Below are 141,484 nucleotides of genomic sequence, written 5' to 3'. Positions count from 1 at the left end.
ATAATGATTAACGCGCGAATCCGATCCCGACTAGATATACCTGAGACGCCAACACCGCGTGTCGCTTTCATATTACATATGCCGCGATAAACGCCATGCACCGAGAGATTTTCCGGGTAAAAAAAATGCTCTCTTCTGTTCTCGCTATTAGCCGGCGCGTCATGGCTCAGGGCGCGACACCGGTCCGTATATATCACGTGGCATTACTAATGGAACACCGTGTGCATGTACTAGATGCCGTAACGCGGGTAGAGGCCAGGCGTCGTAAATCGCCGTACGTTCCGTGAAACCGAGGCGACGCGACGCCCGGCGTCGCCGACCGTTGCAGCCGGCATCGGAAGCTCTGCGGACTCGAAACAACGGAGGAAAATAATATTCGTTAATTACGGAATAAAATACGAAATGCGATTCCTTCGCGACGCGACGCCTTAATTCGGGTCTGATCCAATTTTTCGTTCTCTTCTTTGCGGGGCTTTATTTCGGTTCAGCTTTCAGATTATGTTATAGGAACGTGTGATGTGGAAAAATTGGAATCGATGAGTGAAGAAAATTTATGAAACTGAAGAAAATCGCGTTTCGAGAAAATGGCTTTCCTAAATTTTCGCCTTAAAAAGTGTCCGTATGTGGACAAATTATTTTTACGGCAAGTTAGTGCATGTCGATAATAACTAGAAAGACTTTTCAGGCAGTCATTGCACGAAAAGTCTTCATCTTATTTAACAATAAGTTTAAATAGCACGGATTTTCCAACGACCCGCTTTGCTACCGCTATTCCTTTGATCTGCACACGCGTTTCTCTCTTGCGGGAGCCAATTAAAATGCAATTTCGAAGCAACCGGCGAGCCCGTATATAATGTCGATATATCGCATGTGCAAGATCCCGATACGCGAGGCTTTTTGTATCGCGGCGATATTCAACAATAATTTATTGGCTTCTGAATGTTGGATTCGGACAAAATTGAATTTTATAGGCATCTGTAAATTTCGAAGACTAATAATTGCAGCTCCACGCGTCCACATAATGGGAATAACTGAAACCTAAGTAAGCTAAGATGATCTGATGCAAAAATTTTAAAACATCTAGTTTTATACCGATTTAATTCTTGGCATTGATTATTTTATAAATTGATTTTCTAGTCAATATAGCTTGTCGGAATTCTTCTATAATGTTCCTCCTTCTCATCCATCGGTCAGGTGCAAAATTCATTCTTCGGATATAATCTAAAAATGGAAAGAATTCACGAACTTTTTTCCCCAAGTTTCTATAGCCAGTTTATTTCACATAATACGAAACATTTCCTTTTCTTTTCTCTCGGCCTTTCCTTTCGGTCGCTTCGATCGTGGACGCCGATTTCAAAGGATGTTATTAGAATTTTTTTTCCAAGTTTTCTCAAAACCGGTTGTAGAATGAATTCGCGTAGTTCCGCTTGCACAGATTTTCTCAAATATAGGTATAACATAGCTTTTTCTGTTATTTTTTCGTTTCACGTCCGACTCTTCGAAAATATCGCATAATGAAATACCGGGCTTGAAAAGTTGGTTAGCGTTTTTATTCCTCTCAGCTTTTCAGAGTACGAAAAGCCGCAAATGAAGCGTCGTTCTGCTGATATCTTGCTGAAAACTGATTTCATCAAAACTTGCGCTACCGCGTTTGACGCGTTTCAGCCGTAACGCGAGTTTCGAATTACTTTGTAACTCAATATATCTTTCATCGCGTTTTGACGTACCTAATATGCACCTTTTTCACCGCAGGTAAATATTGACGTTTTTAAAAAAGAATGTCGCATTCCGAAATAAAAGTTGGCTTCCAGTGACTACGTGTAAGAAATTGGCGATTTTTCTCTCTTAGATTAAGTGATTAATCCCAAAGCTGCAGAATTCCTTAACCCACTGATTTCTCGTTAAATGCTTGGCAGCGTTTCTCTGCAGAATAATTTACAAGAACGGCGACAGTACTTGGGTGAAATTTTTCATCTATAAATTTTCACACGCCTCCGTAAGTCAGAAACGGCGTATGTTTCGCTTTTTATGAACGTCGAGCAACCCTGCGACGAGAAATATCGCACCCTTGGCGAATTGTAAGCGTGCGCAATACGAGTAAGTACGAACCGAAAGCGAACAAGGCGGAGCAGCGCCTGACTGCTAACACATGACAGGAGCGAAAGTCGAATTGGCTAGGCGTAAGAGGAGCGGAATGAATCGTAATGAAGTAAAAATGGACGGATATAAGCCGGACGAAAATTAGTACAACACACGCGTATAATAATCTAGATATATACTTTTCACTAAGTCGCGCGTACCTTTTAACTCACACAAATTGTTTTTCAATGAAAGTTTTTCGGGACCGCGGTAAAACCTCCGTCATCAAGATTATCGATTTCGTAATTTGTATTTTCACTTTTGCGGTAGTTGAAGAATTTCAACGTTGCGGGCTGATAGCCGTAGACTCGTTTCTTCGATATTTATAATCCGACGAATGAGTTTATTAGTCATCGGTAGTCCATTTTATATATGACTACACACGTATCGGTATTTCATTGAACATTGGACAGACAATATGGCTGTCGCGACACGTGGTTCGTTTATAACAAACGATTTATCATTCTATCATAAATTTGCCTTCTCTGGTTAAAAATTGCTACGCAAAAGTTGCGCATTCGCGCGAGAAAGCACATTCATCTTACGCGTTCAATATTAGCACCATACTCCGTCACTTGGACTATACGATAATAAATCGACAGTAGAAATACCTGTTTTCTCCGTTTTTTTTTTTTCGCCTTTTTTAAACGTAATTCAATAATTCATGCAGCGACTCGCTAGCAACGAGTATTCGTTTACAATACCATCCGCCTGAAATTCGAAACGAATTTTGTCAATGGATGCGCAAGTCTGAACATCGTTAGGTAAATCGTTTCGCCAATGCCATGATTTAGAATCTTTCAGCAATGCAGCAGCCATTGAGTATCGAACTGTAATTCGACCGTACGATATAAAGAACTTCGAGTAGCCGCCCTGAAGTGCGTAACTTTTATCCGACCATAACAATCAGGTATCAATGAGGCATTTAAGCACCCCGATAAATAAGCGCGTGAATCAGGTGCCGGATAAGCGTTGGTTAATTTCCAAAGTCGAACGTTTCGGCAATTGAGTGAAACGGGATCAATTTGTATGGTCGAAGACGGACGCCCCGTGCGTTTAGGTGGAGCAGCGCTGCGGGGCCTTCGAATAAGTTGCGGGGTCTCGGTAGCCTCGCAATAATTGTCGGTGTGGATGCACCCCTGTATTTAAGCGTACCCGTAGGTATAATACATCCGCCCCGTAATGGTAGAGAGGTCGATGCGTCCGGTTAGCCGAAGGCGCGGTACCCCGTAGCGCGTGATCGACGCACGCCCCGATCCAAGGGTCTCCCAAGGATAGTCGTCGACGAAGGATACGGCGCGCACGGATCGGAGAAATCGGGAGTTGAGACGTTATACGGAAGCTTGGTCACAAGTTTCGGGTGTCTCAAACGCCACACCCTGCAGGCATTGCTCAGATCTGATCTCGAGATTATCTCGGCTTACATATATCCGAGGGGGTCGGAGGTGTTCTCGGATCTCGACGATCTGCAGGGTTGCATTCGGGGCGCGAGTGCATCGGCTTCGTCGTGCAGGGGAATCAGCCCTTTACGGATATCGTAGTCCTTGGAGTCTCGGCATGCGTCCGCGTTCTCTCGGAGAGGATGAGGAGGAGGAAGATCGGGAGGAGGAGGAGGAGGACGTGCAAGACCGAGACCAAGACCAAGACGCAGGGCCTCAAAAACTCCGGTCAAAAGTTACGAACGAACCCGAGTGACCGACAGGTGACACAGACGGATGCCGCTCATTTGTCTCGCTTCGAGATGAGCGACGGAGAGGAGAATCGAGCGGGTAACAACCGATCCCAGGAGCGAGCGAGACGCGGAATTTAGGTAAGGGTGCCCCGCTGGGCCGGACTCCCCGCTGGCGGCGGTGTATTTGTTGCCCTTTTTTGTTTCACTCCATCCTCCACCTTCCTCTCCCTCCATTATCTCTCGCCCTCTCGCTCCCACGAACCGCCGCCGCTGGCTACGCACTCCGCGGCTTTCCTCTTCTTGTTTATTTATTTCTTTCTTTATCCTTTTTTTTTTCTTTTTTTTATTCACTTTTATTTCCATTCATTTTTTAACTCTCGTTCCTTTTTGACGGTGAATTTTGAAAAACCGCAATATACATTTGTTATGTGCGCTGCACCGTCAGAGGGTCTTTCGTGCCGCCCGGACCCCGTCCAGGATAGATTACTTTCCGAAGGATCATTAGCGCGGACGCGTTATTGTATGCGCCCTGTCTTTTTCTGGAATACGTGTGTACGTATGTTTGTACACACACTATCGTATAACTAGAACGCTGCGGTGTTTGACTGTTTGTAACTCCGGAGGTGGCCCGAATCAACGGTCGACGTCTTTGCAGCGATTTACCAAATACGGCACAGTAGCATGCGTGTCGGTACATGTAAGAGAGGTGAAAAAACGGAGTAGCGTAAGTCTGTTTAAGGTCGATCGTGTCGAGGATGTTGGCCGATGGATCGACGAGCGGTGATTTACTCGAATTGTGTTATCGGGCAAACCTATTATATACGTAGGTATAGACGTATGGAGGAAAGACGGACTCGAGGGATATACAGAAGCGGAGCATGATTCGGTGGTCGGCTGTACGACGTCGAGAGTCCGGCTGCCTTGTTCGACGGTTGACTGGAGCCTCGATAAGAGACCAGCTTGTATAGCGGCGTGGAATAATATATCGGAGGATGGGAAAAAAAAGGAGTATCAAGGAAGAAGAAACAAGAATACTGTAAGAGGGAGAGGAGGAAGGAGCATATGACGAGGAAAAAAATGACTGAAAAACTATTCTAGCAGTCTCACACTTCTTGGATAGTCCGTGGCGAAGGCCGCGTAGGCCAAAGACTTATGGATATCCATGGCAACCGACTTTGAGTCATTAATAACTCCGGTGGGAACGCCCATCCTCATTTTGTATCTTTTCTTTTAAGTCGAGGCAGCGGGAATGAACGAACAGGTACCGCAGGTATATACCCTCGAATATATTGGAATACCTGAAATTTACTGGCTCCCCGTGACTATGCATCATCCGCGAGCAATTTTGTGTAAGCAATTTCATAAACCAAGCCTCGAATCAGGTAGGTTATACGATATATACGATATGTCGGTAGGCATACGCATACGTATATATGTGGAATATATGTATCGAAAGTTGCGTTGTAGAATTTTCCATTTCACAAAAAAAAAAGAAATTTATTTTCATATACATACGCGTGTTAAGCTTCTCAAATGATACCCGTATGAGCACACCTGCAACAACCCTGAATGCCCGTCGAATAGTTGAGAAGAACGGGACGCTTCCAGGTGAAACCATGGTGAAACACCACAACACCATGATCACGCGAGTTACTTATCTCGTTCGGTGGCCTCACCAAGTCTCTTGTATATTACGCTACAGAGGCGTGATGCCTCGGGTCATAGGATCCGTATAATTCGTCTGGCGGGCATTGCGCGACCTTGAAAACTTGTCAAACGTTGATCGTTACGATCGATTTATGGATTCTGATCAAGCACAGCTGGTTCCTCCGATAGGTGAGGGTAAATCGAGCTGCTGCCTCTGTCCGAGCCGTGAGAAATTTCACACCGCACTTGGCGTCGGTGCGAAAGAGGTAAAAAAAATGAAAAATAAAACAAATAAAACGAAGTAAAATTTTAGAGGGATAAATAAAAATGGAGAACACAAGACGAAGGTGGTGCCTGGTATGCAAATCCGAACGACTGCATATACGAGCCCTCGGAGATCGGGGGGCCAAGAAAAGACGCGTTGTGACACAGCGGAGCGAATACGCGACGGGTCGTGTAAAAGCTTGAGTCTCGGATTAGGCTGGGTTAGACGAGACTCGGTCAGAAAAGGTTGGGGGCAGACGCGTTGCTTTCCACTCGGTTGACCTCAACGCAAAAGCAGCCGAAGACCCAGAAATTTATTGTACTGACGGGAACCGTACGTCCGTGTCGGCACGAGTTGATCCGTCTGCTGTTCGTCCTGGAAGCCTCTTGCTATTTCCATAAAACTCGTCGAGATTGCTGGACGTTTCGCTGGAAAAATATCGCAACTCCGAGGATTTAAAGCCGGAGTCAGAGTGTCTTATGCCAGTGTCGACCGGTGATAGATACGGTGGCTTCGATTCTCGAACAGGAATAGGTCTTGAGAACTATTTTTCAATTTGAAACAATCTTCGGAAGAGCCTGGAAGCAAAGATCGATCGTGTGATAGTTACACGCTGATTCTTTCATCTATGCGGTCTATTTTCCTGCCGGGTATTGCACGAACGATTAAAAATTCTACCTTGTCTAATAGCGCGGCACGATCGGCTAAATCTTCGTCACTGTTTTATGCCTAAAATTGATCCTGCGTGAAGAAATTGGTTCTATCTGATTTCAAAAGAATCTCATGCTTGCCAGTTAAAGGTTCGTGCTTGACGTAGAAAACCGATTTTACTGTCGGGTCACTGCGTATCATTGAAGTGATACCTTCAAAGAGTTGCGACGAAGTGTCAAGGCTCCGGTAGGTACGTGTAAAACCGACACCTAATCGTATCAACGATTTCTTAGTCCTGCTAAATTCGGATTCTCTTCAGGAGGGTCAGCATAAACTGCATTCTTGACAGACGATTAACATTTTCCGATCAAGCATAGTTTATTAATTTATCTGTGACCAAATTCACAGGCTTTCCTGAAGTCGGGGTGCCGACGGAGCGCATGAGCAAATCGTATTTTACACTTTTCTCTTCTCGGAGCGATGAAATCGGATCAAACTTGGACAAATATTAGTGTTTGCAATTTATATTTTACGTTGGTTGAAAAAAGGACGGAAAATTGTGGAAAACGCGACGAATATCTTTGCAATTAATTTTAACTTGCTTCAGGGTATCACAAGGTCACCCGAGTGTTTTCCCTCGTTTTCACAAATCTTCCGAGCTCTCATCACCGATCGCCGAATCGCAACAGCGCAACGTCAATCATTATCCAAGATTGGAAACAACGTCGTTACTCTGCGTGAGATAAAAGAAAGAGCGTAAAACACGCAAGATTTGTTCACTTGGTCGGAACTCCGACATCCCCTTGTTTAATTGACCATCCGCAGGTCCTCGAAAACTCGTGCGAGGATCGAATAATTTTCCGTTCGTTTCCTCTTGACTCCTAACGAAATTTCCTGCGAAAACTTGAGGACCCAGCGACGGCATGCTGCTGGAAATTCGGTCTCAGCGGGGCGCTCGTCAAGTTGATAAAAGCTCTCCTAGACCGGGTGCGTGACACTTGCAGCAGTCGGTTTGTACGCGTAGCGTCGTGGCAGGGGGTCCCGGTAGGCGACGTCCCGCGTGGCTGCAAGGGGCGTCGCGACGCGACGCGTCGTCACTTGTTGCCTCCTCGCGTGGGAGTGGGCCAGGTGCCTGGTCGGAGATCGCGGACGCCCTGACGAAGGCGCACCTCGGCTGCCCGTCGCTGCGGTCTAACCACCCTCCACCCTCCACCCTCACCGGGATCCGGATGACTCACTGCGCCGAAAACATGATCGTTGAGGTCTGGGAACCGAGGCTTGCCGATTACCGAGGCCTTCGTACATATACGTGCGTACGCTTCGACCGAATTACCGTCACAGAGATGTTTTTATACCGTAGGATTCGTGATCCGGTCGAAGACACGAGCTCGATCCTTCGAACACCTTAGGTAGGTGTAACGGCGCGGGTTAAAATTGCGAAACGTAATTGATATTCCGTTCGATCGGCAAAATTCGACGCTTCGCAAATTGCTCCCTAAATCAGCTACCTGCCGAGTCTTAAATATCCCTATCTAGAAGAATAATTTGACGAAAAGTATACCTGGCAGCCAGACGTGATAAATTTCTACACTGTTGCGAAGTATAAAACGACTGTAGTGTGCCTCTTTTATTTTTTAATATCTTTATTTACTTTTTTTTCTCAATCTCAACTTTCATTAGATTATAATTATCCTCCCTAAATACCTACTGTTCTATGTAATCTGGGACTATAAAAATTCTGGTAATCATTTTAGAAAGTATCGTACTGCTTTTATAGCCGTACTATAAATTTTTACTACACCACCTCGACGTTCTTTCGAATGTTAACTGGATTATTCAATTAGTATAGCGTCGGAACATGAATCTTCAAATCAGGAATAACTTTAGAAGTAAAGATGAAGGAAATAAAAGAACGCAGGTGCTTTGTAGCAGGGAAACGTGCAGGATATGGAATTCGATCAGGAGCAACGGGGTTCGATTTATCCGCGGTTTTCACCCCGACGAAAAGCTCCCCCCGCAAATACGTTGAGGTCGCACGGCTTAATTTGGTGAAATAAAAAAAAAAAAAGGAAAGAAAAATGAGTTTCCTCGGGTTCGTCCCCCATTTATTCCTCCTCCTCGTCCTTCTGCCCGTTCTTCCTTCTGTCCGGTACACCCTCTTTCCTTCGCCGTATCGTATAGGCGGCTCTGGAGACCGGTATATACATACATACGTCTAAGCGCGTAACGATACGCGTGCGTGTGTATAGGTGTGTAGGTATAGGTACGCGCTATATAGTCTTAGGTTCGGCGTGGCGTATTTAAAAGGTAGCCAAGCAGCCAAAGAGCCGAAGCAGCGGAGGAGGGCTCAGAGGGCAACTGATCATCGTATGCATTTAAATTGGTTCATTAAAGCACCATAGAACCCCATGCTCTATACGGCGTATACTACACACCTACCGTATACATATAGATATACATATAATAAAGGATACCGTATAGTTGGATAGTGGGCCACACTAGTCCATAAGAGGACTGCACATCGGAGAAGCCCTTCTTCGCATATTCTACAAAGTTTTATTAAATTTTTCTCATCTACGCGGGATTGAAAAGCAACAAGGTGCGGGGCTACCTGTACAAGCAAGTACAAGGAAAAACGATTTCGTCCGAAAGCTCGCTTCGACTTTGCTTTCATCGAACGTGAGAACAAGTGATTAAAACCTTTCGATTCTATGTCGAGGTATCGCTGCATGCGGGTTGTGATGCAGAACTGTGCAAAGGAAGTGCAAGGTGTCGTACTTCTCACGTTTGAAAGTATCGGTGAACCGTGAACACCGAGCACTTGGATTGTCCATAAGACCGTCTTGACTCAGCTGTGTAATACTGTTACAATTCTGCGTTAGTTTTTCTTGCCCTGATCGGTATGTTGGTCGTTTTGCTTATCGCGTATACTGTACGGAATACACAAGATCCAGCATTCGTGCACCGGTTCTTGCCAGTGCGACTCGAGAACGTCGACTTCTATTGTCCGTTTTAATTCGCTACCAAAAGTTCTTTGCTCCACCGAATTATTATCGGCTTCAATCAATTTTCCCTCCGGCACAACTTTGCCATTCTCGTAACGATGATACCAGCAGTTTCTTACGCATCACTCAATGACACGCTGGTCGACAAAAACGAGGCGTGTCAAAGCTTTTTCTACCACAATTCAAATTTGTTTGACAAGATCACTATTCACGCTTCCTCAAACGTCTTTAAAACCCAGAGAATGTCGTACCAGCGAAAAGTGCAGGGGCGGACCTTCGGATGCTACTTGGGTATAATTACGGTGCGCCAACATAAACCGGCGATTATCTCCGGTGCATCCCAACAACCGAAGCTACACCTCCTCCTAGAAGCGTGGGCCGCGCTATTTGCCGGGGTGTCTTTTTAATCCTGCGGGTATTCGCCGACCCCGACGGAGAACCGGGACCCGGAACAGTCGGGATCTGAGACACGCACGTGCCCGTAGCTGTCAGGACAAGCCCCGGCAGTTATCGTCACGCGGCCGAGCTACAATCATCTATTCCTCCGGCCCCCTTCGTCCACCCTCTCCACCCCCACCCCCGAAACACTCCCCATTGTAACAACCCCTAACTAATCCCGACGGACTGACGGGCCGACCGTGGCTAGAACCCGACACGCGATTCTGGTGTGCGCGCGGCTCCTGATGCCTGCAGTAGCTGCACGTGGGAACTCGAAGTGTGCCGTATACGGGCCAAAACATCAACCAACGATCAACCGAAATGCAACCCCGGAACCAACCAGCCGGGGGGCTGCGAGCGAACGAAGTGTGCGAACGACGCGCGACCTGTAAAATTTACCAACTTTTATTGCGACTCGATTTTCATTCCGTTTCGTGTCGTGGGTGAACGGTCTATGCCTCGGCCTGCGCTCATGCTAATTGGTTCGCCAATTAGAAGCTTGTGAGACCGACTGCTTCGCTTTGTTTCCATTTTTTTTTTTTTTTTGTTTTGTTGGTAGAAACGACGATTGGTCGACGAATTTGTTTCGCCTCAATTACACGGTTCTGATACCTGCTTCAAGTATTTTCACTCTACCGCTGCCGGCTTTTCTACCAGAGACGCGAGTTTCCGTAGTATTAAACACGTCGGCGATGATCGGTGTAAAGTATGTCCCGGTTTTACTGCAAATCAAGCTAATTATACGGACAAGCTGCAACTGCAGTTTTGTACTCGCTAGTAAGAAATCCACTGGTACAGCGTGACGTCTTACGGCTGAAGCAATCGTGGCTTTAACAGCACCAGTCCAATTCAGTACTTGATCACCGTTTGACACAACACCGTTGCAGTTTCAATCTACGTAAGGTAAGTGTCCCAGTTATTGACCCTGTCCTCATCATTGACCTTTTTCGCCACGAATCTGTTTGATCCTTAGTTCTGAAATTACCAAAAAATAAATTTGTAGCGTCTAACCCTCTAGCAATTGGTTTTATTCGCCGAGGGATTTACAATTTGTGTCGTCAATTTATAATTTTGGAAAATAAAAGGGTCAATGTAATTGGGTCTAAACGTGTCAATAACTGGCACACTTACCTTACCTATAAACATGGTAGTTCATCCACGGTGTCCATCAAACAATTTCCCTTGGAACCCACGCGCCAATTCCATCGACGTCTCAGGTCAACACAACCATCGTAACGGAATGTAAAATCAACCTCTGTCCATCGAATGCGGTCATCGTAGGTGTGGTTCTTGCCGTATGAAAGAAACGATTTCCTCGGACGTCGGTGAGATCCGCAAACGTCACCCTGACCTCCGGTTATCGAGGCGTCGTAGTTGTCCGGAGCCACGGCGAGATCCGCAGAGCGTGCTGCTCCGATTGCCGGGATCGGAACGAGCGGAGGAACGCTGCCATGGGAGAGGAACCTCGGCCGTGGCGGTGCGCGCTGACAGGCCCAGGAACGCCCTCGGCGAAGCATGGGGCACCCCCCGCCGGGCAGTTTTGTACCAGAAGAGGCCCCCGCCGGAAAGGGGGACCCCCGGGGTGATAATTAGGGACCCACGAGTGTTTCTAGGTTCTCGAGGGGCCTTGAAGTTTCGCCGCTCTCTGCCCCGAAAACATCACCAGTCATCCTCGCCCCGAACCCCCGGCACCGAACCTGCACCCCTTAAGAAATGTTTCGGCATTAATTTCTCAACGCGTCAAACTTATGCTTCACCTTATAACGCGCCGAATCCACTCTGCACGATCGTTTGCTTCGCAGTGTCATCTGGTTTCTGGAGCGTTTCGCCGTTCGCTCGGTGCCTCGGTTCGTCGATATTTGCCGGCCATCCGCATCGAGCCATAAATCGTCCAGCTGTTTCGAAAGGGGGTTGACAGACGATCTTCGCATCGACTTCTTACCGCGAGACGGACGGTAATTGTCTACGGTCCGAACTAAACGATCATTGTCGAACGACCGCTCGGATAATGTTTCCGCACTCTTATCTCGACGTATTTTCCCGCCTTACTTGTTTTCTGTGTACCGTTAGTTCCACGTCTTTGCGCAATTCATTTCCGACAACCCTTAAACGTCTGCCAAATAAATCTGCCATTCTACCAATATAGATTACAAGCCTGTGTTAGTGATCGACCAGAATACAATTCCGTACTAATTTCATGAAACCGTACAGCTATTTTCGCGTTGTATTATCTAACCTGAAATACCGATGCTTCAATGGAATTGCAAAGCTCTATAATGTCATAATTAGACAATCGAACTGAGAGAAGGATGTCAAAGCTGAATTTGAACAAGCTCAATTTGCTTCACAGAATATCCTGCAAGCTAGCTACAGTGATCCAAGTCAAAGTGAACTTGAAACAGTCTTCACCGATGTCTATAAAACGATCCAACGATCAGTTGCATATCATTTTTACACACGATTTTCCCGTAGGTCCAACGTGCGTCTCAAGCGACGTATGTTTACCGTACCAACCTATCTTCGGGATAAAATGTAGAGAAAAAATCGTGTAATTGAAAGCTCGACATTACACCACCGGTATCCGTTGTACGTTGGAAGTTGTTGCGTGTCGTAATACCCCGGACACGAAGAATCCCTCACGCAGGATTATAATATTTAATTCCTAGAACAGGTACGTACGCGTGTACCGTGTCCCTTGTAGACGAGGAGCGTGCGGTTCGTACAGAAAATCCCTGACTCTGTGTAAGTGGGTGTACACGTACAGGTACCACCCCCTGCAGCACTGACGTCTCAACTTTGAACTTTTCGTGCAGACTAGGAAACAATGAAGAGAGCCGGCATTGCGGTCGAGTCGGACAGACCCAAGCCACCTGTCCGTCCGTTCGTCCATCCGTGGAACGAACGTGTCTTCCATCCGCCTTCCCTTCACCCCGGGACGCGAAGCCCGGACTGTTCCGCTTGATTAAGCAACTTTACGCGTGCAAGAGACCACCCCTACGACGTAGGTATACCCACCGACGGCGTGCGACCCTCTGCGCGTGGAGTCGACGTCAACCAAACGAGACCGTCGCTCGGTGATGTAATTTTTTCACCTCTTTACGGAACAGGTATCGAGATTGAGCTTCCCAAAGCCTGGGGAGGCAATTAAAAATTAGTTGAACCGCGGCCCTTCTTTCGTTCACCCGCTTCTTCTCACGGGTTCCGAAATCCTTGATATCACGATTTTTTCCTCACTTGACGGCCAGATGTCGGGTAATACGACTGAAATGATTATTAAACGTTGGTGAAATTCGAAATATTTTTTAACGTATCGCAACATCTGGTCATTGTGTTCTTTTCGTATCACTTTTGTCCTCGGGCTACTTTGGTTGGAAAAATATGATTCAAATTGGTTTAAGTTCTCTTTTCGTTTTAATTGGATCTTTTCTATTCCGAGAATTCTATCAAATTTTGTGAATAATACACATGATTTAAGTTTTTTCCTATTGTTTTTCGATCGGCAATCCCAAGCTCTACATGACTTTGTCAACGACTTAATCACAATCTATTTCAACGACTACTAGCGCGTTAATGAATTTTTCGACAAGAATAGATCAGATGCATTCTACGATGGTCTTTACGTGATTCCGATAACTTTGCCCGCTATCCAGCTCGAGAACAATGATACGAGAACGGTTGATCACATACATAATTGCAATCAGGCTCACACTCAGCTGTGGAATATTTATAAATCGGGTAATGTGACTAATTAAAATCGTTTTAATTCTCCTCGAGTCACTTGAAAAATGGTGTTTTCAAAAACTAGACGTAAAACTTCTGCATAACCAGAAGTAGGACCGTTGATCCAGTGTTCAATTGTCATGGAACTATCCAGTCAGAGAATCGTGGAGAAATTTTAAAAGCCATTAGGTTCGAAAAGAGGCAGCACAACAAGTATCGCCGCGACGTTATCTTTTTCGTGTTCGATAGGTCGATCGCTACAGGTTCTCCACCACCTCCTAGACTCCATGACTCCAATCAGTCAACGGTCACAGATAAATCTGACTCATAATTCTTACGCGGCTCCCGCGTAGCCAGAGTCATATCTACGCGTGGGGATGCTGCGAGGGTAGAGAATCAGCTCTCCGGTAGCCCGTATCAAGATCTTTTTGCATTTCTGTGGGGGGTGAGTCCCGGGCTCGCTTATCTCCGCGTTATTCCCAAAGGGCGAACCCCGTCAGCCTGGGACGGTGAAGATAACGCTCGCTCCCCACGCGCGAATCACCGAGCCAGGGACTCTGCGCGGGGAGAAATCGTACAGGGTGTATCGCGCCCCGCAACTTTGCACGGTGCAGAGACTTTGCGACTCGTGTCGGCGGTTGCAGATCGCTCCGACAACACGAAACACCGGAAACTTTCCCGAAGACGGCCGGCCCGCAACCTATGTACTCGTATCCGCAAGCCTGACGTGACCGAAACCACTCCGAAAGCAATATCGAACCTGCGGCAGAAAAATCGGAGCCATTGTTTGGAACTTGACACGGATTTTAACAGTTCAGACAACTTTCCATCAGCTAGGATCACATTCACGCCAATAACAGAGTTTGCGAACCAGCTCGGTAATCAATTACTTATCAAAAGTTAGGGAAAAAATTCAATGATTAGTCATCGATAATACTTCAGTTGTACCGTTTCAGACTCATTGTCAACATGATTTCCAACATATCAAGTTCAGGCCTTGGATTCTCATCATTTGAACTGGATATGTTGTTCCTCTTACGATCGGTTCACGGAGGAAGAGTTCACCTCACGATCCGTAGAAAAAACATTCGCTATGCCAGCCAAGAGCGCATGGATATAAGCGATAAATCCGAGGTTCATCCTCGAGACGGAATCTCGGTGACGGAGTAAGGATTCCCCCTGCTCCCCCCAAGTATCGCCTCGGGACACCCTGTATAGTTGGTAAGCGCACCGTGTGCCCCCGTAGCTTCTGTACCGAGACCCGACGAGGATCACCCCGACTACCCGGACAACCCGGCAAAGATAAGCTACCCTCTCTCACGTGGCGAGAGCAAAGTCCCGGAGTCCCGCCTATGTATAGGGGTGGTGATCATTCGCTCGTGAAATAAGCTCTGCAGGGATGGTGGTTGCGCATGGGGCGGCTTAGGGGTGCAAACGTCGGTCGAAGGCACTCGCCAGCCCAGCTGCCAATGACGTTTCCACGCGACTGCTTCTAAGGCGCGCGTGTTTTCGACGGCGAGCGATACTTCCAACCCTGGGGCCTCATATCAGGGCCCTCCAAAAACATATACATAGGTACACGCATCCGTTTATGTATACATATGTGTGCATATACAGGCACGTACCTGGGTGTAATCGCGTTCCGGCAGTCTGGCATGTAACTTGTTCGGTGAACCGGACCTTTATCTGGAGGAGGGTGTCGGAGGGGTTCCCCGACTGAATCAACTTCTTTGCCAAATTCTTTGCGCCAGTCAAATACCTTCTTCCGAAAACTTCTCTGGCAACGCGAAATTTTCAGACTTGCATGCCTTTCCGGATAACGACGAGATCTGAGAAACACGATCACGCAATTTCTCTTGAACGTCTGTGGATCGCCTTAAAATTATTCGGCATCGTCGAACGTTACTAATTGTCTGCCGTATAAACAGAATTGCGTTTACGATATAACTGAAAGTAATTTTAACCGGTGATTACGCAAACTCGAAATTTAACCTTTGTATAAATGGTTACGAAAATACCCCGTATCCGTACCGCTTTACGAAGGTAAACATTTAGCCGGTTCGTTTTAAGTTCAATGCTTGAAACGTTTGGCCACAGCAGCTCTGTGTTGTCCGTATTACTTTTACTTCAAAATTGATTAGAAACAATCTCCACCATAAAACTACAATAATTTGTAATCATAATACTTACATGTAAGAATTATGTTGGCTGTCAGACGGATAGATGGATTATAAATGGATGGTTAGATCATTTAACATAGATGCTCCGAGGCAGAGCCGTGTAAGAAAAACAGCAGCGGTATATAAAGTGAGGTGAAAAAACACGGCGAGCGGTATAAGGCGAGGTGAAAAAAACCACATCTACACATGTACAGAATGGTGAGAAACGCGGTGTAGAACGAGATGGGACCGGCCTGAAACTGGAGTAAGAAACGGAGCATCATTCATCCGGTTCATTGGGACCGAATTTCAGACCGAGGATACTAATGGACTCGGTTAAAGATCGAGGATTGGAAGGTACCTGCCTATTGCAGCCGGTTAGCCGTAGCAGAAGAAAAACACCAGCCACACAACGCGATTGGCAAAATAACCAGAAATCCGAAGCAGGTTTCGAAGAAGCTTAAACTTTCCGACGGTACGTGATCTCGGATAGCGAAGAACCGAACCGAGTCTGGACACCTGTGGCCCGACATTGTCCGGCGACTTCCGGTGACGATATATCGGCAATTGAGCCGAGGCTTCAAGTCCGGTAGCCAAAGTCCGTACAGGCCGGATTCTCCGGTAAGTGATAGATAAGCGAGCCTCGCAGCTCCAGGGGTCCGTTCAGCCTCTTTGCCCGAAGGGATTTCAGATAGACGTCCGCGGGTACGGGAGATGTAAGATCCACCACCAGCCGGTTCAAGGGTGTGGTTGCTTAGCTCGCCGACCCATAAGTGCTGTGAGCGGTATATATAAGTGGTTTCCGGCTTTTTCAGTTATAATCGCTTGGCTATTACCGAAACGTTTTGGGTTGGGCGAGCGCCTACTGTTGTGCCTCGGGCTGGAGGGGGTGGACGATTAGGAAGAACCCAGAGATCGATACAGGATCTTCCACCTCTTGCAGCCTCCGTTTTTTCCGCTCGCAGGGCTCGAGAAGTTTCTTTCACTGGAACTTTGAGCGGTTTTTATCAGAGATTACTGGATAACGTTGGGAAGGATCGATTCGTCGCGAAGGCAGACGCGTGGTCGGATGATAAAACGTTGGCAATCCTTCGGTGATGTCTTTCCGAAGCACGAAACGAAACTTTTTCTCTCCACAAATTGTGACACTTTGTGACGTGTTTATCAAATTTTATTGGAGAAACCTGTAGCCACGGACAATGTGGGCTAGGGGTTTAATCGTGGAGGCTATCACAATTCCTAAGTGGGCTTCCTGCCCGGTTCGGAATTATAGATAATGTCAGATAATAATAACACACCCCGTAGGGCAGCCGTGGACATTAAGTATAAGGTAACACAAGGCTGTAGTAGGAGGATAAGTATAGGCTGCGGGGCCCCACTCAGGGTTCCCTTCTGGTGTACGGCAGAAGTCAGGCCCAGCAGTCTGGGCCCCATACGTGCCGGGCCACGGGGTCATTCCGGCTTCCCCACCCCCGTTATGGCCCCCGCCGCTGACCGGACCCGCACGTAACGTAACCCCCTTTCCGCAGGTTCTGATCGGGCCCCGTCCTCACCGTCTTCGCGCTGTAAAAGCTCTCCGCGAATTTCGAACCAAAGATTCGAGACGCAATACAGATTCGCTGCCCCGATACTTGACCGAGTGTTCACTGATTATGAGAGAGAAAAATGTTGTCAATGTATCGTATGTTCGCTGATCTATCCTTCGTGAGGTACTTGTATAATCTTGTTTCATGGTGTAAACAACGAATGACGTTCCGATGAATTACAAGCCGTCTGAAAGGGAGCAAAAGCCTTTTGGGGTCCGCTTCTAGGGCCGCTTCTAAGGACGCTTCTAAGGCATGTGCGCCGATCAGCCAATATGTACAGTGCATAGCGAGAAAGTGGCGATATAATATGCACCCTTGCGTAATGTGATTTGAAGGTTGACCCGTCACTCCCATTATTTCTTCAAGGGCACCTGTTCACCGCGACATGCTGTTTAGCGTTTCATCAACATACGCGTCGCGGGGTTCCGCTCTTGGGCGCAGGACGTGCCCTCCGCAGCAGCACGGTGCGGACAAATGGTTATTCTTTGTCAGTGTGTACAGGCCGGGGTGTTGCACGGTGGCTGTGCCGAAGTGTACGATCAAAAATCGGCAGAACCGAGGGGCATCGTCGCCGTTGGCGTTTTCAGGGCTGACAGATGGGGGGCGGGGCGCCAATATCTGCAGAAGCCTGGAGCGAGGCTGTTCACACACGTGGAAACAAAACGGCCTGTGTGAACACCTTGTGGTGAGCTCGGCAGCGCCGGAGGATTCACTCGAGTCACCGGCCCTCGAGGAATCGAGGAAAAGAGTACGGAGAAACGTCGGAAACGCGGACGTCGCGTCGCTCTTTCCAAATGTATATTATGACAATGAGAACCAGTGAAAAACACCCAGAAACAGGGATTTTCAAATTGCGTGTGTTAACATAGGTTACCATTATCCCAAGCGCCTGCGATGCTCCAAAAGTCCGTCAAGTGCCTCGATGCTGATCGCACTTGCAAAGAGTGTAATTCAAACACTAGAGTTATTAGATATGTTTTGGTAGGCAGTCAGAAGTGGTGACAGAACGATCACGCAGAAATTAGAAACAAACACGAGGGTTCCTGATCCTCTGGTGTTGCCCGACGACGGCGAGCACTTCGGGGATGAAGTGGGGAAAAGCAGGGGACTAGGGGGGGTTGGATCTACCGTGGGGATGATACCCTCTGCGATGCATGTAGGATATAAGGGGCAATAGGCTAGCGGCAAAGCGAGTTTTAATGCTCACGAGAGCCGGTTACCAAACGTGTGTATACGAATACGGGGGTACATGCCGAACCGATGAATCGCGGGAGGAGGGGCGAAATTTTGGGGCGATTTAAGGGGTGAATTTCGGGGTCCACTTGACTCCGGCGTTACGGACCCGATACTTTGGCTCTATGGTATAATTTCTACATTACACACCCGCTGCATTTGCCTCGGATATATGTATATACCGGAGCGGCCGCCTTGCATTCACCCCCTACGAAATCGTTTTACACCGCACAAGCGGGGATATTTTAACAGGTACCTGCTATCGGGATGACGGAACACATTTTTCATCAGCACCCGATGGGGTGAAATTTCACCACCAGCTTGGAGCGCTGCTTTTGCCGGCTGCGATGCTCCGTCGTATCCTAATTAGGATAGTCATTTCTCAAATTTGATTCCTAATTAGCATGAGTTCAATGGTCAACAGGTATATTCAGACCCACGACGGTTTACGTCAAAACATCAAAGTTCCGACGCGATTCTGTAGAATTTAGGACGCTCGTAATTTGCATATTTACGGATCGTTATAATCTCGTAAACGTGATATTGTGTTATATACTTGTGATTCGGACGTTCGATTTTCAAATCTATACATTTTTATCCAACCTTCGTTCCGAATAGTTTTAATACTCTCTGACGCAACGGCGCGAATGGTTTTAAATAGAGAGATGATCATCGACACGGACAAGGTAATTGACACGAGGTACGAATTATTTGACAACCGTGTAATCGAGTCGAATAACAAACATCAACTTACGAAAAAAAGCAAACGCCAGAATGTATGCAGATAATTTCTTTTACCAGTCATGATACAAAAATTGGGATGAAACGATTTAATCATTTCCATTTGAAAGCAATGTTGAAATTTTAAAGCTTTCCGACTAAACATCGAAAGTGCCGCACGCGATAGGCTTCGAAAGCGTAAACGTTATCGCCAACGTTGGTTTAACGACCGATAACCCTTTAGCTTTGAAACGATACCCGCTGACTAATCGCGCCCCCGCCATTCCCGCACCCTTTTTTGGTCCTTTCGTTTTTCTCTCTCTTTTTTTTTCTTTTTGCTGTTTCTTTTTTTTTACCTTTTTTTTTTATCTTGGAAATCAGCACAGGATCGGAATTCGAATGTTTGAAAGGGCCGCGGGCAATCCTGCAGTGTAAGCGTATAGGTACGTACGTCGCAAGTTAGGTGTGTGTGTATAGCTGCAGAGATTGGGTAGGTTTACGAAGCAAATGGCTTGAAAATAACGGAGCCTCGTGCCCAGGCCCGAAGCGCTGCTGCAGCGACGGTTGCGGCGGCGACGGCGACGGTGGTGGTTGTTGCGCGACGCTTCGGGGTTGCACCCCGTCGACGAGGATCAAGGTGGGGGCGGTATAATCGATGCCAACATGTGCAGCTCCCTCGGGGCGACGGGCAACCCCTAACTTGCCAAACCTATTTATACAACAATGCCCCGTACACCCCCATAAACCACCCCTGCATGCCCCGGCCGCCCAGTATACGGGGCTGCACGGCCCTCGTGCCCATTCAGCGAGCCCGCCACCCCCTAGCCTGGGTTTATAATCAACCCCTACCGAACAGTTTATCTTGCGCGCGGTGCCCCGGCTCAAAGCAGCGCGCGGCGAGGGCTGGTATTTTAAATAGCAAATACTTATCTGTGCGCCGGGTGGCTAAGAAAACGAGATAACAATGGAACTCGAAGGGGGGGCCCTTGAATCTCCGGGGCACGGGGATCGCTCAATCCATCCATCCGTCAGTCCTCATCCCGCGGCGCATGCCGAGCGATTCGTGTTACACGTTCACGCCGACCGGACCTCTGCACACTCGCACTTTGATCGTGAGTATAATCGAATCGAGACTGACACCCTTCCGACAACGAGAGAAGTCGATTGTCTACTTATAACGATACTCTGGAGCACTTCAGCTTTTCGGTACACGCGGATTCGGTACATATCGAATCTACCCTCACGGCGCAACGCTCGCTCACTAAAATACTTGTACACCATAAAAATGTAATCGCACTGTGCTCGATAGTAGATTAGTGATGAAATCCGGATCGATGCGATTGCTTACCTAATTCAAGGCGCTTTCAACTTTCGTAAATCCGATTTCACGAGTACTCGTCATAAATCTGTTGCGTATAAGAATTGGAAACAACTGTCAAAGAGACGTTCGATTCTCAATGAAAAATCGTCCGGTGTGACCGATAAATCTATGACAAGTATACACGTATGTACGTATGTACATGCATCGGAGTAAGAATCGTTCTTGACTATAATCGTGGGTGAAGGAAGCCTATGTTCCGCATGAGGGTCTTTCTATCCCTCGATGCGGCGGAGTTTCGACCTCTGATCCGAGGGACGTTAATATATGTACGATACGTACGGAGTGGAAATTAGGGTTTTTCGAAGCCTACCGATTTCCTCGAGGCCTCGATGAAAAAACGCCCGGTTCGAGATAAGCGGCGTCCGATCGTGGATCCGTATCCCCTAACACGTGACGCGCGGCTTTTTCTTTCGATACGATGCCATGCAGACCGCGCGTATTTTACAAAGACTCAACGATATGGATGAATACGAATTACCCACACGCACGCGCAGCGAGTACCTGGCTCATAATGCCGTAGAAAAATACACTCTCGCAAGACGGTGTTGGTATTATATATAAAACAGGAACCAGCTGAGACATAAGCCGGATTTTGGATTAGCCTAAGCCGACCACCAGGATGGCGAGGATCGAGAACACCGGGAGGCCTCTTTGGCTTCTGTCACTTCTGAAGAGAGCGAGAGAGAGAGATCGGAAAAAAGGGGGATGGACGGACGGACGGACAACTGTTGATCGTTCATGCATGCTTTGACGAATCCTTCTTTTCCCTGCAACCGCCCGTGCATGGTTCACCTTTTATTTTCTCTCACAACGCGTCCGTAATCCCGCGATCATTCGATCACTGTTTTATTCTTCGCACACGCGAGCGTAGAAATTATACACCAACACGGACTTGGATATGTCCGCAGCGTGTTACACGCTCGAGTCGAGAAATAGTCGGTGCGGTTTCTTGTATATACCTGTCGAAAAATTTTCATCAATTTTCGAGTTGATTGCCGATGAGCCTACGGCTTGTACAACACGTCGGCCTAATCGCGGCCGATGTTGGTAGGTGGGTACCTACATAACAGCCGTCCAACGGTAGGTAGGCGACCAGCGCGCGCCTTCACGATCCCAGGCGTATACTTATCTCGGCTACTAGGTCCACGTCTACATGTGTCCTTACAATCACAGGTGCGCACACACGCGCAACCCCCACGATCGGCCATTCTCGAGTCCCAGACCCGTAACGTGACTTGGGTGAAATTTGCTGCGCAGTGCCTGATACGTCGAATCGCCGGCTGAGTAAAGACGGATCTTGAAATTGGTAACTCCAGGTAGCTCGGAATCATTCCGATACAGCGATCGGATTCGGGGTTCGATCCGTGAACGTGAATCGTGCAGTTTTCATTCTTATGATAATACAGTACCTAGATATGTTACCGTCCTTCGTACTCCGATTTCGAATAATTCGTATGGTTATTGATTTTTGGGGAAAAATTAGGAACCATACAATAGTAGGTAGTGCAGGTCGTTTGAAACTTTTCAAACTTGCATCGAATTGACCGAGTTTCTTTTCCGTCTCGAAAGAATCAGTCCGGAGCGTTCAACAAGCCGATTCAAATCCGAATCCTAATTTCAGGTAGCTCGAGCCGCAGGTTTTTCGTCGATTCGGGATAGTGTTGAAGCGGGGCCGAAAAACACCTGCGGAATCACGACGGCGCGGCGATGCATGAGCCGTTTTCTTCGTCGCGGTGCAGCGGAAGCCTCGACGCGATGCGCGTTAACCGGGGCGTGATTTGTAAGGCTTCCGTGTATAATTAGAGAAATGGGGTGAGCTACGGGGGTTGGCGGGTGACACGTGTGTCGACACGTGAGTCTCTGTCACGTGGACCGTGACATGCCCCCTCGACTTTGAAAACTCCCACCGGAGACACAGGGCGCCCTCGGGAGCCGGGGAAGGGGGAAATCCTAGATCGTGCAGGCCGCGTATTTACACGCGGACTTCGTTTACACGCTGCAAATAACGAGAGTATGTTACGCGTTTTTTCACGAAACGCGAAGTGGAGGTTAGGGTCGCGTGATGTCAGATTTGTTTGCGACGGCGCGTGCGCGGAGTACGGAAAATACCTATTTTCCGTACTCCGCGCATGCGCATTCGCAGATATCGCTTTACCGTCGTAGAAACGAGTACCTTGTGCACGGGAAATACGCATGAAAAAACGCGTAAAACGTGCTCGCGTTATTTAAACAAATTTTCTCTCGTGTACTCTCATCTGCGTTTAAGCAGGTATGTGCGTTGGTGTGTAATAAATCATGCATTTACGTACCGTATGTTTCATGTCATCGTTATATAACGTATGAGAAACTTGATTACTATTCGCAAATGAGAAATGCTTGCGGATTGATGCGGTACAAAAATTACGCGCGTGTAACTTTTGGTCACAATTATGAGTCTATAATTCCAGCGAGTGGTGTGTATCGGTTTTACCCCTTGAGGTAAAATCATCGAACACGCCTAGCATGATCTATGTACAGGAAAAAAAAAATCGAAGTCTTTCAATTCGATTCTCGATTGCATCAATTATTTAATGCCGTTCGAAACTGCATTTGGAAAAAAGAAACCCGAAAACGATTTCTTACCCGACATTTCCCGCGAGTATCTATCCGCGTATTTTATTTAATAAGCCCAGATTTAATTTAACTATTTTTATATATTGTGATATGTTTATTTTTTATTTTTATTTTATTTTATTTTATTTTTATTTCTTCTTTCACCGACAGCTGTACATTGTCAACGCGTTTGTGTTGTCCTTAGGGGGCACATTTCTCCAGGACATTTTTTAATAAACGCTTTTCTCTCTCTCTCTCTCTCTCTCTCTCTCTCTCTCTCTCGTATGCCTCAACGATATAAAATTGGTGTCAACGCGGAGCTGATTTCACAGGAAAAACGTCGATCGTGAATGGATTTTTTTCCGATGATTTACCTAATCGACATCCTCGAATAAAATGAGAAAAAAACGAAAGTCTTCGAGTAGCCCTTCCCCCTCCCCTACCGTCCGTCCGTAGAATAAAGTCGGACCGTGTCGAGCAGAGAACAAAGAGCTTGAGCGATGCACTTGCTTATCCGAGGCTAATTATCCCGGACGCATGACTAAACGAGGTTCAGCTACGCTCGAGAGGGGGCCCCGGGGGCCCGGGGGTGGATGGCGGTGGTTTGAGGTGAGGTAGGGGGGGGAGGAGGGCACGCGTCGAACCGTAACAACGACGTCCCCGTGGCAGAAGCCCTGCGTCGCGGCGGCGTCGTTCCTTGGGGGGTCCTTGTGTCTTACGGATCGAACCGAGGCCGGGACCTCGAAGGGGGTAAAAGAGGATAGGCTGTAAGCCGGCGATGTTCCCCGGGGAGGGTTTGTCCGCCTGCAGGACTCCCCCGGGAACGGGGCGGGTCCGCATCTGTCGTTCGCGGAGGTTTTTCGCCAGGCCGCGGTGAAACGCCACACGCTACAATGTTGTAACGCAGTAACACATGGGGCACCGCGGGACGATCGACGACCCCCGTCAACCGGGCGCTGTACGTACGTTGCGGCACCCCCGGGGCAGAAACACATCAAAATCGAATTCGCCAGATGTTCTACATCCGAGTCTTCCGGCTGGACCTTAACGACGTTAGAGAACCACCCGCGTTATTTAGGGCGGGACTCGTTTCTTACTACCCATTCGACATTTTATAATGCGGATGTAGACTCCGAGGCGTGAATTCTTTGTTCTTAAACGTTTCTGCCTGGTGATGGAAATTTGCAAATACTTGGAGAACCGATAACGCAGAGCGGCTCAGCCCTTGATACGATATGTTTAGAATAATACGAGCCTGCAGAAGTTGATAAGCCGGTGCTGCCGGTAAACAGCTACGCCGTATAAGACGGTACGTCTGTCACGTATTTTCCAAGGTGTGCAATGTCGCATGTCGAGGTTCATTGTCCTTCGGACAAGATGCGTGAACTTAAACCCGTTGACGACTGGGGAGGACAGGGTATATCGTGGTAAGGTGAAAGTGTAACACACCGAGGTGATCAGGTAGAGACGATTATTTTTACGGAAATACGAGGTGGTTTATTATATAATAATATTTATAATTAATATGCATTATGGCGGGGCGTGTTGTGTCGTACACAATATTTAGTGTTATTATTATTTATATACATATACATATACTATTATATATATATATATATGTATGTATATATAATGTCGGTTTCGTCTTTAAAATCTAATGTGTGTTATGTAAATTTGAAATATGTTATACGTCAATTTGTTTTCCTTTCTGTATATCTTGTCTTTTTGTTTTCGTCAAAGTGTATTTACATCGAATGCCGCCTTAACAGTTATATGTATATATAATATATATATATATATATATATATATGCGTGTGTCTGTATATATTGTGACGTGGATTTTTCTGCACCTCGGTTACTCGGAGCAAATAACCGGGAACTTACCGCGTGCACAATAATTTGGCGTCCACGATGTACCCTGGATCTAAAACAATATCGCGAAATTTGTTGGGCGCCTGGCGTGGTCAACACGCCTCGAAATCGGTCATACGATATACCGCGGCCATATGCTCGGTAGCTCAGTACCGCGGAGAGGGGAGGGGTGATTTTCGGGTAGAGAGAATTGCAACACCAGTAAGCCAACACGTGCTGTGGCCAAATTACTATAAAATTACGATGATATATTTTTCATCAGAGATAATACAAAAACAAAAAGAAATAAAAATTAATAAAAGAAGTCAAAAGAATGATAATACGACCACGCAAGTCGTCTTTCGCGATTCCAAACACAATGTTACTATTATCTAAACTAAATAAGAAAGGTAGAAATACTCCAAATAAAAATAAAAATAGAAAAATAATAACAACAAAAAAAAAAAAGGTGAATAAATCTAAGAGACCTCTACGGCCTACGTGCGCTAGTCACCGTCTTAACACTATCCTACTTCCTACAAACCAAAAACAAAATCGGGCTCGACGCGCTGCCCGCGAACGTCCTCTATACAATGGCGCTGATCGCCAACTTAATACTAACTGATAATACAAACAAAAAAAAAGAAGAAAGAAACAAAAAGAATATCAAATAACTAAAAAGAATATTAAATAACTAAAGTGATGCGAGGCTCGTCGCGACACCCGCGATCCTCCTCTAAAAACGCATACGCTTATCAGCACGCACCCGAGCTTCACTTCCTCGGCGACGGCGGGTCGCAGTCGCGAATTCGAATGCTCCCCGTGATTGCTCGCGACCTGTACGATAATCGAAGCTGTGCCGGATGACGTGAATTGACCCCGTGTAACGGACTTCGGTCACACTCAAGCTCGAGACAATAACGTCTCGAGTCAACCCGTGGCTCGACTTGATTTTCTGGATCCCCCGAAATTAACGTTACTCTCTTACGCGCAACTCAGGCTACGGTCACCAAGCAAAAGAATCGGCAAACGAATTTCGAGTACTTTTCGACACGCAAACTAACAAAAGAAAACGGCTACCCTTTTTCGGATCAGCCTTGATTCAATTACCCTCGAAATTCGATCGCGAGAATGTTAACAACGCTTACCGCTCCACATCCACGCGACGAAGGGTCCAACTCCCTCGTGACGATGGCTGTCCATCATTCCTCGCGATCACCACTTCTATACTATAACGCAAACCCAAAGAAAAGCCTGACCTAACGCAACTTCGCCACGTGACTACTGTCTTAGTTGGTCGCCAGAACTCGAGTGATCTAGGATGGTCGCAACGCCGATCTCGTCGCGCGAATTTTCCGTGACGTCATCACCCTAAGAATGCGCAACAATCGATCGGTCATCGATTTTGGGGATTGCGCAACTTGCCGCGCACCTGTCGTCTCTACGCGGCGCAGAACTTAAGGCTAGATCGCGATGTCGTCTCCCGCGCAGCTCTACGTGGTCCTGGGGTTGGGCGGGGTGGTGCTCCCTCGTCGCTAGCTGGTACCTCGCGGTTGCCTTGGTTGGGCGTAAGCGGGGTAAGCGGGGAGGCTGCGGCGCGCCGGCCGCCAGCGGGAATCGCGTCCGCCTTGGATTCCCTCGCTGCAGGGATCTGCGTTGCCTCCCCCTCCGCAGCCTCGGTGTCCTTCCCGCAAGATCGTCGTGATTTCGCCTTGCCTCGAAAGATGTTCGGTATTGGAGTTGGTCACTGGAGGGTAGCCGGTGCACTCGAAAAAAAAATTAAAAACAAAAGCCTGAAATATCTGGGTCGCAATGCTCTATTTCGTCCCTGTCGAAGCTCGGGTGCGTGACTCCAGTTCTGGCGCTCTCTGAAATTATTCCGCGACTCGATTTTCTAGACCCTTATCCCTGGATCTCGCCCAGGGTTCAGGGAGTCTCTTGTAACGGGCAGGCCTAACCGAACTGCCACGTTACAACTCCCCCCCCCCTAGACGGATCGTGGGGTGCCAGAGCGCCAGCGCTGCATCCCGCGAGCCGAACTTCGCGAGGTGACCGCAAGCTCGAAGTACTCACACGCTACTGCGCGGTACTCACCGAGAATCCCCTCCCAAGAGGACGATAAAACAACAAAAAAAAACAAAAAAAAGATTTTCTCCCGTGTCCTCTGGGATCCTTCGCGAGCTCCACTGATCCCCCTCCTCACGCCATGGTTGTCTCGGGGAGCTTTCTACTTCGACACTGGATCTGAAACTTTTCTCAAAACCCGCCACCTGGGATCTACGAAAGAAAGCGGACGCCATTCATGTTCGGGGTTAAGAATTTATTATAATAATAAAAAAAAAGAACGACTTCAAACAAACAAAAAAAAAAAAAAAAAAAAAAAAAAAAAAAGGAAAGAGGGAAAGAGAAAAAAAAAAAAAAAAAAAAAAAATTTTTTTGTGTTTGGCTTAGCCACGTCGCCCCGGCCGGCCTCTATCCCGGCCCCGGCCGGTTGCTGATGCCAAAATCCGTCGACGGAGCCTCTCGACTTCCTCGACCTCCTCACTCGTTTCTTCTTCTCCCCTCGCAACGGGGGTAAGGGGGATGGCTTCCCTCGCTATGGGGGACGTTGGGGCTGCCCTTGTGGAGTACCCCGGGGGGGGGGAAATCTCCCTCGCCATGAGGGAGGGAAGGCTGGCTGCTGGCCCGGTCCCCTCGCGAACGCCCCCCCTACTTGGGCGACTTGGCTGGTTGTGGCAGGCGGGGCACCTTGTCTTCGGGTACCCGGGCCATCCGCACCGTCGGCAGAATAGCCCGAGTACCCAAGGACAGTCGTGGTAGGCATGATAACCCCGCCAGCAATTCCAGCAGCCGCCCGCTGGCAGCCACTGTCGCCACTCGGGGCCTGCTGGGGCGGCTCTCCCCCAGCTGATGGTCGCCGGGGGGAGAGGGACCTTCGCCAAGACTAGAAGGTCCCGTACGGCCCGGATGTCGTCCTCCATCCTCGCGATACTTGCGTCCACTAAGGGGAAGAGTCAGTCAGGATCATAGTTATCGTCTGTGACCCCTTTCCCCTCCTCGAGAAGCCTAATTCCCCCTCACGGTTCTTCCCCGTTTCTATGCGCAATTGCCTCAGACTCCACGTACCGCTTCAAATCCTTGATGTGGTGTCGACCGCGCCCCCCTCCTTCGCTATCCTCTAATTCATAGACGACGGGCGAGATTACCTGCGCAACGCGAAATGGACCGGCAAACTTGGGGGCTAGCTTCGCAGCGACCTGTTGGGTGGCCGAGGACAGAACTCGGTTTCGCTTCCATACCCATTCCCCTACTTCGAAACGGATATCCCGATGCCCTTGGTTATAATAGCGTGCCTGTCGCTCGTGGGCCTCCTCGAGATGTTTCGTCACTAGGTCACGCAGCTCACCTAATTTCGCCATTCGGTCCCCCCATACTTCGGGACGGGGAACGGGGATTTCCGCGGGACCTTCCGCGAGTCGTCGCAACTGCATCCGTGGTTTGGGATCGCGACCCAAGTTTAAAAACGCGGGACTGACTCTCAGTGAGCTATGCACAGCGGTATTATACGCAAATCGAAATTCGTGAAGATGCACGTCCCAGTCCCGGTGATCTGCCTCGATGTAGGCCACGATCATGGTTTTTAATACGCGATTCACCCTCTCCACGGGGTTAGCTTGCGCGTGGTACGGCGGTACTTTCGCGTGGGTAATATGGTACGCAGCGCACAGTTCGTCGACGGCCTTATTCGCGAATTCCGTGCCGTTATCCGTCAGGAGCACCTCCGGGGTACCCCATCGGGACAGCACGAGATCTTCCAGCGCGGCAAGGATGTTTTTCGCGTTGGATTTTCGCAATGGCGCTACCTCCACCCACCGGGTAAACAGATCTTCAAAAACTAACAAATACTCGAACCCGGCGCGACTTCGGGGAAAGGGACCCATGACGTCCGCCGCAACCACAGTCCAGGGCGTGTCGACGACCCGTCGACCCATAAGGCCCGCTGGTGGCACCTGTTGTACTTTGCACTCTTGGCAACGCTCGCACGCCCGAACCATCAAAACTATATCGCGATACATTCCGGGCCAGTAGTAGTCGGCCCTCGCTCGCGCGTAGGTCTTCTCGATGCCAAGATGCCCTGCCTGGGGGTCCTCGTGGACTTCCGCAAAAATCCGCGATCGCTGCTCCCTCGGGAGCACCAATTTCCACGGCGCCAAGTCCGCTAGTATTGGCTCGACTAAGGGGTCCGCCCGGAGATGGTAGAGACGTCCCTCGACCACCGACCAAGTTCGGAACTTGTGAGGGTAGTCCAGGACGTCCTTGACGCGATGTTGGTACCAGGGATCGACTACGACTTCCCAGACGGCCTTACGCTCCGTCCCTGGTTTGCCGTCACCAGCCACGTCGAGGGCGGCTAGCTGCTCCGTCCCCTCGTTTTCGCCCTCGTACATTCGCGATAGTGCATCGGGCACATGGTGCATCGCCCCCTTTCGATGTTTGATCTCGCAATCGTACTCGAGTAAGTCGAGCGCCCACCTAGCCAACCGACCCGTCGGATTTCGCAATTCCCGCAACCACTTTAGACTCGCGTGGTCGGTTATTACCGTGAAGTGATATCCTTCTAGGTATGCTCTAAACTTTTTAACGGCCCAAATCACCGCGAGACATTCCTGTTCGGTTGTGGAATACTTCCGTTCCGCATCCGACATTGTCCGACTCGCGTACGCGATCACACGCTCAATACCGCCAATAGTCTGTGTCAAGACTGCGCCAATGCCAAAGCTACTCGCATCGGTCTGTACTACGAACTCGTGCTCAAAATCGGGACACGTTAAAACCGGAGCCGACGTTAACGCGGCTTTTATGCGTTTGAACGCCGCTTCCTGTTCGCTACCCCAGTCCCATCTCTTATCCTTACGCAATAGCCGGGTAAGGGGTTCCGCCACGCTCGCGAACTCGGGGATGAATTTTCGATACCACGACGCCATACCCAAAAATCGCCTCAATTGCCGCAGGTTTTTCGGCGCGGGATATTCGAGAATCGGTTCCACCTTGTCGGCATCGACCTGTAGGCCGTCCTGGTTCACCTTGAACCCTAGATACCGAACTTCGCGACGACAAAACTCACACTTTTCCGGGTTGATGGTAAGCCCGGCCAACACTATCCGTTCGATAACGCGGGATAGCCATTTTAAGTGCGAACGAAAATCGGTGGTCACTACAATAATGTCGTCGAGATACGCGAAGGCATGCGGCTCCATCTCGGGAGTAATTAATTTGTCTATTAACCGTTGAAAGGTGGCCGGGGCTCCGGTAAGCCCGTATGGCATCCGCACAAACTGAAATAATCCGCGACCGGGGACCGTAAACGCCGTTATTTCGCGACTCTCGGGTGTCAAGGGAATCTGGTGGTAAGCTTGACTCAAGTCTATAGTCGAGATGTACTTGGCCGACCGCAATTTATCCAAGATACCGTTCATAAACGGGATCGGATACGCATCTTTTTTCGAAACGCTATTGACTTTTCTAAAATCCAAACAAAACCGGTATTTCCCGTTTGGCTTCTTGACCATCACGATTGGCGTCGACCACGAACTTTGGGAGGGTTCGATCACTCCATCCGCGAGCATACGGTCTACCTCCTCGTTAATAGCTTCCTGCACTTTCGGGGATACGAGGTAATACCGCTGTTTAATCGGGGCGCTTCCCTGCACGTCTATTTTGTGCTCCGCGAGATGAGTGAGACCCAAGTCTCCCGAGACTTTCGGTAATTCCTTCGCTAAGAATTCCCGTAGTTCGCGATTCTCGGTATCCCCTAGCTCTACGATACCGCTGCAACTTGACACCTCGGTAACGGGGATCGGGTGACCCTCCTCAAATTTTCCCTCGTATTCCGGAATAGTCGCGATTCTCCATGATTCGCGCGCGCCGTCAATCGAAAAGCCAAATTTGCGCACGAAATCCATTCCCAGAACGCAATCTCCAACTAAGGTGGGGATAATCCGCAACGAAAACTTATGCGCGACACCCAGCAACGTTATCGGCAGCTCTACTTCTCCGGTTATTGATTCTACCGATCCATTCGCCAATACGACACTCGAACAGCTGGGTGATTTTACCGGTCGACCGTACTCTAACGCAATTTGGTGTCCGATCGTACCGAGAAATGTTCGCGATGAGCCGGTGTCTAACAACGCCCTGACCCATGTGCCCCCGATGCACACCCGCAAAAACCAGCGTTGACCGAACTCCATGGTTTGCATCGGAAAACACGTCGCGATTTCCCCCTCGACGCCACGCAATGCCGTGGTGTCTTCCACTCGGGGCGCCGCGCCGACACTTAGCGAGGCTGCCCTCCCTGGTTTCCCGAACACCGCGGACAATTCGTCGAATAGACGCCGTCGTACCCGCAATGGTAGCAAAAGGTTCGCAAGGGGTCCGGGCAACGGCTAAATCGGTGACCGGGACGATGACAATTCATGCATAACTTTTCGTCCCACACCTTGTCGCCACGAAATTGGTCGGCCCGGGACACGCCAGGGGCCGGCTGGTTAACCGAGGGGGCCGCTCCCCTCCTTGGTCCTCGCGCGGGTCGCGTTGGTGAGGTCCGCCTCGTTGGAGTCGGGCTTCCGCGACTTGGCGGTGCGCCGCTAGCTTTACCCCTCTGGGTCGCCACCGCCATTGCCTTCAATAATTTCTCCTCGAGCCCTTTCACCTGGGCCGCGAGCAGCTTCTCGATCGTCTGCGCTACGGTTGGCTCAATCCCTACTTCTGTAATTGCGGCTAATCCATGTTCGCCTCGAGTCGCCGCGGTTTTGGTCCGACACGCTAATTCGCTAATAAAGGACTCTTTCGGCGTGGGCGGGGGGCGGTATTCGCGAGATAATGCGAGGTTTCTTTCCCGCTCCGTGGCGAGATAGATCAATTCGCTCCACGTACGAATTTCCCTTCGACGGAGGACTTCGCGAATTTCGGGACGCATGTTCTTAAAAGCCAGGTCTAATTGCTGTTCCATAGTGTACGGACGCGGCATCCGTCTCAACAACCCTCGAACACAGGAAAGATATTCTGTAACTGACTCTACTGGTCCCTGAGTTCGTGACCTAGCCTGGTCCTCCACGCGACTTCCGACTGTCCCGTCCCCGAACCACAAACGCAAGGCCGCGCGAAACTCATCGTACGTGACCCAGCTGTCCCGTTCGCAACGCAACCATTCCAAGGCTACGCCCGAGAAGATCATCGTGAGCGAACTCAACACTTCGTTCTCGCTCAATTCCGACAAACTACGCCACTCTTCCAATCGCGTCAAGAAATCCTCGACACTCGGCTCGCCAATCCCAGAGAACTTGAGGTTCCACCCTCGCAGGGCCCTCGGGATGTCACGTATTGTTTCCCGGGTACGCGATTCGATATTTGAATCCCGGGTACAGGTCGGCCGGGCAGCGGTCGCCATATCGCGAGGAATTGTGGCGGGATCGACCGGTAACGACCGGAATTCGACCCGCGAAGCTGGTGGCCCCGCGACTAGCCGGGTAGAATCCACGATGGGTTCCTCGAGCCCGTGTCGGTGCCCCTGGATCGGGGAGGCCTCCCCCCAGTGGCCCTGGGCTCCGCTAGCCATCGAAAACGGAATCGAGTGGAAGGGTATTCGCGTCGGAACCTGGTACGCGGTCGGTCGCGCGGTGCTACCATACACCGCCGAGGTGGTGATAGCCGCTGAAGCGACGGCTACGCTCACCACCGTACTCGTCGTCGCTACCGTGGTTAGCCGGGTCGCGATGGTAATATTCACTGGCTCTAACAGCCGCGAATCGCTAGCCCTTCGGGGCTGTTCCCTCACCGGTTCCGTAACGGTCGCCAATTCGGCCAACCCCGCGAAGACATCCTCGTCCTCTGGTTCCCAGGTGACCGTCAAATCCCCGCGCTCACGCAAGAGGTGCCGTACGTACCGGTCACGACGCACCAGTATGCTACCGGTGGAATTTACCCTCGCGGTCACTAACGCCAACTCGAGCTCATCGCTCGTCATGTCATACAACCACGCGCCAATGGGTACCTCCGCCATGTTGACTTCACCCGCGAAAATAAAGAGCAGAAATGAAGGTAAAAGCACGCAAAAGAAATGAGAAGTGATGAAATTACCAGAACGCAAAAGCAAACTGTTCGAATCAAAAGACAAAAGCCGTAGGTAGAGTCTGAGCGCAAGCAATGATACCCAGTATGGATACTTCCGCGAAACTTGTTGAATTAATTCGCTATTTTCCACCAGCACCAACAGAACGTGAGAGAGATGTTTCCTCGTATTGGTGTAATCACCTCTATTACCTTAGCGATATCAAAATTGCGAATAAAAGCGACAACAAAAGAAATACCGTAAACAAAATAAAACAGAACAACAAAAAAAAAGACAAAAGACGGGCTGGAAGAAAAAGAAAATATGTTGTCGCATCAGCAACAAAACCAAAAAAAAAAATTTTTCCAACCGCGATGCTGAACTCCGTCTTTGAAACACACAAAAAAAAACAAAAACAAAAAAAAATATTTCGAAATCGCAGAAAACAAAGGAAAACAAAAGAAAACCAAAAAGGGAGCAGAAATCCAAAAGCGATAACAAAAGAAAATAAAATGACACAAGCAAGAGATTGGCGGTAAAAGCAGGCGATCTTATCCCTAGTATTAGAAATATACGGTGTGAATATACACGGGGTACTTTTTCGCCACCCGGTATATTCGTCAAATCGTAGCCTGGGTCGTAAGTCGCAAGTTTCGGTGTTATTCACCACCCTTTGTATCCAATTTTATTCTTATCCTTTGTATTCAAAATTGTCTCGCTGTACTGCAAACGTCAACACGCTTAACCGAAGTGTCACGCGACCTCTCTCGCCCGTAATCTCCGACCGCTGTTTTCGTTACGCGAGCGCTATCCGTTACCAATTCGAAATTTCCAAAGCGCGCAACGCTACTTTCTTTCTCGGAAATTTACAGCGGAAATTTCGCGAAGGCCCCACGTTGGGCGCCAATTTGTGACGTGGATTTTTCTGCACCTCGGTTACTCGGAGCAAATAACCGGGAACTTACCGCGTGCACAATAATTTGGCGTCCACGATGTACCCTGGATCTAAAACAATATCGCGAAATTTGTTGGGCGCCTGGCGTGGTCAACACGCCTCGAAATCGGTCATACGATATACCGCGGCCATATGCTCGGTAGCTCAGTACCGCGGAGAGGGGAGGGGTGATTTTCGGGTAGAGAGAATTGCAACACCAGTAAGCCAACACGTGCTGTGGCCAAATTACTATAAAATTACGATGATATATTTTTCATCAGAGATAATACAAAAACAAAAAGAAATAAAAATTAATAAAAGAAGTCAAAAGAATGATAATACGACCACGCAAGTCGTCTTTCGCGATTCCAAACACAATGTTACTATTATCTAAACTAAATAAGAAAGGTAGAAATACTCCAAATAAAAATAAAAATAGAAAAATAATAACAACAAAAAAAAAAAAGGTGAATAAATCTAAGAGACCTCTACGGCCTACGTGCGCTAGTCACCGTCTTAACACTATCCTACTTCCTACAAACCAAAAACAAAATCGGGCTCGACGCGCTGCCCGCGAACGTCCTCTATACAATGGCGCTGATCGCCAACTTAATACTAACTGATAATACAAACAAAAAAAAAGAAGAAAGAAACAAAAAGAATATCAAATAACTAAAAAGAATATTAAATAACTAAAGTGATGCGAGGCTCGTCGCGACACCCGCGATCCTCCTCTAAAAACGCATACGCTTATCAGCACGCACCCGAGCTTCACTTCCTCGGCGACGGCGGGTCGCAGTCGCGAATTCGAATGCTCCCCGTGATTGCTCGCGACCTGTACGATAATCGAAGCTGTGCCGGATGACGTGAATTGACCCCGTGTAACGGACTTCGGTCACACTCAAGCTCGAGACAATAACGTCTCGAGTCAACCCGTGGCTCGACTTGATTTTCTGGATCCCCCGAAATTAACGTTACTCTCTTACGCGCAACTCAGGCTACGGTCACCAAGCAAAAGAATCGGCAAACGAATTTCGAGTACTTTTCGACACGCAAACTAACAAAAGAAAACGGCTACCCTTTTTCGGATCAGCCTTGATTCAATTACCCTCGAAATTCGATCGCGAGAATGTTAACAACGCTTACCGCTCCACATCCACGCGACGAAGGGTCCAACTCCCTCGTGACGATGGCTGTCCATCATTCCTCGCGATCACCACTTCTATACTATAACGCAAACCCAAAGAAAAGCCTGACCTAACGCAACTTCGCCACGTGACTACTGTCTTAGTTGGTCGCCAGAACTCGAGTGATCTAGGATGGTCGCAACGCCGATCTCGTCGCGCGAATTTTCCGTGACGTCATCACCCTAAGAATGCGCAACAATCGATCGGTCATCGATTTTGGGGATTGCGCAACTTGCCGCGCACCTGTCGTCTCTACGCGGCGCAGAACTTAAGGCTAGATCGCGATGTCGTCTCCCGCGCAGCTCTACGTGGTCCTGGGGTTGGGCGGGGTGGTGCTCCCTCGTCGCTAGCTGGTACCTCGCGGTTGCCTTGGTTGGGCGTAAGCGGGGTAAGCGGGGAGGCTGCGGCGCGCCGGCCGCCAGCGGGAATCGCGTCCGCCTTGGATTCCCTCGCTGCAGGGATCTGCGTTGCCTCCCCCTCCGCAGCCTCGGTGTCCTTCCCGCAAGATCGTCGTGATTTCGCCTTGCCTCGAAAGATGTTCGGTATTGGAGTTGGTCACTGGAGGGTAGCCGGTGCACTCGAAAAAAAAATTAAAAACAAAAGCCTGAAATATCTGGGTCGCAATGCTCTATTTCGTCCCTGTCGAAGCTCGGGTGCGTGACTCCAGTTCTGGCGCTCTCTGAAATTATTCCGCGACTCGATTTTCTAGACCCTTATCCCTGGATCTCGCCCAGGGTTCAGGGAGTCTCTTGTAACGGGCAGGCCTAACCGAACTGCCACGTTACAACTCCCCCCCCCCTAGACGGATCGTGGGGTGCCAGAGCGCCAGCGCTGCATCCCGCGAGCCGAACTTCGCGAGGTGACCGCAAGCTCGAAGTACTCACACGCTACTGCGCGGTACTCACCGAGAATCCCCTCCCAAGAGGACGATAAAACAACAAAAAAAAACAAAAAAAAGATTTTCTCCCGTGTCCTCTGGGATCCTTCGCGAGCTCCACTGATCCCCCTCCTCACGCCATGGTTGTCTCGGGGAGCTTTCTACTTCGACACTGGATCTGAAACTTTTCTCAAAACCCGCCACCTGGGATCTACGAAAGAAAGCGGACGCCATTCATGTTCGGGGTTAAGAATTTATTATAATAATAAAAAAAAAGAACGACTTCAAACAAACAAAAAAAAAAAAAAAAAAAAAAAAAAAAAAAGGAAAGAGGGAAAGAGAAAAAAAAAAAAAAAAAAAAAAAATTTTTTTGTGTTTGGCTTAGCCACGTCGCCCCGGCCGGCCTCTATCCCGGCCCCGGCCGGTTGCTGATGCCAAAATCCGTCGACGGAGCCTCTCGACTTCCTCGACCTCCTCACTCGTTTCTTCTTCTCCCCTCGCAACGGGGGTAAGGGGGATGGCTTCCCTCGCTATGGGGGACGTTGGGGCTGCCCTTGTGGAGTACCCCGGGGGGGGGGAAATCTCCCTCGCCATGAGGGAGGGAAGGCTGGCTGCTGGCCCGGTCCCCTCGCGAACGCCCCCCCTACTTGGGCGACTTGGCTGGTTGTGGCAGGCGGGGCACCTTGTCTTCGGGTACCCGGGCCATCCGCACCGTCGGCAGAATAGCCCGAGTACCCAAGGACAGTCGTGGTAGGCATGATAACCCCGCCAGCAATTCCAGCAGCCGCCCGCTGGCAGCCACTGTCGCCACTCGGGGCCTGCTGGGGCGGCTCTCCCCCAGCTGATGGTCGCCGGGGGGAGAGGGACCTTCGCCAAGACTAGAAGGTCCCGTACGGCCCGGATGTCGTCCTCCATCCTCGCGATACTTGCGTCCACTAAGGGGAAGAGTCAGTCAGGATCATAGTTATCGTCTGTGACCCCTTTCCCCTCCTCGAGAAGCCTAATTCCCCCTCACGGTTCTTCCCCGTTTCTATGCGCAATTGCCTCAGACTCCACGTACCGCTTCAAATCCTTGATGTGGTGTCGACCGCGCCCCCCTCCTTCGCTATCCTCTAATTCATAGACGACGGGCGAGATTACCTGCGCAACGCGAAATGGACCGGCAAACTTGGGGGCTAGCTTCGCAGCGACCTGTTGGGTGGCCGAGGACAGAACTCGGTTTCGCTTCCATACCCATTCCCCTACTTCGAAACGGATATCCCGATGCCCTTGGTTATAATAGCGTGCCTGTCGCTCGTGGGCCTCCTCGAGATGTTTCGTCACTAGGTCACGCAGCTCACCTAATTTCGCCATTCGGTCCCCCCATACTTCGGGACGGGGAACGGGGATTTCCGCGGGACCTTCCGCGAGTCGTCGCAACTGCATCCGTGGTTTGGGATCGCGACCCAAGTTTAAAAACGCGGGACTGACTCTCAGTGAGCTATGCACAGCGGTATTATACGCAAATCGAAATTCGTGAAGATGCACGTCCCAGTCCCGGTGATCTGCCTCGATGTAGGCCACGATCATGGTTTTTAATACGCGATTCACCCTCTCCACGGGGTTAGCTTGCGCGTGGTACGGCGGTACTTTCGCGTGGGTAATATGGTACGCAGCGCACAGTTCGTCGACGGCCTTATTCGCGAATTCCGTGCCGTTATCCGTCAGGAGCACCTCCGGGGTACCCCATCGGGACAGCACGAGATCTTCCAGCGCGGCAAGGATGTTTTTCGCGTTGGATTTTCGCAATGGCGCTACCTCCACCCACCGGGTAAACAGATCTTCAAAAACTAACAAATACTCGAACCCGGCGCGACTTCGGGGAAAGGGACCCATGACGTCCGCCGCAACCACAGTCCAGGGCGTGTCGACGACCCGTCGACCCATAAGGCCCGCTGGTGGCACCTGTTGTACTTTGCACTCTTGGCAACGCTCGCACGCCCGAACCATCAAAACTATATCGCGATACATTCCGGGCCAGTAGTAGTCGGCCCTCGCTCGCGCGTAGGTCTTCTCGATGCCAAGATGCCCTGCCTGGGGGTCCTCGTGGACTTCCGCAAAAATCCGCGATCGCTGCTCCCTCGGGAGCACCAATTTCCACGGCGCCAAGTCCGCTAGTATTGGCTCGACTAAGGGGTCCGCCCGGAGATGGTAGAGACGTCCCTCGACCACCGACCAAGTTCGGAACTTGTGAGGGTAGTCCAGGACGTCCTTGACGCGATGTTGGTACCAGGGATCGACTACGACTTCCCAGACGGCCTTACGCTCCGTCCCTGGTTTGCCGTCACCAGCCACGTCGAGGGCGGCTAGCTGCTCCGTCCCCTCGTTTTCGCCCTCGTACATTCGCGATAGTGCATCGGGCACATGGTGCATCGCCCCCTTTCGATGTTTGATCTCGCAATCGTACTCGAGTAAGTCGAGCGCCCACCTAGCCAACCGACCCGTCGGATTTCGCAATTCCCGCAACCACTTTAGACTCGCGTGGTCGGTTATTACCGTGAAGTGATATCCTTCTAGGTATGCTCTAAACTTTTTAACGGCCCAAATCACCGCGAGACATTCCTGTTCGGTTGTGGAATACTTCCGTTCCGCATCCGACATTGTCCGACTCGCGTACGCGATCACACGCTCAATACCGCCAATAGTCTGTGTCAAGACTGCGCCAATGCCAAAGCTACTCGCATCGGTCTGTACTACGAACTCGTGCTCAAAATCGGGACACGTTAAAACCGGAGCCGACGTTAACGCGGCTTTTATGCGTTTGAACGCCGCTTCCTGTTCGCTACCCCAGTCCCATCTCTTATCCTTACGCAATAGCCGGGTAAGGGGTTCCGCCACGCTCGCGAACTCGGGGATGAATTTTCGATACCACGACGCCATACCCAAAAATCGCCTCAATTGCCGCAGGTTTTTCGGCGCGGGATATTCGAGAATCGGTTCCACCTTGTCGGCATCGACCTGTAGGCCGTCCTGGTTCACCTTGAACCCTAGATACCGAACTTCGCGACGACAAAACTCACACTTTTCCGGGTTGATGGTAAGCCCGGCCAACACTATCCGTTCGATAACGCGGGATAGCCATTTTAAGTGCGAACGAAAATCGGTGGTCACTACAATAATGTCGTCGAGATACGCGAAGGCATGCGGCTCCATCTCGGGAGTAATTAATTTGTCTATTAACCGTTGAAAGGTGGCCGGGGCTCCGGTAAGCCCGTATGGCATCCGCACAAACTGAAATAATCCGCGACCGGGGACCGTAAACGCCGTTATTTCGCGACTCTCGGGTGTCAAGGGAATCTGGTGGTAAGCTTGACTCAAGTCTATAGTCGAGATGTACTTGGCCGACCGCAATTTATCCAAGATACCGTTCATAAACGGGATCGGATACGCATCTTTTTTCGAAACGCTATTGACTTTTCTAAAATCCAAACAAAACCGGTATTTCCCGTTTGGCTTCTTGACCATCACGATTGGCGTCGACCACGAACTTTGGGAGGGTTCGATCACTCCATCCGCGAGCATACGGTCTACCTCCTCGTTAATAGCTTCCTGCACTTTCGGGGATACGAGGTAATACCGCTGTTTAATCGGGGCGCTTCCCTGCACGTCTATTTTGTGCTCCGCGAGATGAGTGAGACCCAAGTCTCCCGAGACTTTCGGTAATTCCTTCGCTAAGAATTCCCGTAGTTCGCGATTCTCGGTATCCCCTAGCTCTACGATACCGCTGCAACTTGACACCTCGGTAACGGGGATCGGGTGACCCTCCTCAAATTTTCCCTCGTATTCCGGAATAGTCGCGATTCTCCATGATTCGCGCGCGCCGTCAATCGAAAAGCCAAATTTGCGCACGAAATCCATTCCCAGAACGCAATCTCCAACTAAGGTGGGGATAATCCGCAACGAAAACTTATGCGCGACACCCAGCAACGTTATCGGCAGCTCTACTTCTCCGGTTATTGATTCTACCGATCCATTCGCCAATACGACACTCGAACAGCTGGGTGATTTTACCGGTCGACCGTACTCTAACGCAATTTGGTGTCCGATCGTACCGAGAAATGTTCGCGATGAGCCGGTGTCTAACAACGCCCTGACCCATGTGCCCCCGATGCACACCCGCAAAAACCAGCGTTGACCGAACTCCATGGTTTGCATCGGAAAACACGTCGCGATTTCCCCCTCGACGCCACGCAATGCCGTGGTGTCTTCCACTCGGGGCGCCGCGCCGACACTTAGCGAGGCTGCCCTCCCTGGTTTCCCGAACACCGCGGACAATTCGTCGAATAGACGCCGTCGTACCCGCAATGGTAGCAAAAGGTTCGCAAGGGGTCCGGGCAACGGCTAAATCGGTGACCGGGACGATGACAATTCATGCATAACTTTTCGTCCCACACCTTGTCGCCACGAAATTGGTCGGCCCGGGACACGCCAGGGGCCGGCTGGTTAACCGAGGGGGCCGCTCCCCTCCTTGGTCCTCGCGCGGGTCGCGTTGGTGAGGTCCGCCTCGTTGGAGTCGGGCTTCCGCGACTTGGCGGTGCGCCGCTAGCTTTACCCCTCTGGGTCGCCACCGCCATTGCCTTCAATAATTTCTCCTCGAGCCCTTTCACCTGGGCCGCGAGCAGCTTCTCGATCGTCTGCGCTACGGTTGGCTCAATCCCTACTTCTGTAATTGCGGCTAATCCATGTTCGCCTCGAGTCGCCGCGGTTTTGGTCCGACACGCTAATTCGCTAATAAAGGACTCTTTCGGCGTGGGCGGGGGGCGGTATTCGCGAGATAATGCGAGGTTTCTTTCCCGCTCCGTGGCGAGATAGATCAATTCGCTCCACGTACGAATTTCCCTTCGACGGAGGACTTCGCGAATTTCGGGACGCATGTTCTTAAAAGCCAGGTCTAATTGCTGTTCCATAGTGTACGGACGCGGCATCCGTCTCAACAACCCTCGAACACAGGAAAGATATTCTGTAACTGACTCTACTGGTCCCTGAGTTCGTGACCTAGCCTGGTCCTCCACGCGACTTCCGACTGTCCCGTCCCCGAACCACAAACGCAAGGCCGCGCGAAACTCATCGTACGTGACCCAGCTGTCCCGTTCGCAACGCAACCATTCCAAGGCTACGCCCGAGAAGATCATCGTGAGCGAACTCAACACTTCGTTCTCGCTCAATTCCGACAAACTACGCCACTCTTCCAATCGCGTCAAGAAATCCTCGACACTCGGCTCGCCAATCCCAGAGAACTTGAGGTTCCACCCTCGCAGGGCCCTCGGGATGTCACGTATTGTTTCCCGGGTACGCGATTCGATATTTGAATCCCGGGTACAGGTCGGCCGGGCAGCGGTCGCCATATCGCGAGGAATTGTGGCGGGATCGACCGGTAACGACCGGAATTCGACCCGCGAAGCTGGTGGCCCCGCGACTAGCCGGGTAGAATCCACGATGGGTTCCTCGAGCCCGTGTCGGTGCCCCTGGATCGGGGAGGCCTCCCCCCAGTGGCCCTGGGCTCCGCTAGCCATCGAAAACGGAATCGAGTGGAAGGGTATTCGCGTCGGAACCTGGTACGCGGTCGGTCGCGCGGTGCTACCATACACCGCCGAGGTGGTGATAGCCGCTGAAGCGACGGCTACGCTCACCACCGTACTCGTCGTCGCTACCGTGGTTAGCCGGGTCGCGATGGTAATATTCACTGGCTCTAACAGCCGCGAATCGCTAGCCCTTCGGGGCTGTTCCCTCACCGGTTCCGTAACGGTCGCCAATTCGGCCAACCCCGCGAAGACATCCTCGTCCTCTGGTTCCCAGGTGACCGTCAAATCCCCGCGCTCACGCAAGAGGTGCCGTACGTACCGGTCACGACGCACCAGTATGCTACCGGTGGAATTTACCCTCGCGGTCACTAACGCCAACTCGAGCTCATCGCTCGTCATGTCATACAACCACGCGCCAATGGGTACCTCCGCCATGTTGACTTCACCCGCGAAAATAAAGAGCAGAAATGAAGGTAAAAGCACGCAAAAGAAATGAGAAGTGATGAAATTACCAGAACGCAAAAGCAAACTGTTCGAATCAAAAGACAAAAGCCGTAGGTAGAGTCTGAGCGCAAGCAATGATACCCAGTATGGATACTTCCGCGAAACTTGTTGAATTAATTCGCTATTTTCCACCAGCACCAACAGAACGTGAGAGAGATGTTTCCTCGTATTGGTGTAATCACCTCTATTACCTTAGCGATATCAAAATTGCGAATAAAAGCGACAACAAAAGAAATACCGTAAACAAAATAAAACAGAACAACAAAAAAAAAGACAAAAGACGGGCTGGAAGAAAAAGAAAATATGTTGTCGCATCAGCAACAAAACCAAAAAAAAAAATTTTTCCAACCGCGATGCTGAACTCCGTCTTTGAAACACACAAAAAAAAACAAAAACAAAAAAAAATATTTCGAAATCGCAGAAAACAAAGGAAAACAAAAGAAAACCAAAAAGGGAGCAGAAATCCAAAAGCGATAACAAAAGAAAATAAAATGACACAAGCAAGAGATTGGCGGTAAAAGCAGGCGATCTTATCCCTAGTATTAGAAATATACGGTGTGAATATACACGGGGTACTTTTTCGCCACCCGGTATATTCGTCAAATCGTAGCCTGGGTCGTAAGTCGCAAGTTTCGGTGTTATTCACCACCCTTTGTATCCAATTTTATTCTTATCCTTTGTATTCAAAATTGTCTCGCTGTACTGCAAACGTCAACACGCTTAACCGAAGTGTCACGCGACCTCTCTCGCCCGTAATCTCCGACCGCTGTTTTCGTTACGCGAGCGCTATCCGTTACCAATTCGAAATTTCCAAAGCGCGCAACGCTACTTTCTTTCTCGGAAATTTACAGCGGAAATTTCGCGAAGGCCCCACGTTGGGCGCCAATTTGTGACGTGGATTTTTCTGCACCTCGGTTACTCGGAGCAAATAACCGGGAACTTACCGCGTGCACAATAATTTGGCGTCCACGATGTACCCTGGATCTAAAACAATATCGCGAAATTTGTTGGGCGCCTGGCGTGGTCAACACGCCTCGAAATCGGTCATACGATATACCGCGGCCATATGCTCGGTAGCTCAGTACCGCGGAGAGGGGAGGGGTGATTTTCGGGTAGAGAGAATTGCAACACCAGTAAGCCAACACGTGCTGTGGCCAAATTACTATAAAATTACGATGATATATTTTTCATCAGAGATAATACAAAAACAAAAAGAAATAAAAATTAATAAAAGAAGTCAAAAGAATGATAATACGACCACGCAAGTCGTCTTTCGCGATTCCAAACACAATGTTACTATTATCTAAACTAAATAAGAAAGGTAGAAATACTCCAAATAAAAATAAAAATAGAAAAATAATAACAACAAAAAAAAAAAAGGTGAATAAATCTAAGAGACCTCTACGGCCTACGTGCGCTAGTCACCGTCTTAACACTATCCTACTTCCTACAAACCAAAAACAAAATCGGGCTCGACGCGCTGCCCGCGAACGTCCTCTATACAATGGCGCTGATCGCCAACTTAATACTAACTGATAATACAAACAAAAAAAAAGAAGAAAGAAACAAAAAGAATATCAAATAACTAAAAAGAATATTAAATAACTAAAGTGATGCGAGGCTCGTCGCGACACCCGCGATCCTCCTCTAAAAACGCATACGCTTATCAGCACGCACCCGAGCTTCACTTCCTCGGCGACGGCGGGTCGCAGTCGCGAATTCGAATGCTCCCCGTGATTGCTCGCGACCTGTACGATAATCGAAGCTGTGCCGGATGACGTGAATTGACCCCGTGTAACGGACTTCGGTCACACTCAAGCTCGAGACAATAACGTCTCGAGTCAACCCGTGGCTCGACTTGATTTTCTGGATCCCCCGAAATTAACGTTACTCTCTTACGCGCAACTCAGGCTACGGTCACCAAGCAAAAGAATCGGCAAACGAATTTCGAGTACTTTTCGACACGCAAACTAACAAAAGAAAACGGCTACCCTTTTTCGGATCAGCCTTGATTCAATTACCCTCGAAATTCGATCGCGAGAATGTTAACAACGCTTACCGCTCCACATCCACGCGACGAAGGGTCCAACTCCCTCGTGACGATGGCTGTCCATCATTCCTCGCGATCACCACTTCTATACTATAACGCAAACCCAAAGAAAAGCCTGACCTAACGCAACTTCGCCACGTGACTACTGTCTTAGTTGGTCGCCAGAACTCGAGTGATCTAGGATGGTCGCAACGCCGATCTCGTCGCGCGAATTTTCCGTGACGTCATCACCCTAAGAATGCGCAACAATCGATCGGTCATCGATTTTGGGGATTGCGCAACTTGCCGCGCACCTGTCGTCTCTACGCGGCGCAGAACTTAAGGCTAGATCGCGATGTCGTCTCCCGCGCAGCTCTACGTGGTCCTGGGGTTGGGCGGGGTGGTGCTCCCTCGTCGCTAGCTGGTACCTCGCGGTTGCCTTGGTTGGGCGTAAGCGGGGTAAGCGGGGAGGCTGCGGCGCGCCGGCCGCCAGCGGGAATCGCGTCCGCCTTGGATTCCCTCGCTGCAGGGATCTGCGTTGCCTCCCCCTCCGCAGCCTCGGTGTCCTTCCCGCAAGATCGTCGTGATTTCGCCTTGCCTCGAAAGATGTTCGGTATTGGAGTTGGTCACTGGAGGGTAGCCGGTGCACTCGAAAAAAAAATTAAAAACAAAAGCCTGAAATATCTGGGTCGCAATGCTCTATTTCGTCCCTGTCGAAGCTCGGGTGCGTGACTCCAGTTCTGGCGCTCTCTGAAATTATTCCGCGACTCGATTTTCTAGACCCTTATCCCTGGATCTCGCCCAGGGTTCAGGGAGTCTCTTGTAACGGGCAGGCCTAACCGAACTGCCACGTTACAATATATATACACACACACACATACATACACACACACACAAAATATATGTATATATTTATATATTTATATTTAATAATAATAATTAGTACAATGTGTGATAGCAATATCTACAAGGTCTCTTAAGGTATAATTAACGTTAAAATAATTAACAAGGTACATAACATTATACATAATAGGGGTCTTCGGGGTTTCGGGGATGAAGTGGGTCAGGGGGGGGGGGGGGGGGGGGCTCCAATTTTATACACAATAATAATGATAAATATATCTTACAAAAACAGAGGCAGAAGTGATGATCAACAGATCGACGAGCTGCTGATCGAGCACCTTTTGCGACCGCGCGGATCTCAATTCACGTGTCTTCCTCAAATTTACTCGAGTTCCTTATACATAAATTAAGAGCTGTTATGCTGGGCTAATTTGTTCTACCAGACAAGGCCTTCGCTCTGCATCTGGTGGGGTTCCGGGAATCCGCCACCGCCTCCCCCGCCTCCTGGACCGCCCCCGTTACCACCCCCGCCAGGGTTTCCCTGGCCACCGCCTGCAAAGATTCGGAATTCTTCTTAATTAACATACCGGAGCCCTGTCGATCAATTATCGTTATTAAAGGGTTCCGCGATTGTATAATATTAATCCCAACCTCGCACGGCTGAAAATCATCTCGTTATCGTTTTCAAAGCGGCGGCTTAAATATTTCATCTCCGACAAGCGACGGACATCCGACATCTTTTGTTACGTAGGTAATTAGGTTCGTTGCGGTTTAACGGTGAATCGTCTTACCTGACGGCGCTAGGAATTCCCCTGGACTGCCACCTGGAGGTGCGGGAGGACCTTGGCCTGGAGGACCCGTGAGGAACTCGGGAGGTCCGCCAGGTCCGCCGGGGGGAGGATATTCGCCGGCCGCAGCAGCCGCAGCTGCCATTCCAGCGAGACTAGCCGGATCTAGGCCTGCAATAGCAAGACCAACTAAAAACTAAAGACACTTTAGCCCTTGGAACTGGAGGAATTTTTTTTTTTTTGCCAAATCGCCGGTGTACCCAAGTATTTTAATTTTGTTCATTTTATTATATTTAAGTTTATTTTTTTAAATCAAGTTTTTGTCACACGAACGCACGTAAATGCGCGTTCACGGGGAGGAATCGAGATTGCGGTTACAAATTTTCTGGTAATACGGCGCGAAATATTCGCGATTCGCTTCATTCACTCGACTGACTGCGGACAATGCTTCTCTCTGTGCATATTATACCTTTTACGATAAACTGCCGAGCTGCTGTTCCAGCAGGATTCTATTGACTTCTGGTAGACGTATCGGTTACATCCGAAACCGTCTCTGAATGGTTAAATAGGAGACGAGTTCAAGCGGTTACGTATTGTAAAAGTGAATGCAAACACGTATCGACAGGAGGAAGTGAATGCGGCGGTGTTAAGGATGTATGTCTCGGTAAAAATATGTTTGAACGAAAGTTTATGAAGAGCATTGACGATACCGTTGACGGTAGGCGAAATTTCATTTAAAAAATCGCGAATTCAAGCAACGTTTCACTTCACTTCACGATCAATGAAAACAGTATTCCGTTGCACAATGGTCTTTCATTTAAAACACCCGACTTGAGCTCCATTCGATACTGAATGAACAAGATGTTTTCAAATTTTTTCTCAATTCATTATACAGAGAAGGATTTACATCGAGAGTAGATACAAGTTCGTAAAAGTTGGTTGAACTTGTCGCTTGAAGTTGGTAATTGTCGAATGTTAGAATGATTTATCAGTCGATTTCGTCTGGCATTTTAAAACTAACGATAAGTAAAGATTGATTCAGAGTCATCCTTATGATCGTCCTGAATCTATAAAGCATCCACGAACGAAAATAATGTGCGTACAATGTTGCAAGAATGAATTCCGAATAATACATCTGCTCTGCAGATAAACAATACACTGGTCGCGTTACGCATTATATTTTGCGTAATTATAATATCTATAGATTTATATTGCGTCGCGGATGTTTCGATAATCGATAATCCCAGGCAGACTTTACGAATATAAATAAACCAAGACCCGTTCAAATTTACACACGTATCATCTATTTGCGTGCATATACGCCAACTTTCGCAACCCCCACCTACTGTATATGGCAACGTAGCTGGTTACACAACGCGGCAGTGAAAAGCTCGACGGAAAATTTGTACAACACGGAACGGCCTTACATCGATAAGCCATCCGATCACCCTCCGAAGGAGTAAATTTTAGCCCTTGTAAAAGATCTTCGTAATAAACGTACTGAGAGAAATTTTTAGTTGCGGTTACCGCTCAGTCCTTGACTATTTTCATTTTTTACCGCAATCGAAAAATATAGTTCTAGGTACAAAATGAAAATTAGTTTTCTAGCTGTTACCAGAAGGTCTGGTATCCGTTACTATTCTTTCTCATTACGATCACTGTTATTATGTTTTCTTGCAACTGTTTCGAAAATTTAATGCTCGTGCAAGAATAAATTGACGTCAAAGCCTTGTTTAACTAAAAAAGTTGAGTAAACCTCAGAAACTGATTTTGCGTTGCAATAACCAAAAAAGTATCGACGATAGCGCAAAATGGTTAGGCGTACCTCGTTTTTCGTAATTCCAACAATATTCAAACAGTTTTTTTTTTTTCAACGATACCTGTTTTAGGTACTGAATTTTTCTAGTTACTGTAACAAATGAAATTTTTCTCAGTGCACCCGAAACACTCTAAAAAACCTATAGAACTCACCAGGATTTCCAGGACCGCTGAAGGGAGGGCCGTGAGGATGCGGCGGGGGATGACCGCCGAAAAATTCGTGGTGAAACGCGACGGGTCCGCCGTATCCAAACTCGAACTTGTCCGTGGCGAAGTAGGGGAACCCCGGCGGGGGTCCGTCTTCGCCACCAAGCGCCCCGGGACTCAAGTTCAAGGGGAACCCCCGCATCTTTCGAGATCCACCGAAGAAGGGGCCCCTGCCCATCGACGTTAGTTGTTTCAGCCTCCGCTCTTTGCTCCTTTTGTTTTGAAACCACACCTGAAACGAGAAAGGATAACGATTTCCTGTAATCCTCGCGCAGCTTAAATTCGCGCGTACTTTGCGATCGGCTTTTATTTTCAAAGCACCACGGGACGCAATAATTGCGCATCGTCTATTGCCAATTTTGTAATTTGAGAGGAGAATTGAAAGAGGTCGCAAGTGCTTGCGACCAGGAATTCGACTAAAAGAAACGGAGAAAAACGGTTTCTTATTCGTTGAATTGTTATTTAGGTATCGCTTGAGTTCGTGTGAGGAAGTTTTTTTGAAAAACATCGCACTTGCAGCGTTTTTTTAATTCTCCCCTTTGATTAATGCAAAGACCTTTTATGTGGCAGTAACCGTATTCGCGACGATAACCGATCTTCTTACCTCTACCGCGTGATTAAATTCAACTAATAAAATTTTGCTCCACGCGGGTAAATTTAATGGCGAATATTACAGTTCGACGCCCAGTGTGCAGAACTTTCTTTGATAAAACATGCGAAATATACCCAACGGTACAATCATTACTTTCTATCCACAAAGCGCAATACATACCCGAAGGTATGTATATATTTTGGACTATAATATGCGGTTTTATCGTCGTAAATGTTTACGTTATAAATTTAATATACTTGATCGAAGAAGTTAAAATCTCAGCACAACTCTAATCACGCAATCGTTACTGTTACGAATTCAGTCGTCCGTACTTTCTCCCATTACAACCAAACGTGATGATTTTTTCAGACTCATCAAAGTAATAATTGAGCAAAAATCTTCATTTATGTATACATTTCTTCGACGTCACTGCATCGACAGAGAATCACCGCGATTGCTGCTAAATTACAAAAGTAACAATGTAATTTTCGAACTAGAAGTGTAAAATTAAATTGCAGCGATCAGCTCTGAATGTTCGGCGTTAAGTAGCGTTACAGATCGCCACGATTCAAACCGTTGGCTGATGAAAATTAGCAAACGAAGTGCCATGAAAATTTCGTTTCATCAACGCGATGAGATCAATCGCTGACTCGTAAATTACTGCACTGCGGCAAAAATTACACGTACAGCAGAGTTAAGGCACGACTTGATCTCCGGGAAATATCTGTGATGAAGGAAGAAAAAATTTCCGACAAGCAGAACGACGCGAAGAACCGACTCACCTGTATGACCCTCATAGGAAGGCCGGTCTCCTTGGCGAGTTGTTCCCTGATGTGTCTCGTCGGTTTGGGCGTCTGCGAAAACGCCGTCTTGAGTATCTCCAACTGCTTGGCTTTAATGGTCGTCCTGGGGCCGCGCCTTTTGGAACCGGCCCCGCCGTCGCCGCTTCCTCCGCCCGCTCCACCGTCCGGACTTTTATTCTCCGTCTGGCTGTCTCGAGTCTCGGGATCGCCGTCGAGCGAACCTTCGATCAAAGAGTACACAATAATTTCATCGTTTAACCCTCGTTGAACCGGGTTCAATTTTTTACCTTCACCGGCGAAAAAACATTTTACACCGCGGCATCTATGTATACCATCTATATAACGTATACCTGCCGCTTTACTTCGGCCCAAGTTCCCGGATCAAAACCGTTCCGTATACATATATATATATATACATATATATATAGGTATATATGTTGGTATATATCGGTCGCGAACGGTTTATCACGTGTATATACATAACTGGGTCGGCTAATTCTTTCATCGAATTAACACGGCTTATTGTGAGGATTAGAGGGGCATTTTTCTTTCATTCTCGCACATGTATATATATATTGTAACGTTCTTGGACGTTACGGAAATAAATATGGATTCGTGAGTTTGATTGTCAAGCCAAAATCAAAGGCGTAAATAAATGTCGTGAAAAAGCTTTAATTGCAGGGTACGTGTTTCTGGTTTTAAGTCTGAAACAAGACTGTTTTTACAATAATGTCGGTTGACGCAGCAACCTTATTCTTTTTAAAGACATAAGAGGTTTATAAACGTCTTTTATCTATGATGACTACTAGATCATTAAAAGGGGGCAAAACGAGTGATTTCACCCTTTGTAACAATATATATATACGTGCAAAAATTTTTAGCACAGTGTTAACGGTACGAAAATAAATTTCTCTACAGGTCGTATGTACAAGAAAAATTACTATGACACAGGTATTTATCTAAATACTGAAAAATTTACGCATAGTTTTGCCAAAGTTTCGTCGATGTTTTTAGACGTTTAGAAAATCTACCCGATGACGTGAATTTTTTACATCACATACGACAGAACAAATCGATCATCACGTTCTCCGTAAGAGGTGTTCGGCTGTAATTGCTTTTCGAGTCCAAAAAAAACGTCTGACTGGGTAAAAAATAGTGCAATGCAAGTTTCGTCACTTAAATAAGTATACATATATATATATATATACACATATATCTTATGGGCACAATAAACTTTGCAGGATACACAAGCGCTGATATATAGGTAAATAGTACCGTTAAGACTGGTCGGTGTTCGCGTTGTTGCAACCTTATTTTCGCTTATTGTGCAGAGATCGACCGACCGATTGATATGCCATCAGCTATTTTCCGTACGGAGAGGATTGAAAAGCCAAGGAAAGAGAGAGCCGGTTTTCTCTCCGCTTTGTCCCCGAATATACTCGAAGAAGGTCTGAGCATCGTTTCCCGATCGCTGCCACCATACATTTCTGCACAGTCGTGAGTTTTCGCCCCACCGAAAATAGACATCCCCATTGAATTATTACACAGCCTCCTATAAGCCCATTGAGATCTATACGTCCTGCAGGCCATAGATACTGTACACACAGCGCAGGGGAGGTCTCAACCACGGGACAAAGAAAATATTTGGACAGTGTCACACTCCACAATGGTGTATTATACCGACATGTATATATAATACACATATACGACTTTATGCAAGCTACCCGCGAACCATTGACGATGCATAGGAGACACAAGTACAAACGGCGTTGTATTTGAGGCGCTCTTCCAGTGACCTGACAATTTTCAAACCATTCGAAGGTACTATTTTTCACAAGACACCGTGCGTAGACACAGAATCGTGATTATACCGAGTGACGCGTACGGTTTTGAATCAGTGCTTTACCCTGTTTGGATTTAGATTTGACGTTGCAAGGTGCCGATAGATGGAAAATAACATCAGGAACGTCGTTACTCTCCGTCAAACAATAAGAAAACAACGTTGAAATCGGGCTTGGACGGCATCGACGTAAATGGCAGTCGTCGATAAAACCATGAACATCTTATACAGGTATACATTATACATTTTACACAACGCACTATCCTTGCCTTCAAGGTATAGCAGACCGATCAACATGTCGTACGAATCTCACCTGCAGCCTGTTGACAGCGTTCCAATCGTACCGTCACCTTCGTTGCCACCTTCGTTTGTTAGGCGATAATTGCCACGGACTGTTGACTGTACGTACAATAAGCTTTCTTTTCGGCCTTCGGTCATGGGAGTTGAGTTTTATTTTTGCTGACAAAACGACGTACAGGCACGCGAGTTTCTAAGCGAATACCGCAGTGAAGCGGATCTGGGAAGAGAGGGACTTTTGCCGACGATGAGATCAACGCAACGCTGCAGGCTTAGCTCACCTTGATCCTCCGAGTCTTCCTGCTTGCAGGGGTCACCGCCAAGGGGTAAATCACCGCCGTGGCCAACACCCGGGTCCCCAGGAACCCCGGCGGCGAGGTTGTGAGGCCCCAAATGCGTCCCACCGACGCCGCCGTGATGGTGGTGCGAACTCCCGTCATCGTCCTCGTCCTCGGAACCGGATCCCATCAGAGAATCACCCCCTGTCAACACCAAATCATCCAATTTCGAGTCATCGTCGGTTATCTGTACTCAGCGCGGAGTGGACGGGCGTTTTTAATACGGCTTATGACAAATTGAATTCGTTCTAAATTTGCCAAATGATCGCTGTCTCAAATCAAACGCGAATTAATCAAGCTTGAATTTTTCGTAGGGAAAGAATAGCGACGGGAATAACTGTAGCGTCGGAGTATTATTCGAGAAAATTTTATCAAATTTTGGTGAAAAAAACGATTTTTTTTTTTATTTGAACAGTTATACACGAGTTGCATGAATAGTTTAATATTTATTTAATATTTAAACTCATGACTGAACTTGAAGCGTCGTTTCTGAGAACGGTGCATGCTTATCGCCGCGGAGGTTATAAATATAATATACAATCAACGCGATGATTACATCTTGCACTTAAATTTCGCAACGCGTAAGTGTATAATGTATATACGTGCAACAGTGGCCGGTAGTGTAATACAGATACGGTAAAGAAATCAGCGCTTCGATATAAGCTAGACCTACTGCAGAGCAGACGTACCTGTACCCACTTCGCGATGCAGCGGCATTTGTGCTGATGCAATAAAAGAAAATTATAATCGAGGATAAAAGTAGCGTGCAATTTTATACCTACCGGTCTGAAATTAACCCTCTGGCTCTGAGTACACATGGAGATCCAGCAAACTGGTAGCTAATTCTAAACCTTATATCCAAACATTACCCTTCGTTGATCTACCAAATTATAACTATCAAACGGCTTGAGTCCTGATTTAAATACCGCGGAGCTGTGAATCCTCCTGCAAACCTTGATCAGGGAGAGTAAATTTTGCCGCAATTCGTTGGTCTCGTAAGGTAGATACGCACAGATTTTACTTGAGCATATAAGAGTAGATACCTTTTGGGGTTTGCTTTGTTGGACGAACCACGAAACGGTTACCGAATTAATTGACTTATTTTCGTGGCTAAACAAACAGTCGTATTCCGAGGTTACATCCTAACTGTATTTTTTTTTCAATCCTGTTCTGCTCTTACACAATAGCGAGAGTTTTTAACGGAGGATTCGAACTGAGCTGGGTTAAGCAAATTGGCGTCGACGGGTAGGACAGCGAGTCTCTCTGACTCTCTGACAATAACCTAATACTCAAGTTGGCTTTAAAAGGTATTTAAAGTTGAAATTCTGCGCATAATTCATCGCGTTATACCCAGCTCTAGCAGAGTGGGGAGGTCGGGGCCCTACACCGAAGCTCGAGAGGATCCGAGGGGGTTGGGCCTTGCGGTTAGGTGTCGGCATGCGACAAAAGGGCCCTGCTGCGTAACATAACGACCTTCGGTTTTCGTTTCATCGTTACAAAACCCCATGAAACTGAGCCGCGGTACTCTTTTCAAGGACCTGCGCTGCGGTGTTTTCACAGCTTGCCGCCTCTCGTCTTCTCAGAGGTGCGCGTATAGCCTACACAAGATATTTCCCCTTTCCTCTATCGAACCTCGCGCATAACACACCCTGCAATAATCCTTCGCAACGACACTGCGAAGTCCCTGTTAAATCTCCGAACTTAAAAGTGTCGAACCGTTACCTCGTACATTTAGAATTAGCTGTCAAATGTTCCACGAGAATGGAATGTGTGGAAAAAAACGAGATTCGCGCGGTTTTCAACTCATTCGAACCCTCGCACGTTCTTCCATGAACTGTCGCCGGTTAAATCTGCAACACCGTGAAAATCTCGACTTTTCTAATACGAATCAGAATTATCATCGACAGTGTTTTACGAAAGTCTGCAGAAATTTCGACGCCATCTTTACTACTGTCAGGAAGCCATTGTAGTATGTTGACTGAAATTCGCTTAGTTAGTTAAGACTATTTATGCAGGATTGGCGCACCTCGAATTAAATTTTTAACAGCCCAGTTTTATTGAAGGGGTTTACTGTATCATTTAAAGTATAACGAGTCGAAAGTCCGCGTCTGGATCCATAAAACGTCACGTCTCATCGCTAGAGGCAGTTGAAGTAAAAGCGGTTGTCGCACCGGGTACAACATACCTCTATGTATATGTATATTGTACACAGATCGCATCGTTCTCCGATGATTTTTGAATGTTTCGCAAAGAGTGTATCGCGGTACGGGTTTATTCTGCTCGAAATTAACGGTACGATGCAAATTTTTTCTCCACCTAACGTAATTGGACTTTTCTGAGAAACAACTTTCACCGGTGTCATTCAGGATCACATCCTGCATAGATACGTATTTATTTTATCCCGAGCGGACATGGATCGATTTTATCCGTCAATGTTCGTTAAAATGCAGTATTTCTACAGCTGGTACGAAATCCTCATAATTTGTGCAGTTTCCAATTTACGAAAGAATCGGAATTCCCTTGACTTTACCATTTTACGTAATTCCCTAATTTCAGGTATCCCTGTCGTCTAAGTATAATATCAAAGTGCATCCTTGAATAAATTGATGTATATATTATAACAATCGGTTGAAGTATGCGGACAGACCGAGCCGATTTGAATTATGCACCCACCTCTCGACACATCTTTTCTCCGTTTCTGTATTTGGCCAGTCAATATCTCTATTCAAATGTATTCCACCGTTTCTATATACATACATGCACGACGCAGTTAACCAGCTGTAAAATCTGTCGTTTAGCTATACCGTAATATTTTAATTAGAACGTATAATTTCACAGTTTAATCTTCGACGTTATACACGAGTCTCCTTAACCGAGTCACCCTAAAAGTCTCTATAAATTTTCATCCTCTTCACGTTTGACTAGCTCGGCGCTAATTTCGGTTGACGCGGAGCGGCGTCTCGAGAGATGAAGACTTGTGCCGGCTTTCACAGCATTTTAAAATTGAATTCACAGGTGAACAACACCTCTTTATAAATACTATCGGGGGAAAGAAGCGATGATTGTCGGTGAAACTATAAAAAAAAAAAAAACAAGTAATAAAAGAAAATAAATTTAAAAAAAAAAAATTTCTTGTACACGCAGGTTGATTCTTATACCGATTCATGCGGATGCGATGGGCTCAAAACTCACCGTGATGACTGTGATGACTGTGGGCATGGTGCGTGTGGGGTAAAGGTTTTCCGGACAAGTAATCCTCCTTGCATACGAACTTGTTATCGTCCAGCACGTAAAGCTCCTCACCTGTGCTTAGCTGTTTCCGGCAAACCAGGCACGTGAAACAGTTCAGATGGAACACCTTGTCTCTAGCCTTTCTTACCAGATCCGACGGGCTGATGCCTTGCAGGCAACCACCGCACTTCGTACCGTATCGCCTGTAGACCAAACACAAAATCCTTCGATTAATCAAAGGATCGCCTTTGCGGCATTGGCGCAGGGTCAAAGTTCAACATTTTTTCCACTCGAATCCCGCGAAACTAACATCTAAGTATTTAACCATACGAGTATCGATAATTGCGATGGAATATTCTCAGCTTAAACGATCGTTCCTGAAAATTTCATCATAATTTTTGCAAGACTTTTGAAATTCGTATCGATATATATTTGGAAGCTCCAGACGGCGATCAAAATCGAACCGGATCAAAAGACCGCGATGCTGAGAAATTTCCTTCGAGTAATTAAAAACCTATTTCTTCAGGTACATAATATAACTCCGGTCAAGTTCGACGCTGAGGATGAATGTCGGCTAGTCTCAAGTAGTCGTTGGATTCGGTGATAGGGACACGGGGATTCGACGTGCATCGGCCCGTGACGGCGATTCGCTTTAAAGTATAACAAAAAAATGTAATAAATCATCGGTAGGAAGCGTTAGACGCGACGCGACGGGGCGCGGCGCAAGCTGGGTTAAATTATACTCTGAGAGGTCGAAGGTCAGGGCGGCTGACAAATCAAGCTCAAAGTCCCGGCAGCCGCCGTGAGTCAACGGACTTCCATATATGTTATACATAGGTATACGTACGTATGTTTTACATAAAATCGAGTTGCGTTTGAAGTGGGACTTTCGACTTTTCAAGCCCGTTGGCTGATCCGGAGCGGCCGAAAGTGCGTGAATGAAAACAGTTTGAAACGGCGGCGAAATCTCGAATTAAACTGCATTAATTTCAAACAGCTGTATCTCGTTTAACGCAAGAGCGACCCGCAGAATTATTCCAGCAACAATCTTTGTACTTGTTGTCCGGTTTGTTTACTGGTCTTTCAGTCACTCGGTTACAAAGGTGAGAATTACACCTTCAACGGGGAAATATTACAAGTTCACAGACCCGAATTTTCAACGGCTTGATTAATCGATCCCCCTGCGATTATGTAATTACTGCACGTTGACACGTGTATCTATTTGACTCACGATCCGATGTAACGCACGTGCATTTATCGTCGATGAAAATACCTCACGGAACGAATCATTTTTTACAACGCACGAGTACCGAAGTTTGTAGAGTGTAACTTATCGCCGCATTTCCCAACAATATTCTCTTCTCATATCTGGAGATCTTGGTATTTGTTTAAATGTACGAAAAAATTTTTAAGTTTTCTTCCCAACTACCTATCGATCTGTTGCAATAAATTTACAAAACTTAAATCATTATCTCGCAAAGTCGACGTTATTTTTACTGTCAAAATCCACATTCGTGAAACAGTTTTTTACTGCAATACGAAACATGAAAACGGCAACTTCGAGTAAAAACTAAACTGATTGTAAGTGCTGCTTTGCAAAAAGTATTGTAAAAGATAAATGATAAATTACTGACGAACCGCGATTGATTTCAAACATTTTTGCATTCGCTACTGGCAAATTGGTTTGTTGAAAAAATTTTCCTTTTTTTGCTCTACCCTTTATAGATCGATAAATTGTTGTGCTCTTGATTTATTGCCGGTATTGGAGAACCATTGATCAATGGCCGAAGAAGTTCAGGTGAATATTAACGACCTGCAATAGTGTTATACGGAGCTGTCTTCGGGATCCCGGAGTAACATCTAAAACTATCACTTAAATTCGCTACATTTTGCGACGATATGAAAAATCACACAGCGTAAGGTTATGATTTGTATTTCGATGAAAGTATTTAAGCATTAAGCATTAAGCATTAACGTGCCTGCAGAGTTTGAATCACGTGATTCTTGGCACGGACTACGTCTTACAATTAGCTTCACCGCGATGGCGTCAGACTGTAGATACAAGCAACGCGATGGATGGGAATGAGATAATTTTTCCATCCACGCCTTGTATTTCTATACGCAAGAGAATCAAGGCTTGCAATTAACACTGCGGAAAATTTTAAGTTAACCGACGATTATGAGGTAATTTGCCGATTGTGCGTTCACTGCCTCTTCGCTAATTCGCATGAGAATGTACTGTAGATGAAGATCGTCAAGTCGCGAAGAAAATGTTGGTACCAATGTTTGCTTTATTACTTATTTATAATTACAATAAAATATACGAATTTTGGGATAACCGAGGTAGGATTAATAACTTTTTTTGGAGTGGCTCGTAAGAATATCAGACTCTTACAACATTGAAAGAATTATGTTAAATTAAATTTTGTAATGGAGTCGAACAACGAAAATTAGTATAATGCAAAGTAAAATCTTGTTGCGTTCGATATAAACGAATTGCTTTACTATTTCGTTAATATATGTATATATTTACACCACTCATGGACGCGTAACGCAAATTATCGGAAAGTAATGTAACAGCGGATCTGATCGACTGCTAAAATCGGAACAGTGGGGAAACGTTCGACTATCTTTCGTGTAGTCTTTTAGAATTTCTCTGAAATCCCAGTTGCAGAAAGTACAAGTGACTTTCAATTCATCACGAGTTCTTATGGAGAATATATATTACTCGAAATACTTGCTTTGAGAATTATTTTTGGAACACATGTTATTTATCCCTATCACTTTTTCGCACTCTCAATTTTCCAACAGTAAATAGTACGGTTGTCAAACGTACTGTACCATCTCTTTTTCATAAAGATTATAACGATTCATATAAAAATGTCTTATTATTGTAGGATTGATTAATACAGTACCTGTGTTATCCCTAAATTCATGCGTTTCATTGCAATTGTGGACAGGCGATGAAGCAAATATTGATATCAAAATTTATTCCCTGTAAAGACTACAATTATTTGGTCAATTCACATAGTTCAAAAATATTTTACATTTCTTTGAACCAACCCGTCGCGAATCTTGATTTATTTCTCGGTCATACAATTTAAGCTATCTCCTAATACAGCCGATAAAACGACGATTATTATTCCAAAGATAATGTAGCAATAATATTTTATGGCGACGAGTTGCGTTCCATGGAAAGGTTGGATGCTACGAGATATCTCCGTGTCGTTAAAAGCAGGATGCACTTATATGCAAATATATATTAAAAGGTGTAAACAGAATAAGCCATAAGCGCAAATCAGCAAACGTGGAAAACTTCGCATTCTCATTAAAGCTTGAAGCGCTTTAAGGACGTACCTACAATATCCTCGTATTGCGTGTATAGTCGCTTTTCGCAAATATGTTCATCAACACATTCAGTGTTTCTATTATTCTGTGATGCCCGTATACCTAAATTTTCAGCTGTAGCGATCGTTAATACACGTAAAATGTATACACGCGTATGTTACCGCCTTTTCAACAAGTCTTTCAATTATTTTTTCGCGCAGTATATATTTATCTCCGTCTAATTACAAATGTTACACAATTAATTACTGGCAATTAGCTAACCCGCTGCAACCGTTTATTTATGTGTTCTGTCGTACGACCTCTTGTCTCCGTACGAGGTGTATGCGTGTGTGCGCGTATACAATATGTGCACGCAATATGCGCGCATCCGCCGAAGTGTGTATATATGTATACCACACGTATAAGACTGGAAAGATTATTAAATAGTAAAAAGGGTTTCTTGGCGTTAGAATCGTATATACGTAAAGGAAAAAGAAAACGAGAGAAAAAGAGAAAGAGAGAGAAAGAGGGGGAGAAAAAATTTAGTAGAAGAGCAAAGAGTAAAAGGAAACCGTGGCTAAGCCGCGCGGGTGAAAAAGCCTCGGAGAATTCTCCCAAAAATAAGAAATACAAGAATACTCTACACGGCCGCAACGACTATACACGCGCAGGTTCAACACAAATCACACACCGGGTCCCGTGCATAAAAACGAACGCACCCGATTAGCCACGGCTTGCAGAAGAAGGTTTGCTCCCGGGATGACGAGAGCAGAACTTGCCTGCCGACGCGCCGCGACGCCCGGAGTTTCCAACACAACACGCGACTCGATGCCGGACCGTTCGGCTGGTTTTTTATTTCTCTTTTGTCTCTTTCATCTTTACTTTCTTACCTACGACTTCTCTTAAATATCGCGCAGGTGCCGCCGCGACGCGGTGTTAGAAGAATCACTCTTCGTCGCGCAAGCCGAAGGGTTTTCATACTCGATGATTGTAAGTTTTCTTACACAATTATTCTAAACTCGAAGCTGCTGCAAATTGGTCTTGGAAAAGGCGAAACTCCGGGATATGCCGGGATTCGTAGTTTCTTATGATCAGCCGCAGTACGCGTTGCATGTAATACGAAATTGCTGGATGATCTGATTGATCTTTGCGCCATTAACAGCAGGACACGATCGATTGAAAGATGAATAATAAGGGAACTTTTACCGAGGACCATGATTACATTACGCGTAAGTTCCGATATTTTTGTTTTCTCGATCACGCGTTTCTAGCAATTAAACAAAGGCACTTTACTGGAATAACTCGGAAAACACGAAAAAACTCCAAGTATCGACAGCGGGTCTTCGGCTTGCGTTCAAGGTGAAAAAAAAATCTTTCCCGAAAGGCGCGGTTGAGCTTTTTTGACGCAAGGTGTAAGGCTAGAAAATAAGAGTTCCAGAGGTTTTGGAATCGTATTAAACCGTCGGCTCGGGTTTAAGGAAGGTGTCGATTTAAATTAATTAGTAAGGTTTATCCCGCAGCACGATGCGAGGTCCGCGCTCTGCATTTATCCGCGGAGGCGCGACTCGCGATGACGCAATAAACCGTAACGTGGGTTGGCAAAAACCTCAAGACGAATCCCCTGATGGCTGACCTTCCTGGAATACGCTTCGGAGCAGTCGTCACGCCCAACAAACTCTCGTATGGGTGTCACGGAACATTTATAATATTTCCTCGTTCGGCCCTTGCCTGCGTGCATGCGCCTTTTGACGCGTGTTATAATATACGCGCCGGTCTACGACCCGCGGCTACTAACACGCATAAATCGAGTCACGTTGAATAAGGGCATTATTCATAAAAAATTAGATACCTTTTTAGGTCGATCGGAAGGAGAATATTCGGCACCATCGCCACGCGTCTTTGGTGACTTACGAGAACCCGTTTAATCAAATTTTCAACATTTTTACCAAAAATATTATATAACCAGCGGTTCCGTCTGCATTGCTCAATATTCATTTTTAAAACTGAAATACGTGGGGGATTTTTTTTATAATACCTGCAGTCCATGGTGCAAGAATAATTGGCGTGAAATACTGCGATTCGGCTATAAAAGTTAAGTTGGCTAGAATTACACAAAAAACATGTTTGCCGATCGTGCAAACAGTGGAATTTAAACGCCGGTGCCAAATCAACATGGCGGCCAATCGCACGCTTCAAATTTTATTTCGCCTGTAACGTCGTCTACGGTGCTCAGCGATTATCGATTGTCATTTCACGCCAAACATAACGGTGGCAGGAATATTTCAGTTGCAGTTTCGGCTTGTTAGCAGAGCCTGAAAAATGACAACTCGACTCGCCATATTCACACGAATGCAATTCGTATCCCATACATTTGAGTATGATTGTTATACGTGCGATTCACTCTTCGAAAGTTCGCAGCGTTTTTTTGCGTTCGCGTAAGCCAATTAGCAACGCTCAGTATGCATATGTAGCATGCAATTTGCGGGGCCGATGCAATTTATGGACGAGGGTGCGAAGCAAAGGTAGGATTTTCTGCGGGCAAACATCTTAATGTGATACGATGACGCGTTCCGCGAACCTCCTTATTTGATTCTCGAATTCAAGGAATCCCTCCTGACAGAAAAAATGCGGCGTTTTACAAGTCAAGCCGCAAGGCAGTCGGTCAGTCACAGATCCGAGTATCAGACCATCGGGTCGAAATCTTGATTGTTAATTCACGCTTGCGATACCATTCGGGCAAAAAATGGAAGCGGCAGACAGGATTCCTTGGAAAAAAAATCGCGGGAGGGCCGAGGAACGTCAACGTTATGTACGGGGAGCTGTGACAGCGGTTTCTTTCGTTTCTTAGCTGATAATCAGGTATAAGACTAATGAATTAATGCCAAGTTTTAACATTGGTAAACCGACCTGAAGAAATCGTTTCTGCAGAAGAGTTTCGCCTCCCTCGAGAAGCACTTGTCCTGTAGTTCGATGCGGCAATCGAAACAGCGGACACAATTGGCGTGCCAGGCTCGGTCCAACACGTTCAACAGGAACTTGTCCAGAATAGGTTTCTCGCAGCCCGCGCAGGACAGGAGCATAGCTAATCCGCACCTTCCTAAACCGAGCGATTTGACGAACTTTTATCAGTTTGCTTCTCTCCCAGCTTCAAGCACTCCATGCACGTCGGTTATGTCTTCCATATTCTACGTCACTTGTTTTATGCACCAAGATTCGAATCATTCGCTTACTCATTGAACACAACGACATCGTTGATAAGGAGATCATTTTCTCAAAGCAACCCATTGACGGTCGAATATTACAGATCCTGTATTTATGGCGCACAACTATAAGACAGAGGTGTGGTGTATTCGCTAAGAATAGTTATACGACAAGCTGTTGCAATTGTTCCTTGTCAAGCCCTAAAATTGGGGTTGGGTCTAAACGTTGTTTATACAGAACGAACAATGCGAAATTACGTTGAATAACCCCAGACAGAATATGGTATAACCCGTGCAATCTTACTACAATTATCCCACATAATAGCAGCAGACGGTAAAGAAGCGCTCATTGTCGGACGAAATTCAATGAACCACTCAGAGATACAGCACCGTAAGTCGGACCTTTTAGACGAATTCGAAAAACACACTTCCGTTTTCCCGCTCAATTCACTTATAATTTTATATCATATATATGTATGTATATATTTGTGTAAAATAATGCGCGTTCGCGATCTCAGTCACTGCTATACCATTCTTTCAAATATCGTGGTTCAACGTTCACCGACTTACATGGATCACTTATACCTGAGCGGCTCAGACAAGAGATTATACACCTTTTCGCCCCAGCAGATAACACACAGCGCTGGGTGCAACCCTTCTTTAATGTTTATAAGTACTGATACTTTTTTGAATTTCACGGTCTAGATGCTGCTCACTGAACCGCGTTCGTTTTTAAAATTTAACGTACCGTGATCTCTTCGGGAATCTAAGGATCAAGTTCTTCTAATGGTCAAGAGGAAACAAGTGACTCAAAATTACGTCCATGCTAACATTCAGGGATCCGCGTTATAAATGTAATCCTCAATCTTTTTCGTCAGGGTTTTGTGAGAAGGGAAGTATCGTACAATTGTCATGGTACATTTGTTAATACCGTGTCGTCTCTAATTTCGTGATCCATCAGACGAATAACGCAAACGACATTAGCCATACCTATACTAATCTCAGGAAATTACAGTAGGACTTGAAATTACTTACATTGCACAAGAGTTGCACCCTCCGCGTAGAGAATAAAAGTGCAAGTTTTACTAAAAACTGCAAGAAAGAAGGAACGCGTCAGGTTTTTTGGTAAAATATACTTCGTGAAAGGCAGAATTTACTCTACAACAATGAAAACCACTATTACGTGCAGAGTAAAATCTGCTACTATTATGGTAAAAGATGGATATTGTTTACCAAAAACCTCGATGTGTCTCTCTTCTCCCGCATTATTGAGTAAAATCTGCTCTCATCTCTCCGTGTAACATACACATATCCTTTCATTAACTTCACTACAACCGCAAGCAATTGTCCCAGCTTACTTCCAAAAGCTCGAATGATAACGTTCGAAAATTTATCGACGTCCGTCCATGCTGTAGTAAGAAACAATGAGTACAAAGTACAAGAATCTTTCTCGCATCCATCGTAGCCTCGAGTTTTCCTTCTAAAATATTTATACCTGCGGTATAAAGTTGGATGAAAGAGGCTCCGTGCGCAATCGAGCTTTCAAAAGCTAGCCGTCAATCGAGCGTTAATTTTAACTAGATGCGTAATAAACCGCAGATCGGGGGCTCACCTATGTTGTGGGCCTGGGTGACGGGAAGGGGCGCGCAACAAGGCCCCCCCAGGGGTGCAACCCTAATCCGGGGGGTTCCCCCCGCGAGGCCCGCGACCCCAGGGGCGCCACCGCCACCGCCGCCGCCCCCACCGCCCCCGTACCCCTCCACCTCCCCCGCAGCGGCCGCTCCCTCGGCGGGCCCGTAACGGCCGAAGGGTGCCGAGGGCCCCAGCGCACCCACTGTTACAGTATTGTCTCCAAGCCTGAGGAAGCGCACTTCTCTTCACCGATCGTTTCAACTTCTATACGCGATTGTATATACGTATTTATGTATTTATATATATATATATATATATATATATAGGTGTATGCGTGCAACACGCGGCAGGTGCAGCGTTACGTATTAATCAGCGTCACTGTCTATCGAAACGATTCCGTACTAAATTATAAATCGATCGGGACGATTTTTCTCGGCGACGATCGCTGGTCTACGTCTTCTTTCTTCCTTTACTTCTTCCAATACTTATTCTTCGGAGATTCCCGTCACTACTCTCCGAACTTTGACAACTCAATTGTCGATTGCAGCTCGCACCCTCTGTACTACTGTCCTCCTGTAATTCACCAACGACGTTTTACCTGCAGATATTCTCGGACGAATGATTAGTTTTTCTCCAGAGATGCGGCATCGTTATCACTTTTACGGTCAACGAACGATCTGTCATTATTCACCTGCTGCATAACTTCCTTTGTCTCCGTATACTATGTACAGCGATTCCAACGTATAAGGAGATTGTTTTTTTTTTTTTTTATCCTTCTCTCAACTAGTTATTTCTGCGTTTGTTTCAAATAATTTTATGTTTATACACTTTTTACTCCTTCGGTATTAGACACACTTTATACAGCCGCGGTGAGAAATACGCTCGGCGCACTTAACTCGTGAGGTAAATATTTCTCCGCTCAACTTGTACGTAGAGTTAGGAGAGAACGCGATCGGAAGGGCTGCTCACGAGTATCGGCAAGAATATACGTCGAGCTCAACCACCCGCACAATCCGTTCTCCTTACAATCTTGACACACAAATGAAACTTTATTTCACCCGAAAACTATACATATACAGCACAGCTCTCTCGTCTAGCCGTGTATAAATTATACACATCCTTTTATCACACGTGCGGCCGCAGCTTGTATCCGTTATAAATGTAAAAGGCTCCCCAGCGACGAAATTAACGCAAATGAAAACACTGGATATAATTTTGTAAAGTAAAAAAATATCGTACAGATTATGTGAAAGCACGGGTCAGGGCAAAGGCTTGTTATCTCTCTCAAGTCCCAAAGCTGACTTGCGGTCCGTCCTTGCGACCCGAATTACTTCCTCCGCGTCTTGTATCTGCGGACTACCGACACACCGTGCGCTATTGTAATTCGGCACCGTCGCGCTCATCCGCTGGCAAAGAGGACCGGGACGACAACTGCGTGGCGGCGTGACACGAGGCGCTTGCTTGGAGTCCGCCTGCCAACTGGCTGCACCTGCTGCAGGAAAAGCCCCTTTGGAAGGGGCGACAGGCCACGCCCACCGAGCGGTCAGGATACCGCGTCGGGCCCGACCCACAGCTTTTCACCCCTCGTAACCGGCTGCGATTGGCCGCGGCTGCCGGCGGTGGGCGCGTCCATCCCCGGAATGAGCCAGACATGGCCGCCGCGTGGACGCAGGAAAGCGCCGACTGGAAATACCTATTGATCCTGCCGGTGGGTAGACTACCGGAGGATCCCAGAATGCCACAGGTTTCAGAAATTTAATTTTTAAATTATTCAATTTAAGAAAGTGTTCCACCGCGCACGGTACAAGGTCTGTTGTATGTGGCCTCGTACCTACGCCTCGGGATATTTGCCAACCCGCGAACTAAGTACCAACTCACTCGAGCTTGCGGGACGTCGGGGGTCGATGACGCAAGCTTTGCTTTTACACTGACCGCCCTGCGCAACCTCTGCATGCTCTCTATCGGGTAACGAAACGTCTTTGATCGAAATTCTCTTCCGGAGTACTGTTCGCGACGTCCTAGCGATACTTCCGCAGTTTCGGTTGCGGAATGGGAAAATTAGGAGGGGGGCCAACTCCCTTGACGTATACCGCATGATTCTGGGGTTTCGCCTAAAGGGAATTAACACTCTTCTATGCGATTATAGAGATCCGGAAGAATGAATATTGCGTCTATCGATCATAATCTTCCGATCTTGATCGATAATTCAAAACCGTACGTTCATTGATGAAAGTGAATTACCAATTTCTTATACTTGATTCGCTATCAGGGGGTGGGATCGAGTCGATTTTTACTTATTCTACGTTCACTGCTCGATTGCAGCTTATTGATGTACATTGATGTACATATTATTTGCACTGATGGCGAGGTCATTGAGTTTAGCTTCTAGTGTTTGATTTGTATATAAACTCGATCAGACTACGTCTGCCATTTTTAGAAAAATATGCCCGTCCGATTTTTATGACTGAAAACTATACTCGACGATTTTCCAAGTATAAAGCGCAAATATATGCGACTGGTCGCGTGGATAATTCAAACAATTGATTCTTTATAATTCGTGAGTATAGTGCGTTTGAAATCGTATAAATATTTTAGACTGTAGAACCCTCGATCGCGTTTTTATAGATCACTATATACATGTATGTATATATACCGAAAAAAACGTCCACTATCAATTTTGAGTTCCATTTCACCTTTATCGTGAACATTTATATTTTAGCACGTATCTACTGCGACAGATTAGTTTGTAATTGTAGGATAAAAAAGAAATCGGTCAATGCAGTTTCGGAAACTTAAACTGACTGATTTTAATTCGCTTAGTCTCTTTATTCTACATCGAACTGTATAACGTAAAATGATTATTATTTACCTTATAAACAATTCATTAGCAGTGTAGCAGGTAAGTATAACGATCGCAGCGTACCATCTGCGGTATCTGCGAGAATAAAGTCGTCGCATCGATGTAGATCATCAACAAATTCTGAATTGCAATATCCTTCAGCAACAGGCTATATGGTATGGGAACAGCTGTACAAGGAGTCCCATATGTATACTTGTAGACACCAATGAAGGAGTAAAATACAATTTGATTTATTGGTCGATGAACAAGGGTAGAAGTATAGGGCCATTAGATTTTATAATGATTCTCCTCGCTGCGATGTAGGTGTAAACCTATACAGATGTCAGATTTCATGGGCAAGTGGAGCTCACTCAAACCGAGTTTGGTCTGAGATGAATCAGCGTTAAATAAGAACCATTTTCCTTAGATGGTATACACCTGCTCTGTAAAACGAACCGTATCGTTCCACTTTGCGCGTTACGAACGGTAGTTTTTCGACCAATAGATGCGTCTGTGCTTTTCGGCATTCCCTTCTATTCGTATATGATATATAAATAAGAAATATCTACATGTATACACGGAAATTGAGTAAATAATTATGTAAAACAATAAGAAAACAAAATTTAATCGTGACAGATATTTTGATAAACCAAATATTATGAAGATTTGATTTCGTTGGATGACGGTCAGGGATGGAATGATGCACATTTAGCAATTAATTTTATTTTCTGTACGTCGTTTTGGCAGGCCTCGCCTGCCATCATCAGGTTTCTTTGATATAAATAATAACAAATTGTTACACGACTTACATTTACTCACTAACTGTCACGTTAAGAACATTGCACAGCTATAAGGTAATTATTTATCTCTATTGCATCTAAATACTTTTTAGTGTTTTCAAATTTCATATTGTACATACATGCGAAGGTTTAATATTTTATCTTATTATTTAAAGTACTATGGAAGATGAATTATTTAACATTTACATAAATTGACATTCCCTAACGTTTGCGGTGCTTATTTCATGGTGTTCGAGAAGGAAGTGAATACCAACCTGACTATACTAACCAAACTGTTCTCTTAATAGTCAATTTAACAACAATATTTGAAAGTCAAGTACCTGTTTACATATTTGTTTGTGTACTAGCTTCAACCACTAACGGTCTTGACATACGGCGAACGTTGTCGGGTAGACTACTTATCTAGTTAAGGAGCATTTGTAACGTGAAGCTCATGAACAAGCTAAGGAAGCGGGTAAGATATGATTGTAGCATATTATCCCGATATAAGAATCCTGAATCCTCATTTGCACAATTTTTCGTTGACGAATAAAAATTCGAAAACACATGACTTTGGAAGATTCTTTTTTGCCGAGTAAACTTTCAGAAACAAAAGACACGCAATTTATTTTCCTCGTTAGTCCGATGAGGTAGTTGTCAATTGTCGCTTGTTATATGGAAAATGACAGCTTATTGTACATAGGATGAACCACCAAGAAGGAAAATCAATTTTATAGTAAATATTTATTTGTTAGTAACAATCAATCTAATAAAACGTACAGGTATACATGATAACAATTATGAATTAACAATAAGGAAAACATTAAATATGCGTTTAATTCGATGAAAATGTTTATATCGCTTTATGTTACAAATAATTTACTGCTTGCGCGCAAAGCATTGTCTTTACTTTGATAGTTAATTTGTACTAAGGAGACTTGGAACAACTGTGGTGTTACTTGGAAATTAGTTGACATTAATCCGGTGCTATATTGGGACTGTGGCCAACCCATTTTCTGTAAGTCAGATTCATTCCATTTTCAACCAAAGCATCTATGGGATGAATAATAAACGGTATGGATATCAGACCGATCGCTACGCTAATCCACGGGCTTTGAAATTTTTTGCCACTAAACTTTTTCTGCGCAAATTGAACAGAGTAACAGATCCTGTTTATAGTAAACCCGGGAATCACCACAGAAGCAAACCCTTGCCATATCAAGCAATCAGATGCTGAAAGAGCCACTCGTTTAATTTTATGCGGGGATGGTTCTTGCTGAAATAAGAAAAAAACAATGATATTACAGTCAAAGTATCAAGATGACCGAAAGTTTAAAAAATTATTCTACAGAAACATGTATTTTCGATAAACTTTTCGACTTTGTGATGTTCGAGCTCAGTTTTATCGGTCGCAAATATCGCTAGATAGCGGTTATTATTGGCTAAGTGATTGAGATGAGTGAATTTTTGTTTTTTCAATGTATGTACAGTAAAAATGTGACTGAGACAAATCTGTAGTGATCTTTCTGTATAAATAACGAACTTCCATTATTTTAAATGGGAGCCGATAGATGATAAATATTGTCACTGTTTCTCTTACCGACAGCCAGCAGAAAACGTAGGAAATATTTATACCTACCGTAGCTGAGGGGTATAGAATGCGTCCAAATCCCTGTGTAATTTATTTCAAAGATTTATGTTTTACATATTTTATCGTTTATGTACCTGATAGGCAACAACTGCCTTGCACGAAGAGTCAGCAATGACGTAGCCGATTGCTACAGCATAGCTAAATCGTACCAAATTTTTTGCGACGATACCTCTAAAAGCTTCACCGACCTCGTTAGCGTATCCTAGAAAAAGAGAAGGATGAACCACTTATTGACAAGTACTGCTGTTCTTGTTGGATTAAATTGAAAATAAATCAATATGTATATGAACAAAAAATTTGTTAAAATAATCGGAATGCGCACTTTTCAGAAGAATTTATCAGTAGTACGGAGATAATTGATAATTAATTCGTTCTAAATCGAAAACTTATCATTTACCAAGGTATCTCACGTACGTGTCGCGAAATATGTCCACCTCCTTCATCTCTTTGGCCATTGCAACACCACCTCAAGTCCGCTCAAATTCAATCAGGTACAATTAAAATTTTCTTTTCCGAATCTGAATTAGAAAACTTAGTATCTTTTAAATTGACGTCTGTCAAGTGTCGACAAATAGTGTACAGTCAGGTTTGGTTAACCAACACCACTGGCGTAGCAGCAAAACATCTGATTCTGGGGGATTTCACTAGATTTTATTCGCACGTTGGCAATGTAGAGAGAACCATAATACTAAAATAATGTAACCTTTTTTTTCAAAATCTCTAGTTAAACCAAAAATCAATCGCACAAGTCATTTTGGAAGAGCTTGAATACGAATAAATCTGATAAGCATAGGGAATTGGGTTTGAACCCGATCCGACGTCATGGGGTCCGACCTTTCAAATCTTTCGGATCGTGATTGTACATGACATAACCTAACCTAAGCCTAACCTAATTATTTTGAATTCTAATCAAATTATCAATAAGAATAAAAATTGTATTAGATATAAATCTCCATGTATCGTAAAGTATGACTATAATCAAAAATTTGTAAACTTCATTTTACCAAGCCCTTCTAATGGATGTGTCAATAGTGAGCTCGTTGACCAATTATTTTAACATGTTATTTGATGAAACAGTTTGGTACTTAAAAGAAGTAGCGTGGCAGCTAGTTATTGCCGGCGTTGCTTACTTTTGCGTTTGCATATTTTTGTATACACTGTTATTGAATGTCAGTCATAAGGCTTGGCAGTTGCCTGGACCACCTGCTAGAATATTGTTAGTTATTGCTCATCCGGACGACGAAGTCATGTTCTTTGGTCCAATGCTACATTGTATGATAGAACAGAAAAATTCCGAAGTTTATCTCCTGTGTTTAACCATAGGTACCCATGATACGTATTCTTGTCTTGTTTATTTTATTGTTGATACGACATCTTGATACAAATTTTTGTTGTCATTGCAGGAGGTGCTAAAAGAAGAAAAGAGGAACTCTGGGCTAGTGCTAAGACGCTAGGAATCCCAGAAGCTAATGTTACCATTTTGATGTAAGCTCAAAGCCACTTTTTACTGATCATCACGACACAGATTTAAGAAATTACCAAACTTGATTTTAATATTTGAATCACAGTCTGCTAATAGTTCTCATTTGAATATACAGGTCTACACAGTTACCTGATGATCCAAAAGTTCAATGGCCAGAGAATGTAGTAGGGGAGACGATTCTTCAACACGTTGAAAGTTACAGGATAAATGCGGTTATTACGTTTGATAAGCGAGGGGTCAGCGGGCATAAAAATCATACTTCAATTTTCTATGGAGTTGCCTCTCTATGCATGGAGAATAAATTGCCATCATGTAAGTGAGCAATTTATATTTTCTACGTATACATAAACTAACGATACTATAGAAGTTACTGTAAAGCTTCTATTAACTATTAAAGTTCCATACTATTTTCCAGATTGCAAGATGTATGTACTAGAATCTGTAAATATACTACGAAAATATACTCTGATGTTGGATTTACCAATCAGCCTGCTATTTGCATCTCATTGGTATCTACTCAGCTTTAAACAACGGAAAATCATACATGTAGGTTCTGAATTGATATCATTCAGCTTATAAATGTCTCGATATTCAATCTCCTGAATTAGTAATTGTTATGTCAAATACAGATGGCCATGATGGCTCACAAATCCCAATACGTTTGGTTTAGAAAACTGTATATCAGATTTTCTCGATATACACTGTTAAACACCCTTCAAGAAATCAGCACACTGGATTTGGAGCTGGATGTTGAGTTTGATGACGGATAAAGTTACTTGAAGAGAAAAGAGTGGAAAGATAAATAACATGTTGTACATAGATAATAAAATTTGTTTAATATTAGGACGCTGTCAAGCGCATACCAATTTGCATCGATTATATTCGATTATCCTACGGGAAAATTCGTGCACAAAGTCTAAAATGCTAACGTTTTTCCTGCCACCTACTAACAGTTAAGAAAAACGACGAAAGTTTGCGTTTTCTTACTATAACTTTTCACCTACAACCTTTTTTAACTCCTCAAGAGTTTTACAAAAACATACTTCCAAAATTTTTAGGCTCACAATTGTTTAGAAGGACCCAATTCCGACTAATTGGACCCTTGGAAATTCGGAAAGTTCAACAAAATATCGTACGATCAACAGTTGCGGAAATACGATGAAACTTTTTGGTTTTTCAGCACTAATCTGAAGCGTTCATTGCGGCGAATTGGGACTATTATGTTAAGTTGCGTTTTATCGCAAATATACGTTAGTACAGTATCTGCATAAGTGGATTCTAGCATTTTCCAATATCAGCGATAATTTCGTTAAAAGTATTCAGAAGAGTTGGACTTAGTTTTTTCTTTGAATCTACGATAAAATTTTATCAAATTTATAAGCAGTAACTTTACCACACTTTCATTTGTATTTTTTAATTCAGACCAATAACTGTTTCTTTCATTCAATAATCTACTATTTGATTTGCTACTGTTTATCACGTACGAAATCCGGAATTTCGTAGTGTTGTTTCCATCGGTTTCATGTGTATTAAGGGGGGAAACCGGTTTATGAGGTTGAAATTTTGCTGTTTTTCATGATTTTTTTTAACCAGGAAGGAATAATCACAAAATGTTTAAACTTGGAGGATATTTTATTTATATTTTCAAGTACACTTTGAAATTTTTTCAAATGATTTTCGCCGGAAATAGTGGAGTTACCGCGTGCAGTCCATGGGCGATTGCCATCCGAGCATTTGGCTTGCGTACATCCCTGACGTCGCAATTTTTATCTGTAATCGTCAGGACTTTTTTTTTCATTAAAAACATATTTTCTAAGAATATAAACCTAATTTTGATCAAACAAATTGAAAATTGCATGTTTTTGAGGTGTTTGAACACAATGTCATGTTTTTATACTATATTTTTTCATCTTTCTTGCATAAAAACATATATTTTTAATAACAATATAATCCCCGAATTAGGTTCATATCACGTGGAATTGAATAAAGAATATCTACACCAAATTTCAGAACGATTGATCAATAACTTTTTGAGCTAGAATGTACGCAAGTCGAAAAAAAGTCGTTTCGAGAAAAACGCGTTTGAAATAAAATGTAGCGAAAACGAGAAATTCAAGGCAATAATTAATTATAAAAAATGCTCACCGGTTAATCAGCTATTCCAGCATCATATAGCAATCCCTCTTCTTGCTCATATGCGTCATTCTGTTATTCAATAGTACAGCGGTATTGAGGCAGGTAGCTGGAAAAGAAGGGTCTGGGCGACCGCTCCGTTATAATTACCGTGCGCTTCTTCACAGAACCGACGGGCGGTCACTTAAGTGCTCATTGCATTCGAACTAATGGGAATTTTGCTTTGAAATTTTGACCACATATTCTTGAATAGTTATACTAACGATTCATGCAATAAAAAAAAAAGACGATTTTTCAATCGGTCTAAACTGGGTTCCCCCCTTAAGTGTGCCTCTGACCAACGTTTACTACTATACTGTACGTCATAAACGCACCCAATGGTTTGACGACTTACGACCGTGTGCGAAGTAACCAAACCTTCATTGAAAGTTATTACTAAGGTTAGGTTTCAAAAAATAACTTTCAATTCATCCTGCCTTAAAGCAAAATATACCTACTCAAACCTACCTAAAGTATGAAGAATTTGTTTAACAAGTTAGCGGTGTAAATAAAATTACGATCTGTTTCTGCGATTGCGTCTCATTCGCAGCTGATTGCGTACGGATTTCATCATTGCGGATGGATGACAGTCGAGGATTATTATTCCATCCGCGTCCAGGTATTCGAATGGTGATGCCAATTTGGAGTGAAATTCTTCCACTCTGGCAAAACGCGCTCGGCTGAGATGGTTCAAAAAACGCGGCCAGGCGTGGAGATGTCAGAGCTTACGCGCCGACGCCGACGTCGTGCTTCCGTAATGACTCCTCAAGGTTATCTCGTGTCATTGAAAGGTTGTCGGACCTTCTGCTGAATACTCCCGAATATTTTTTCATCAGTGACGGCCGCTCCTAAGTTCACCGAAATGTTTCCGAGGCTTATGAAACCCACAGCTGCACTTGTGCAACAAAGTACGAAGCAATTATCGACCGGATCCCAGGTAATTTGCGAACTTTTCCATTTCAACTTCTTTTCTATTTCCTAGGTATTAAAATTTATGTAACCTTGTTACATCGTATTTTGCGTAGGTCACGTTTTTCCAGATGGTAGCCTTCTGGTCCGTGAAGAAAAATAAACCCACGTAATTTAGTTACTTTTCACTTGTTAATAGATCGGAAATATATCCGGTTTGCGTGGTTCAGTTTTGTCTGAATGAAAACGCCGTCGATGAAGCATGCCGTTCGATTTATCTTGTCTATAAAAGCTTTTGATTATGCAACAGCCGTCGTGAATTTTCTGAAAAATTTTTCGAAAGTTTTGTTTTCTCCCACCTTTACTATTCGTGGCAGAATATGAATATATTCTATGCATACTTTACACAAAATCTGGGCCAAATATATTGATTTAATCGAACAAAAGGGTTATCATAATTTAACTAATGGTTAATTTTTCATTGAAAATCTTTATCACTTATAAAGCCGTGTGTTATAATGAATTATTGCTGTTGCAAAAACAATTGTTTTTATAAGTTTTTTCTCAAGCCAGGCCAGATCCTCACTTTACAGCCAGAAACAATGAATCTGCTACATTGCATCACTCTTCTCAATATCACAGGGAATAGAACTTCGGAATGACTTAAATTTTCTATTACGTTCTTTTCAGCGCAATGCCAAGGTAGCAATAATGGGTGCCAGCGGAGGTATCGGACAACCGTTATCACTGTTGATGAAACAATCTCCCCTTGTCACCGAACTCTCTCTTTATGATATTGTAAATACTCCCGGAGTTGCTGCAGATCTATCTCACATCGAAACCCCTGCCAAGGTCAAGGCGTTCAACGGACCTGATCAATTGAAAGATTCTCTCAAAGGTGCCCAGGTGAGTTAACAATCCAGTTAAGATCTATTTAGACCTCATTTGTCTAGGAAAATTTACCATTCAGGTGAGTGCTTTACTTAGTATTTCATATAACATGAATTTATTCTTGATGGTAGCATTTTAATTTTTTACTAGCATCAGTACAGTCACAATCTGATGAAAAATTGATTGCAGTCTTACTACATAATTATGTGTTTGTTTGAACCAGGTCATCATTATCCCTGCTGGAGTTCCTCGCAAACCAGGCATGACACGTGATGATCTTTTCAACACAAATGCTTCAATCGTTCGGGATCTTGCTGCAGCAGCTGCAGAAGTTGCACCAAAGGCCTTTGTGGCCATCATTTCTAATCCTGTAAATAGCACTGTACCTATTGCTAGTGAGGTCTTCCAAAAGGCTGGAGTTTACGATCCCAACAGAATATTTGGGGTCACAACATTGGATATCGTTAGGGCCAACACTTTCATTGCCGAAGCTAAGGTAATTACAAAGATTTACATGATTAACTTTCATAATTTCAAAAACTATTTCTGAACAGCTCCATACAACCTCAAATGATTTGTTCAAAGCTAGAGAGAAACAGCCAGTAAGAAAGGATACATATAATTCACATTAGACAGCCAAATTCTACAAATATTTTACTTCGTTAAAGATAATATTAGTCATGCAAAATTTAAAAACCATTTAAATCATCAGATTAGATTAGATTAGATTAGCTTACATCACCAGTTACTCGTGTCGATATTTCAGGTGCATCAAGAAATATAATAATACTCTTCTCCATCTAAAAGTATGGCTTATTGTTAGTTTTCTAGCATAGCATAAGTATTTTATGCATAAAAAATTTCGCTCGAGTTTTGAGTATTTTCTTTTTTGCTTGTGTTTCGTAGGGCTTGGATCCATTGAAGACTCAGGTTCCTGTGATCGGAGGTCATAGCGGAATTACAATCATTCCACTAATTTCTCAAGCCAAGCCACAAGTTTCTTTCCCAGATGATCAGCTGAAAGCTTTGACTGAGAGGATCCAGGAAGCAGGAACAGAGGTTGTCAAGGCTAAGGCAGGAACAGGTTCTGCAACTTTATCCATGGCCTATGCAGGAGCCCGTTTTGGAATAGCTCTAATCAAAGCCCTTAACGGAGAACAGAATATCGTTGAATGTTCATACGTCAGGTCCAATGTTACCGAAGCCAAGTACTTCTCTACACCGATTCTCTTGGGCGTAAGTATGATAAAATTGTTTTGTTCAGTAAGAACGTGGTGCTAAAGATAGATTATCTAGCAGTATTTGACCTGTGAACTAGATATCTTTTATAAAATGAAGCACTATCATTAATTTTATTTTACAGAAAAATGGCGTTGAGAAGAACTTAGGTCTTGGAAAATTAAGCAGTTTTGAATCTAAACTCCTAGAAGCTGCCATCCCAGAATTGAAGAAAAATATTCAGAAGGGTGAAGATTTCGTAAACAAGAAGTGAATCCACTGATGTATATCATTAAAAGATCTTCGAAACAGAAATCAATTATTGCAATAGATAAGAGTCATTTTGACGCCTTTCTCTCCGACAGCTTGTGCGTACCCCCGACTCAAAGAATGTCATCACAGCATTTAATATAGGAAATGTATGATATACACAATTTTAAATTAAAGAAAACACTTCCAAAACTATAACCAACTATGCTATAACTACATACCATGACTAGATTACTGGTTATTTTCTTCATGAAAATGTACAAAATGATTGGCTAGTTGAATCAAAATTATTTCATCAATGAATCAAGAGTATTTATTTCATGAACTGAATTGCTCATTTTAGAAGCTATGAAAGAAAGAAAAAGAAATTATAAATTACAACTGCTCGAAATTTAATGGAGCTTTCCGTAACCGAAAATGAACGAGATAAACTAAGCGGCGCCCTCTGCGTGGCGCAACTCAAGACGGTAAACGGTTGGTACGTAAACAGGACAAGAACAAATGTATCATGTGTACCCAGATGGATTATGCAGTGTCTGACATTATTCTGATTGCGAAATGATCGAATAATCAATTCAACTATTTTTCAAAATCGACCAAATTCCGACTTGATTCGTATTGATTGCGGCATTATATGTATATAACTGTCAAAATTTTCAGACAGAATCCAAAGCATTTGCCCTGCTTTTTCTTTGATCTTGAGACGAAAAACTTATTGTCTTTGGAAGGATTCAAATAGCCCTTTTTAGACCAATTGAACCCTAAGCATAGCAAAAAAGATATTACAAAGATCGTAGCACGAACAGTTCATCAAATACGTAGAAAATAGGATAAGATCAACTCATTCATTGATTTATTTCAATACAGGTTACATCAAACAGTAACAATATATAATATTATACTTATTGTTTTCTGCAGAGCATAAATTGGCTTGTTGGAATATGCAATTAAAGCATATTTGTGAGAGGTGAAATAGATCTTGTAGAGAATATTGATGAAAATATGTATCTTCAGTCAGCAATTGATATCGATTTTGGAATTACATACATGTATTGATCCCATGACAGTCTGATGAAATAGTTTCAATTTTTTTGCAAATATTTGGATGTAGTTTTTTATCTTGCTTCACCCGTTTCCAAAATAACGTATTTGCATATCTTAACTTCTAGCAGCTAAGTGTTTCGAAATCTTTCAAAATGTTGAATATCATTAGTTTGAATCGCGGTTTGAGTAATATTTGGAATGCAGGTTTCTGATGTTTCTCAAATTTTTTGCATAGTTCTGCAAAAGAAAACATGTTTCTAACATATCGATGGTAATAGCCAACGTTAATGAGTTTTCTCAAAGATAAGCAATAGATCATTGGACAGAAAAGACTTTCGGGAGATTTTGCAATCAATGACGTACTTTTTTTTGACACGTACATATATCAAATTCCAAAGCCACGTGTTTGTACTTTTTGGGTTGACACGGTTTTCACTTAACAATAATAAATATGTATCATGAGCACTTGAGATAAATGTTTTTGAAAAAATTTTGACGTGTGACAAAGAATATTATGGTTTGTCACGAAGTGTTCTGCATCTTTTCTTCATTCTTGGAGCCAAGAATTTGTGGTCTCAGATTCGATTTGAATGAGCCTTTCCTGACTAATTGGACCACCAGCAACTCAGAAAACGCAGAAAAAGCAGCGTAGGACCAACAGCAGAGAAATGACGGCGGAGAGAGCACCATTTAAAAAATGTGGAAATCACAGGTTCTTGTTTTTTGGCTCTAACTTTTGATCGGTTGCTCGCAGCGTATTCGCACTGCGCCCAATCGATTTCTCTTGCAAAATTACGTCGAGACAGTAAACGAAAGAATTCATTTCAGCACTTTTCAAAATCGCGAAAATTTTTGCCAAAAACACAAAGGGGTTAGCCTTACTTTTTTTTTGGGCAAAAAACTTTTGGTCTCAAATTCGATTTGAATGAGCCTTTCTTGACTAATTGTACCCCCAGGAACTCAGAAAACGCAGAAAAAGCGGCGTAGGACCAACAGCAGAGAAAGGACGACGGAAAAAGCACCATTTAAAAAATGTGGAAATCACATGTTATTGTTTTTTGGCTTTCGCTTTTGATCGGTTGCTGGCAGCACATTCGCGCTGCGCCCAATCGATTTCTCTCGCAAAATTACGTCGGAAAAGTGCACGGAAGAATTCATTCCAGCACTTTTCAGAATCGCGAAAATTTTTGCCAAAAACACAAAGGGCCTTCCTTTTTTTTCAGGCAAAAAACTTTTGGTCTCAAATTCGATTTGGATGACTCTCACTTGACTAATTGGACCCCCAGCAACTCAGAAAACGCAGAAAAAGCAGCGTAGGACCAACAGCAGAGAAATGACGGCGGAGAGAGCACCATTTAAAAAATGTGGAAATCACAGGTTCTTGTTTTTTGGCTCTAACTTTTGATCCGCTGCTCGCAGCGTTTTCGGACTGCGCCCAAACGAATTCTCTTGCAAAATTACGTCGGAAGAGTGCACGAAAGAATTCATTCCAGCACTTTTCAAAATCGCGAAAATTTTTGCCAAAAACACAAAGGGGTTATACGACGCCAGAGGGCCTTGCGGGATGGATCGAGCGTGCCATGACGCAGGCCTGCGACGCAGCCGCGCCGAGAGCTCGCACGGGGAATCGCTCCAGGAAAGCGACATACTGGTGGAGCGAGGAGCTGGCCGATATACGCAGGTCCTGCATAGCGGCGAGGAGGCGCCTCGCTAGGGGAAGACGGACGGCTGATGACCGTCAGGAAAAAGAGGCCGAGTATCGGGCCGCCAAGAGGGTGCTCCGAGACGGCATAAAAGCGGCCAAGGCCAAGGCGTGGAGAGACCTCATCAGCTCCGTGGAAGCGGATCCATGGGGTCTCTCTTACAAATTGGTGCTGGGCAAACTGCGAAGCTCCCAAAGAGGGTTGACGGAGACGCTGGAGGAGAATACCCTCAGGAGCCTCCTTGATGCCCTCTTCCCGAGGGGTGATGGATGCGCTCCGAGGGCCCAGAGCGGCTATCGGTGGGACGAACGGTGGGCGGTCACGGCGGACGAGGTTCGAGCTGCGCTTAAAAAGGCATGCTCGCGCAATGTCGCCCCGGGACCGGATGGCGTTAAGGGAAGTGCGTGGGCGAGAGTTCCGGAGGGAATGATCGCACTACTGTCGAGGAATTTCAGCCTCTGCCTGCGAGAAGGAGTCGTTCCGCTGCCATGGAAGAAGGCTCGACTGGTGCTCATCCCTAAGGGGGGAGCACCCACCGGACCTATCCCCAAAGTAAGGCCGATATGCCTCCTGAACGAGGTGGGTAAAATGTTCGAGAGGATCCTGGTGGCTCGGCTGGGCAAATGGATGGAGGGGAATCCTCGGGCGCGCTTGTCCGAGGACCAGTACGGGTTTCGGGAAGGGCGATCCACGAACGATGCTTTGCTAAGGGTGCGACGATTCGTGGAAAACGCCACGGAGAAGGGGGGCTACGCGGTGGCTGTGTCTCTCGACATCGCCAACGCATTCAATAGTTTGCCATGGCCGTCCATAAGGGACGCACTTAAAGACAAAGCGGCTCCGGAGTATCTTCGACGGGTCCTGGATTCCTACCTGTGGGACAGGCACGTGGAATACACAAACGGAGATGGAGAGCTGAGGAGTCTGGCAGTGACGGCCGGGGTCCCACAGGGCTCGGTTCTCGGCCCCCTGCTATGGAACTTGACTTTCGACGAGGTTCTGCGGGGGGAGGGGGTTGCAGACTGTGTTACTGTCTGCTACGCGGATGACACGCTGGTTTTGAGTTCCGCTGGGGATCCATCCACAGCGGTAGCACTGGCAAATGCGATGGTAGCCAGGGTAGTCCGGCGAATTTCGGGCCTAGGCCTCACGGTGGCGGCGAGCAAGACGGAAGCTGTCCTATTCTGGCGCGTGAAAAGGGGGGAAACACCAAACACCCCAGACGTCAGAGTTGGCGCGGAGAGGGTGCTACTGTCGGGGTCCATGAAGTACCTGGGGGTGCGACTGGATCCCGGCCTGACGTTCAGAGCGCACTTCGCGTCTATGGAGACTAGGCTAGGGGGTGTCACGAGGACACTAGCGAGGCTGATGCCAAACCTGAGGGGGCCATCCGAATCTAGGCGTAGGCTTTATGCGCAAACTCTATTCGCGGTAATAATGTACGGCGCTCCGGTGTGGGGGGATGTGGCGAGGTCCTCAAAGTACATCCAGCGAGTAATTACGAGGTGCCAGAGAAGGATATGCGCAAGAGTAGTTGCGGCATATCGCACGGCCTCCTTCGTGGCCGTTTCGATGCTGGCCAGGACCCCGCCACTATATCTAGCGGCTGATGCGTACAAGCGCACATTCCACAGAGTGCGTGAACTGCGGTCGACCAGGACGTGGTCCCAGAGCATGGTCAAAGCGATTAGAGAGGAGGAACTGCGCGTAGCCCGCGAGCAATGGAGGGTGGACCTCGGAAGTGCGGGGCTCCCCAGCGAGAGGTTGAGGTTAGCTATCCTAGCGAACTGGACGGGATGGTTCGACAGGGCACACGGGAGCATGACTTTTCGTGTGACCCAAGTCCTGACAGGCCACGGGTACTTCGCGGATTTCTTATATAGAATAGGGAAGACGGAGAGGCCGACCTGCTGGTACTGCCGGCTGGAGGAAGACACGGTGAGCCACACGGTGGAGGCGTGCCCCGCGTGGAGAGACGAGAGGAATGCCCTAAAGCGCGCCGTAGGGGAGGATCTGACACCGCCTGGCCTGATCAGGGCTATGGTAGGGTCGAGAGAGGGATGGGTGGCGGTGGCTAGCTTCGCGGAGCGGGTCATGACGGCCAAGGAACAGCGGGAGCGGTTACGACAGCGAACGCGGCGCAGCGTGCACCGCGCGACCCGCTTGAGCGGGAGAAATGGGGGTGGTTCGCGTGTAAGCGTGGGCATGACGTAGGCTCGGACCTACACGGGCAGGGGTCCAAACGGATTTGCGGGACGGGACACCGGTCGACCTCAGCCCGGTCCTTTGGGTCGGGGCCGTGGTTCGGGGGCGGAGGGGAGAGGAGGGGTGCAGGGCAACTTGGAATCTGGTGCCAGGATAGGTGAGACGCTAGGCGATAGGGTGACGTTAGGGTCGTTCCGGCCTTGCCCCCTCTTCTTCTTCTTCTTCTTCTGCCTCTCTCTCTTCGTCCCCCGGCCCGGGGACGGCGGATGTGACGGTCGCGCCGGATCCATCTTCCCCCGGATCCGCAAGGGCAGGGCGCTCATTATCGCGAACATCGAGCACCGAGTGGGGGTCTCCATTCGCTTGACAGCTCCGTTAAGCGGAGCTCTCGTCGTAGCGGCAACAGAAGATGCCCCACCAGCGGGCAGGGTCGTCCTTCGCAAGAGGACACTGAGCATAGGATGTAGCGGGGGGGAGCCGGGAGGCGCAACTCCCGGATAGGCGTTAAAGTAAGGTCCGCGCGTAACCGCGAAGGTGCCGGGGGGATCCCTGAGGTTATGCCTCGCGCGGTTCCGGGGAGTTCCCCCTACTCGTACCAGAGTGGCCGCTGGTTTTTTAGTGGGTGCGAGTCCCACACTACCCTGAAGCTTCTTGCGCGAAGCTCCAGGGTGTGCATAAGGCATTTTTACCAGCGTTATCAAAAAAAAAAAAAAAAAAAAAAAAAGGGGTTAGCCTTACTTTTTTTTGGGCAAAAAACTTTTGGTCTCAAATTCGATTTGGATGACTCTCACTTGACTAATTGGACCCCCAGCAACTCAGAAAACGCAGAAAAAGCAGCGCAGAACCAACAGCAGAGAAATGACAACGGAAAGAGCACCAGTCAAAAAATGTGGAAATCACAGATTCTTGTTTTTGGGCCCTACTTTTGATCCGCTGCTCGCAGCGTATTCGGACTGCGCCCAATCGATTTCTCTCGCAAAATTACGTCGGAGAAGTGCACGAAAGAATTCATTCCAGCACTTTTCAAAATCGCGAAAATTTTTGCCAAAAACACAAAGGGGTTAGCCTTACTTTTTTTTTGGGCAAAAAACTTTTGGTCTCAAATTCGATTTGGATGACTCTCACTTGACTGATTGGACCACCAGCAACTCAGAAAACGCAGAAAGAGCAGCGTAGGACCAACAGCAGGAAAATGACGACGGAAAGAGCACCAGTCAAAAAATGTGGAAATCACAGGTTCTTGTTTTTTGGCTCTAACTTTTGATCCGCTGCTCGCAGCGTTTTCGGACTGCGCCCAATCGAATTCTCTCGCAAAATTACGTCGGAAAGGTGCACGAAAGAATTCATTCCAGCACTTTTCAAAATCGCGAAAATTTTTGCCAAAAACACAAAGGGGTTAGCCTTACTTTTTTTTTGGGCAAAAAACTTTTGGTCTCAAATTCGATTTGGATGACTCTCACTTGACTGATTGGACCACCAGCAACTCAGAAAACGCAGAAAGAGCAGCGTAGGACCAACAGCAGGAAAATGACGACGGAAAGAGCACCAGTCAAAAAATGTGGAAATCACAGGTTCTTGTTTTTTGGCTCTAACTTTTGATCCGCTGCTCGCAGCGTTTTCGGACTGCGCCCAATCGAATTCTCTCGCAAAATTACGTCGGAAAGGTGCACGAAAGAATTCATTCCAGCACTTTTCAAAATCGCGAAAATTTTTGCCAAAAACACAAAGGGGTTAACCTTACTTTTTTTTTGGGCAAAAAACTTTTGGTCTCAAATTCGATTTGGATGACTCTCACTTGACTAATTGGACCCCCAGCAACTCAGAAAACGCAGAAAAAGCAGCGTAGGACCAACAGCAGAGAAATGACGGCGGAGAGAGCACCATTTAAAAAATGTGGAAATCACAGGTTCTTGTTTTTTGGCTCTAACTTTTGATCGGTTGCTCGCAGCGTATTCGCACTGCGCCCAATCGATTTCTCTTGCAAAATTACGTCGAGAAAGTACACGAAAGAATTTATTTCAGCAGTTTTCAAAATCGCGAAAATTTTCGCCAGAAACACAAAGGGGTTAGCCTTACTTTTTTTTTGGGCAAAAAACTTTTGGTCTCAAATTCGATTTGGATGACTCTCACTTGACTGATTGGACCCCCAGCAACTCAGAAAACGCAGAAAAAGCAGCGCAGGACCAACAGCAGAGAAATGACGGCGGAGAGAGCACCATTTAAAAAATGTGGAAATCACAGGTTCTTGTTTTTTGGCTCTAACTTTTGATCGGTTGCTCGCAGCGTATTCGCACTGCGCCCAATCGATTTCTCTTGCAAATTTACGTCGAGAAAGTACACGAAAGAATTTATTTCAGCAGTTTTCAAAATCGCGAAAATTTTCGCCAGAAACACAAAGGGGTTAGCCTTACTTTTTTTTTGGGCAAAAAACTTTTGGTCTCAAATTCGATTTGGATGACTCTCACTTGACTGATTGGACCACCAGCAACTCAGAAAACGCAGAAAGAGCAGCGTAGGACCAACAGCAGGAAAATGACGACGGAAAGAGCACCAGTCAAAAAATGTGGAAATCACAGGTTCTTGTTTTTTGGCTCTAACTTTTGATCCGCTGCTCGCAGCGTTTTCGGACTGCGCCCAATCGATTTCTCTTGCAAAATTACGTCGGAAAAGTGCACGAAAGAATTCATTCCAGCACTTTTCAAAATCGCGAACATTTTTGCCAAAAACACAAAGGGGTTAGCCTTACTTTTTTTTGGGCAAAAAACTTTTGGTCTCAAATTCGATTTGGATGACTCTCACTTGACTGATTGGACCACCAGCAACTCAGAAAACGCAGAAAGAGCAGCGTAGGACGAACAGCAGGAAAATGACGACGGAAAGAGCACCAGTCAAAAAATGTGGAAATCACAGGTTCTTGTTTTTTGGCTCTAACTTTTGATCCGCTGCTCGCAGCGTTTTCGGACTGCGCCCAAGCGAATTCTCTTGCAAAATTACGTCGGAAGAGTGCACGAAAGAATTCATTCCAGCACTTTTCAAAATCGCGAAAATTTTTGCCAAAAACACAAAGGGGTTAGCCTTACTTTTTTTTTGGGCAAAAAACTTTTGGTCTCAAATTCGATTTGGATGACTCTCACTTGACTAATTGGACCCCCAGCAACTCAGAAAACGCAGAAAAAGCAGCGTAGGACCAACAGCAGAGAAATGACGGCGGAGAGAGCACCATTTAAAAAATGTGGAAATTACTGGTTCTTGTTTTTTGGCTCTAACTTTTGATCCGCTGCTCGCAGCGTTTTCGGACTGCGCCCAAGCGAATTCTCTCGCAAAATTACGTCGGAAAAGTGCACGAAAGAATTCATTCCAGCACTTTTCAAAATCGCGAAAATTTTTGCCAAAAACACAAAGGGGTTAGCCTTACTTTTTTTTGGGCAAAAAACTTTTGGTCTCAAATTCGATTTGGATGACTCTCACTTGACTGATTGGACCACCAGCAACTCAGAAAACGCAGAAAGAGCAGCGTAGGACTAACAGCAGAGAAATGACGGCGGAGAGAGCACCATTTAAAAAATGTGGAAATCACAGGTTCTTGTTTTTTGGCTCTAACTTTTGACCTGCTGCTCACAGCGTATTCGGACTGCGCCCAATCAATTTCTCTCGCAAAATTACGTCGGAAAAGTGCACGAAAGAATTTATTCCAGCACTTTTCAAAATCGCGAAAATTTTTGCCAAAAATGCAAAGGGGTTAGCTTTACTTTTTCTCCATTTTTGGAGCCGAAAATTTGCCGAAATTTTGAACGGATAGAAAAAAACTGACGAGGTCTACCTTCCTTTATTTCGAACGGATAATTTTTCGTCATAGAATCAATTCGAACGACCCCTTTCCAGACTTATTGGAACTCTATTATTACAAAAAGGTATTTGGAGCGTCGTGGGACCAATATATGAAAAGATGCGGAAAAATTACAGAGAAATTCCAGTAGGTGTTATTCAATTTATTCAATGTTACGTATAATAGTAATACAAGATTACACATCTCGAATCCTGCAGAGGTGCATTGTAGCTTCTAGCATTGTAGGTACTCAGACTGGAACCCAAACTGCGCTTACAAACAACATCAATAACTATTTCATACAACATTGTTCATATTCTGCTGAATGCAATATATATTGCAGTATCTATTCCATATAGAAATAACATACTAATTATATCAATGAGAATATTATTATAATAATTATTGGTATAAAATCATTAGTATAATGTACTAGTATAACATAATAAATTTATAGTAGTTGGAAACTTGGTAAAGTAGTATACACTGACACCTGAACACTTGTATTACGTTGAATAAACTGGAACTTGAACTTTGTCCCTACGAGTTCGTGATTTTTCTTTCCCACCCCGTTAAAAATCCAGTGCAAATTTGATGTTTTTCAGCCGTAAGTTTTGATTCGTTGCAAAATTATGTTGATACTGGGTGTGAATAAATCGATATCAGCATGTCCAGCCAAATCAATTTTATACAACATTGTTCATATTCTGCTGAACGCAATATATATTGCAGTATCTATTCCATATAGAAATATTATACTAATTATATCAATGAGAATATTATTATAATAATTATTGGTATAAAATCATTAGTATAATGTACTAGTACAACATAATAAATTTATAGTAGTTGGAAACTTGGTAAAGTAGTATACACTGACACCTGAACACTTGTACTACGTTGAATAAACTGGAACTTGAACTTTGTCCCTACGAGTTTTTCAACCACCTCCACAACCACCGATAACCACCTCGGATTATACCTTGATGCATAATCCTTCTATGCATACGAAAATTCAAAATCGAGAGAGCAAATGAAAAGTTGTTGCAATAATTATGAATATCAATGTTATGGAATACATCAAGCGGTCGTCGAATAGAATCCTATTTCGAAACGAATAATTCTTCTGTTTTCATATTATTCCTGAAGATTGTAGATAATCTAGTTTGTCTCTTGGAAAATTATAAAATTTATTGTATGAGTCAGGTATTAATCGTAAATGGATCATATATATTAATATCGTACATTATTTATAATCTATGTATACATTCTTCTCTCGGGTACTTATGCTTTAATTAAATCACTGTTTTGCTACGAATTTTGGAAGAAATTAATTCTCTTATTAATTTCTTGTATCGCCGACAAGTCTGTAACTAGACATAGGCTAAGTACTGGCGTGGGCTTACCATTGCGATAACTGTTACTCGGAAGGTGAATGCAGCCAGCCTCATGTCGAAATCGGTAACTCTCTCATGTTCTGCAATAAGTTCTTAACTCTACAGTTCGAACAACTCAAGGGGCGCAAGCGCACGTCGATTTTCGATTGTCACACCAAAGCCCATTAGAGCAACTGTATATTCTTCAGTCAACGGTACGGCTTTCAAATAATAGTTTTGAAACCCAATCCGTTGCACGCGCTATTATCATGGTCGTGTGTACTAAAAAAAGCTAGCAGAAATATTGTGAGTCAAGCAAACTTTGGGAATGTTTAGTTGTCTCTCCAATCCAATGTCAAAAGCATTCTGTCACCCAATCAGAGACACCTGTCATACAAACGTTCTCAAAATGTAAATAAACAGAATGTCTGAAGTAATAAAGTCGGTTAACATATTTCAAATTTGCATCGGTCGTGACAAAATACTGAACGAGTCAACCAGACTTTTCTGTGTAGCAAACTTTTTCTCATAAGTCTCCTGATTTAAAGCTCAAGGTAATTCATACCAAATACTTTTTAAACTACATGCCATACTATTGTATAAACTGGGGTTACGATTAATCACACAAACTCACACTGGAAACCACAATTCATGCTTAGGTACACATCAACTCATAATTAAATATTTATTCCTATAGCACAATAAGATCTTCGTAATTAGTGATATCTTTACAATGAATTATGATGTTCAAATTATCGCATTAGAAGTTAGAAGTTAAAAAAATTTAAACTATCACCTTAGAAAAATAAACCACACTATCTTTATTTTGAAGCTTTTGCATCTTTCGGTTATTTGAAGCGTCACTATTTTTTAGTAACAATTCCTGGAAAATTGGATCCATTCGTTTTAAGAACAAACTATCGACAAGCCGCAAAAATGACGAGGCGTAAGAACCACCGTCGAGCTCGCCAAAAGCAAATTCTCCAAGATTCTTGTCTTACACTGGATAAATCAAATGAAAATATTGAAATTGACTATCTTGACCAAAGTTTGGGAGTAGATCATGATACACCAGATCCAAATCTAAGGACTCCTGAAGCGGTGATGTGTAATTCCCAAAATTCGACTGACCCGTTGCATTTTAAGGATCTGAGTCCAAAGTTAATTGGAAAAATTTCAAGATCCAAATTTGACCTTGAAATACCAGATTGTGACACCAGACAAATATTGAACATGGAATCCATCACAAAGCTCGACATAAGCTTCGAAAATGTGATATCAGAGACGCAACGTTGTGACGATACTTCCTCCATGTTGAAGGATATTCAAGTTGAACATAGTCATACCAATCTCGATAATTATCTAATGAATAAAACTGTATCTCTTGACTCTGCTGTGATAATCGAATTAGAAGCCGAAGGCGCAGCAAGGTCTGAAACGCATGACAACATTGTCAATAATACGCAAAAAAATAGCATAACTCTTACGGCTTTTGATCAGCCTAAAAATAACGAATTTAACGAGACTAATGACCGCTTTAATTTCAATGATCTGAACAAACAAAGTAATTCTGATACATGTATCTTGGAAAAAAATAGCCCTTTGAGTTCAAAGAGCTGCCAAACGAATTCTTCAGTGAATAGATGTTTTAGATTTGAATGTAACCAAGGGGGGGAATATTCAGAAGCTGATAAAATGTTGCTGAAAGTAGATGAGAATTGGTACAGAAAGAAACAAATATTTCCAAGCTTGGAACAATTAGACATTCTGCACACACAATCTGAACCTGGACCGTTGCCAACTAATTATATAAATGACAAAGCTAGTAACACAAACTTGTGTGACCAATTTAATTCACAGTCAACATATTATGACAATGGAGATACTTACTGCTGGTCAAATGCGGATGGAGATGACGCAATCAATTATTCGAGAAGTAGCTCACCGCCAGCCAAAAGGAGTCGAACAGCATTGCATTTTGAAAGTGAGAACAAGCCAAAAACATCTATAGCTCACCCCCCAAATTTAAAATTTCAAAGTAAACCGATTGCTACGGAGCAGGATGACAGTGAATATACTATAGCTCTGAAAAAATACTGCAGCAGTTCCTCGTGCTCACCAGCATCTGTTGACTTGCCAACAGTATCAGATTTGAATGCAAAAGTGTCTGCGTCAGAGGTAAAATATAATTATTCCTGTTTCAGTGTTGAACTGAATTTTAGCTGTATTAATTTTGACACTGTTTGGGAGCTCTAAGGCTCTCCAGGGCATCCAAAGTTAAAATTTTGATCATCATAACGGTGGTACGACGAGAAAGTGCTCTCATAATCTGCCGACCGACAAAATGAATTAGCTATTTAATTTTTGAACCTTTCTCATAGATAGAATCCCAGGAGCTCCATTATGCCAAACCACATCCAGACTGTACGTACTGCCTTCGAATAGCACAACCTCCGGCAGTGCAAATAAGAGCTGTAATAGTACCTTTGACCAAAATTACAGAGTTTTGTATATGGATTACAAAAAAATTTGTTGAATTACTTAGAAAGGTAAGCATAATATATGTAAGCTATGTTACATACGACTTTAAGTCTTCTAAGATGGTAACTTAGCTGCTTCTTTCCTGAAGGGATGGGTATGGCTCCAAAGTATAGCTGCAACCAATGTACGAAAACCTGAAAGAAATGACTCGGATGAAATAGTCGACAAGTTGACTCAATTAGTCACGACGATAAGATGTGAACACGAACAATCAATATCAATGTTAAGTGAAAAAGTAACGCAACTTACAGCAGAGCTGAATCAGGTATTTTCATTTCATTGAAAAATTGACAACTTCACTTCGCCAACATTACATACTAATTATAAATTTAAATTTTATCTAGAAGAAATGCTTATCACTACATTGAAACTTGACACTCTAAATAAATAAATGTTGTTATAGGTTCGAATGCAAAGTGAAGTGGCATTCTCAGTCTTGACCACAGAAGTTACTGGCATGCGCGAAACCAATATTAATCTTGTGCAAAACAACACGATTTTATCAGATCAATTGAAGTCAATAAACAGTACGTTGGAGTGTACACATGTGAAATCATCCTTACCACCACCGCCACCTCCGCCACCTCCACCACCTCCACCACCACCATTACAGCCAATAATACCCACGACACCAAAGAGTAGCAGGAGACTCAAAACACCCACTAGAAAGTGTTCTACTCCATTACATCAGAGCAGACCAGCTATTACAGTAGAAGATTTGTTGAAAGTTACTTTGAAAAAGGCAGCACCATCAGCCAAGGTAAGGTCTTAAATTGTGGGGCTATAAAAATGATATTTTTCGACAAGGCATAAAATTTATTTATTCTATACTCAGAATATCGCGAATGGTCAATGTATTTTCGTAAGTAATTTCGATTTCTGTATTTTGGTCCAATCTTTACAGCTGACTCTAATCAAGATATTTCCAAAGAAGTCATCAATCATCAATTAGATTTACCAATGAAACATGCTATATAATACAAAACCTTCCATCGAATTGAAAAAAATCATGAACGTTCACTTCCAGGAAAACAAATTGCACAAACCTGTACACCCTCGTGGTCCAGCAGTCTCGCTGGACATGCTACGTAGTGTGAAACTAAGATCGGCAAGACGTAGATCAATTGACCGGAGTTCAAAATCACCAAGAAGTACATCACTGTCAACGAGAGCACGTTCTCTCACACCTATCAGTTTGTCTCCGATTATGGCAGGGATAGAAAGTCCATTGGGTAGAATCCTTCGACAGGTGGACATTAATAAACGAGGACCAAAGCGGGCTTTATCCAATTCAATGTACAGTGATGTGGAATTGTCCAAGAACAGTCCCCGCAATCTCAGCATAGTAAAACACAGTAAGTCTGACTCATTGATGATATAATGCCATACAATTTTTTGATCATATTAGGACTGTGAACATATGAAATTAGTAGACTAAAATATAAATGCTCAAGTGAATCACACTTGAGAGACCAGTGACCTGGTCTAGTTTACCAGAATTAAGAGTACAGCAAATTTTACTGAAAGATATTGTGAGAAGATTATTATACATGTATAAAGAAAAAAAATAATTCAAAATTTTTTTGGATGAACAAATAACGAATTTTACGAAACATAAGTAAGCAAATATGATTTATATGAGATGTTCGAAAACATTTTTCAGATATTAACTCATGTATAAAATTAGAAGATTAGAATTAGCGACCTGGTCTGGTTTACCAGTACTAAGTGTACAGAAAATTTTTTATTTCATGACAACGGCTCATGCCAAGTTTGTTACTGAAAAATATTGTGAGAAGATATTTATAAAGAAAAAATTATTTATGTGTAATCAAGATACTAGCAAGATAATTCGAAAATTTTTCGGAAGAACAAATAACGAATTTGACGAAACTTAAGTAAAGTAATAAATAATGATCGAAACGTGGTGTTAGAGAAAAAATGGAGACATTAACCCATGTATAAAATTAGAAGTTATTCTGTAATTTACTTAACTTGTGAAGTATATGTACTTATTTGAATTCCGTGGAAGATATTTAATTGTATTAGATATCAAATTTTATATATATTTATATTAAACTGAAATAAGTTACCTCCTTTCGTTTTATAAACAAGAAAGGGCGTTTCTTCTTTTTGTGTCAATCAGAATCAACAATGCAGAATCACTTATATTATACAAGTAGACTGTTGAGTTTTAGAAAATTTAAATAATCTGTGATAATGATACCACTGAAACCCGAGACACATTCGTTTAGTATCAGATGTGAATTTGTATGTCCTTTTATCATGTAATTGCAGATAAACATCCTCGAATAAATGATGTGATAATAGCACGAATGATATTTCAGTCATGTTGATTATATCAAAATATAATGTGACAGTTATAAATACTTCAACTTCAGATCATGTCTACTTTTAATATTTCGATACACAATACAATGAGTGAGTTGGATAAAAACAAGAGGGAAAAATATCTCCATATTATATTAGGTGAATCAAAATTCCAGACACCTAAACTTACTTCATCACCTTGGAATTTCTGCGTTTGAACATCTTGAAATTAGCAAAATACATAACAACGGACGATAGTAATGAAAAACAAAAAGATAATGAGCATTTAATTACTACTAGTTTGATTCAATTCCAACTTAATTCTCTGTCACCTACACATATACAGTTATAGATATGTCCATGATCTAAATTGAATTTGGTTAATATGATTGGGCTGTTACTGATACATCATAAAAGTACCTGTATATGACACAAACACCTTTGATTTCAGCAGAGATAGCAAATAGTTTCAATTAAGATTAAATCATTAGTTGCGAACCTCAGTACTTCGCAAGTCTACAGTATTGAATTAATTCCATCGAAATTCAATGAACAAGCCACAAAATAGACAGTAATAATGACTTTATTTTCAGTTTTCATGTGTGGCTTTACAGGAAAAGTCGTAATTGGTGTATTGTATTAATTTCCTAATACAGAGTGAACGCATGCGAATTCCAAAATATGATTTACTGGTTCTAAGTGTTTATCGAATTGCGTGTGTGTGTTGCCTACATTGTCAGCATTGGCATTTGTCTTATTTTCACGTTATTTTTTTAAATGTCTTGTTTTTAGATTCAATAATTAAATACCCCGTGGTATTTTCATAATTTTACAGTATATAACGTTTCACTATTGCAAAAGTTAATCTTAATTACTTCAATCGGCTCCTTGTACAATTAAAATTATTATTAATATACTTACTTATGGTATTATCAATATTATTTAATGTTATTCTTTGTAATATATTTATAATATAATTAAGAATTAATATTACTGCTATAATACTTAAATGTAGGGGCACGCCACACACCAATTTCCACAAATTGTTTCTCTTTCAATTTTATTTTATTGTTTCTTTTAAGCATGCCCGGTGTCCGTCTTGCAAGCGTACGCTCAATTCAAACTCTTACAGATTTTACGTAAGTAAAAGTATATGAGGAACAAGAGATATTGTGGTACTCTCCATGACATTTTATGATCAACGAATGCAATACAATGAAAAGTTCACCATCAGATGTTTCATGCAGGATTACCAGACATCAGCTTCTTCACAGAAATACCTGATATTTACGTAAAATCTCCAGAAAAAGTATTAAGCTACGTGGATAAGACGAAGAGAAAGAACAAAAAAAAAAGGGATGCGAATAAAAAGAGAGCTATTAGTTTCTCAATTTACGAATTGATTTTGAAGATTCACAAATTGATAAGTTTGATTATTAATTTACGTTGATGTACATGAATATAGGTGATGATGGATAAAATAATTTATTTCAATGCGCCACATAGATACACGTAATGTTATGATTATAAAAAAAAAGAAGGAAAAATGAAAAATTTTGCATTAGTAGCAAAGTGTTCGTATTTTTAATGTCTCAGCACGTATCAATAGCATAAGAATGTTTGTAAAAAAAAAAATGGTAATAACAATTTTTTTTCTTACACGGAGTAAATGTTAATGTTTATGTTTTTTTCTAACCTCTTCTCATGATCCACGTTAATGATAGTTCAACTACATTTTTTTAAAAGATTACATAATTATTGATTATCAATTAGGGTCTCGGCGCATTGGCATTCAAGAATTTGGATCCAAGCGTACGCAATGTAGAAAACTACATATAGCAAATTGGTCCCCAGGACAACAGTGTAAGCTACACTCAGCCAGGAACTAATATTGCAACAGGCAGCGGATTTTCACTTTGTTAAATGCTTGTAATCTCACTAATACGCAGGATGCGTCTCTTATACTTTTTCTGCGTGCTCCATAACTCAACAACATGTGATTGGATGATTTTGGAGTGAACGCATGTGTGTTTTACCACACGTACGACCACATGATAGCTAAAGAGCTTCCCTCCCCACCCTGAACTCCCACCCGCTGTATGTTTTTTTTGTTTTTTTTTTGTTTTTTTTTTTTTGCTTAAGAATTATTAACAGTTTTTTTCTTTCTTTCATTTGTATGCGCGAATGACACTCACTGCAACTTAAGTTACGACACGTCCTGGTCTTCCACATCATGCAGCTGCTCTTTCTGGTCGCCTTCGCCTATTACAAAAAGTAGCTCAATTTTATCTTTGAAAACTTAAGTAGTAATACAAGAAAATACAAATTTTTTATCAATGATAATTTTACCTAAAAACTACAGAGAAAATTATCCTATTGAAAATCTCATAATTTGATTGTTCGATTCAATTAACAGGTGTTCTTGGTTTAAATTGACCTTGATCAGCAAGGAGATATTTCTAACCTGATGATGGTATAAGGAGGGGGAGTTGGACAGTGTTCTTAAGGATGGGAATCACTTGTAATGGGTATAGCACCATCTCCTTGAACAGTTGGCTGCTCTACTTCAGATTCTAGATATGAAATTGAAAATGCCCCACCTAAGACTAATTCTTTTTATATTTTTCACGAATTTTCAAGATTTAGAATATCATTTCATAAACCCTTATTGAGTCAATAGAACAATAACTATGACTTACCGTCCGCCTGCATATCCGAGGTCCATAAGGTGAGGTTGTCCCTGAGGAGTTGCATAATGAGAGTTGAGTCCTTGTAGCTCTCTTCTGAAAGGGTGTCCAGTTCAGCAATAGCATCGTCAAAGGCAGCCTTTGCAAGGCGACACGCTCTATCGGGACTGTTCAAAATCTCATAGTAAAACACGGAAAAGTTAAGAGCCAATCCAAGGCGAATAGGATGAGTAGGTGGTAATTCTGTCATTGCGATGTCGCTCGCCGCCTTGTATGCAACCAGTGAGTTCTCGGCCGCCTCCTTCCTGTCGTTACCAATTGCAAATTCTGCAAGGTAACGGTGGTAATCACCCTTCCTGTAACCGAATCAATGTTTCTCAGTAAAAATGTCATATGGAAAATGAGATAATGATAAAACAGAATAAATTTACAGTCCTTACATTTTGTAATAGAAGACTTTAGACTCGCCGGTTGACGCGCAGGGGATAAGATGTTTGTCCAAGACACCGAGTATGTCGGCACAAATGTCTCTGAGTTCTTTTTCAACTTGCGAACGATATTGGCGAATCATCTCCAATTTTTCCTCAGCCCCTTTGTTCTCTTCTTTTTGCTCGATACTAGAGATTATCCGCCATGAGGCTCTTCTCGCACCAATCACATTTTTGTACGCGACGGACAACAAGTTCCTCTCTTCGACGGTAAGCTCCACATTGAGGGATGCTACCTTTTTCATCGCCTCGACCATCTCTGCAATACAAATATTATGACTAAAGTTCAAACGTTTATCAAATTTATGACACATGATACAATTAACTAACATTGGATTACAAATGCCAGGATGCAGTTTTGCTTTACGGAACATCTTTCTCAAGACAAGAGCAATAATTTTTTCACACACTTCTGTTTTTAGCTGATGAAAGATGTGTAAAAACGAAAATGAAGACTTGATGAAGAGGACAAACAAAGTTTATTTATCTCGTGTTTTCTTATTTTTATCTAAGTCAAGAACTTATTAGGTGTCACTAAGGGGTCAAAAATAGTAAGTTAATTCGTAGCTATTACTGTCAAAATTAGAATTTTTTCAGAGCTAACGAATAAAAAAAAACACTTACAAAGTTACATGCATATAAATAAAATTCTGAGGTATTTCTGATTCATAAATCATTCATAGATTTCAGAGTACCATGTCAGTGATTCCGTGATTTTCGGAAATACTGGGAGTTTCTGAGGTAATTGTCAAATTTTATGATCCAGAGTTTGCAATCTACACCATTTTATTCACTATTTCATTATTTACGTAGAATCACTGTGATATAATTTTCGAAATCCAGTTGCTCCAGCTGGCATTTCATTAAATAACATATAAACCAGAGGTCCAGTACTTGGTTTGTAAATCATGTATTGAATAATTCGAATTTCTTGATAAAAACTTCTCTACTTTATGTAAAAGAATTGCAAGAAAAAATTAGCAAAAGGAAATAAAGCATTGTTTCACCTTTCTTAACAAGAAAATTCCTGCAACAATTCGAAATGCCTATAATACAACAGCAAAATTCGTCTCAATGTCCTTTAAAATTATTCTGTTAAAAAGATCAAAATCAAGATCCGTTTTCTCAAAATTGTTAGGTCATTGGAGATGACACGTACAAATATGCGTATAAAGCATATTTTACTGGGAAATTTAAAGTGTCATATAAGATTTTTAAAAGTTATCCTTAAAAGTAAAGACGAAAGTGGAAAATTAGACATCTTAAAATCTAATATGTGTTGACATCTTAAACGAAGAATAATGAAACTTGACACTATAGCAATGTAACAACTACCATTAATGTAAAAGTTTTACAGCTGTTTCTTAAAGCCAAATAACGGAACAGAATAGCAACCCTTTGCCTTTAAATGAAGTTTAAAGTCTCTTGCAGCGAATGAGAAACGGTAGCAAATGGACCTGCAGATAAGTCCTTGAGAGTTCTCCAACCAAAGTAGCAATTTGAAAAATGGAAATATTATCGTTATGCAACAAGAACTTAACGAGGATTAAAAAAGGGTGAAACTCCTTCAAGCAATCATTACGATAAATCAATATTAAAATTGTGTAAGCTAATCAGCTGTAATTAAATGCACATATAAAACAATCAAAACGAATAATTCTCTAAAATGCATAAAATACATGATTGATGTAGCATAGTAATTCCTTTTATTCAATGAATTGATAAGACCAGAGAGTTAACACGAATAAAGTACATGGGCTAGAGAGTGTACAGGGACACAGGATAGCAGGCACAGATCAATACTTTCCTTCAGCTACGACCTCCCTTGCTTCACTCATCCCCTTGCCTGGTTCTCCCTCTGCCTGCTTGCTCTTACTACCCTCAAAATTAACCCCTCCACTGATACCCTTTTTGACTGAGATCTTCTTGATAAATATTTTATCTATTCAAATATTTGCCTAGTCATTAACAGGTTCATGCTGTGATTGGCATCCAATCAAGATTAGATTAATAATTTTACCTAAAAATAATGTACTTATATATTTTTTCCAAAATCACAGCACGTATATTTGTGAAGAAGATTAGTGATATCATGAAATATCGTTTGGATCTGAATGAAGATCTAAGTGATTTGCCATCACAGATAAACTGTTGCAACATTTTAATGGGTTTTAGCTCCGTAGTAGGGCGGATTTTCAATTATCTCTTCTGTTCGTTCACGTAGCTCTTAACAGATAATATACAGCTCATGAGGTAATGCATGTTCCTGTCAAACAGTGAGTACCAGCCTACTACATAGCATGTATTTGCCGAAGTAATCAAAGAAGACGACATTGCGTATACGCAATTGTTCTCAATGGTAAAAGAAATCGGGAAAAGTTGATGGTAGTGTTTTTTTCGTCGTTCCTTTTCAAGAATTCGTAAAACGGGACTTGTTCTTATTGTACTGTTACTTAAAACGCAATGCTGTAAATTGAAACAGCGATATCGCGTGTAAACGACTGCGCGAAGATGTAGAGCGTAATTTTTGAAGGCACCACAGACGGGAGGGGGGAAAAGTCCCCAAGCGAATAGCCATACTTTACTTTGGACGGGAATAAAGAAATGATGGAACTCTATAGGACGAGACGCGACATGGGGACAAGGTTGAAAAAAAGAACCAATGAAGAAGAAGATAATCCCGATAAGTTTGAGGGATTTTATGCCTAGACACGAGTTGATAGATACGTGCGGTTAAAAGCTTTGCCTTCCCATGTCTATGCGTCACTCGAAATGCGGTTATCGCACGTTCGATTACACGCCTAGCAACGTTGTCCCGAGTCACTCGGCATGGATTATGATTAACGAGGCATAACCACGACGAACTCTAGAATTATTCATTGCTGTAATTAAAGTGCCGATCAAGAGTAGAGAAACGCGTAGGAAGCAAAAGGGAGGGTCACCTCGAGGGACCGGCATTGCGCGCGGTAGGCGAATTTGTCAGTTCTGACGTTTGAAGTTAGATTTTGACAGTTCTTTGGAAATAAGTGGCAAAAAAAAGTGTGCAAATACATGAGAGGACGCCCATCGTCTGTCAAGTATAACAACCGGAAAAATTGACCACGGAATAATTAGCTGTGGAAAGGTTTTTTCGTGAGGTCATCGACGAATTTCACCGAATTTCTGTTGGAAGCCGAAAGATTTCGTTAAAAATAACGACTCACCGTCATAGCGTTCTGCCTGCTCGGCCAGTTTTGCCTTGTAGACATTGTCCTCCCGCTCCGACATCCTGGATGCTAGCGGATTTCACGGGGTCGCTGAAAGGATTCGAGAATTCGCACTAGATACGTATCACCGAAAAACGGACACCTCCTCGGACGGCTGCTTACAAGCTCACTGACCAAGATGGCGGCGCCCGCCAACAATCGAAAGCAGTCCCATTGGCGTAGGTTCGAAGACTCATTGTGATTCGGCCGTGGAATGTATTACTACGCGTGACGTCACGTTAGTGCCGTATGACGATGAGTAGGTCCGCTTTCCAGGTAAATCCGCCGCTTTAAAATAACTTCAATCCCCCATCCACGATAAAGATTAGTGAATTTTTCTGCAATGATACGCACCGGTTTAATACGAATGCGAATTTAACACTTGTAATTAGTAATATTATTACGAACTGTCCGTCAGAAAGCGAATGCTGATTTTCACAAATAGCCAACAGAGTGATTTGAAATGTTAAAGCCCGGCGGGCTGTAAGGAAGTTTAAAAATACACATGAAAAAATACGCGTGTATTTTTACGTATGTATAAATGTATACCTGTATACTAATTTATACATCGCGCACGATGCGCATATAATAAAATTAGTTTTTATTGACGATAGGAAAACATTATTTATAAAAAAATGTCAAGAGACTAAAGTGGGGAATGCGGGTGTTGGTATGAACCTGTGATCAAGGATATTCAATAATCTTGTCATGGAATAAAAACTTCATATAGCGAAGCAGTTGTATTTTTTCTTCTTCAACGAATGCCTACTATACAAGCTCTAATATCCAAATATTTTCGCTATCCAGATTATCGTTATATTTTTTTATTTATTTATGTTTTTAATATTATTCATTTAATAATTATTTTGTATTTATATGTATACAGATAATGTATCATCTTTTCAATAATTATCAACAGTTAAAATTAGATTACAGCCTGGGAATAATCGTACGGATTTAACATAACAGTACAACATACTGCAAGTAGAAATCTGTAGTTGTGAAAATTTGAAGATGAATCACCCATTGATCTATCAAGGTGTCAGCTAGTGATCGACAAATGGCAATCTCATCGAGCTTCAATTTCCTCAAACCCTCACGATATGAATCATTCAAATGTTCATTTTTGGACATTCATTGGAGAGGAATTTGTAGTTAAAAGCTGGTGGGCAATGTCATCCGACTTTGAAGTACAGTCGTTGGTGCTTAATTCTTTGATTGATATACATAGATGTAAGAGATGTTGAAATTTTCGTTTCTGAGCCTAGATAATCTCGAGGATAATCTGCGATTTGAAAATTTATCATGTCTAATTGTAAGTGTGATGACACTATTGAAATAACAGTGGATCGTAAACAAGTTGAAAGCGGACAAATGAATTCCGTACAGTCTGTTACTTTCAATTCATCCGATACTGATACAAATCAAGTTCAAATTATGTAGTCTTAATGAAAACAGTCCAACACTATTATGTAATTCCAGCAGGGAATAGGGATACACAATAAGTTCATTTCAGTAATAATAATAATGGTGATAATAAAGTAATAATATTAAATAACAAATGTAAATCTGGGACAGGAAAAATTCGTAATAATATTGTATACAAAGCCTAGTTGCTTCCCTAATTAAATATTTTGGAAGCTCACACGCCACCTTTATTTTTATTTCAATTTATTAAATTATATCATATTTGTTTCTGTACTATGTATTAGTTGTGCAGCATGGGAATTTTAAGCATCCTCTTTTCTTTAAAATTTCAGCCTGCAAGACGTTGCCAAGTAAAGAGTATCGCAAAAAAAAAAAAAAATACTATATGCAATTTTAATAAGGGTAAAATTCATTCAAAATAAAAAGTAATAACTTTCAAGTCGAAAACTACTTTTCAAACAGTGAAACTTTTTATAAATCCAATGAAATAATTTTAGTTCATTTCTTGATGCAAAGGAAATTCGTCAAACAAACAAACTCCAACGAATTTGACTGGCATCGATTTTCATGTTTTTAGTACACTGTAATTTTAAATTGTTTTTAAATTCACCGAGGATGCCCAATTTTAGATGAAACTGCGTTTATAATTGATTAAATAATAAAGTAAAGGCTCCGACGGGACTGTCAGATTTCCAGTTCATATTTCTATTTCACTTCACAAGAATGAGACTTTTAACAGTAACTGTCAGGTAGCAAACAATTTGGTACATACTTACTGATTTATGGTAAATGTATTATAAGTCCGAATAAATCGTACAATAAGCGAAAGACAAGTGGCTTTACACGACCTGCACAATTAACACTATTTTCTCGTCCATCGCTCATTAGCTCTCAATATGATTGCCTCCCAACAATTTCCAGCTCTCAATACAAATGAAACGTCAAATAATGAATTATTGGATTTATTAGTTTAAATGATAAACTAAAATATGTTGGGGCACCGTGTCCAGTCGCCCTTGTTTTTACATTCCCAGTATTCCCCGGTATAAATGTGACATAAGCTGTCTGTAAATTGATCTCTCTGCTTCTTGAACCAAATGGGCTCGTACCCCTCATATGGTAGACCTGCAATTCAAGAACAATGTACATACTAAGATAGCAATAAAATTCATAGAATTTAAAGCATTCAAAAAAGAAAGTTTTATACTTTGAACAACTTGATCATCAACTTTGCGTTGATAACTGAAATGATTTTACCTTCTGCCGCGGCTTTTTCGGCATCTGCCTCACGGCTTCGTCGAACTGCTCGTTGTTTATCCTCTAGCCGTAACTTATGAGCGTTCGCCTCATCCCAGAGTCCATTCTCCATTAATCGTTGATCGGGACGTAGCCGTGAATCGGTGGGTGCAACACCATCTTCTGGTTCGTTCAGCTGACAAGCCAGTTCCGTAAATGAGTAGTATTTCTCACAGTCCTCACTATTAATGCAAAAATATATTCTTACAGATAAAGAATGAATACAAAGTAGAATTTCATGATTCTACGTCAAAACTATTTCCCTTTATGTTAATTAGAATAAGGCTGCTTTCAACCATGTGACTTTTTTTTATTTTGAGTCGAGGAAGTACATTTTCCAATACAAAGTCATTTATTGAATACTGACCACGATTGCGACTGACTGCTGATTTTACTTGAAGCTCGCGTAAGCGGCCCTCTCTCCCTCAAGGCTTAGGTGTTCAGTATTCGATAAATTGTAGATCTCAAAGTATTGCCTTTTCAATATGCAAGCATATATCGATGGCAACAACGCATATAATTTTCAAACAATTCGTACTACTTACGGCGGCATACGTCGTTTCCAAGCAAGACTGTAAGGACCAGTTTTATAAACAGGATTATCAGGGGTGCCGGAAGAACTTATAACGGGAGCAACTTCTATTTTAGTATCCCAAGTTCCTTGCACAACCCATCTAACAACGTTGTTCGCATCCATTACAACCCCTTTTACTTTGCGTTGGCTATCGCGCGAAAAGTACGAATATGGTATGTACTTCAGATGGCATTTCGTACCGTCATGATGGTTAACAATATCCATGTCACCACTTTGGTCAACCCACAATTTTCCAACTATAATATTATGCACAGTGGTCGTTACTTTCCTCCATGTGTAGTGCTGTGAGGTTCCAATGAACTCTAAATGAGCCGTACCCAAGGGAATAACCTACATTTTATAATTATAATGTTGTTATAATAAACTTCATAGAGAATTATATGAAATTAGATATAAACCATACTAATTTGTAATAATTAACATATAAATAGTTTTGTATGCCAAAACCATTGATTCACTGTAGTTTCCACAATATTTTTCCGTGATTTTAGTAGTTATTTCACATGTTCTTCAAGAAGGACGATCATAAGTTCGTTTCAGTGATTTTTATTGAATCTAAAATTAAAATTATTGTATTCTCAAATAGAGAAAAACAACGGACGATTACGTAAAAATTTTATTGCCTAGGATTTTCTCAGTTAATAATATACCACTTTTTAAGAAGTCCATTTTGAATTCTTTATCACGACCACTAGCACAGACCCCAGGAAGTTTAGTTTCCAAACGACATAATACATACAGTTATACAACAGTACTACGATCCAGTCAAATAGTCAAGGTTAAATCAATGCAGCAATTTGGTCAAATTAAGCTAGATGAAAGCAGATGTTTTACAGACAATTGTCTGAATTAAATTTTCACCACAGTGTAAAAATTACCTGTAGATATTTTCCACGAAATTTCGAAGCCATTGTGAACTCTTGCCAACAACGCCACTTTCGCCCTTCACAGTACTGTGCAACCATTGGTGGATGATGGGATACCTGCTCGGAAATAGCTCGCCATCCAAGATCATCAGTACGATCGCATTCATATGTCTCACCTAGCAAAGGGTTAAACGGTTTACCCGTTCGAGAAGCTGTTGTTGAGTAACTTGAAACCGTAAATGCTGCGACATATGCCATTTGTTCGCAACTATCTTCACATTCTGCAGCTCTTGAAGGACACACACACGAAGAATATAAATAAAATAAAGAATAAATGCACTGCCAAAATTATATAACAAAAGATGAATAGAAAAAGAGCCTTGTCTTTTTTACTTATGTAGATAAACCAATGGTTTGTAATACCTATCGAGTATTTCTGCATATTCATAATCCTCTGTAAGGCGTTGTAACATACTGAGTGGTTCGGAAAAATTTACAGGCATTGGGATCTTTGAAAGTTCTTTTCCGATGCAATTCTTCATTATGCTCCAGAGATTTAGTGGATAGTTAGGTTTAACAGGTACCCTAGTTCGACGTTGTCTTTTTGAGACTGTCATCCCGGTGCTAGCTGCTGCTTCGGTGCCATTGTTAGAATTCCAAGCCGTCTGTAAACAATGATACATATTTAACTCAACATTAGTCATTGTTATTAAAACAAAAATGTGTGTATCACAGATATCAGACGTATATGTCTAACAGAGAATCAATATTACTCACAGTAGCCAGTTCGCTTGTGGAGTTTGTATCACTCGATTTAGATGCCGAAACAGATGGATCAGTCAGAATATGGAACGAGTTATTAGCAGCTGAGTCAGGACCGGGAGATGGATTAGCTGGATCACCCTCAGAGCTTGAACCATCATCACTACCTTGGGAATCCGTACGATCGCGATCCCTCGATGTGGAGTGTCCACTTGCTACTCCAGGAATGTTTAAGGTAAATGTATCTGATTCCTGGGCATCGTAGAACTCAGCGTTATCTTCTTCGTCCTCCGACGGAGAGGCATGCACTGGGGCGTCTGTTTAAATGGACATAAGATGAATATCGAAATTCACCAAAAATAGATACATACATTGAGTAAAGAAATTATGCCTAAGCTCTAGCGTTAACGAGTTTATACACCATGCTAGTATAGAATAATAACTCTAAACAATTTTTTTTGTGGTAAGTTAAAACACTAAAATGAAAGAAAAAACATTTACAAAACTTTTTCACACATATTTTCTGTGACATATCAACCTTAGTTTAGTCCAGGCATATGCAAACGAGATAACCGCGAAATATAAGATCTCAGTAAAATTACAAAGTAAAGATTGGTGAGAAAATTCTTCATTTAGGTATGATAAGCAGAGTTTGTAAAATATACTGGCCTGATTAAAAACTAAGTCAAACTAATCTACTCAAGTAGGAAGTAATGAAAGAAAAATATGCGTATATACATAGGTATATTTTTTCCAACTACGACATAGTGACGTGTCATTAGATCGAAAGTATAACATTAGAATTATCTCAAGTGTGACAAATTTTTTAAAGGTCTTGACTGTTATCTCAGGTGGTCTTAGGTTTACCTATTTTGTCCCAATAATACTTCTTCAAAAATTCCAGCAATACCTCTACAAAACTATTCACATGAAATTTGACTTACATATTACTAAATACCAAAATACACGTTACGAATGCACGAAAATCGTGACCCGCAAGGCCAACTCTATCTCAATGACACCCTCCAAGTCTGAGACAAAAAACACTCGCGTGTACAAATGTAAAACCATTCATTCCGCCACCCACATTTCCGCTACTGTGTGCTGTCACTATGCAAAGATGGCTAGAACTCGGAAACTCTCTTCATTCGCCATCTGGCGAATGTCACGAGAACTTACCGACCCCGCCGTTTTTTCAATCGGTATACTGCTTAGGTCGTGTTTGTACTAGTGATACTACGAAAGGGGAAGAAAAAAAAACGACTATCGAAGGAATGATTGTCAATGAGAAAGTGTGGAGAGCAACGACCTGTTGATTGAATAACTTTAACCGTAGAGTTATTAATTACTAGTAGAACTACGTCTAGAGGCATTGCTTCAGATAATTCCAGATCTATTCAACAAGTTGCCAACACACCACCCAATCAATTGTTCATTTTTTTTCACTTAAGAACTGATAAAGGAATAATTGTGAATCACTTTCACCACAAAAGTACAAATAACACACTTGTATAAGGCATAAAAATTATTTGCTGATGTTAATTATTAGGAAATGTGAAACGAGCTGATCTTCAAAATAATGGTGTTAAAATATTAAAAATTTCGAAACTGTCAATTTATCTCCTTTTATGTAATTTTTGTTCGTACTTAAGTTTGTATAAGTCTTGCGATAATAGAATTAAGAAATTAGAGGTTCTGATAGACATCTATTTCCAAATTGACCTTTTAATTATTTGATGAAAATACCCTTTGCTTCCATAGTAACCTTTTACAATAAAGTTCAAACAATATCGTACTGAAGTATTCGATCCATGTGTATATGAAAAAGCATACTGTTATAAACTTGCCTGATTTAATATTTATATGAAACCATAGATATATTACTATTATTTGAAGATATTAAAGTAAAAATATTCAAGCTGTTAATACCAATTAAATAAATACTCACGAGAAGATCTATGTCCACTAGGTCCTGAAGCTGGAGGTAAAGCATGCTGAGCTGCTTGTTCCAAATGAGAATGTTGCCTTGCAAGCTGCTCTACCATTTCTTCTAACCGTAATTTTTGTTCGCGTTCATGTTGCAACAACTTCTGCCACTTGTGTCCTTGTTGTTGGGCAAGATTGAGATAGTCGGAACATTTCTGCAATAGAATGAAATGATTAAAATGGTAAAATTGGTCAGACAGTTTTGAATTGATCTAACAGCTCATAGTTCATACATTAATCATCGTGCTTGAAGCAAATCGGAAAAGAGCTGCACGCTCATTAACTGTTTTTATCTTGGGAGAAACATTAGACGAAACATCCAGAGTTTCAAGCTCATTCAAAGCCCGCTGCAACGCAGTACCCCGTTTAGTTATTAGATCATTACAAGTCTGTAAGTCTTCCAAGCGGTCAGTTAGATCTTTAACGATGGAGGCATGCTCAGCTTTTTGATTGTCATTGTCTTGATAATCTTCCTCATCTTCTTCTGAAACAAAGATACTTGCATAACGTGTACTATAGTATTATATAATTAGAACATGTTTCTCAAAGTAGTTTCTGCTTTATCGCATTGTCAGGTTCTATAGACAGCCCTTACTTTTTGTAAATTTCGACTTTACACTTCAATGTGCAAACTATGGCGATATTTTCAGCAACAAATTATTGTTACTTTCTTGCTTGAGCTGTTTCATTATAAAATGAAACTAGAGAATCTTCAAATTAACAGACTGAAACATGCAGATCATGTTTTTTGTTGAAATTCAACACGTACCTGACTCCATTGCTTGAATAGCTTTGGCTTTTGCTAATTCCAACGCAGTGACCCATTGCTGGCGTTCAATCTCTGTAGCTGCTTTTATATGAAATGTCTGTGTCCCTCCATTGCTCACAACAAAGGTGCACGGATCGACAGTATGGATTAAGGCCCCGTGCAATGATATGGTACCCCGACACGTATGCGCCATTTCTGCCTGGTTCCTAAGCGAAAGATGAAAGCATACGAGTCCTTCTACAATGTATCTCAATTCCTAAGTCAGAAAGTACAGCTTCTAGCAAATGATGCACTACTTCTGACTGTTACCAAAACTTATATGATATTTAAATTAATATTGATGCACGTTTGTGTAGAATGTTCGATGATCAAAAAAGCACATGATGAAACATGAGTGAAAATCTCATTTTTAGGTATCGAAATAAGTTTCTCTCACAAACACTTACAAGTGTATTTCCACTCCTTCAAAATACATTTATGATTAACAACATAAAAATAACATAACACTATAGCTGTTTGGGGCTAAAAGAAAATGATTATTTATGGACCAGTCGAATAACACATGAAGTTACGTGTCCTGTATATTTCCTTACGTACAGTGTGTGAGATTTTCATAGACTTTCTTAATAACATCATGCATTTCTAACTAGTGTTGCTTTTAAGATGTCAAAAAACAGTGATGACGAAAAAAAAAATGGTTTATAATGCTAAAGATCACGTATTATTTGAACGGTCCATAAATTTAGGAGTTCAGCACAGTTTCATAACACTGAATAATTCTGGGAAATATTTTACATTACAATGATCATCAACAGTAACTATTAATCACCACTTGTAGGCACGAACGATAATTCAAACCCATCATTGAAATACAAGCATCAAAATAAATGCATGTATACATCACGATTAGAAAAAGAAAAGAAAAAAAAATTTGTTAACATGAAGAAAAGAGATGCAAATAAATATATACTTGTAATATTTAATTCTCTCTTTGAATCCTGTTTACGCTGCTGGAACTCTTAACAGGTAGATGAATTTCTGAGGCACCAGTTACTGTTTTGCAAAATAAAATGGTATAAGAGGTCCTGATATAATGAGATAAAAGTAAAATAAATATACAATCATGTAGTAGATATTATATACATTGTTAAAATTGTAAGACAACTATGTCCCTTAACAGCTTTGCCCACAATATGTTAAAACTTGCATGATTGTGAACCACCACAGACCCACAATGCAGAGGACTTACGTCCAACTTTGATTCCATATCTAGTGAAGAAATGGTTAAAAATACATAATATCGGGGAGAATTTGCAGTCATATCGATAGGTGTTCAAGACATCCTTCACCAGTTAATTAGCAAAAATAAATGTCGAAGAACACTTATATAATTAGGGAATTAAACAATAAAGTCGTAGTTTGTACACGCTTATCAAAGAAATTATGAATACCATTTTATACATATGTCCGATATCAAATTTCACGTTCTTCATAAAAGAATAGCAATTTTAGTATAACTCTTGTCTTCGATAGTTGCAGTTAAAATGAATTACGATACAAAGTGTAAATATGCTGTGGTACTTGGTGTATACAGTAATCAAAGTATGCAAACTATGGATTATTTTTGATCTTATTCATACATCACGTATTCAATAGCAGATATTGTTTGCAATATTGTTACGGTAGTATATAGATTAATTAATGTACAGCCACGTTTCTCTGATCTGCTGCTAAATAGTAATGTTGAAAATAAGTGTTTTCAGTCACATTTTACCAGGCTAATATTGTGACAAGCAGAATGTATCACAATTACAGCACAAATAAGGGTATCAAAGTTAATTATTTCAATATTCATTAGAAAGGCAGGTATCATTGGACAGTTTTGTCATAAAATTGTATATTTCAATAATGGCAATAACAGTAACAATGATGATAATAATAGATAGGGCTTGTTCGAAGATACATTTGCGAGCAAAATCCGTCGTTGAGAAACATCAGTAAATATTAAACCCTGAGATTATGTCTACTGACATTAATGATTAGTCACTGCCTGCGTATGAATTATATTACTCATAGAAGAACAGAAAAAGCTCTTTTCATGATAAATTCACCACTTGAAAATAGCATGTACAATCTACAGACACAGGACACAGAGGCGGTCAGAGCTTCAATGAAATGTTTCAAACTGTTCGAAAAATTGCATGTACACCAACGGAAACAGGAATACAGGATAGGAACAAGGTATATAATAAATACATGGAAATTTAATGGGAGATCTAATGATGTGTCTGGAAAGCTGGACTGAAATGATATCTAGGAATTTTTTTAAGTACGTTCGGGTTTTTCTAAGTTTTTTCTTTGCTCTGTCTTTTTTTTTTTATTGTTTTACTTACTCGGAGGCTCTGCCACCTCTCCGCCTGCGTCGCATCGATATCTTTGGCCCCCCCGTTGGTTCAGCCCTAAACAGTCCACAAAACAAACACGCCCCATTCACTTTGTGTACATTGGTTTTTGAAAAATCTTTTCATTCTCTTAGCGACTTTTCATTTTTCTATCTGGACCATAGAAGTACAGCAATAAAAATAGGAAGAGATTATTGTGTGTATTAAAAGTAGAGCACGGTGAACGAGGACTTGAAAAACATACATGCCAGGCTTGCAAAAATTTCTCTGTAAAATTAAGTAATATACCTTAGCTTAACTTAACAATGCTGCATCTAGTAGCAGTGATATAATATGCTACCTATAGTATCGCAACACGATGCCTCAAAATCATCACATATATTGGATAACAGAAGAAATAATTTTATGGAAAATAGTAAATGAAATAACATTCAAGTAATATTAAAGTATAGCTGCAGGTGCAACGTGCGCATATTTCGACAATAATATAGTTGCATTATGGAATAATAACAAGCAAATAAAAATAGTAGAAATTAAGAGAAAGCTAACGTGCATTCAAACAGCAGCTGGACATTTATTGTATATTGATTATTGAATCGAGACAATTAATAGCGGTGACACGTGAAATGTGCGTAATTGCGGATTGTACAATACATATGTACGTGTATAGATATGTATGGCACAATACGAACACGCGACGTGTATGCATAAGGTTTTATACTACACGTAATCAATTGTAAGACGGCGAATTGAAATTGTAATACTATCGTTGAAAATCGCACAGTTTTAGCGACTCAGAATCGATGGACCTGAGGTCATGTTGCGTAATAAACATTTGAAAATAGAAATTACAAGGGATAGGTACTGTCAAAAATATATATATATGTATATATACCTGTAGTATGACAGAAGGCCATTTGACAGTACGAACCATCTTCTTTGGTAACCTTTCAGGTAATTAGTCCACTTAAACAGCCAGCCCTTCATATCTTGCGCACCATGCTGCGCTTTTATGTCACCCATTTTTAACACTCCTGATCAATTATATACTCTTTCTAGTAATTGTTATAAGCTTGAAATTCCACGTACACATCACCCTGATGACCAGCGACCATTTTATTTTTTTAGGCGCAGTCACGAGCGCAGCAGCGCGCTTCGTGGATTGGTACGCACATATGAATTACGAACTCCGGGGAGCGGAGTGACGGGAGGCGATGATGATGAGCTGGCGCCATCTAGTGCTCGAATCACCAACTCGACGTTGAATCCACTATGATTCCACTCAGCTGGTGGTTCTACGCAACTGCGCAATTGCGTATGAAATAGCGTGCAGACTGCAGAGATTGCAGGAGGCTAAGTTGGGCTAGGTTTTAACGATGATAAATAAACTTGCATGTCTCGTCTTACCTTTTGCGTATCATTGATTTATAAATCTCGTATGATTATTACTACTTCTTCTTATTATACGTAATACATGTATTGAACATTGAGCTCTATTGCTCTTTCGATTTCGCGATCGTTCGTCATCATTGACAAAATTTAATTATAATTTGTACTTCCTGTTCTTTTTAATGACATGTTTAAAAAATAAATGACATGCAACGCGGAAACTGTTCACGAAGTCGTAAGAACATCTACCTTTGGTTGGTCTTAAAAAGCATCACGTAAATAATTAATTTGGATTCGATAGCCGAAAATTATTTGAATTTTATAGAAGAAATACTACAACTTTCTCAAACCGTTGACATTGATCACGTCGTTATGTTTACTCTTACTTTTTACTTCTGAACAATTTAAATGAAATGTCTAAACAAAAGAAACTCGGTTGGGGATATGTATATTCTTTCTTTTATATTTTAATTTATGCTAACCTGATGACTTGTTTGGAATTCGTTCGAGAATTCTAAAAAGTTCTGCTAATTACGACTCCTTGGTATTATTAAGGACAACTAAAAAAGACCGTAAAACACTAAAAAAAATTTTTTCTTTAGCTGATCTACAATAACAAAATAAGTAGAGAAAGCGTATGGGATCAGTTCCAGAGGAAATTCATTTTTATTAAATATCTTTGAAAGTGAATTTGCCCTGGATTTTTCACTAAATCTCGTGTCTTGAAGAATTTTTCTCTCAGTCTAAACGTGGGGATTTTTTAAAATTAATAAACGTTCTAGAAAAACCTAACACCACTCATAATATTAACACATACACTTCTCTTACCAGTTATCATGTACTCAAAAAAACGCTAAACGCCAAGTTAACGGTAATAAATAAAAAATCGTCTTTTAATTGTTGCATTTAGAACCAAATTGTAAATTAAATGTTGCACACAAAGTGCAAATTATAGATACACATAATATCCAATTCTATGTTTCACTGTATACTAAATTCTAGTTTCGATTTAACGATGTTATGAAAAAGTTCTTGTATAATTCCTACCAACACTTTGTTCGGAAATTGACTGAAAGTACTGTCAGTACTAAAAATCTACAGTATACGTCACTTGAACTATACTATTTTCAGTACTGACAGTACTTTCAGTCAATTTCCGAACACGCCCTATGCAGCACTTACGGACTTATCGTGTGCGATCATAATATAAAAATGCTTCGTGTATTGAATGTAATTGAAAAAGTTACGCAAATTTCTCCTCTGGTGATACAATTTACTAGGATGAGAAATAATAGTTAAAAGGATAGATATAAATAGTTGTATTGTTTTTCAAATCGAATAACAGAATATTAGCACATCCTGTTGAGCTGACCAGTGATGTAATTGGGAAGCCCTATCCACGCCAAGGTGATATTAAACCACACGATGTACTTATTTTGCAAGTCACTTGGACAATGAGTTAGAGTTGAACAATTCACCTGTTGTATGAATCTCCTAATTGACGACTAGCCTTTACATTGACGGTGGGGCGGAATTCTTCACACTCCATCTCACTCCGATTTTTTCCCCGTCTTTTTCTGTCACTGACTCTCTCTGTCCCTCCCGCGCTAGCTCGATCTCTCTGTCTCTCTCCCTCACTTTATCTCTCTCTCTCTACAGAGGGCCGTGCTTCATAAAATTCCATTCAATGCTTCAGAAGGAGAGAAAATAAGCAGCACAGTTATGTACTTGGATGGTAATGTTAGTATATTCATTAGTTTAACTCACACTGATAAAGCACACAGGTAGTTACGTGGGCGATATGGTTCGGGGGCAATTATTAGCATTGTTATGATTTAGCATTAGTTGAGTATGTACCTAGAAACTGTTATGCCAGGCCAGTACACGTTTCTCCTTTGAAGCTATACGACATCTGCTAGTCAGCCCAGCTGACAGTTGTGCTCTGTTTTGATTCGTGGCCAGACTCTTGGTATTGCACATAAACTGCACGAGAATTTTTTATAACCAGTGTTTATCAACATTTGTAACTCACTTCTGTGCAACCTGTTCACGTACACAACCAATGTCACTCTTCAATTGGTGGTACGGATTTTAACCAGATCAGATCTGATGATTTTTTCTAAGAACTAAAACTCCCGTGTCTTCAAAATAATTGTTACAATGAACAGAGTGAATATATATACGTATATATGTACATGCGTTATATCAACTTATATTATACGCGCAGCATAACTTTCTGTATAATTTATTACAAAATGTGCGAATAACTGAAAATTGTGAAAACTAATTTAAATTTTCAACATAACATAAAAATGGATAAAAACAGATTCCAAATCATACAAAATGATGCTTTGGAGAAACATATTGATAATAAAAGTTTCAGAGAACCAAGCGGATCCAGTTATCAGCATTCAGAAATAAGCAGATCAATTTCAGAAGACGAGCTTTACAAAAAGTGTACAAAAGGAACCCAAATAGATCTACCATTGCCCTCGTGGAAGTATTTGAACAACGCACAAAAAATGAGACCTTCAACATCGGGATATTTTCAGAAACTGAACAGAGTTAATGATATGTACCTGAGCTATGGATCTAAACAACCGCTTCACTTGATGCAAAATGAAATTACACTAAATTCTCTGCAGCACAGGCAAAACAACAAATATGTTGCTTTGGACATGATTACACCTCCACATATTGCACGTAACAATTCATATAACGATAGTAATTACTTGGATCCAGTGAGCAGTTCGTGCAACACCTGTTGTTGCATGTGTATGAGCAACAGAGGTATGCAATCGCGTAGAACTTTAAACCTTGAGGATGAGGATAGTCCTCAGGGACTATCGTGGAGGCGATTACACATGAGTAGAGCTAAGCTGAAAGCTACTGCAACTACTTCTGAACTGCTAAGTGGATTTGCCATGGTGAGATGATAGTTATTAGTTCGCCATTTGATTTAATAATAGAGCAGGAAAGGAATTATATCATCTATCGTGTGCACCGTGCTACTCCCTAATTTGCATTGAGATGAAAACAAATTGTAACGAGGCTGAAGCTAGCAGCCAGAGGTAGCAGCGAAACGTTCTAATGTTCATTCGAATAAAGTAGTGAAAAAAATTTCGTGAATCAAAATTTCGTAAAATACTTTCAACCCCCTAATACTTTTATAGAATCATGAGGATAAAATTAAACTGCATTTTTCTACTTCCAAAAAGTTTAACACGTTTGGATACTAACTCTAGCAGCTAGCTTCAGCTTCATCGCATTTCAAAAAAAGCATTAAAATCATGTAAAAAAATCAATGCGGTTCAATTCTACAAAAATCACTTCTACATAGTAAATGCTAAACAATATTTTCCTACAGATTGTGTTTGGCACAACCCACAACATTCAGAGCAATCATCAAATCTTCAAAATCATACATTGAATCGTCAATTTCGTACATTTTCATTTAATTTAATTTAGTCTAATTCAATTTAAATTATTTGTGTTGAATTTATGTGTGTTTTGTGTCAAACAAGTATTATGGTAGCTGTGTTAAACTAGAAAACTATTCCATAGAAAACTTTCTGTAGAAAAATGTTTTGTAGAACAATATTCTGTAGAAAAATTCTCCTGTAGAATAATTTATGCAGGATTATTTATAATAAGAATCTCAAATTCCTTTCTGCAGAACATATTCTGTAGAACATTTGCCCTGTGTAACTGATTTTTGTATAATCAATCCTCGTCTTCAAAAACGCTGATTACATTTTGACATGTTACTGACAAACTTCGTAAACGAAAAACAAATAAATTTATAATATTTCGGTATAGCTACATAGATTCCAAAAAACTGGAAAATGTCGACTCGAATATTGGCAAACAAGTATTATGGTTGTTTAACTCTGGGGTTGATATTTGGAGTATCAACCAAATTGACAGTATTGCTCCTGGAACAATTTAGAATATTCGGTTTACAGTCTCGGTGTATATCGTAAGCCTGATGTAGGTGCTTTAGGTCATAAATTATCCTTATCAGTTCAAAGTTATCATCAACACAACAAGAACAAAATTACAGGTACGAGAACGTTGATGCAGGTACGTGCTAACGAATAATTATTTCCAAACAATTTTCTGTTACTTCCAGTAAGTTTCTGATATTTCCTGTTACTAATTCCAACGTGCTTGTGAATATTATACTTCACCATTATGAATTTAATGGCACACATACTGTCTCAGTCTGTGGAAGGACACAAAAATTATGGACACCACAAATTTTAATGTGCGCTAGCTTAAATGGTTCCACACAATTTCTTATCAGCCATAATATTATACACATTTGATATATAACTACTCTGGGATGGTAAACGCTGAAACTATATGAAATGAAATAACGAGTAGCTAACTTGTAGAAATTTACAATTATTTGTGATGCTTAATCTTACAACACCACATAAAATAATATTACGTCAGCTATTAACGTGTGATGTACTGCTGCTAGGATAAAAATTTTAAATATGTATTGCAAAATATCTTGTGCGAAGGAATTGCAAACTTGATTTTTTTTTTACATTGAATCAGCTGACTTCAGTATTTGAACAGGGGTGAACAAATTATACATGAAAAATATACAATTTGCTATGTGTCGCAAACTATGTTGAAAATAAGTTTAAATTTTAATCTAAGTCATTCTTTGTTTCAGGTAGCTATGGTGGAGTTGCAAATAAATGAACCGACAGCAGTACCGGAATGGCTATTTGTAATGTTTGCTGTTTGTACAACTGTCCTGGTATCAGTTCATATCTTTGCGCTTATGATTAGTACGTATCTCCTGCCTAATGTCGAAGCTATAAGTAAACTTCAAATTGCTCGGTTAGTAACTGAATCCCCTCATGAGCGAATGCGCGGTTTTATAGAACTTGCTTGGGCATTTTCAACTGTATTAGGGCTATTCCTCTTTTTGGTAGAAGTGGCTATTTTATGCTGGGTTAAATTTTGGGACTATTCATTCACAGCTGCCACAGCTAGCACAATTATTGTAATTCCAGTACTTATTGTTTTCATAGCATTTGCTGTACATTTCTATCATTCTTTGGTTGTCTATAAATGTGAAGCCTCCGTTTCAGATATGAAAGAATTAGAAAGTATCAGAAAGAATTTGGATAATGTGACAATTAGTCAAAGTACCGTGTGATTTATGATGTCAAGTTCTGCTGCTTCAGGGAAGCTGGTTTCTCCAATAGTTTGAGAAAATGTGAATGGTTCTTGTTAATATATACATGCATATTTGTCGACTACATGACCACAGCTATGCATAATTATTTTAAGTGAGTTTATTCGGCTAAAATAAAGAAATAGTAAATTCTGATGGTACGAATTTATTCAAAGAAAGCATCTATCGAAATAAAAATAAATTGAGTTATTACGAATTATTTAAAATTGGTTCACTTCCAATCAACCTATGAAAACATAACTTTCTATCAGCTGCGGAAGTCGCCGATACAGAACATGGCAAGACGATGTACAATTTGAATCAAGCATACTTTTTACTCACATGCAATAAGCAAGTACAAAATAAGTATTTCTTATGACAAGACCTGTAGGTCAACTTCAACTTGGTAATTTCTGTAACGATTGCAAAAACCTTGGTATCACAAATGAACAAAAGTTGGACGTTTGTTATGCGTTTGTGTCATGCTATGCAAAAGCAGCAGCATAACAAGATGGCAATAAATAACAGGCTCAAACACATCTAACTAGGTAAAACATTCAACGATGGAATGACGTGCAATAAATAGATGACCAATACAGTCTGTGATATTTATGTAAAGATAATTTTCCTCCATTAATGGCAAACTGTTTATCGTGAAATTAATAGGACGTTCAAATTTTACCAATTGTGATCAGCCCATTGTCAATAGAAAAAGCAAAATTATTAACTGAATGGGTTGGATGGAAATAAGTGGTGACTTATTATTTATAAACTATACAAAATTCTTCTAATACCCAGATAAAATTGGCAAGAATGACAAGATATCAAGTCCACTGTTGTAATCGATGGCCATATATAATGTATAAGTATTGAAATAGTGTCCAATAAATCAGAATATCAGGTTTTTATAATACAAACTATATTATGTGAATATAAAAAATTAAAATTCTCGTTCGCATATTCACAAAAACACTACAATAGCAATGGGAAAATAGTTTAAGCATATAAGCGAAAGCAAAATAAAGCTTATATCTGTGATCAATATGAAAAAAAAAAAAGAAACAAATTCCTATCTTTCATGTTACTAAGAATTACAAGGAAATTCGTAAATTTTAGTTAGATAGAACGAAACAAAATGTTTCCTTCAGTGACAGTTTTGTAAGGTGTGGTGAGTTACAATAATTTTGCAAACACGGTAAGAGTACTCAATAAATTCGCGCCAACATTTCACAATCTAAATCATAAGATCTTCACGATTAGACTTCTCTGAATTTTTGATTGACAAAGTAATATAGAAAATAAACCTTAACATATACGGTGGCAGGCGTTCAAAATTTGCAAATAGAAAAGTTTAAAACTTATCGAGTTTCGAAAATATTTGACATCCATTTAATCTTTAGCGAAAATTGCAACTATAGAAGGGTGTATATAATACACAAGCACACAGGTGCCCATGCGCACACATATGCGATAGTACAAGCGAGAGCTCTTATTGTTAGAACATTTCATACATCGTAACAATAATAATAAAAATAATTAAAATTACTGTTTCAAGTTTCAATTTGCGATTTTTATTTCAATTCGTTTTTTTGTTCTTTTTTATACTAGCGTAAATTGTATTTCTAATGTATTTAGACTCTTTAATTTAAACTTTATACTTAGTTTATCAATACATTAGAAATTATACAAATAAATATCTTTTATACCGAATTCTCATTGGATTTGTTTCATAATAATTTTCGTAAAATCTGATATCCTCAGAGACGTTAGGTATGTAACATTTTTTTCAATACTTGAGTACATACGAATTTGTTTCGATCTACCGTGAAAATGTATTATTAGTATGTATCTGGGTTATTTGAACATGTATTATTTCTCACGTATTTTATAAACTAAGGTTTAGTCTTATGGTCATGAATAATCTCTATGGTAGTTTTGTCGCCCCCTGCAAGAAAATTGCTCAAAATTAACCCAGGAACGTTACACTTGGTGTGGCATACCCAGCTCTTTTTTCCATTGTGTAATGCTTTCAGTCGCCAGACTTCAATGACTCATATGTATTTATAACCAATTGTTGCGATATTCGACTTTATCCTACTCCCTTGCATTTTTAATCGTTTAACAGACAATTATGCATTGGATTTATGAAGAAATCTTGATTGCAGCTGAAATCATCGTATCTTGAAGTCGGTCGGGTGGCAAACACTCAAGGGTACGGTTAGTGATCGGCTGTGAAAGTGTACCGTTCGAGGGTTAAAGATCTGAGATTTCTGTCATACAATTGGAAGCAATTATAATTTAGTGAGGTCCAAAATAAATTTATAAAGCTATTGGAACACAAAGTTTAATTTATGGAACATTATGTTTGGCATTTAGAGTCAACCATTCTGGTCAACTTTCAATTTTATATTGAAATTACATAATATCAAGTAACTGCTGACAGTAAGGGTGAAGTCCATGCAATGAACGATATGCTATCTTTTAAAACTTTGAAATCTCAATAAATTAATCAAGCATTGCATTTGTATGATAATTTAGAATCTTGAGATTGTAATTCTAAACCACATTTTTGATGCATTTGGTTATAGATTATAGATCAACAACAGTGTTTAATTTTTTTAAAGACATACGAGTCGTCATTGAGTTGTAACAGACTTAAGAAAATTTGATTGTACATATTATATATTATGTATACTTAAACTCTATTTTTTCAATATCAACACGTAATTTGATGTCAAAATACTATTTTTCTGATGATCAATGAACCGTCATTTGCTTGGCTTGGTCGGCACACAGGAGCTTAAAGTTTTTTTATTAATGTTTCTCATGTAATAATGAACCTATTGATTTAGGTATTATTGACAAAGATGCAATTCTTCATATACAAGTGTTATTTTAATGTTTGACCTTAATTCATCATTCTCCACATATTCCTCATTTTAAAATTAAGTCAATAAGTGAAATGTAGCAGTCTCTTGCAAGGGTACGATGTTTGTTCGAAATATCTGGCAAGGAGAAAGTTGAATATTTTCAATACATGTATGAATTCATGTATATGTATATATATTTATTTTATTCCAAAAGCAATTTGAATATCATTGTGTGTGATCATTCATTTTACTTTTGAATAAATTCAAATCGATTTCTTCTCAAAACATTAATATCAACACATCATTTTACTTATATAGGATCTATTTTTCTGTGCTAATATTAAGTTAGCAAATAAATAAAGTTGCAGATGTAAGTTACAGAATAATTGATTGTTATTCTAGGTTTGCACGCTGTAATTTCTGATAATTAACGTATGAATTGGGGTAAGACTAGTATGTGCATAACTGCTGAAATGCATTCAGGGGATTCATAGATAGAAAGAACCATAGATTACCCATTGATAACACGTTATAATAAATTTTCTAACTTGACTGAATAACTCGACGAGCTATAAGGAGTGTGCCTCAATTTTCTTCAATATCAAGAAACAATATTATATTCACCAAAATCGCGTACTACCATTGTCACACAAGCAATTATGTTTCGTTACCTACTTTTATTGCTCCTGAAAATGATGAAATTCAATATTTTTTTGTAGACTTTTATGTAGGGAAATATTTAATATTTCCAATGCAAGAGATTTCTTTCCTTGTCCGTAACTTCGTGCAACAATTTTACTTAAATAACTTCAACTTTTTGCGATGTCGGATAATTCTAGATAATCTTAAAACATTAAAAATTATCATATATGTGTGTGTGCGTGTATTTACCTATGTATGTACTTATGTACGTACGTATGTATGTATGCATGTATATATGTATGTATGTACAGAAAAGTTGTTTTGTATGAAACTAAAGCGGTTTTAAAATAAAGTCACAACCTGCACACTTCTTCACTGGATGCACTTGCGAAATCGTCAAATGATCACTTATAGTCATAACTCTAATAATATGTTACGTACACTTTCAAATTATAATCGTTCCATAATAAATTAAAACACATTTTTTCTGTATGAATTATGTACCTTTAGTGTTTACATTCAAATAATAGTATGATAGACCAAAAGGTACTGGATGACAGGGAGTAATTAATAGTATAAAAATAAAAAAATTAATCTGTTCGCTGACTCAGCTTCTCGATAAATACCTAATTTGACTAAATCTGCACCGGCAGTCTTAGAAATTCTGGGATGCCACCAACAGTAACAAATTTACCAAATGATCTATCCGATATAATCTCTAAATTGCTGGAGAGTGCAATAATCTAACGTAAATATTCAACAATATAACAAATGAAATACGCTTAATGAATGATAATACTTATCATAAATCACGCATAACTTTAGATTACAACTCAGAAAATGATTTTCACAAAAATGAATGTGAATTAAAATTCTTCACATTAGCAAATTTTTGTTTTGCTCTATTACGTTAATGAGTTTTAGCTACAGAATGCTATACAAGCCTACCATCACATTATATTTCAGAATCGATCATACAAATTCATTGAATGTTTTAAATGCTCGTGACATTATTGCGTTAAATGAAAGAAATGACTTTCGAAAATATTTTGTAGGGTTTAAGAAATACTATATTAACAAAGCAAACAGTAGAATGACCAAAATCTATTCTAATATAAACTTTGCACAGTTGTTATTCTATTAAACCGTATAATTATACCTTTTGCCACAAACCATATTTTTGTAGATTTACTTTTGAAAAAGGGACTTGAAGTAATATACGTATAATTTTGATACATGCAGCTGTGTCGTACAGTGCACCAACGTGTATATTTTTTGGGTTTTTGAGGAATTGAAGGAAACATTTTCTATTGTTATTAAATTTAGAATAGGTATTACTGTAATTACACGTTAAAACCAAAGTCGACATGCAAGATAATTATCGGGAAACTAGTATTCTCGGAAATAATTACCTCTACATGTCATATAACTCTTAATCTCTTCAAAGCCAAATTAAGTAATTGAGATACATAATAATAAATTACCTATATCACGTGTAAAATGCGAAAACTAGAAATTGCAATAAACTGCTAATTATTAGTTCTCCTGTAATCCAGTACCATTTTCCCCAGCTAGTAATGTCAGAAAAAATTAAATTGAACTATACAATCTACCCATAATACAACGATTGATTATTAACAAGCAGTCCATTTGCATAGATTCTCTGACGTCAATTATTGTTTCATTATTTTTTTTGGGTCAAAAGTAATAACACAAACAATTCTTTCTTCTTTTTCAAATTCAACACTGCACTTATGCGCTACTCCACTGCGCATGAATAAAATAGTAAATGGGGAAAAAAATTACTTACACAAAATGATGTTGATGAAAAAAAGATAATGATCTTGAATGACAGCGAAATTCTCACGATACATGTTTATGTGGTGGAAATTGTGATTTGGCATGGATCGTGACAGCTGTCAAACTTCCATATGTTTCGAAGGTGGATGAGTTATAAACGGTTCACTCCACATGCGACGTAAATCCCCCTGTAATGTATAAAATTAGGAGCCTTCAATAAAAATATCAAACAGTTAATTGTAGTAGAAATGAAATCAACATTCTTCATTGAGTAAAGATTTGGTTACTACTTCCCATTTCTCATTGAGAGGGAAAGAAGAATACGTTCAAGCGTACCAAACATTAAAATTATTACCTTCAGATAAGCCATGGTAAGTAGTGGCAGTAGTGTGAAAGGTACGAGGTAGAGGAGTGCTGGTTGGGCTGCTTTGAAGACTTCGGAACTGACGGTTGCAGTGAGTAGTCCAAGAAAGTAGCCAATCAACGAACAATGGAAGTAACTAATGCGACTTAAATGGCGTGGCGGAGGAACACCTGTTTCACAACCGCCCGGCAATAACTGGCTTTTTTTATATGCATCATAACGTAGGACGAAACAGAGCAGTAAACCTGGCATAACCACGTCTCCAAGACCCAGCATTGAAAAATGCCCTGCTTGATGCATAGATGGGAATACTAGCTTGCCAGGTAGAGAGAGTTTAGGAGCTTCTCTGGCTACACCTCCTAAATGCAATCTACGTGCCACCAAACCGACTGGATTATCTGCAGGGCGTGTTGCGACCTGTGGAAGATAAATGTTGATGTAATGAATATTTGGATACAATAATAAATAAAATATAATCATCTTTCGTAGAAATCTAAACATTATCTGCATGAAAGTTCTTGTGGTTTTGATCACCTGTAAGCCAAGTACCAACCTTAACCATGACGTTTGTGCTGAATATATAGGACGAGAAGAAGACCCAAAAAACATCATATATGAGGAGTCCCGTTAAAAGTAAAGTGGAAACTTTGAGACTTGGCAATCGGACAAATGCTATGAATGCGACGCACAGACCCATTCCCATGGCATCCATCAACAACCAATGACCAGTGAGTACCCAGATGCACACGATGCTCACGCTCAGGGAAAATGACAGTAGCTCCGCACCTGTGAATCTCCCACACATACCAAACGATATTTTGTTCCCATCAGAACAAGGTCGGATGATATATTGACACATTGGTAACAGCAAGAAAGCCAGCGCTACCGTAGCTATAACTGGAACAAAAACATGAAAATGTTTTCAATGCTTTGGCAGTGAAATTTCCAATTTTCGATTATACTGAGGTGACAACATTCTTATCTGAGAAAAATTTAAGTGAGCTAATCAACGATTAATTTACTTCTAGTACACAAACAGCACAGTTTGATTATTATGTATAAACCATACGTATTGTGTGTATGAGGGATTGGGAGGAAAAATGAAAATTTATCTTTTCTTTTCGAATAAACTATTGCATATTAAAGTAATACTCACTTGCAGTGCATATTGCAAAGAGCATTTGCATGCTGTCGAAGAAAAAGAACATGATCAGAAGGGAGACTGAAGCTCCGAGAGGCAAACATAGAGCGTGCATAGTTTCTAGAGTTTGAACGCCTCCGCCATTAGCACAATCGGAAGGTCCCGTGCTAACTATTCCTGACAGCAAATTAGTTCGTTCTTTCTCTTTCTCTCTTTCTCTGGCTTCTTGTTCCATGTTTAGTGATCGAAAACTGCCGTATACAATCAACAAAATTGATATCAAAAATGTTGAAACTCTGGAAGAATCCATGATGGAATAAGCCCTGTAAAAATGTGAAAAAGCTATTTGTATATCTGATGGCGTCTTATAACCATATTTTCTATTATGCATACCTATGTATTTATATCGTGCATTTAAATAAATATTTCACATCTGACTCATGACTGACAAAACTTTTTGTACTCACCACTGATAATCCACTTGATTTGTGGCCATCTTTGACGAGCCTATGGCCGTAGCTCTAAATGCTATACTGAAACACTGCGTGTCATTTAGATTTCCTTTTCCATCCGAGCTGAGTGGTTCCTTAGATCATCTACAGCCACAGCTGAAAACAAAGTTCAATAGGAATCAGCGGAAGATGAATGAAAACTGTATTTCATAAATATAAAATATAGTTAACAAAGAAAGTTTTTAATTCTACAGTTTGTTCAGTCATCGCCAATTTTACTCCAGCTAATTCAAAACGGACATAACAAAATATGCAATATAATTATTCAAGAATGTATCAAACTGAATTGAACACTAGATCTGTATATTAGGCCAAATCGATTTAAAAGTTGATATTGGGATTTATATTTTTAAAGTTTTCTGGCAATAAAACTAACTTTGTACTCGTACAATGACCAAGGGGTAAAATAATGAACAATAATCATACTATTCATCTGTATTGAACTGCTGTATTTATGAGTAAGGACGATACTGAACTGAAACCCAATAGATTGTTCTTAATTATAATAACATTGAATTTACTTAATTTATTATGTAAATTGAACTCGCTATTTTTTTAACAATTGAAATTTTTTCAGGTGAAATGTTATTGTTAGATCTGTGTGCACAATTGGTGCAGTCATATAGCTATGTACACATTGAAAAGTTTATCAGCCGCAAACTTAAAAAGACGTGCCGTCCTGAAGTGTAAATAACAGGGTCGACTTGTCCTTTTGAACTTCATTGACACGAATTCATTCGAGAGAATCACAACAAAAGCAGGTGAGCTTGAACTAATATTGTAGATATGTACAACAGTCACAACATGTGAAACAATGTTGGTAAGCAGCATCAGTGGTAAGCGTAAAGAGAATAAAGATGGAGAAAAAAAAAATTATATTGACAGCAAACTATAGCACATTACCTAGAATTAAAGAATCTCAGCATAACAGCAGGTGCAGTACCGTGTAGTTCTTTAAAGCCATTCAAGACCTTCGTCTAACACCTGCCACACAAATACACACCGTAAAGTTGCACCCAAAATGGAGTTCATTGTCCGTGATAATTCTACAATGAGATGACAAAAAAATCACAGCTGTAAGATAAATACTCGATAATAACGTGAACGGTGGATAATGAGCGAAAGGTGGCGAAAATGGAAGAATCTAGTCAGTTTATCTAGTCTATTTCTGCTCAGCAGTTCCGTGTTGATTGAGAGAATGCTCGGTAGTTCAACGATGCTAGTTCGTCTTGAAAACATTCGCATCGTAACTGATGCGAGAAAGGACATCCGTTGGGTATCAGTAATGAGACATTAACACTCGGAAACAATAGGCGGGACCTTATTTAATCATTTTTAGAACTTAAAAATTCTTGCAAAACAGTAAGAACACCATTTTGGTAAACATAAGGGTCACGTGACCCTTTGGCACCATGGAGTAAGGAACGAGGCTCTTGCTGATACCCTAGATCGGATTTCTCTTGTCGAAATTTTTCATCGAGCCAACTTCCCCTACCCTATGTCATACCGAGATTGGGTCTTTGAATAGAGATAAATAATTACACGCCAATCACCTCATCGATACTTATGAAAATATTTTCCGTCCACCATGCACCGAGAATAAAAACTTCCGAGGAATTGACACAACAATCTAACCCACCAAGCGTGAAATCGGGAATACGGGACCTCAGCAGTGAAGCTACCTACCGCTGACAGGCGCAGCTCGACTGTGCAATGCGTTTACGCGGTGTGCCTCGGCATGACATGCCTGTACACATGCAACCTTTGCACATGTTGCGTTTAGACATGATCGTATTCACGTTATTTTAATACGATATGATGGATTTTCACGCGTAGCCCGCTGATTATGCTGTGATAGTACTATTATGTGTAGTAATTTGTATGATATCAGTTGATATTATAGAAACATGCTGTCTGTGCAAAGATTGTGCGGTCTCAACTATATACAGCTAATTAGGAAATAGAAAGCCGCACAATTGTGTGCGAATTATGTTATATAAATATGTACGGCACTGGCAAAACAACGTTATAATTACGAGCCGACTGTTGTCTCAGATGAACGCAAAATTTGGGCATTATTTTATCCTTGGCCCATCACTTAATGCACAGTGAATTATTTTTTCATGCTACTCGACGTTAACTGCGTAGCACATTACCCAAAACCGACCGTGGTTTCGTGATAACTGATAACTTATTATCCCTCAAATAGAATCATAAAATTGAACTTTCCATTTTTCGAATGCACTACGAATTGCGCATGCATGCGTATTTCTTCTTTCGCCCCTCCAGCCGTTGTACCAACACTCACATGAAATTTGTTAACTTCACTCGCATTGGCACACAGATTTTTTTAAAAGGTAGCGGCCATGGCGACCGTGCAGATCTTTCGACAGACTGGTAATAATAATTTCATTAAAACCCGCAAACACAATTGTCATTGAATAAAATTTTACGTTCTGGCCAATGGCCTTTGTTTGAAGTCGAAATCCATTAACCAAGTTCTGTGTAAAGTGAAGATTATTGTGTAATAGGTTCATAACCTCAAAACCGTTATGAAATACTAATTTTACTATTATTTGGCAATATCTTCTAAAGAAATTTACATACGTCTTTTGAAAAATATCTGAATTTTAGGTAAGCAGCTTCTGGGTGCAGCTCGCTGTGCAGTTGCTACCAGTCCTTCGATTCGGAACAAGTACTACATTGTTACTCCACCAGAGGAGTCGATGGAATGGAACGATGTTACGGATCGCGCAGTGAACAATATGTTCCTCTTAGAAATCTTTCGAGGAATGGGAATCACTTTTTCTTATTTGCTAAGAGAACCAGCTACTATAAATTATCCTTTTGAAAAGGGACCTTTAAGCCCTAGATTCAGAGGAGAGCACGCGCTAAGAAGGTGACTATTTCAAGCTTTAATCACTTGTTATTAGTCAAGTTGTTATCATTACTAAAATTTTGTAAAGGTACCCATCAGGCGAAGAAAGATGTATCGCATGTAAACTATGTGAGGCTATTTGTCCAGCTCAGGCAATTACAATTGAGGCAGAGGAAAGGCCAGACGGTTCTAGACGCACAACTCGTTATGACATAGATATGACCAAGTGCATTTATTGCGGGTTCTGCCAGGAAGCTTGTCCTGTTGATGCCATCGTGGAGGTATGAAAGAATAGGCATATTTTTAAATCTTACCTCATTTGACTTTTGATTGCCTTAGTAACATTTCGTTTCGCTTAAGGTTATGAACACTTGATATAAATTGATACACTATCAAAAATCAGCCTAAGCATACTTTATGCTAACGAATGAGCGCACTAGTTTTCGTTGAAATGAACTATTGACATCTAAGATTCGAAATATTGATCACTCTCACAGAAAGTTAATACTTTTATACAAAAGATGGCATTTTGTAAAGGTATTAGACGAAGAGAAGGCATTAAATAAGGCATTATTCTGTTAAAAAAAAAAATTAAACACGTTCTGTTGCTAACTGGAACTTCATTTATAATTTAATGAAATTCAATTATTAATTCTTTCTTCAGGGACCTAACTTCGAGTTCTCCACTGAAACTCACGAAGAAATGTTATATAATAAAGAGAAGCTACTCAACAATGGAGATAAATGGGAATCTGAAATAGCTGCAAATATTCAAGCAGATCACCTTTATCGCTGAACCAAGTTCAACTACTTAGTCATCTTGTAAAATCCAAATAAACGTAAAATCTAGTAAAATAATACAAGCTGTTGTTGAATGTAAATACTACTTACTTATTTTAACTTGCAATACAGTAGGCAATGGCTACTCTTGTAATTAGGGAGTTACCAAATGCTCCTTGCCCCAAACTCTGTGAAGCAGTACGTCGATGATAACTTGAAAAATAAAAGTTTTAGACAGATTGTCTGTTTTGAGTTTTTTTTTTCTTTTTTTTTAAATTACTATACCTTTTATTTTTAATCATATTCAATTGCATACGAATGTGTCCAGACATTTCACACTTACATTACACAGATTACTCGGGAAGCACGCCACTTATTTCTATAATAATAAATAATAATTACATATCAATAATAACAACAATATATATAAACAACAATAATATGTGTTGATCAAATAATATTCTAATCACCTGATACAGTACACATTATTTAGTTGTAATTTTGGAACTAAATTTTATTCTAATGAAGAATGTCATTTATTAACAATCATTCTGCTGAACACGTTCTTAGTTTCTTGTTGACCGTTCTAATCGGTGCGACATAATTCATTGCTTCACCATAATGGTATTACCTAATTGATTCCCGTAGCTATTTAAATTAAATCACTTTTACGGAATTCTATAATTGTTTTTTTTCCGGTCGGATGTAGTTTTAAAAAATATCGAAAATGTATTTCAATAGGTACTGACGTTCGATTTTTTCTATCTGCAACACCATGTTAAAAATCAGGATAGTAAATTGTTCGCTAGTAGTTTGATAATAATGCCTAGCCTATGACCTATTTTATCGTTTGAGTAATACAAATGGCAGACAATATCCGCCTCTTATCTAACTATGTCTTTATAGATTTCTTTCAAATTGCATATTTCGCTTCCTTACTTTTAGATGTTACCATTTACGCCCAAGAACACGGTGAAAATAACGATTCACCCATACAGTGTGAGTGTGTGTCCAATGATTTTTAAATCTTTTGTGATTTTATGAAAAAAATTTGAATTAGATACAGAGATGCCTATATTACAAATAACTATTATATATGAAAATCCCCGCGTTCATACAAAAAGTGTAGTGGTATCTTTATGACTTCTTACTTTTTGCAGATCAAGCACGCAAAATTTTCTTACTCACAATACCGTTGATTTTCTTTTATTTTCCCACCATGAAATCACTGCGTAATACTGCATCAAATGTAGGGATCTGGCTTTAGGATAAATAAAAATCCAATTTATGATTTGTCCTATGGTTCTGCGGTTCCATTACTATATTGACGCATTAAGATTACCGTGGACTGTTACAGTTCATAAATTAACTATGCTTATGTCTATAATGATCAAGGCCTTTATATGTCGATGTGGATTACTTTGACGCAACACAAATACTACGTGCGACGAGTGTATTGAAGTCTTTAAATAACATCATTTATCAAGTTCTTGAAAATCACAAGTCTTCCATTAAAAATGGAAAGTTTATATTGTTGTGATATTGGCTATTAGGTACAGTATAAGCATACGGACAATGTAAAAATGAAATACCAATTCATATAGTAGACTTTGTGTCGCTTCAGTAACTTCAGAAAGCATCCCATTGCGACATGTACTTAGTTTTTATGCCATGTTTAGCTGGACATGTCTATTGATGTACCAGGCTCAACTTATATGTACTACCTTAAACCCAAAAGTACTATTTATGAAAAAAAAAATCACCCTCTCAATGACATTTGTAATTAGGAAATAATAAATAATTTTGCCTTTCTGTATTACCACAATAAGCCCCAACTAACAACATGATCTTCACTCATTGCTAGTAGCACACCAATTGAGCAAACCATTCTTTTTAGTATCCGCTCTAACATGTATACCTAGATTGGCTAACCTAGCTACATAGGTATCAAAATATGAAATGATATCTCACATGATATCTGTTAGTCATTGTTCATTTCTGCGCATAATAATCGACGAGTAGTTCTTTTCATTTTTGGAAAATACTCGAATCATCTATGCACGTCTTTGCCTATGGTGTAAGTTTCTATTCCATCAGTGCTACCTCCCACCGTTTAAGAGTTATTTTTCAGTCCGTGTTCAATTTTCTTCTAAAGATTAATCAGTTGACGACTTTGTACGTCGACGATGGTGGTTACGTGCCAAAGCATGTATAATTGTGACGAGAAAGTAGCACACCATCAACATGACGAACTTGTCAAAGAGCCAAGAAATTGTTGTAGATCCTTCCTAAAAGTGCAAATCATTGATTATACAGTATTTGCATAGCCGAAATAAATTGCATTCATTCGAAATCTAAGTAAAATAAGATACCAAATCAACATAATATTGATCATTATTTTGATACTTACTATAGAGGATTTGTCATGCAATTTTTGTTTCTGTTCAATAAGATACCGCTTCAAGGGTTCTTGAAACTTTGGGCCAATGACTGGAATAATTGCTAACAAAGCAATTACTTTATCTAAAAGTTCCTCGTTGAATGCCACAATTACTGCTAATTGCTGTATGTGCATTTTTACTACAGCTTTTCCGACTAGTGTTGCACCAAAAAAAGTCCAGAATGGAATAAGATAGTGTCCACAAGTTAATCCGGCAAGATCGAACAACGGATTTGGTATCTATAATGCAAATATTTAATTACAATCGCAAGTTTCACTTTTATCGTGAAATAAATGGATATTGGGTATTGTAAAATTACCGATGCACAAGCAAGTATTCCTAAGAAGCCAGCCTTTTGGACAAAATGTTTCATTGCTAGTTTGGCACGCATTCCCAATGAAACACATTTTTCTCCATTTTCCAGTGCCTCCAATGCTTCGAGTTCTCTCAACTCTTCTTGATCCTGACCTTGGTCGTGATCTTTGTCGCTTTGCCGACTAAGTCGTGCAGCTCGTGCCATAAAATAAGGTGGCAATTCCCCCAAAGCTGTACCAGCACCCCACAGCATTGCTTCAATGCGTACTTTTCTCATGATATTCAAGACGCTGGCCGTCCATGCTGGATCTACTGTAGATGGACACACGATCTGGTCTGGATAAGGAGGCTCGGGAAAATTTAACCCTCCGCATTCATAAGCTGCCATCGTCACAGAGGCTATGTGAGGTCCCAAGTACAAGACAAAAGTGTGAAGCCCAGTTCCCAGGCCAACGCTCGATAATACGCCTAGTCCTACCCAGTAGAACCACCATACGACGGTGGCCTCCCAGGATTTAAACAGCTGTGGTAACCAGGTTAAATAAGTTCGGGTTGATCCACTTGTACGATAGATATATTTTTACATTGAAATCTATTATTTATTTAATATAAGTCTGTGGTGCTCTTTTTTTTGTTTCGAAACTACACACTAGAATTTTGCAGAAGAAAATATGAAACTTCAATGCTCTGTTCTCATTGTTTAATAAAGGTCTAGTAATATCTAAATATATTAAAAATTATCTAAAGTTTTGGTATTAATCATAGTTATATGGATATTCAAAAATATAATCTCACCTGTTGTTGTGGTCCAGAGACTCTGCTCGAAAGTAAAAATAATCCGGCGATCATTATTATACTCCATACTGTTTTTCTATATTTGAAAGTATTTTTTGTTAAACTAACAACATTGATAAGTAATTCTTGTAGAAAAAAGTTCAATGTTTTTATTGGATGATGCCATAGCGTTAAGCTATCGGGATCTACATCCAAATCACTGTTTTGGTTGGAATGCAAATGCGATTGTGAAGTATGGGAGGATTTCTTTGCTGCCGGTGTACTTTGTCGAGTACCATTTGTAGCAGTTGAAGTATCCTTAGTACGTCTGACGGCTGATGTGTTCTCCGACATTGTAGCTCCCAACCGATTTATCTGATGGTTAAAAACAAGAATGATTCAACGAAAATTGTAAGTTGAACAAGAGAATTTTCCATTATTAGTAACATCTATGCTAGGTCAAAATTAACAAAGCTACTTTAGTGCGGCATTACAATACTGTGATTGCAATTGGAAATTTATGCTTGTCAGCACAAATAAAATTGCAAAACTTGCAGAATTACGACATGGCTGAAGTATTACTCAGCAGGATTTCTGACATAAATTTAGTTCAACTAATTTAAACACACGAACGATAAGACCTAAGGTTCCAACTATTTGGGTGAGGGCATAATAATTCAGTATTCAAACTCTCACTATCCTTGTCAATGATTTCAAGGCCTGTGTCACAGTCGTAATGTTGGCTTTGAAACTGGCTTCACTTACGCAACTAATTATGTTACCATTTCAAACATATGGCGTTGTAAAATATTGAAATTGTATCTACATGTATTTATAACGTGCGATAATTAATGTTGATTTAAACTACAAAGTCTGTGGAGAATTCAGTTTTAAAAGGAATATTACAAACGGCCATTTTCGAGTGAATAACGCGAAAACTATATAGTACAGGAAAACTGTTTATTTACGTCTAATTTACTTCAAACAGCTCAGCCAAGTTCATATCAATGACCAGATAGTCTTTGTATGGCCTCAGTTCACGATTACCCATTGTTATTTCCCCTCTAAATTTAAAGTGAAGCAAATCGAGCAACCGAATAGAACTGACCAGTGAGTACTGGCTGACTGGTGTATCATTGACTCATTATCATTGGGCAGTCTGTTTAGTGGAGGGTCAAGGGGCAACTGTCTCCCTACTATCATTCTACAAACTGATACTAAATTTCGTACTACGAATCATTATTTGTTGTTGTACCGATAATTGAAATTGGACTAAGTCAATTAGTGACTGAAGCCACGTTTTAAATTAATAGTGACCATAATAAATTTACGAACAAATAGAGACGATTTTCACACTCTAAAATTGTTCGAAAATATGTAATTGACTAATTTGTGTGGTGTCCAAAGTGTGGTATTTAGTTACATCGAATCTCCTATTAACAACATGTGTCTATGATACAAAATCACGTGTTTATCAGCAGTACCTAAACCCAGACATACATTTCTGAAATAGCACACATTAGCAACAAATTACGTTTAAAAAAATGATGAATTAAGCAATAGCTACTTATTTTATTAGTATGGCGGGATCATAATGAACACAAGTAAAACATGCAAGCAATTATCAAGTCTTTATAATGTGTGTAGGCTATAAAGAGTTCTTTGGTTAATTATAGAAATGATCTGCTAGTCGTAGAAATATTCATGCTTAGGTGAAGGGTGGAAAAAATTTGTTATCAACGTGAACATTTTGGATGCAACTGTTTTGAATTCCAAATATAGATGTTAGCTTCTATCATCAAATTTTCACTATAGAGGTGCTATTTTAAATTTTAATATTCAAATTTCCACCATAATCAAAGATATTTTCATTCCCCAAGAATTTGGGCCGGATAAAAAAATATTCAGAGATCACACAGGATATTTGAATGTTTGACTTTTCCTAAAATATGTCAATTTTGTCAAAAAAAAATAACTCGACAAAAATATTTTTGGCAAGCAGAGTATTTTAATTTTAATTATTAAGTAAATGTATGCATGACATACAGTTACAGATTTTTTTCGTTTTATTAATAGTTAATAAATGTGTAAATAAATTAAAAATTAAATAAATTTGTGTTATCATACAGTATGAGCCAAATTGGTTAGATGGAATAAGTTTGAATTTACGACACTTTTTCAAGTTTTTAATCTGTCAAGAGATCTCTAAATATTTTCAGAGAAACCCTAGATTGTTGGGATTCAAGATTAATTTAAAATAGAGACACAATTCTAGGAAGAGGCTGGCAAATGAAAATTAAAATAATACCACTGTAGTGCATATGGGATGAATGATAATATATCACATGAATCCATATAAAGTAAACTGATGCTACTGATAGGTACCAAATACACATTATCGAAGAAAAGCCGTCGGTGATGAAAAATTTTGACATGCAAAGTTACTGCATTAAATCTTACTTAAACGTTCAAAGTTTTACTTGGAAAAGAAATTTTTTGGAAGGGCGTTTTTTGTGTCCAGATTTAAGGATTACCAAAGCAATTTTCAAAAATTGTGTCATGTATTATAACGTTAATCAGTAGCAGCAGCATTGCTTTTTTTATATGACCGAGGATTGTGTACCATGTCTGTCTTGTTTCCTGAGACAGGTAGCCTTCGATCCCTTAGTAAACCTTTAAGCTGTTCGCGCGTCATACGCCGAAGAGAGGAAGTGATAGCAGAGTTGCTAAACGAACCACCGCTACTCAGTTGATTAAAGTTGCTCTCAGAATACTCCGTGGTGGTAGTAGAAGACGTGGATGTGGTATGGTTTGCCTTTCGACCTACTCTCTTCCTCACCATCACCACAAAAGCCAGGGACAGAGTCTGATCTGTACCTTCGGCGTGTTTCTTAAACTATTTTAGGAATGAAGAAGCCAATTGGTACGAGATGGATGATAATTACGGAGAGCCAATCTATTTGGAGTTTAAGGTAAGTTCGATAAGTTGGACAAACCGATTACTTTATATTGAACTTTTGCTTGTCATATAGCATCGCTAGGAGTAGTCGACAACCAATAATTGGCAATCATTGGTCGCACAAATCATTCACCCAATTGCTTTCCATAAACTGTACTTTTGTTCTTTCAATGGTTTGTGATGAATTTAACTGCGGCTGTAAGAAAGAACCATATGACAATGAATAAAATTATCTTTCCGATTAGGATGATCAGCAAAAAATTAGAACAATAACGCCAAGGATGTCCGTATTAACAAATTTTAGTAGCAATCTTTCACTCATATTATGATACACAGTATTTCAGAATTTGAGAAACCAGGATCTGGTACGATTAAAATGTAAGAACATTCTGTTATAAGATCGTTTACAAAATGATATGAAAAAAAATACAATTTGGGCAAGGAGTAAATGATGGAAAATTTAAAAATACTTTTCCCCAACTTCTTAAATTTCTCTCAAACAAGATTAAATTTTAGGCCTTTGCAAAACTATTATACTATATTTCAAAAGTATGAATTGCCATTCATGAGAATTGGAAGCAAAGTTAATAGAAAATCATTTGAATGATTTAGTGAAAACTGTAGAAAAAACTTGGTTGATTCAAATTATTTTCTTTTCTGACTTATTTCAGAGATGTTAGTTAGATAACGAACCACAGTAGCACAAATCACATCGTCCAAGGACTTTTGGCAAACGATAGCGACATTTTCTCAATCTCATAACGGTATCGATATCTGTGAAGACACATTAACTGGGACTAGCTTTAACTTACCAATGGCAATTAAATTGAAAACCCTAAAAATGTTTAAACTTCCTTATTCAACTTCTAAAGTACTATCCAAATGAAAAAATATATAAGCTGTGAGCTTAAAGTAATCAGTCAGATTCTACATTTAGAATATATCAAAATGGTAGCCTTGATCTTATCACGTCGTTTCAGGTTTTCGTGATCTTTAATATAACATAGTTCAAGGATGTAAAACCACAACTTGGAAAGCAAAGTTTGCAAGATGATAAACATTTGAAATAAATGAATTACAAAAGGTTGAAAAAAAATTAGCGTTGGTTGACAAATGCGAAAACTCGTAATCATACGACTAAGATATCTAGCTAAACGGCTACTCACTTGAGTAATTGAAAAACACCATCGCATGGTATTGTGAAAATAATGAGTTAAGCAATACGCGGATATGTCCTTATTCTTAGACTAATAATACACATGTGTTAGTTTCTTTATTTGTTGAGTTAGTGAAGTGGTGAGTTGCAAATAGATCAACAACTTCTGGTGGTAATGAAAATAACAATTACAGCCAGATCCCAGCCAGTTTAAATAGCACCAGCACCAGCGAACAACATGCAAGTCACAATGAGAGGATTACCCTTACCTTTTTAACCCGTTAGACATTAATCAATTTGTATTTTTCAGTTACGAAATTACAATAAATGGCACAAGAATGCTTGGAATTTTACAATAGTAAAAAATAAAAACATTTCAAGCCAATTGGTGCCTGAACAATTTTTTGGCTCAAGCTATTTAACAAAGAAAGTTATTATTAGAAGTAGGTATATACATAGATGATAATCAAAAGTCGGTACGCATATATGAATGAAATGTAGTAAAATATGTCAGCAAAATTGCAGGACGTGATATTCGCGACAGTTTTATCTGAGTCAGAATGAGTTGGCAAAAGTAATGGATGTATACCTGCGAATACTTGTAGAATCAGCTTTTACTTAGGGCACAACCAATGGTTTCTTAAAATTTTTGACACAAACGAAGAACGGTAAACGAACAACGCACACGAATAATTTCGTACGTACAAAGCTCACCTCACAAGTTACTCCCCATGACAAACGTGACTTTCTACTTTGAAGATTTCACTATCGCACTAATTATCACATGGACATACTTTGAATCACTAGCCTTAACCTCAATGATAAGCGCCCACGTAGTAATTGAAAGCTCCTTAGCTACGAATAATTTCTGGATTCCACAGAATTATTGATGTATTTCACAATGTTCACATTTATCTGTCATTCGAGGTAATTTTTCAGTGCCTTATTTGATTCTGAGCAATAACTCAAATGCCTTGAATTAATTAAGTAATCAGATTAGTGTAGCTATGCACCTAGGTATCTCGTAAAATGTACGCTAATTAAATAGTTACTGACTGCTCAGAGTACTAGTCGAATTGTCCACGCAGTGGTAATTTGTCTACTTTTATCTACGCGAAAAGAGGAACGAATTCAAAAAAACAATCGTACCACATTTTTTGGAATACACTAGGCTCTCGTCATTCGCAATCGCAGCTATTGTAAACCATTGTGAACTTATGACTTGATGTAGGCGTCGCAGGCAGCGCTGGTATCAGCCAAGATCACGTGGCGAAAGGCGTTTGCAAAAATTTTGCTGTAATCGATATAATGCCACAGCATCAATTATGTTGTTATTTGTTCTTTAATATGATTTACAATTTTTCTAAAAAAAATTCTGACAGGCTCGAGTATTGTGTTTGTATACATTTTCGCGAGCAGTATTGACAATTTTCGTATATACCTAGAGATCTCAGAGAGATATAGAGTTTTATTAGACTCTGGGGTCAAACGGCCCTTACAACAGCAAAAGAGCACAATACAGTAGCATGGATATAATCAAGGTATTATTATGAGTATTGCATGGTAGAAGAGTACAAATACATTGGATAAATTTAAAACCTAGATATATACCATAAGCAGAGATGAGTAGGCCATAAGTATGTTCTGTAATATGCAGGTGTTTGAGTTCTGTTTTATCAGCGCGTCTGTACAGGCTGGTAAGACATGAAAGTCCCTAGGGTAAGTATGTATTTACCCACCAACGATCACCCCACCTACTCAACTGTTACATATTGTTTCCTAAGGCCAACTTTCTTTAATATTTGTTTGTATTTTTTGGTATTTATGACTGTGAACATGCTATGTTCAAATTGAAACAATTGACGGGGAAGCACCATCGTAGGCAGTAGACCCGTGATTGCGGCGTAAAGTGCGTGATTTCATATAAAATTTCATACGCAAACGTTGCAGTGGCACTGGTATATGTTTATCACTCTTCGCAATTTATTAAGTTATGTAAAAGTACAGTTGTTTTATGTTTGAGATATCTTTGAGCAAATCGTTCCTTTGTTAAAATACGTAAGGATAAGCTGCATAATGAGTATCCCAATACTCACTGCGTTGATATGTGTTTGTACACCGATTGCGATTACAGCTTCGAATATAGTCTTAATCATAGCTGATGATTTGGATTTGACGATCGGTGGAATGGTAAGTAATAAATTATAATTTCACGTTATTCTTATTATTAATTTAAAAATTTTTCCTATTTGTACGAATAGGAATGTAATTGTTACGATTATCTTGAAATAATGGGTTATTTGCCTCACTTTTTATTCTCTTTAATTTACTAATACAGTTGTCTTGTTTCTGCACAATTATAGACGCCACTGCGAAACACGAAGAAACTTATTGGAGATCAGGGAGCTGTCTTTGCCAACTGCGTAAGTGCAATTTGTATTTTTTTAATATAACCGAACAACGTCTCATCTCTTAAACCGAGCTATACAATAAAACATTTCCACTTAACTGGCTCATTTATCACCGAATTGGTGCGTTGCTTTCTTATTACGTGTAGTATAATATACGTATTACAAGTTACATATGTCATTCTATATATGAGGGATTCTCCGTCAACTCGGCCACTTTTTTTTCGACCATCTCAGATCTGCCCCATAATTCGTTATATCAAAATACTACTAAAAGGTACTCTATGTGAATTTTTTCAGGTTTTTTAATTCATTATTTGAGAAATTGCCATTTTTTTTTTTAATGAATATATCTCGAAAACTTGAAGTAACTGAAAAAAATGACTCTACATAAAAGTTGTAGTTTTTTGTTAGCTTTCGAGAAGAATTTTTGAAAAAATTTTTACGATTCGGTAACGCTAATTTTTTACCAAAAAAGGAAGAAATAATTTTTTTTATTCAAAAAGGACCTTTTTTTTTGCTGAGAAAATTGCAGTCTTCCAATATGTGTGAAAATATCGCCAAAAAATCGCCAGAGTGGCACGGATCCACACAAATTCGGTCGAGGTTCCGGTATAAAAAAATTAATTTGTGTGGCTTCATTTTTTTTACCCTAGAACCTCGATCCGTGCCACTCTGGCGATTTTTTGGCGATATTGTCACACATATTGGAAGACTGCAATTTTTCAGCAAAAAAAAGGGTCCTTTTTGAATAAAAAAAATGATTTCTTCCTTTTTTGGTAAAAAATCAGCGTTACCGAAACATAAAAATTTTTTCAAAAATTCCTCTCGAAAGCTGACAAAAAACTACAACTTTTGTGTAGAGTCATTTTTTTTCAGTTACGTCAAGTTTCCGAGATATATTCATTTGAAAAAAAAATGGCAATTTCTCAAATAATGAATTAAAAAGTCTGAAAAAATTCACATAGAGTACCTTGTAGTAGTACTTTGATATGAGGAATTATGGGGCAGATCTGAGATGGCCGAAAAAAAAGTGGCCGAGTTGACGGAGAATCCCTCATATAACCATGATGAATATACTGGGATGATGCGCGTAAGACAAATTGTTTGTCTTAAATTTTTATTTATTATTATCGGTATACAAAGCGCTGCAGGCAGTCATGGACCGAATGAACACGAAATTGCTTCTTTCTTTAATTGGAATACTGTGTGATGTTTGTCGTTTTCAGGGGATGGCGAACACTTGTTGACAGCCGATTATTTTGCATAAATTACACAATCAATTGCCGTGATTTTAGTAAATTCCTCATGCGGTACTCTACCCCCCTCCTCTCCCCCTCTCTCAGCCTAAAAGTGCACTCCGGTGAAATTGCTGCTCGGTCGTTGACTGCGATTAAACTATACCGTTAATCATAAAAAAAATATAAATATAAACTAGATACCTACGTCTATAGCACTACGTAGCAAAAAGTCAATGTGTATTTCAAAAATCAACAAAATGGTGGACAACTGCATTTTTTTTTTTCAAATTTTTAGTGATAGCTAATTCACACATGAAACAAAAATTATTAACTTACCGATTTTGACATCTAATACTTTAAATACTTTCGCGAGGCCCGTATGACCGTAGTTGTAAAGTATAGTGACAATATCAGCGGCAGTTTCCATATAATGGAGTTGCTGGCGTGCTCGAAACAGTTTCACAGAAAATGCTTAATCTTCGTCAGTTTTACGATTTTTTTCATAAAATTTGGAGAGAACATTCTTAAAACATGCATCTAACAGAAAATGAAAAAAAAACCTGAAAATTTAGAATTTTTACTGTGGTATGGCGCCTTAAGGAAATTCGAGATGAATCTTAAGGATTTCTGTACCACTGTATAAAATGAAAACAGAGATTCCTTGGGTTCATCCGAAAATTTTCAGTTAGGTTTTTTCAATTGTGGAAATTCAAGTGTTTAAATACTTGTAGTAACGAATTGTGGAAGCAGTAACCGCCTTTACCAAGCGCTGTATGAAAAGTGAAAGATCGCTTGCATTTTTAGCTACCTGGATGTATGCATGTACCTTGGCATATGCATATATATGCAACCAATTTTGTATTTCTCCACCAGATGTCGCCTGACAGAAGAAACGTTGATCGCGGTTGACGAGACATATAAACTCACCGGGTTTTTCGAATGGGGAAAGTTATAACGAAACATCATTTAGCATACCTTCTATAAATTCTCAATTTTTGAAGCAACTAAGCAATTTTCATGAAACCAAGCATACCTCAAACATCTTTTTCAACCGAGTTCCGAAGAAACTGACATCTTGGCGTCTTATGGCTATTCCTTGTCAAAATCTCTGTTCTACTGTGTCATCTATAAATTACTCTCAAACCGATATTGAAGTACCGAAATGCACTGGCTCTAAATCATGCACAGGATATTTTATTCTTCAGATAGACTCACAGGTTCTGATTTATACCTCAGAATGGACGAAATTGAATTATAAACATGGGTTAGCACTTTGATCACTGAGAATACTGTTGAATCGTCTAAATTACATTAATTATTGATTAGTTTGTTAACTCGCCGATCTGCTGTCCCAATCGAGCGTCGATTCTAACTGGTCGATACCAGCACAATCACTTGACCGTCAACAATTCGATTGCGGGTGGATGCAGCAGCCCGGAATGGCAGAAATACCAAGAGCCGAATACGTTCGCACAACAGATAAAACGTGACTCATCCTCCTATACCACTTTTTATGCTGGAAAATATTTGAACCAGGTAATCGTTGAATAATCAATCCAATACCTAACGCGCTAAGAAAGGATACTCACCTATAACACTAACTTGCCTTCGAACCAAAACATTGTGCGAGTTTATCGTAAAACTAGGAAAAATTTGAAAATGAGATACATATATTCGAACGCGACTCGATCTGCGGGTCAACTGAAGTCTTCGACAAAGAAAATTATATTTACACGTAGATGTGGACAATTGACTGGTGAGAAATACATACAGACACATAGTTTTTGGAACATGACTCACCTTTCCGTTATTTTATTTATTTTTTTTCACTTCAACTGCTGCTAAAACCAAGAAAGCGAAACATTATTGTCTACTGTGGGTGTTGGTAGAGATTATTATGATCATTATTATTGTTATACAACAGATAGTTTCGAAGCATTCTTGAAACATGTTTGGTTCTGCAAAAAAATAAAGTCAATAATTTTGGTAGCGATTTTGAACCAGCGAAATTTGCATCTAACAATAAAACCGATTCAGTATGGAAGCAGGGCAGCAGGCGGGCCATCGCATGTTCCACTGGGGTGGGATTGGTGGGCTGGACTGGTCGGTAATTCGAAATACTATGACTACACATTGTCCATAAATGGTACCGAAAAAAAGTACGGTGATAAACCCGGAGATTACCTTACTGACGTGATCGTAAGTGTAAATTTGTTTATCCGAAATTTATACGTATTTCAGACTATATAAGCACCTGCAGTTACCGATATATTTATGTATTTGTTGGGGGTTATTTTGCTCAAATCCAATAAAAGGGGGCTTTCTTTTTCTTTATCTTCTTACCTGAACGAAGCTGTCTATTTCCAGGGAAATCTTGCGATGGAATTTTTGAAAACGCGTAATACTAATAATGACCATCAGTTTCTCATGGTTCTGGCACCACCGGCTCCTCACGGACCCTTCACGCCAGCGCCGAGACACGATGGCGCCTTTAAAGGGACGAAAGCCATGCGAACACCGAACTTTAACACTCCTCGACAGAGGGTATAATTTCACTCGGTTTATTAATCGCACTTGAAAATATCTAGAAATAATTGTCGATTATCAGACGTAATGATAGTGCCGAACATTGCGTAACGTCAAAACTTTCTACAGGATAAGCATTTTTTGGCACGCTTTGGTAGAGCGCCACTGCCGGAATCTATCTTGCCGAAATTGGACGAAATCTACAGACGTCGTTGGGAGGCATTATTAGCCGTCGATGACCTGGTACAAAACGTTTACAAAACACTCCTCGAACGTCACTTGATAAACGACACTTACATCATTTTCACATCGGATAACGGTTATCACGTCGGTGAGAAAAATAATATCACGTGTCACGCGATGTCTGAATAAATGGCAGGATTACCGGGACACTTGAATGTTCCATCGTTTGATAAAACAAGTCAAATAGTGATTCGAGTGATCGTTTTTGCATAAAAAAAAGAACATTCAAGTTTTCTACCTTTTTTCTTTCTTTCGTACTTTTCAAATCTTCACTCAATAACATTTCCGATTTTTCTATTTTCTCCGTAGGACAATTCAGCCTGCCATTTGACAAACGTCAGCCGTACGAAACAGACATCCGAGTTCCCTTACTGATTCGCGGTCCAGGGATTTCGAAGGGGACCGTACAGTATCCGGCGAGTAGCGTGGATCTGTTTGCAACTATTTTAGATATGGCTGGCACCGATGCATCATCCGACGGCACTTCGCTGCTAAGTCATTACCTCCGAACTGACAGAACACTGCTCATCGAATACAGAGGCGAGAAATCTGAGAAACCGCAGACCTCCGGATGTCCAACGGACAGTGATCCAAACATGGCTGTAATTCGCTATATTTTATATTTGTATCATCTCTTGTAATACCTCGTTATGCAATTTTAGAATTTCCATTACTTTTTTCCCTTTCAGATATGCAGCGCGGATTTTGCGTGCAAATGTCAGGATTGCAAAAACAACACGTACAGCTGTATTAGAAGAGTGGCTAACGGGGATGACAATCTCTTCTGCATCTTTGAAGATAACGATGTGATTATTCGATCCATAGAGAATACTGAAAGAATGATGCGACACGTATCTGTTCCGTAAATTCGTTCGCTAATTTTATCTTTCTTTTACAGAATTATGTCGAGGCGTATGATTTGAAAACGGACGCTTTCCAAATAACCAATATTGGGTACACCATGCCTTCTAGACGAAGGCATTTGTTCAGAAATCGCCTCAAGAAAGCTGTAGTCTGCAAGGGTGATGATTGCGTGATAACTGGTACGCAATTAATCGATTAATAATTACACGACATTTCATTATTCGTGAATTAATCCAATATGGTTATTAATTTTTTTTTTTTCCACTATGTTCGCTTCATTTTATAATCTACGAGTTGTGACATTGTATTTTTGCTATTATTACGAATAAAGTTTTATATTAAAGAATGGTGTATGTTTTTTTTTTGGTTGAAATACGTGCGTTTTCACAGTATTTCAATATACCTACTATCTAAATTTTTATTTGAAATTGCGTCTGTGAATACAGTTTTTCTTTATAACATATTTTACACCGTCAGGATCGTAGGAAAAATATTTTAAAGCCCACTACGCGGTTCTCGAGCAATGATAATATACTTTTGCCGTTTTCCCCGCTCCATCGGAAATATAAATCGCGAATATAAATCGCTTCCAGCGTTGTTAACCGATTGCCTTGGATTCCGGAAAATTTAAACATTTTAGCAAGATAAATATACGTCAATCTTCTCGATATTTTTGCATCGAAGCGTTTCAGAAGCAATTGGTATTCAGATATTCAAGCCTCCAGGGCCTTAATAAAAATATTTACTAAGAAAACAAGAGCCTGCGGATTCCAGGGGCGAGTTCATTCTTGTATTCAGATACAGAGTCGACAATCTGAATCGCCGTATTCGGAAATACAATAATTCAAACAATCACGACGACGTCAAGAGTCGAACGAAAAATGCACTTTGAAACTATAATATCACGCATACGTAGTTTAATACCTTCCAAACGCGGAATCATACGTTAATTCATATTCCATTACGTAACTTCTTTACGAGAATCACCTCTTATTTTCGCAAACAATCGTACTACAAGCTATAAGCGAATGTATAAAAGCTATACCTCGTTCCTTTATTCTGTACAAAAGCTGTCTGAATTCATATCTTGCATTTTGAAAATAGAAAAAAAAAAAAAACGCTCACATACTCGTAAACGTTACAGCTTTCGTAGTTATATAGAAGGTTACTTAGTGATTAAGAAATTGTTTGCGCAGATGTAAGTTCGGCAAAGATAAGTCGGCATGCAAACCACACATACCTAGGTCTAAAGACCTACGGAACCAAACGTAAGCCCACTCCAACTTGCGTGTGTTGAATTTGTTCGCCTGCACGCTTGACTGAACGAAATCGTCGTTTGCAAAAGTGTCGAATTCAGGGACGTCTCAACGCTGCCTCTAACCCCCGTCAAATAAGTAAAAAATTCATAACATTTTTCGCAAAATCAAAACGAAGCAAGAAAATTTGGTCGACAAAACATTCAAATTCCATTCCAGCGCAGGAGTTTGACAAGTCATCGTATCGATGGCCTCTAATAAAAATACCCACAATCAAGCTGTCACTCAAAATAGTGCCGACGAATTATACAATAACGAAATATTAAAATACGTCGCATCGGACCCGGGAGAATTTCGTTTTTACACGGATCTGAAGAAGCTTGTCAAACTTGGCGCAAATTTTTCAAGTCACAAGAATTAGGGCTGGTATTTTCGCATACTTGAGTAAAGTTTCATCGTAAAGCAAAGCCTGCGCGCACAGTAGCGTATAGTGACCGGCAAGAATTAAGTGTTTTGGTCGGGGCTTGAACAGTCGATTGGGCACGCAGTATGTCGGGGGTTCGCGTTTTGAATCGGCGAGAGTTTGCCGGACTTTTAAGAGTGTCCGCTCGGCCGGGAGATCGATCCATTGTCGCAGGATGATGCGGTTCACGGTGGCTTCCGATCAATGGATCCGTCGATTTCTTCGCGTGCCCCCCGGGGTCTGTATTCCTGCCTTATTTACTTACTTTGGTATTCACGTTTCATCGCTGATCGAGGCTTCCCAAATGGCGAGGAATATACCTGCAC

General features: G+C 41.5%; 12 protein-coding genes and 2 long non-coding RNA genes across 45 annotated transcripts; 6 read left to right on the top strand and 8 right to left on the bottom strand.

The window, feature by feature from the left end:
• Window positions 1–45,106: 45,106 nt before the first annotated feature.
• Lim1 (LIM homeobox 1) lies at window positions 45,107–63,279 on the bottom strand. Of its 2 annotated transcripts, none has more exons than XM_046616966.2 (8): window positions 63,158–63,279; window positions 61,253–61,442; window positions 54,980–55,221; window positions 51,731–51,931; window positions 49,292–49,533; window positions 47,864–48,149; window positions 45,896–46,081; window positions 45,107–45,656 (listed from the first exon to the last, which is right to left on the bottom strand). In XM_046616966.2, exons 2-8 carry the CDS (start codon window positions 61,423–61,425, stop codon window positions 45,541–45,543), a joined length of 1,446 nt encoding a protein of 481 aa, XP_046472922.1. In that variant the 5' UTR covers window positions 61,426–61,442; window positions 63,158–63,279; the 3' UTR covers window positions 45,107–45,540. The 2 variants fall into 2 exon arrangements, with proteins under 2 accessions (XP_046472922.1, XP_046472924.1); XM_046616968.2 differs by having other exon boundaries at window positions 45,896–46,063; window positions 63,158–63,256.
• A 3,418-nt stretch (window positions 63,280–66,697) lies between these two features.
• LOC124213966 (mitochondrial fission process protein 1) lies at window positions 66,698–69,051 on the bottom strand. The gene is made up of 3 exons (XM_046615807.2): window positions 68,844–69,051; window positions 68,521–68,648; window positions 66,698–68,071 (listed from the first exon to the last, which is right to left on the bottom strand). Exons 1-3 carry the CDS (start codon window positions 68,899–68,901, stop codon window positions 67,772–67,774), a joined length of 486 nt encoding a protein of 161 aa, XP_046471763.1. The 5' UTR covers window positions 68,902–69,051; the 3' UTR covers window positions 66,698–67,771.
• A 60-nt stretch (window positions 69,052–69,111) lies between these two features.
• PIG-L (phosphatidylinositol glycan anchor biosynthesis class L) lies at window positions 69,112–70,772 on the top strand. The gene is made up of 5 exons (XM_046615806.1): window positions 69,112–69,769; window positions 69,850–69,931; window positions 70,045–70,241; window positions 70,345–70,475; window positions 70,559–70,772. The coding sequence occupies exons 1-5, from the start codon at window positions 69,463–69,465 to the stop codon at window positions 70,697–70,699; spliced, it is 858 nt and encodes a 285-aa protein (XP_046471762.1). The 5' UTR covers window positions 69,112–69,462; the 3' UTR covers window positions 70,700–70,772.
• An 831-nt stretch (window positions 70,773–71,603) lies between these two features.
• Window positions 71,604–72,786, bottom strand: LOC138190536 (uncharacterized). The gene is made up of 2 exons (XR_011176546.1): window positions 72,075–72,786; window positions 71,604–71,699 (listed from the first exon to the last, which is right to left on the bottom strand). It is a non-coding gene; the product is annotated as an uncharacterized lncRNA (long non-coding RNA).
• A 76-nt stretch (window positions 72,787–72,862) lies between these two features.
• Mdh2 (malate dehydrogenase 2) lies at window positions 72,863–75,692 on the top strand. Its single transcript, XM_046615805.1, has 5 exons — window positions 72,863–73,038; window positions 73,701–73,916; window positions 74,125–74,397; window positions 74,808–75,137; window positions 75,265–75,692. Exons 1-5 carry the CDS (start codon window positions 72,964–72,966, stop codon window positions 75,391–75,393), a joined length of 1,023 nt encoding a protein of 340 aa, XP_046471761.1. The 5' UTR covers window positions 72,863–72,963; the 3' UTR covers window positions 75,394–75,692.
• Window positions 75,693–86,076: 10,384 nt separating this feature from the next.
• LOC124214620 (uncharacterized) lies at window positions 86,077–87,568 on the bottom strand. Its single transcript, XR_006882164.2, has 2 exons — window positions 87,434–87,568; window positions 86,077–86,975 (listed from the first exon to the last, which is right to left on the bottom strand). It is a non-coding gene; the product is annotated as an uncharacterized lncRNA (long non-coding RNA).
• Window positions 86,480–91,712, top strand: LOC124214612 (uncharacterized). The gene is made up of 5 exons (XM_046617045.1): window positions 86,480–87,721; window positions 87,925–88,092; window positions 88,173–88,349; window positions 88,488–88,844; window positions 89,112–91,712. The coding sequence occupies exons 1-5, from the start codon at window positions 86,480–86,482 to the stop codon at window positions 89,463–89,465; spliced, it is 2,298 nt and encodes a 765-aa protein (XP_046473001.1). The 3' UTR covers window positions 89,466–91,712.
• 14-3-3epsilon (tyrosine 3-monooxygenase/tryptophan 5-monooxygenase activation protein epsilon) lies at window positions 90,981–96,985 on the bottom strand. Of its 2 annotated transcripts, XM_046617075.2 has the most exons (5): window positions 96,794–96,985; window positions 93,543–93,849; window positions 93,115–93,458; window positions 92,880–92,988; window positions 90,981–92,677 (listed from the first exon to the last, which is right to left on the bottom strand). In XM_046617075.2, the coding sequence occupies exons 1-4, from the start codon at window positions 96,855–96,857 to the stop codon at window positions 92,918–92,920; spliced, it is 786 nt and encodes a 261-aa protein (XP_046473031.1). In that variant the 5' UTR covers window positions 96,858–96,985; the 3' UTR covers window positions 90,981–92,677; window positions 92,880–92,917. The 2 variants fall into 2 exon arrangements, with proteins under 2 accessions (XP_046473031.1, XP_046473032.1); XM_046617076.2 differs by lacking the exon at window positions 92,880–92,988 and having other exon boundaries at window positions 96,794–96,982.
• A 553-nt stretch (window positions 96,986–97,538) lies between these two features.
• On the bottom strand, window positions 97,539–110,234 carry Osbp (oxysterol binding protein). Of its 6 annotated transcripts, none has more exons than XM_046617043.2 (11): window positions 110,096–110,234; window positions 109,807–110,018; window positions 104,538–104,743; window positions 104,002–104,252; window positions 103,731–103,923; window positions 101,798–102,099; window positions 101,444–101,685; window positions 101,033–101,309; window positions 100,105–100,484; window positions 99,521–99,741; window positions 97,539–99,388 (listed from the first exon to the last, which is right to left on the bottom strand). In XM_046617043.2, exons 2-11 carry the CDS (start codon window positions 109,875–109,877, stop codon window positions 99,246–99,248), a joined length of 2,286 nt encoding a protein of 761 aa, XP_046472999.1. In that variant the 5' UTR covers window positions 109,878–110,018; window positions 110,096–110,234; the 3' UTR covers window positions 97,539–99,245. The 6 variants fall into 6 exon arrangements, with proteins under 6 accessions (XP_046472999.1, XP_046472995.1, XP_046472996.1 ...); XM_046617039.2 differs by lacking the exons at window positions 109,807–110,018; window positions 110,096–110,234 and adding exons at window positions 106,931–106,996; window positions 107,835–108,123; XM_046617040.2 differs by lacking the exons at window positions 109,807–110,018; window positions 110,096–110,234 and adding exons at window positions 106,931–106,996; window positions 107,835–108,123 and having other exon boundaries at window positions 104,002–104,249.
• On the top strand, window positions 109,495–118,224 carry LOC124214617 (calcium release-activated calcium channel protein orai). 7 transcript variants are annotated; one of them, XM_069134104.1, is made up of 4 exons: window positions 109,495–109,735; window positions 109,988–110,068; window positions 110,706–111,255; window positions 113,016–118,224. In XM_069134104.1, the coding sequence occupies exons 2-4, from the start codon at window positions 110,061–110,063 to the stop codon at window positions 113,505–113,507; spliced, it is 1,050 nt and encodes a 349-aa protein (XP_068990205.1). In that variant the 5' UTR covers window positions 109,495–109,735; window positions 109,988–110,060; the 3' UTR covers window positions 113,508–118,224. The 7 variants fall into 7 exon arrangements, with proteins under 7 accessions (XP_068990205.1, XP_068990206.1, XP_046473026.1 ...); XM_069134105.1 differs by lacking the exon at window positions 109,988–110,068 and having other exon boundaries at window positions 109,498–109,735; window positions 110,712–111,255; XM_046617070.2 differs by lacking the exon at window positions 109,988–110,068 and having other exon boundaries at window positions 109,498–109,735.
• On the bottom strand, window positions 115,319–123,215 carry SppL (signal peptide peptidase-like protein). Of its 6 annotated transcripts, none has more exons than XM_069134100.1 (7): window positions 122,541–123,215; window positions 121,758–121,900; window positions 120,810–120,950; window positions 120,358–120,665; window positions 119,755–120,098; window positions 119,193–119,618; window positions 115,319–119,025 (listed from the first exon to the last, which is right to left on the bottom strand). In XM_069134100.1, exons 3-7 carry the CDS (start codon window positions 120,836–120,838, stop codon window positions 118,957–118,959), a joined length of 1,176 nt encoding a protein of 391 aa, XP_068990201.1. In that variant the 5' UTR covers window positions 120,839–120,950; window positions 121,758–121,900; window positions 122,541–123,215; the 3' UTR covers window positions 115,319–118,956. The 6 variants fall into 6 exon arrangements, with proteins under 6 accessions (XP_068990201.1, XP_068990202.1, XP_068990200.1 ...); XM_069134101.1 differs by having other exon boundaries at window positions 122,891–123,215; XM_069134099.1 differs by having other exon boundaries at window positions 122,494–122,554.
• On the top strand, window positions 123,098–124,752 carry ND-23 (NADH dehydrogenase (ubiquinone) 23 kDa subunit). Its single transcript, XM_046617077.1, has 4 exons — window positions 123,098–123,251; window positions 123,489–123,753; window positions 123,821–124,013; window positions 124,397–124,752. Exons 1-4 carry the CDS (start codon window positions 123,221–123,223, stop codon window positions 124,526–124,528), a joined length of 621 nt encoding a protein of 206 aa, XP_046473033.1. The 5' UTR covers window positions 123,098–123,220; the 3' UTR covers window positions 124,529–124,752.
• Window positions 124,753–125,796: 1,044 nt separating this feature from the next.
• Window positions 125,797–133,400, bottom strand: LOC124214614 (vacuole membrane protein 1). Of its 13 annotated transcripts, XM_046617050.2 has the most exons (7): window positions 132,747–133,367; window positions 131,046–131,197; window positions 130,666–130,938; window positions 128,064–128,417; window positions 127,273–127,791; window positions 126,923–127,192; window positions 125,797–126,800 (listed from the first exon to the last, which is right to left on the bottom strand). In XM_046617050.2, exons 3-7 carry the CDS (start codon window positions 130,882–130,884, stop codon window positions 126,669–126,671), a joined length of 1,494 nt encoding a protein of 497 aa, XP_046473006.1. In that variant the 5' UTR covers window positions 130,885–130,938; window positions 131,046–131,197; window positions 132,747–133,367; the 3' UTR covers window positions 125,797–126,668. The 13 variants fall into 13 exon arrangements, with proteins under 13 accessions (XP_046473006.1, XP_046473005.1, XP_046473007.1 ...); XM_046617049.2 differs by lacking the exon at window positions 131,046–131,197; XM_046617051.2 differs by having other exon boundaries at window positions 130,666–131,197; window positions 132,872–133,367.
• Window positions 133,401–134,009: 609 nt separating this feature from the next.
• Window positions 134,010–139,768, top strand: LOC124214613 (N-acetylglucosamine-6-sulfatase). 2 transcript variants are annotated; one of them, XM_046617046.2, is made up of 9 exons: window positions 134,010–134,347; window positions 134,521–134,580; window positions 137,133–137,342; window positions 137,844–138,005; window positions 138,174–138,350; window positions 138,462–138,663; window positions 138,885–139,177; window positions 139,265–139,381; window positions 139,474–139,768. In XM_046617046.2, exons 1-9 carry the CDS (start codon window positions 134,234–134,236, stop codon window positions 139,636–139,638), a joined length of 1,500 nt encoding a protein of 499 aa, XP_046473002.1. In that variant the 5' UTR covers window positions 134,010–134,233; the 3' UTR covers window positions 139,639–139,768. The 2 variants fall into 2 exon arrangements, with proteins under 2 accessions (XP_046473002.1, XP_046473003.1); XM_046617047.2 differs by lacking the exon at window positions 137,133–137,342.
• Window positions 139,769–141,484: the final 1,716 nt, after the last annotated feature.

The sequence above is a fragment of the Neodiprion pinetum genome, chromosome 3 (assembly GCF_021155775.2).
Source record: "Neodiprion pinetum isolate iyNeoPine1 chromosome 3, iyNeoPine1.2, whole genome shotgun sequence".
NCBI lineage: Eukaryota > Metazoa > Arthropoda > Insecta > Hymenoptera > Diprionidae > Neodiprion > Neodiprion pinetum.
This window is presented reverse-complemented; position numbering and strand designations above follow the sequence as displayed.

Bases quoted from the DNA above. Each gene is read 5' to 3' on its own strand.
- Lim1 (XM_046616966.2), bottom strand. From the start codon at position 61,425: ATGCTCCTGTCCTGCGCGGGCTGCGAGAAACCTATTCTGGACAAGTTC. The intron at 49,534-51,730 runs GTGAGCTAAGCC...CTTTGATCGAAG, and splicing joins GGAAGACTCGGAGGATCAAG to GTTCGCTCGACGGCGATCCC. The intron at 46,082-47,863 runs GTGAGTTCTATA...TTTAGTTTTTAG, and splicing joins CAGCGGTCCTGGAAATCCTG to TTGGTCTTGCTATTGCAGGC.
- LOC124213966 (XM_046615807.2), bottom strand. From the start codon at position 68,901: ATGGCCAAAGAGATGAAGGAGGTGGACATATTTCGCGACACGTACGTG. The intron at 68,649-68,843 runs GTAAATGATAAG...CTCTTTTTCTAG, and splicing joins CACGTACGTGAGATACCTTG to GATACGCTAACGAGGTCGGT. The intron at 68,072-68,520 runs GTACATAAACGA...TTCTTATTTCAG, and splicing joins AGGCAGTTGTTGCCTATCAG to CAAGAACCATCCCCGCATAA.
- PIG-L (XM_046615806.1), top strand. From the start codon at position 69,463: ATGGATGTGTCAATAGTGAGCTCGTTGACCAATTATTTTAACATGTTA. The intron at 69,770-69,849 runs GTACCCATGATA...TTGTCATTGCAG, and splicing joins TCTCCTGTGTTTAACCATAG to GAGGTGCTAAAAGAAGAAAA. The intron at 70,476-70,558 runs GTAGGTTCTGAA...TGTCAAATACAG, and splicing joins AACAACGGAAAATCATACAT to ATGGCCATGATGGCTCACAA.
- Mdh2 (XM_046615805.1), top strand. From the start codon at position 72,964: ATGTTTCCGAGGCTTATGAAACCCACAGCTGCACTTGTGCAACAAAGT. The intron at 73,917-74,124 runs GTGAGTTAACAA...TGTTTGAACCAG, and splicing joins ATTCTCTCAAAGGTGCCCAG to GTCATCATTATCCCTGCTGG. The intron at 74,398-74,807 runs GTAATTACAAAG...TGTGTTTCGTAG, and splicing joins CTTTCATTGCCGAAGCTAAG to GGCTTGGATCCATTGAAGAC.
- LOC124214612 (XM_046617045.1), top strand. From the start codon at position 86,480: ATGACGAGGCGTAAGAACCACCGTCGAGCTCGCCAAAAGCAAATTCTC. The intron at 88,093-88,172 runs GTAAGCATAATA...TCTTTCCTGAAG, and splicing joins TTGTTGAATTACTTAGAAAG to GGATGGGTATGGCTCCAAAG. The intron at 88,845-89,111 runs GTAAGGTCTTAA...GTTCACTTCCAG, and splicing joins AGGCAGCACCATCAGCCAAG to GAAAACAAATTGCACAAACC.
- 14-3-3epsilon (XM_046617075.2), bottom strand. From the start codon at position 96,857: ATGTCGGAGCGGGAGGACAATGTCTACAAGGCAAAACTGGCCGAGCAG. The intron at 93,850-96,793 runs GTGAGTCGTTAT...TTTGTATTGCAG, and splicing joins GCAGGCAGAACGCTATGACG to AGATGGTCGAGGCGATGAAA. The intron at 92,989-93,114 runs GTAAGTCATAGT...TTTCATATCTAG, and splicing joins CTCGGATATGCAGGCGGACG to AATCTGAAGTAGAGCAGCCA.
- Osbp (XM_046617039.2), bottom strand. From the start codon at position 107,962: ATGGGTGACATAAAAGCGCAGCATGGTGCGCAAGATATGAAGGGCTGG. The intron at 103,924-104,001 runs GTATGAACTATG...ATTCTATTGCAG, and splicing joins CTTCAAGCACGATGATTAAT to AAATGTTCCGACTATCTCAA. The intron at 102,100-103,730 runs GTGAGTATTTAT...CCATTTAAACAG, and splicing joins TAGTGGACATAGATCTTCTC to ACGCCCCAGTGCATGCCTCT.
- LOC124214617 (XM_046617066.2), top strand. From the start codon at position 110,641: ATGGATAAAAACAGATTCCAAATCATACAAAATGATGCTTTGGAGAAA. The intron at 111,256-113,015 runs GTGAGATGATAG...TCTTTGTTTCAG, and splicing joins TGCTAAGTGGATTTGCCATG to GTAGCTATGGTGGAGTTGCA.
- SppL (XM_069134100.1), bottom strand. From the start codon at position 120,838: ATGGCCACAAATCAAGTGGATTATCAGTG. The intron at 119,619-119,754 runs GTTGGTACTTGG...TATCTTCCACAG, and splicing joins GCACAAACGTCATGGTTAAG to GTCGCAACACGCCCTGCAGA. The intron at 119,026-119,192 runs GTAATAATTTTA...TATACATTACAG, and splicing joins TTACCATGGCTTATCTGAAG to GGGGATTTACGTCGCATGTG.
- ND-23 (XM_046617077.1), top strand. From the start codon at position 123,221: ATGGCGACCGTGCAGATCTTTCGACAGACTG. The intron at 123,252-123,488 runs GTAATAATAATT...TCTGAATTTTAG, and splicing joins GCAGATCTTTCGACAGACTG to GTAAGCAGCTTCTGGGTGCA. The intron at 123,754-123,820 runs GTGACTATTTCA...AATTTTGTAAAG, and splicing joins GGAGAGCACGCGCTAAGAAG to GTACCCATCAGGCGAAGAAA.
- LOC124214614 (XM_046617050.2), bottom strand. From the start codon at position 130,884: ATGGTGAGGAAGAGAGTAGGTCGAAAGGCAAACCATACCACATCCACG. The intron at 128,418-130,665 runs GTACACAATCCT...TTTAACCATCAG, and splicing joins CAGGAAACAAGACAGACATG to ATAAATCGGTTGGGAGCTAC. The intron at 127,792-128,063 runs GTGAGATTATAT...TGGTTACCACAG, and splicing joins TCTCTGGACCACAACAACAG to CTGTTTAAATCCTGGGAGGC.
- LOC124214613 (XM_046617046.2), top strand. From the start codon at position 134,234: ATGAGTATCCCAATACTCACTGCGTTGATATGTGTTTGTACACCGATT. The intron at 138,351-138,461 runs GTATAATTTCAC...AACTTTCTACAG, and splicing joins TTAACACTCCTCGACAGAGG to GATAAGCATTTTTTGGCACG. The intron at 139,382-139,473 runs GTGATTATTCGA...TTTCTTTTACAG, and splicing joins GCATCTTTGAAGATAACGAT to AATTATGTCGAGGCGTATGA.